A 143075-nucleotide genomic window follows, 5' to 3' on the forward strand; every position below is an offset into this window, starting at 1 on the left:
CATGTGTCGGCCCAGCCCACCTCCCCTATCCTCCCCTCCCCCCACCAGGGGGCTCATCCATCTTGAGGGCTGCACTGGTGATCAGAACACTTTAGAATCAAGTCCAGTCCTGTTTCCCTGCCTCTTTTACACCTGCTTCTGCCTTTTGGTGCTGCCTAGACAACCTCTCCTTTTGTTCACCTGATGGCCCTCAAAGGGTTTGCTCATGGCTCTCATGTAATCCATCAGCTACCCCAACCACAGTCCCCTCACATCAGTGTATCCCTGGCCCTGAACCACCACTTCCTCTGCCAAAAATTCCAGACCCCTCCCGTGCCAGCTGCCTGACCAACCCTGGCCACCTGCAGTTTGTCACACAGGGACCCCTCTCCTGCTCTAACCTTCAATGGCTCCCCATGACCAACCCTCACTCTACGATCCGTCTAAACCTGACCCCCCCTCCCCCAAAGAGAACTGACAGCCGTTATCCCATAAGCCTGTTCTGGTGATTTATAATTTAAAAAGTAAATATCTCCAAATTCTCTGACGCTCCTAGAGAGCGGACCCACTTGTGGGCACTCTTTTCTGGGGTCATCTCCCAACAGAGCAAGGGGCAGCGCTTGGGAGGTTGCCCAGCCGGGCGACCCAGAGCACACACCTGTTCTAGCCTGCAGGGGGACAGGGATCACTGGAGCAGAGGTGAGCCATCCCAGTTTGGGCCATCATAAACCATCAGCCCCAGCCAACCTGGCAGCTGACCTCAGATGACCAGGGACACCAGGGACCCAGAACCGCCCAGCAGGGCCCAGCCATTTAAAGTCAACAGTGCTATTTTAAGCCCTGGGGTCATTTGTTCCGTAGCAATAGCTAACTGATATGCACACTAGAAATGTCCCTACTTCCCAACCTTTGCCCTTTCTCTTTCCTCTGCCCCCAAATACTCACGTGTCAGTATACGTCACTGCCCCCAGGTCTCTGCTCAGTGAGGTCATCCTGGCAGGCCTGTAAAATAACAGCTCCACTTCCATTCATCCTCCCTGACAGACACCTCACCTCTTGGTGTGTTGGCTTATTTGTTTACTGTCTAGAGCGTAAGCTCTGTGAGAGGAAGGATACAGTCTATATTCCTCCGTTGCTATCCCTGGTGCCCAACATGGAGGAGGGGCTCACCTGCCTCTGGAATGAATGAATGAGTTCATCTCACAGACTAGTGATTCCTATCTAGCTGGGCCGGGACCACTACCCGGTAGATTCATTCTGGGCATTCCCGCATCTGCCCGCCTTGCTCTGGCCCCTTGCTCCCCTGAAGCACGGTGGACCTTGCATTTGAACAATCCCTTTAGAGTGTAAAAGGGACCTCGGCACTTTCCTGTTTGGTCCCTTTTCCCCTCAAACTGCCAGTGGGGTTACTCCCACCCCATTTCTCAGGTGGGAAACCAGAGGCTGAGCGGCTTGCACAAGGAATTAGGGGTGTTCTGAGGCACATCTTTGCCTGGAGCTCCCTTAGACCATTAGACCTCTCTCCTCCTCCCAGCCTACACTGGGGCCTGGCCAGGCCCTCCTGTGCAGACGGAAGCCTGCCCCTCAGTAAGAAGCCACCTACAACCCCAGCACCTGATTAAATGGACCTCAACGTTGTTTAATGCAAAGTGAGCGAAGGAAAAGGCAACAACAGGCTAACAGGCCTTGGTGGGGCCTCTCCACCCAGAGCTTGAGAGACTAAGAAACAGGGGAAAGAAGGGGGCTCCCCTATAGCCTCCAGGCTGTTCCCACCTGTGCCCTAACCTCCCTCACTGCCCCGCGGGCACCTCAGGGAAAATGCTGGTCATAATTGCAAGTCTGTGGAGTTTGCTAGTAATGTTCACTTTAGTCCCGACTCCTTTAAGAGTGGGGAGGGGGGGTTGGGGACTTTGCCTGGGAGGTAGCCCCAGGAAGTCCTGGGAGGGGGTGTGAAGGTGAAACCAAGTCTTTTGAGTAGGGACTGTGTAGAATCCACGGAGGGATGAGCTCCTCCATCGCACCAGGTGAGGTTGGCTCCTGGCCCCTGCAGGCAGGCGTACCCTGGGACAGAGAGCCAGGGCCTGAGGTAGAGCCAGGATGCCTGTGCAAGAACAGGTGCAGGTGGCTTTGATGGCCAAGGCCATGGGGGAAACTGATAACCCAGGGTATGTATCAAAGAATGGCTCCCTAGTAGCTCTTCCAGCAGAGAAGGTCAAGGCTTGGCATGGGGGACTCCTGAGCACGACTCTCCACCTTCGGACCGGGTAGTGCATTGGGCAACCCCCCTGGCCAAGAGTCTTGGCCCCCAAAGGCACCTGTGCAATAGCCGTGTGGGGTCCTGGCTGCCTCAGGAGCTGCCTACCCAGCCACAGGTCACGACCTGTTGCCTCTGGCTATACTCTGGGAACTCTTCTTTGGTAGAGATGGAATTCCTTTTTTTTTTTTTCTTGTTGTTATTGTTTTTTGGTTTTGTTTTTGTTTGCTTTTTTTTATAAATAGTTTATGGTCAAGTTGGTTTCCAACAACACCCAGAGCTCATCCCCACAAGTGTCCTCCTCCATGCCCATCACCCCCCTTCCCCCCACACCCATCAGTCCTCAGTTTGTTCTCAGCATTCAAGAGTCTCTCATGGTTTGCCGCTCTCCCTCTCCCCCACTATTTCCCCCCTTCTTCTCCCCCTTGGTCCTCTGTTAAGTTCCTCCTAATCCTCCTATACGTGCAAACATATGGTAGCTGTCCTTGGTAGAGATGGAATTCCTAGAATTAGCCTCCAAGTAACCGGCTCCAAACCAATGGTATCAACAGCACTGACTCTACATGCACTGCCCCCAGTCAGGAGATGCGCAGGACCAATCGTGACACAGTCACATTTATTAAGCACTGACTGTGTGCCAAGCGCTGTGCTTATAAGGCTTTGCGTGGACTCCCTCCTTAGGTCTCACAGCCCCTCAGACTGGCCCGAATTACTATCCTCATCATAGATGGAGCTGATACTCCTTTTTTTTTTAATATTTCTTATTTATTTTGAGAGTGAGAGCCCGAGCAGGGAGGGGCAGAGAGAGAGGGAAAGGCAGAACCCCAAGCAGGCTCCGCACTGTCAGCGCAGAGCCCTACCCACAGGCTCTATCTCGTGAACCATGAGATCATGACCAGGGCCAAAATCAAGAGTCAGTTGCTTAACCAACTGACCCACCCAGGTGCCCTGGGACTGTTATTCCAAACGCCCCTAAGGTACAGGCAAGGGAGCCCGAAACTTCACCAAATAGCCCCTCTTCTTATGCTCAGAGTCAAGATCCTCTACTTCACCAATGTGGAAAGGAGTGAGCTTCAGGAGTTTGCCCGCCATCACCACTGCCAGGAAATGAGGCAGAAACCAACCCATGCAAGGCCTGGATGGTTCCAAAATGTCACAGAATCCTTTTCCTCAGGAGCCAGGGGCTGGTGGGGAAACAAGACCCAGAGGAAAGTGAGCAAGGGGAGTGAGTTAAACCCCAACACAGAGCAGTCACACTGGAAAGGCTACAAGGCAGAGCCAGACACTGGGCACCCAGACGTCGCAGCCCCTCCTCCCCTGACGGCAGGCCCTCCGCTCTCTTTACATAGTTTGTGAAGTTTCCAGAAAATGTCTGGAAAAGTACTCCCAGTGGCACTTGGTGGACAGAAGGGGTTGTTGCCTTCTACTCTGAAACGTTTGCCACCGGATTTTCCCACCCCCAGTAGGGCTCTAGAGGGGCTGCCCCGCCCCTTCCCCTCCCCCACCTCACTCTTTCCCTGCCCCCTCCACCCAAAGGACAGGCAGCTGCAGGAACGCAGCCCCTTTCATTAAATGCCAGGGAGGGGCCTCCCACTGGAAACGGAGCCCCCAGGTCCTGGGAAACTGCTGAGGAGGCAATACAATTAGAGAGAAGGGCAGTGAGCAAATTACAAAGGGGGAGTGGGCGGGGCCAGAGAGCCTCTCATTAGCCTGATTAGCTACAGTGAGAGGCCCGGAAGGAGGGAGGACAGGCCCTGGGGAAGGTGGTTATCTGCCTCCCGTGGGACAGAGGCCCTTCCAAAGCCTAGGAGGCCCTGGCCCCAGGCCTCTGCCCTCTGGTCAGACCCTGTCCCTTCACTGTAGTGGGAGGACCCCCAGAGTTACCATTTCTCACCCTTTACCTCTGGGTACCTGCCAGAGCCTCTGAGCCTCATTTTCCTCATCTGTAAAATGGGACTGGCTCACAGGCAATAACCAGGATTCACATATACAAGTGGCTCTAATCCCGCCTGAACATCAGAACAACCAGGTAAATTGTGTAAACTGCCAACATTTGGGCTGTACCCCATACCACTGAAAGCAGAACTTCTGGAGGTGGGCCCAGGCGCCCGCATCGCAAAAAATCTTCCACGGTGAGAGGTCGAGACAAGCCCACGCCTGTGACAGCAGCTACAACTCCTGTCTTTGTGTCACCAAGTTAAACGGCAATTTGAGGGTCGTCTTTCCAGACCCTCACCCTCTTAATGGAAAAACTACATGAGAACAGGACCCTCACCTATCACGGGCACCTCTATCCCCAGGTCCTGGGGTGCGTGGCATGAGTGTTTGTTGAATCAATACTCTTTTTAAAAACACATTATTTGTACGTGCATGCACGTACGGGGCAAGGGCAGAGGGAGAGAGAATCTTAAGCAGCCTCCATGCATAGCGCAGAGCCTGGAGCGGGCCTCGATCCCACCACCACCACCATGAGATGACTTCCTGAGCTAACATCAAGAGTGGGCCGCTTAACTGACTGAGCCCCCTAGGTGTCCAGAATGAATACTCTTAACAAACAGGGAATCTAGGGACAGTGAACAGCACATCCATACTTGAGGTACATTTGGAAAGATCCCTGTCATCCATTTAACATTCATTCACTCATTCCACAAATATCTACTGAGTACCCACTGTGTGAAAGGGCACTCTTCTCGGCATCTGGGGCACACCAGGAACGTGAAGGGTGAAGAGCCCAGCCTACCCTCCTTGATCTTACGGTTGAACAGAAATAGATGGAAAATAAGCTATATGTAGAAGACATCAAGATAGAGAGGCTTGTGAAAATTTTTTAGATACAGTAAGGTAAAGTAAATCAGGGATTAAGTAAGGTGGTCCGGGAAGGCCTTATTGAAAAGTAAGCTTTGAGCCAAGATTGGAAGCAGGTGAGGGAATGAGCCAAGGGCATAGAGGGGGAGAACATTCCAGCACAGGGAGGAGGTGAAGCAAAGGGCCTGAGGCAGAAGGATGCCTGGGGTTCCCTAGAGTGGAAAGAGGGAGGGGTCTAAGGAGGAGAGGTCAGAGAGGTCAGGGGAGTTCCAGCTGCTAGTGCTGAGAGCCAAACCCACCGCAAATGTCATGCTTGAAACAACCACCATCTCATGTTTCAGGACAAAAGTTAGTGGAAATGGCTTGTCTCTGTTACACAATGTCTGGGGCTTTTGCAGGGGAGACCTGACTGTCTTGGGGTGACAAGAATGACTGGGTCCGGAATTCTCTAGCGTGCTCTGTCCAAGGCAATAGCCACCAGGCACGTGTGGCTAATCAATAAAAATTTTTTTTTTTTTATGGGGCGCCTGGGTGGCTCTGTCGGTTGAGTGTCCGACTTTGGCTCAGGTCCTGATCTTACAGTTCATGGGTTCGAGCCCCACGTCGGGGTCTGTGCTGGCATCTAGCTCAGAGCCTGGAGCCTGCTTCAGATTCTGTGTCTCCCTCTCTCTCTCACCCTCCCCTGCTCACACTGTCTCTCTCTCTCTCTCCTAGAAATAAATAAAACATTAAAAAAATAAAAAGATAAAATTTATTTATTTTTCTTAGTTTATTGTAAAGTTGGTTTCCATATAACACCCAGTGCTCATCCCCACAAGTGCCCTCCTCCATGCCCATCGCCCCCCTTCCCCTCTCCCCCACCCCCATTAGCCCTCAGTTGGTTCTCAGCATTCAAGAGTCTCTCATGGTTTGCCTCAAATTAAAATTTAAATTAAACAAAATTTAAAAGTCGCTTCCTCAGTTGCCTTAGCCACATTCCGGGTGCCACACTTAGCCAATAACAATGCAGTGTGTCCAGTAAATTTGGATTTCAGATAAACAATGAATAATTGTTCTTAATGTAAGTATAACCCAACTAGTGCAAGAGACATACTAAAGAAGTATTACTAACTCAGATTTAACAGGGTGTTCGTGTTCTCTCTAAACAGTAGCCAACATGTGGCTAATGGTCCCTGTACTGGACAGCACATACATAGAACATTTCCATCACATATGAAGACTCAGCCATTTAGAGACTTCTTCCAGAGACTTGCCTGATTCTTGGGCTGGGATGATTGAAAGGCTGGGCTTAGCTGGCATACGTGGCCTCTCCCAAATGACGCTGGGTTTCTCCCAGAATGTCAGCTGGATTGAGAGAGAGAGAGGTCAGAGAGGCAGAGACAGAGAGAGAGAGGCCCCAGGGGAGAAAGGATCATCCAGAAAGCAAGGCTTCCTCTGGTCTACACTGGAAAGTTACCTCCCCGTATCATTTCTGACCCTTTCTATAGCTTACAACTGTGTCACCAAAGCCAGCTCAGATTCAAGGGAGTGGTGGGGGGAGATTCTATCCCCATGACAGTGAGCAGCAAGGTGACATTCCAGAGGAACGCATGGGATTGGAAATATTGCCTGGGACAGCTTTGGAAGACACCTCCTCAGGGCGGGGGCAGCAAATCATGCAGGGCCTTGTGGTCGTTGGGAGGACTTGGGCTTCTCTGTTGCATCGAATGGGGAGTCATGGAAGGTAGAGAAGGATCATAATCAGACTTGGGTTTGAAAATAGAGCGTTAGGGGTGAAGGCAGGAGTGGGAACTCCTCTAAGACCTGGCTCGGCTGGCAGGCGCTGCAGGACCGTCCCAGACTCTCCCCCCAACACCCCTCCCAGCCTTCAGGGCAAGGATCCTTGGAGTACACCACACCATCTCCATCTCCTGCCCCCAACTCGGGGGCAGGTCTCATGCAGCCAACCCCCTGTCCCCCACCCCTCCTAGTGGGACAAGTGCTTCAACAGACAGAGCAAAATAGGGTCAAGAGCGCTGCAGACACAAACCAGACCATAGAAAAACACTGTGCAAGCCCTGTAGGGACACAGCGGGCGTTTCCAGTATTTCCCTCGTGACTGCGACTGCCCAGACGGGATTTCCTGTCTTCTGGGGCATGTGCTGAGCGGGCCAAGATCAGCTTCACGGAAGGAAGGAAGGAATAGGGCTTTATCCATCGCCTATTAGCTCGCACTCCCTGGCTCCGTCTCCTCCTCCGCCTCCCCCCCCACCCCCCGCCAGCCCCAGGATCTTTTCCTGTATTCTTCCTCCCCCTGCTGCCCCTTTTTCTGCCCCCAAACACATGCTCGGCCATCTGCCTCCCAGCACGACCGAATTATGGGCTCGTGTGATACAATCAGCAGCTCCAAGGAGCAGAGGCCCTGGAAGCCACAGCTGGAGCCAGCTGGAATCTCAAAGGCTGCCTCTGGCTTCAAGGCTCCACACTGAGCAAACTGCTTGGCAGAAACCTCCCTTACTGGCAGGACAGGGCAATGGGGAGTTGAGCCCTCCACCAACCACGCCAAGAATTACCATGCGTATCAGGCCAGAATCAGGAATAATTGGTACTAGCCTAATGCTCCCAGCAGCAGTTTCTATTTGCTACTCTGGAATCTTGCCTCATCTCAGGTTCATCTTCAAGGGTGTGCAAATTTCCTCCTGTAGCTTTGAGGTGTAGAGGGGCCATGGAAAAGAAGGGACAGCTTCCATTCCATGTGCAAACAACTCTGTAAAGTGACAGGGGAGATTTGCAATGTGGCAGCTAAAAAAAAATAAGGCCAGTAACAAACAGTTCCTGAAACATAAGCAGCCTTCCGCCACGTAATCCCTGCGGCAAAGTTCAATGGGAATCCCACACCCTGGGCTGCCCAGACCTCGCCCATCTGACTGAGGCTAAAAATCCCCCTGTGGCTGAGGGTGCACCCGATGAATTAATGCAGGGGTTGGAAGGCAACCATCAGAAAAAACTGGCTGTGGGTGGGACTGTGGGTCTCCTTTTCCTGAGTGTTTTGAGTAGTACAGGTCCCACCAGTTTAACAAGCTTTAAAGGAATTTTGTAAAGCATAAAAGTTAAGACCCAATTAAAATTAAAGTCCTCCTGAAATGGCCACATATGTCACTCACAGTCTAAGTAACGGCTTTGAAGGAAGGCAGGCCGGAAGTGGGGGTGGGTGGGTGGGGGAGCTGGTGGTGGTGCAGTCTGCTGATGGCCGGAGTGGGGTGGGGGATGGGCAGTGGAAAGACAAGTTAAGATGCCAGAGATTTGGGGGGCAGGGGAGGACCATGGTGACCATTTCAAAGGGAGAGGTACTTGGGGCACCTGGGTGGCTCAGTTGGTTAAGCGACTTCGGCTCAGGTCATGATCTTGCGACTCATGAGTTCGAGCCCCGCGTCGGGTTCTTGTGCTGACAGCTCAGAGCCCGGAGCCTGCTTTGGATTCTGTGTCTCCCTCTCTCTCTGCCCCTCCTCTGCTCATGCTCTCTCTCTCTCTCTCAAAAATAAAGATTTTTTAAAAAAATTTAAAAAATCAGGGGCGCCTGGGTGGCTCAGTCAGTTGAGCATCCGACTTCGGCTCAGGTCATGATCTCACAGTCCGTGGGTTCGAGCCCCGTGTAGGGCTCTGTGCTGACCGCCAGCTCGGAGCCTGGAGCCTGTTTCAGAATTTGTGTTTCCCTCTCTCTCTGACCCTCCCCTACTCACGCTGTCTCTCTCTCTCTCAGAAATAAATAAAACATTAAAAAATTTTTAAAAAAATTAAAAAATCAAAAAAACAAAGGGAGAGATACTCAACAGCAGAACACCCCCCGCCCCACTCTGGCATCCCTAAATTGCTTTCTGTAAACTACACTATACATATAGAAAAAAATATCAGAAACATATTTAATAATTTTAAGTTTTTATTAGTGTTTAGTTATCTCTATACCCAACATGGGGCTCAAACTCCCTGAGATCAAGAGATGCTTGCTCTTCTGAGCCAGCCAGGTGCTCCTCATGACTGACTTTCATGGGATGCAGTGAAATAGAGGACCTTTACTTTCTAGTTAATACAGGTTTGTATTGTTTGTATTCTAAGTATGAATTGCTCTTATAGTGAGAAATAAGGATTTCAAACAAAAAGTAAATGCGTTCAAACGGCAAAGCAAACCTGCAGTAAGCAGTCTGCTCTGCCTGCCCAGGCAAGGGGAGCCACGTGTTGAGGGGATGGGGTGGGAAAGGGGCCTCCCTGGCGTCCTTCCACACATGTCACTTGGCCAGCTCTGAGCCCATTACCTCAGGGCTGTTTGACACAAGTCCCAGAAGGCAAGTTCCCAGAACAGGAGGAGCAGCCGCAGCCACAGAGGTTATGTCTTGGGTCACCAGGGATCAGAGGCCCACATGAATCCTGGAGAGGATGGCTGGCCTGGGAACACCTCATCCGGAGGAACTTGAAATCTTCAACCCCAGGACTTTACTCTTCCTGCTACAAGATGGTCCTTTGAGCCACTCTGCAGCAGCACCACCAGACTTTCCCCCTCTTGCACCTGAAGAGGCCCCACAAGAGGGCGTGTGGCTGCCCTAGGAGCCTCTGCCGCCTACAGGCAGAAGACTGATGGTGCAAGGGGCTCACTTCAGATGGGTGGGAAAGAGCTTCTCAGGGATAATCCACCCCTCTCAGGGCCAGGTCTTGGCATGATCTCAAATGGGCCTCGCAAGCCCAGAAGATGGGGAAGGCAAATGGGGACAGCCAGAAAAGCAGGGTTGGGACAGGTGACCATGTGGGGAGGGAAGTGACCAAAGCTTTACATAGCTGGGGTGGGCTACCTCCATCTGTATCTTCCTGAACTTCCCCTGATTTCTGCACATCTTCCTGTAGGACACACCACTGAACTGTGGCTGTGTATGCTACAATGCAACATCCCTAGGATCGCTGGCTGTCACCCCCTAAGGCTTTACAACATCCCCACAGATCATTCTGAAGTGACCCAAGTTCACCCACTGACTTTAAAACATTTCGAAATGTTCTAAGCCCACCTTTACTCTTGGAAGGTCCCTCTGCAGCTAGTTCCCCACTTGACTTTCCTCCCACATGGAAGCTGCCTTCCCTTTGATCTGCACCCCAATCAGCACAGGTCTGTAACAGGTGGGACACACCCGTATCTGCTGCTGCCTTGCCTCCATCTTCCAGGATGGGCTACCTCTCCTGGCAGTCCACCTGGTTCTTCAGGAACACTGAGCACGAGACCGCACACGAGAGCAGTGATTGCTCTAACAGATTGTAGAGGGAAAGGACTAGAAACACCTCATCTACTCACAACCACATTTTTTCATGAACATGCATCAGTCCCAATGGGGACTTCCCTTGAAACCAAGATGGCACAGATGTGCACCTGGAATTGAGCCCAGAACCTGCAATCACCAGTAAACATACGAGGGGCACCTAAAGAATTGCTGCACTCAGGGGCGCCTGGGTGGCTTAGTCGGTTAAGCGTCCGACTTTCGCTTAGGTCATGGTCTCACGGTTCGTGGGTTCGAGCCCCGCGTCGGGCTCTGTGCTGACTGCCAGCTCAGAGCCTGGAGCCTGTTTCAGAGTCTGTGACTCCCTCTCTCTCTGACCCTCCCCTGCTCACGCTGTCTCTCTCTCTCTCCTAGAAATAAATAAAACATTAAAAAAAAAAAAAAAAAAAGAATTGCTGCACTCAGCATGAGGGGCCAGGACTCAAATCCCAGCATCCTGGCTGCTTATTTATCACCCACTGACCTAGCCCAAAGTGCAACACACTCCTCCTCCCCCCACCCATCAAGCCTTGAAGCATGGTAGGCTGTTTAGACCCACTGTGACCCAGGGCCAGGGAGCTACCCACCCAAACCACACAGTGTGCTACTCTGAACAGTATGGGAGTGACAGGTAAGTGGGAGACAAATATGGTCAAGAACCTCTATTGGACTCCCGATTTTAAATTTACTCATTTTGTGCACCATGCTTCCCAAATAAATGACCTGGAGAAGTTACTGTCTGGCCCGTTTAGTAAAAACTTAGGTACCTGGCTAATTCTAGTAAGTGGCAGGTGCGGGGGTGACACTTCAGATGCCAATTGAAGAAAAATGCTCCCAGGGGTGTTCAAATATCAGTGTTCTACAACCATTAACTAAAGAATAGAGAATAAACACAGTGCGTAAACATCTTTTACAGTCTCAGAGTCTCTTCCCAATAATTAACTACAAAGGTGAAGATGTGAAAACTTCACAGGGGAACCTGGCAGGCACTACCTTAAGTGCTCAGTCATCACCAACAACAGGACAGATGCGTCTTTTCTGAGCCTGTCAAAAAATGCAAACCCAAATCAAACCATGAGAAGACAAACCCAGATCTGAGGACCTTTCAAAAAACTGGCCATTAATAGTTTCAAAAGACATAAAGGTTGGAATGGAGGCCAGGAAGACTGTGGGCAGAGACTCGGAAGCCCTCACCATCATCAGGAGGGAGCACCAACTGCAGTCTTGGGGCAACTTGGGCCCGGTTTTCCACAAAAACACTCCATGTAATAACATGATTTATTATTTTATTATACATTTTATAAAAAGTCCAAACACACACACACACACACACACACACACCCTATGGTCAGGGAAGGGGTTCACATCTTTCTTCATGTAGACTGGCCATCTTCTAAAATAGGCCAGATTATTTGTTATTTATACCCTTAAGATACTTCTCTCCCCTCAAATATTCATATCCCAACTACCAAAAATTGGAGCTGCAAAGGGTATATAAAGACAAAAAAAAAAAAAATCACCTTAATGAATGGAATGTCTGTTACCTGTTAACAAGCAGCTGACCTACTTGCTGTAAGTGGCACCTACTCTAAATTGCTTGTAGGGACATGGGCACATGAAACAGATTAACATGTGTCAGGCAACTGCTTACACTTGTTTCCAGAAGGCACATACATATTTCCTGCACTCTTTAAGAAGTAAAGACAAATTATAGGAGAACCCAGCATTGAGATTCTGCCCACTTTGAGGTATTAAATGCATAAGGAAAAGATTAGTTATGTACAAGTAGCATGCAATAGAAATATTTTAAACCAACATGGTTAAGTGTTAAGATTTTTAGAAATCAAAATATTTATTCACATAATTTTAAACTAAAGTCAAAGGTAATAAATCTTCTGTGGTAATGATTTAAGTGCAAGTGACGCTGGCTTTCTTTCACATTCGTGTCCTTCATTCAGAGAAAAAGCAGATCAGTTGTTCTTAAACAAGTCAATGCAGCTCTGCAGGAGGGAGACGTTGTTCTGGAAGAAAGAAGTCAAGGTAGACCAATGAATCACTTTATATTCCAGACCTCTTACGGATCTCTAAGAATTAAACTCAAACCCACCAATTTAAACTTTTCACAAGAGATCTGAAGCCAGCCAAACTGGGTTGGTCCTTTTCTTTATTAAATTACAACCTGCACCCCAATTTCATACTGTCCAGTTCCTCCCTCTGAGAGTCTGGGAGCAGCCTGGAGAGGCTCACCACTGAAGAGGTAGTTGCCACCCAGCCCCCCCCCACAAAGTTGCTATAAGTTTTTTATGAGTGAGATTATAAAATGATAATTATTCATATAGAACTCAGCACAAATTGCTTTAGAAAGTTCTCATTTTAGAGGAACTGAGGGGTGCCACTGTGGCTCAGTGGTTGAGCATCCAGCTCTCAACTGTGGCTCAGATAATGATCTCACAGTTCAGGAGATAGGTGATAGGCCCTGCATCAGATTCTGCACTGATAGCATGGAGCCTGCTTGGGATTCTCCCCCACTCCCTTGCATTCTCTCTTTCAAATAAACAAACTTTAAAAAAATAAAGGAACTAAGAAAACTCAGAGCATCCAGACTCAGAAGGTTAGTTATGATTTATGTATACGTGACACTCTAAAACCCCAATTTAAAAGTTCATATAGGACAGGACTTCGACTTAAGTAAATGTTATAGTCTAAGAAATTCAAAATACATATGTTCAAGGTCTTCCTGCTTAACCAATGCGGACTGTCCAGTGACTGCTCCCCCTCCTCCAGTGCTGACCCTGTGGCTTTGGGTCTTCTAGTATTTCTGGTGCTCAAACGCAACTGTACCCACAAACCACCAGAAAAGCCATGCCCAGAAACTGAGAGAATTGGTCTGTGCACTGAAATGTCTTTAACAGCTCCTTAAGTAGATACTAATGTGTATCTAACATTGAGGATCACCGTTCTCCATTTTTTCTGTACTAAAATTAAGCTAAAGACATTCTAGCCCCACTCCCCTCCCCTGCTCATGCGCAGTCTCTTAAAATAAGATTTTAAAACACACACACACAGAGCAAACCCCATCTGCCTGATGACATTGAGATAGTGAACTGGGAAAGAACTTGAATACTAAAAAGCTTCTGGCTTAATCTAAAGGAAAACACTTACCCTGGCATGCTTTATTTCCAGTTCAGACATTTCGATAAGATTCTTTCTAAATGCTGCCACTCTCTTTCGTTTGAAATTGATTAGTTCTGCAAAAGAAAGTTTATCAATAAAAGGTGAACAATTTCCACAATTAACTTCCAAATTATCATTCTTATAATCTTCAAAGCTTTGATACACACATTTTTATCACCTCAGTGACTGGGACACATACTTGACATTTTACGGACAATGTAGTAACATGTCTGCCACTGCTTTTAATAAACACCAAACGCAACCACTGAGCATCAAAATACAGATTAATGCCATGGACTATTTGGGAAAATCTATGAAATGGGCAGTCTTGCCCCCCAAACCTCTAATTCCCAGTGTTTGTGGAAGAGGGCCAGGGGAGGTCATGAGCCATACATACCTGCACTAATGACTTTCTTGAATGATTATTTTTAAACTTTCAAATGACCACTCATGTTCAGACAGCTCTGTGGATGTGATCTGTACAACAGGCCACCTTTATAGCTATCCTTTCCTTCTGCCAAATACTGTTCAGGATTATTGGCCCATTAGAAATCAGGGTAAGCCGGGGCGCCTGGGTGGCTCAGCTGGTTGAGCGGTTTGTGGGTTCAAGCCCCGCATTAGGTTCTGTGCTGGCAGCTCAGAGCCTGGAGCCTGTTTCAGATTCTGTGTCTTCCTCTCTCTCTGCCCCTCCCCCGCTCATGTTCTGTCTCTCCCTGTCTCAAAAATAAAAAAACTATACAAAAATTAAATCAGGGCAAGCCAAAAATAAGTACATCCTCCATCAGATTCTTTCCATGAGCCTGTGGTTCTCACCATCACTCCTTTGCTCAAATCTCTCAGATCAAGCTAGTGCTCTAGTCCTCAGGAGCAAACTGACTCTCCTGTATCAGGTCTGTGCAGCACTAACCAAAAGAAATATGCAAGCAGCCACATGAAAAGTAAAAAGTTGCAAGAACACTTACAATGATGAGTTAATAACAATACACTGGATACACTAAACAGGTCTTCCTGGATGTCAAGATAAACTCACCTCTCTCCTGTAGGCCTGCACCCAGGGATGAGGACTGAATACTAACCTGTCGGATCACCCATGATGCCTGCTCTCACTATCACTTGTACTGTGCTCGTTCAACTAACTCATCAGTTCAGCTACGAATTTAGAAAGAACTCGGATCAGAAGCATAGCAGTATTCTACAGAACACTGTACTTTTAAATACAGTACACCAAGGCGTACACTTTGAATAAACAGGATAAAAATCTAATACCAAACGGACAAACCTTAGGCAATCAGGACAGGCCTAAACCGGCACCACTTCAAAGCTTTGTAGTTTTCCGTAATCCCCTCTAAAGTTGTCAGAGCCACCAAACTTTGACCTATGTAGTAATCTAAGATTTCAACTCCATACTTTGCTCTCATTAACTTAAAATTAGCTACTTAAAGGACAAGAATTTATTTTACTATGGCAGCAAGAAAAAGGTTCCTTCAAAAGAATCCAAAAGACCACCACAATGAGCATTATCCGTGTGGCCTTTGCAAGATTTCTGTACAGAGAAGTTCTGGCCTTTACAAGATTTCTATACAGTATTATAGTGCTGTAAACATAAGCCAACAGAAAACAAAGAACAGAAACTCTTGCTTATTGCTAATATCAGAATGTTTTCAGATATGCCTAGATTTTGGAACCAAAGGTGGGTGGGAGGAGTTCTGGGAGTCAATCAAGTGCAGTTACCACTATCATTACATTCACACTCAGGAAGACATATTCTTTACTTTTGCTCTGGCATGTTCCATGGCCCGAGAACTGCAGGTGAGTGAGACACACCTCCCCTCCCATGAGGAAAAGACTACACTCCTGTTTTGTGGAAATGGAGCATTCTCACCCAATAAAGTTAAGCCATAATCCCCCCTACTCTGGAATGGGGCAAGGCAAAAAAGAACCCTGCAACTGTGGACTCGAACTGTGTCACCACCATGACTCCCGGAGAGAGTTACACACCCCTCCATTTCCTGATTCTGTCTCTTGAAGGGCCCAGAGAGGCACCCCAGGAGAAATGAGCACACTCAACACCCTAATCTTGCCCCAATTCTGTAAGTCAACAGAACCTAGGCTTCTAGAAGAAATGGTGGTTTTCAGGGCTGAAGAAGATGTAAGATTAACACATAACATCTAAACTCAAAAGACTGAGGGATAGGTCATTAGGACATGCCAACTTAAAGATGCTTCTCCCTAAGTCTGGACAAACTGAGAACCAAAATAATGAATTTAAAAACGATTTCCAAAAACAGAAACCCATGACTCTAATAAAACAAGGAAGAAAATGTGGGAAAGAAGGGAAGGCTTACTCTTAAAGGATGATGATGATGCCAAAGGCTTGGGAAGAGGACACTAGAACTGAGGGGCAGGAAATCACCTTTCTGCAGCCAGCACAGTAAGAGCAGGCTCAGGCAAGACTCAACACAGACTTAATGTAGGGAGAAACTATTGGCAGGGCTTTAAATGGTCTCCTCACACACTACTGATTAGTAGCATGGGAAAACAAACTATTAACTATATGGCAGAGAAATTAACACCACAAATGAGAGGAAATGAACATAACATGCCCTCAGAAGCGACACCCGAAAGACACATTACTCAGAGAATATTCCGTTGGAAATGCATAACCAGAATCTATTCATTGCAGAAATAGACCATCTGAAAAAAAGGATCACTGTAGAGTCTATGGTCTTCAAAAAGGCAAATGCCAACAACAAAATGAGAATACAGACAGCAGGTTGGGGTGTGTTGTGTTAAAGTTTACCAAAGTCAGTAAGTGTACTATAGGGATGTTAAGACAAATACACAACAAAATTTCTTAAGGATAAAAGGACCATAATACATAGAACTTAATCTCAAATGGCTAAGACCCACCCCATGTGCATTTATAAACACACATGTGGCAGCATGGCTACATGTGCAAGTGACCAAGCTGAAGGGGCAAACTAGAGAACTAGCTGACTCCAAGTAAAGAATATATGGGTGTCCTTTTTACTTTCTGTACAACTTTTCTCTGTGAGCTTGAAATTGTTTCCAAATGAAAAGCAAAAAGTAAAGAACAGCCCATCTCAACCTTCTTTTGCAGACTCAGAAAGCTGTTCAAATTTCTGGCAGCATTCTTGCTGGTGTGCCTCAGCCAACTTGACATCTTTGCTTTTCAACCGGGCCTTATCCAATGCTTTGTTGGAGTTCTCATAGTCGGTGAGAGCTTTGGTGCGTCTGTATAAGAGATCCTGAGAAGAAAATTAACAGAAAAGACATGGTAGTAGTTAAACTTATCCTGAAAAATCGCCAGAGAACACAACAGGGAGACTAAGTATCTGAACCAGTCTAACAACCAGCCCAAGTACTGTGGTGCCAGTGCACCACCTGAAATGTCACATGGCAACAATCCAATCCACTTCTATCTTACTTTCCCGTTTTTTTGTTTTCTTTAATCTCAAGATTAGGCTGGGAACAGCAATTCTTATGGCACTGTTGAGGCTTTGGAATTCTTTATATGGATCAAGAAAAAAAAAAACCAACCATGAAAATTATTTTGTTTAGTCGATTCAGTCATCGAAAGCAAGTTTATAAGATTAACCACCTTCTACTGAAACACAGGTAGGCACTACTGAGCACACCCAGTGATGCTGCTACAACACAACTAGGCAGTGAGGTGGCAAGAACGCTCTTCTAACCTGCCCCACAACTCCTGCTCTCAGGGGTCCAACCCCAGGCTCTCATGTGAAAGACTATTTGCAACTTACAGCAAAGTGCAAGTTACCTCTGTATTTAAAATCTGATATGTGAGGTCAACATTATCTATGTGACACATAACCATTATGTGTTTTTGTGTTCACTCAAAAAGTGTTGACCACCAGCTCTTAAATCCATTATAGTCAAAAGTATGTAAGAAAAAAAAAAAAAATCCAAATAGAAGACTTGGGAAACCTGCCAAAAGACAAATGAACTAATAAAATAAAATGAATCTATAAGGTAAATAGTGAATTTCTACTTCCTAATGATATTTTCCCTAATTTTATGTTGCCTGATTTAGCATAAAAGTAATATTTTTTTGTTTAGGGTTATGCCCAGTCAATGCCATGTTTCATTTCCAAAGGTTATTCGGCTTACCGCTTAGTCTTGCCTTCTGGTAAGTAATAGTTTATGACTCCATAACTGCAATTCAATAAAAACTCACAAACCTCAAAACCTTTTCTCCTTCAGTAATATCCGTTTTGACATGTGTTCAGTTATACCCATATCCAATATCCTACCTACAACCCCTCAAATTACTATCTGTCAACTCAGTGTCACCCTTGCTGCTCTTAAGTGATACAAGCCAAAGGATTTACTGCTTGGACTCTGGTTGGACATCCCTTCTTAACACTCCTGAATACAAGCCCAGCCCAAACACGGAACAGACTTGCCTATACCTTGCTATATATAGCATGTGTTTCCCCAAACTGCAATTCCCCTACTATTCCCGAATAAACTCAATTAATGGTAATTCAGATGTCTCTCAGTTAACTATTTAGGCTAATCTCACTTACCTTAGCAGCCTCTATGTTGAGCATGTAGTATCGGAGAAGCTCTGTCAGCTTTAAATCTTCATCTGAGGAGACTCGACTCTCTACTTTCTATTAAAAAAGTAAAAGTCACCATCATCTAAGCAGAAATCTGCAGATTATAAAGTATTAGGAAGACCAATATAAAAATCCTTACCCTAAGTTTTTCAAATAGTTCAGCAACCTTCAGTAGGTACCTGAAAATATACACATGATTTTGGCTGAAGGTCTTAAAATCATGTATGAAACAGCACCTTATCAATACTCTTAAAACATTTTCGAATGAGTAAATGCAAAAAAGTCCTAGCCTTTAGTGCTTTAGAATCAGTGTATCAAAGTAGCACTTTCATTACCAATTGGCCTAACCTAGTAGAAAGGATGGTTACAGAACTGAACACACACTGACAGTGCCACACTCATGGACATCGGCCTCTCTTGCTGCCCCTTCAAGTATCTTGCCATGCAGCAACCATGTCTCAAGATAGTCTTTAACTAATACCAAAGCTGTTTTAACCAAGAGCAGATTCTAATGAACCACCACTATGGGTGTCCCAAAGCCATAAATATGCTACTGTTTAAAACTAAACAAAAGCTACTATTTCATCTAGGTTCTGCTATTAGTCTGACTTTCACCTTCAAATCAGAAATGTTATACCTGTTATATAAAGCCCTAGATGTTAAGTAGAATATGATTTCACACCAGAAATACTCAGGATGGAGAAACTGAAAAGTACTTATTTGCCAGAGAACATACAAAGCAAACTTCATTCAGAGACAACTCCAAAATGAAAGCAAATCAATTAAAAAATGGAGGCAGTATGATAAAAATAAAGGTTTTGACAACAGCTACCATGTTTGGTATAGAAGTGCCCTGAGTCCCCAGCAAACACCTTAAATCTGTGTACGTTCAGAGAGTGGGTAAGAATTGAGTGCTGGAGGCCATCATCTAGTCTTGAAGAGCTGGGCACTCAAAAGCAGAAGTGAAACTATGTAGTTATTATTCATTATACCACGCAGGAGTTTTTGAACTGAAAGGGAAAATACTTTTCCAAGAAAAACTTACTTTTTGATGACTGTGGGCTCTTCTAAAGCCAGGCTATGTAGGCAGGCTGCAGTGTGGATATAGTCATCTGCAACATCTGCAGAAATAAGGACAGTTCTTTTTATATAAACAAAGCTGGCATATTAAGCAAAGCTAAGAGGCCAGTGGATGAATGGTATTTACTTTTATGAGATCGGGTCATTTTGTCAGCTTTTGCACATGAATCCTTGATCCTATTGTAATAGTTAATGAGGAAATTCTTCTCCTGCTCAAAGAAGTCATCTACCTCCTAAAAGAGGAAGAAAATAAAGAAGCAAAACTCTTAACTCTTTATATTAATGTATTTTGTATCAAAAGAAACATTAAAGACATAAGCTTATGCATAAGAACTTTAACCTCTAAGGACAAGGGAAGCCCAAACTTACAAAATAGCATTTCATATCCAAGATTAGCAAAACTCACGTGATGGCAAGAAATGTCAATACAGAAAAAACATTTTGAAGAGTCATTCAACAATGCCCAGGAAAACTGGTACTAAGATCCAGCAATCCTGGTAGAGAAGTGATTCTGCCTGGCAGCCAGTGACCTAGCCATGGATACCCACATCTGTGTGTATGGGGGGTAAATCTGGTGCATCCCAGCCAGGGATGCCAAACATCCAGCAATGTGTGGGTACAGGACAGTCTGACACACCTTAAAACACAGCAAGGAGAAAGTCCCAGAGTTCCAAATTTTTGACAATGCCCTCCACCCAACACCTGTGCTCTGGGCTCCCCACTCAAGCTCTCAACAAAAGTTGCAAAGTCAGACACAAAGTGGTAACTCAGTTAAAAAGTGGAATGGGGTTGAGGAATGAGAGATAAATATCACCAGGGTAATGGGAGACTTGTATGTCAATTGGTCTTTTAGAACAGCTCTGTCCAACAGAAGTACGGGAACCACATGTGCTATTTAAAGTTTCTAGTAGCCACATTATTAAAAAAAAAAAAAAAAAAAAGAGTAGATAAAAAATAACCAAAATTTGAAAAAATCATTTACATTTCTATAAAGTTAATACCATTTGTTTCACAAATAGCTCTTCTGAAGAAATAAAAGGTCACCTATTCACAAGTCAGGAATTTCACAGCTAAAAGCCACTTACTTTAACTCCAGAAAAAAGGACTTCATCAGCACTTTTCACTACACTTTTGAAAAAGCCACCAAACATCTCTTTGGTATTTTTCCGCCTAACGCTTAGCTGGGGGGAAAAAAAAATCCTTAAGAAGTTTATGGTACACATATTTTTCTAAATAATCTTTAAAAAGCCCTAAATACATTCTAAATGATACTGTTTACCAACACAGGCACATACATAAGATACTTCCATCTTACCACTAGATCTAAAATATCAAATACAATAGCCAAACCTAAATACAAGTCTTAATTTTAAAAACATGACCTAAAGTTTTTTGGGGGAAACTACTTAGCACTAAGTCTTGGCCTTTATTTTTTAAAAATAGGCTCTGCACCCAATGTGGGGCTTGAACTCATGCCCCAAAATTCAAGAGTTGTATGCTCTCCCAACTGAGCTAGCCAGACACATCTTAGTGGCCTTTAAATCCTTGAATTATTGAAACTCACTGATTAGAAGATGCTAGGAGGGATGCCTAGGAGGTTCAGTCAGGCATCTGATTCTTGGTTATCTGCTCAGGTCATGATCTCATGGTTCATGAGACGGAGCCCTGTGTTGTCAAGTCTGCGGTGAAAGCAAAGAGCCTACTGGGGATTCTCTCTCCTTCCTGCCCCTCCCCAACTGGTGCGCGCGCGCTCTCTCTCTCTCAAAATAAACTTAAAGATGCTGAGGAAATTTTTAAAGTCAGGGCTTGTCTCACACATATTAATAAAAAATATAACACTGAAAAAAAGGGCAAAGCATCCAACTCCTTCCAACAAATAGGTAGCCAAGGAGAAAAAAAAATGTGAATCAAAATTGCTCTTAATAATCCCAAAATTAACTGGGGGGAAAAAAGTAAAAATCTTTAAGTATCATTTTATAAAAGTGCCTTACACAATGGATCTATGGGGCAGAGGGAAACAGCATCTAAAAAAGGATTCCATTATGCCATTAAAAAATTCAGTACTTTAAAAGTCAATTTTTCAGAAAATATATCAAGCATTTTTTTAAATTTTTATTCTTTTTATTAAAAAAATTTTTTTAATGTTTATTTCTGAGAGAGAGAGAGGGAGAGAGAGAAGGAGGGAGGGAGAGGGAGAGGCAGGGAGGGAGAGAGGGAGAGAGAGAGAGAGAGGGCGTGCGCAGCATGAGCAGGGGAGGGTCAGAGAGAGAGGGAGACACAGAATCCGAAGCAGCTCCAGGCTAAGCTGGCTGTCAGCACAGAGCCCGATGCAGGGCTCGAACCCACGAACTGTGAGATCATGACCTAAGCCGAAGTCGGAAGCTTAACCGACTGAGCCACCCAGGCGCCCCTATTTTTATTCTTTTTAAAAGCAATCTCTACACCCAACATAGGGCTCAAACTCATGACCTGAGATCAAGAGTTGCATATTCTACCAGCTGGGCCAGCTAGGCTCCTCTCAAGCCTATTTTTAAAAATATGGTCATGTGCATTTTCACTGGATCATGGAAATGGAACAAAAATGCCTTACATCCTGATCATATTCCAGGAACACGTGGAAGTTGCGATCTTTACTGAGAACAGGGTGAGAGGAGAGCCGCTGTAGAAAGACTTCATGAGAGGACACAGTCTTCTTAAAGACTGCAAGATACTCACTGGAAGAGAAGCACACAAGGAATTCAACTGGCACCACTCAACTAAATGATCAATACTGGTTCCAGTTATCACCGTTCTGTTCATACCACTAAACAAAACACCTGAACTGGACCAAAACATTTTGGTATAATCTTGTACCTAATTAGGTAATAAGGCATTTGCCAACTGGGAATCTGTGGAATGAACCAAAGAGGGCAAAAGTACAACCGGAGTTGAGCAAGTCTACAAAAAGTCCAAACCTACATGCAATTACTGCTGGTATTCAGCAGCCACACAACATTGGTTTCTGTAAAATAATGAAAACCCTTTCAATCTTGTAGCCATGTACATAGCACTGAAGTCTATCTAATAAGCCTCAGATTTATTAGACATTATAAAGTGACTTTATCTAGGTATTAAAGATCACTCTAAACTTAAGAGTAGGACTTCAGTAGGCTGTGTTCACTGCTTTATGCTCAGAAGAGTCCATAATAGACACTCAAGTCATGTGCGGCAATGACGTAGTACTTGGAGGTGTGTGAGCACTGGCCATAGAGAATAGGGACGTGCATGGGGCAGGGCACAGAAGAGAGCTGTGGAAATGGGCACCACATCAATGGCAGAAGAGGGAGGGGAGCCAAGAGAGAAGTTCAATAATTTCATAAGAAACTTTAATGCAAACCCAAATGTGACAGAGGATAAAGAATCCATTTTTGTTTGAAACTATTAAGTTATAACCAAATTAAAATATGTGAATTTTAATTCCTGTGAACCTGGACTTCTTTAAACCATCATGATTATTATTCAGAGTACTGTCTTGAAAGAGCATCTCTGCAATCTAGTTTCAGTTATACCTCCAGTAACCAAACTTCAGGGAATAAGGCTTTGTACATTATAGGCAGCCTAAGAGTTCTTTATAAAAGACAAAGGTTTACTTCTTCACTGTGCTAGACCAGCATTTCTGTATCAAGTATGGTCTACATGGAGGGAAACAATTTGGTCTATTCAGTGTCAGAGGTCCCCAGAGAATTGTATGTATGTCTACATACAAACTGGAAATGTAGTTCTACAAGACAGCACTGGGCCACTAATTAACTGCCATCTTTTGGAAGAACTGCCAGGTTGTCCGGATTTCTGTACACATCACCACTTTTGTTCTCAAAAGATATAGCCCTGTCAAGAAAATCCACTTACGCTTCCAGCTCTTGCTTCATCTTAGCAAATTCTTCTTTGGTCATAGACCCTTCACCCTCTCCGAGTTTCTGCATCTTTTCTCGAGGGCCATCGAAGTCAGGCTTTGTCGGAGCAGGTGGAATCTGTAGGGGAAGCAGGTTAACTCGAGAGTATTCTTGTCCCAGTGGTGATGTTCTACTCAATGCCTGTGCACAAGGAGGCAGCCAGCCCAGTGGGACTAACAGGTCAACTTCTATTTTTCTCTTAACTTGATTCCTTTTGGCCACATAAAAAAGAAGTCTCCTCCCCAAACCTGGGCACTCAGACTGCAAGCATTTGTCAGGTTACCTATTATGGATGGCCGGTAGGGGATAGTATTAGCCTGCTTCAATGTCGTTTAAATGCTATAATCAACACTAAAATGAAGTTGATGAAGCACCATCAAAATTAGTCTCTAGATATTAGGGAAACACAGGCTTCAATACTACTTTTGTTAACACAAAGGCAACTGTCTCCCTTACTCCTTGAGCAGACTACAACACTTTGAGAAATCTATTGAATGTACACCATCACCACTACCGAGGTTTTCCTAGAAATCAATTCTACTACTTGATGCCTGAAATAAAGTACAAGAAAAACACCAAACCCAAGACAAGGAAGATTCAAATCATGAAACTGTTTAGCCTCTTCACTTATACAGGTCATATGACTGTATCCTTCACCTCACAGCTATAACACCAGTCTCATGTTTTTAGCCTTTACCAATAGCACCTGCTCTAGTTGGTAGATGAAATCAGTTTTCACAACCCATTAGTAAAATGGGTAAAAGTCTCTTTAAACAAAATGAACAATAAGGTAGAAGAAACTGGCTTAACTGTCTGATTTTCCAAAATGCACTTACGATAAGCCCAGCATAGTCTGCAGTTTCAATAAGAGTGTCATGTAGACACACAAAGTCTTCATGTTGCCTTGTAACAGAAAACTCTGGGCTCTGAAACGTGGGCAGCGTTGTCTGTAAAGAGCAGAGTAAGAAGTTAACGGGTAACTACCACTTTTTGATAAACTGGTTTGGATTTCCTGGGCTGCACTATGGGAAAACTCTGCATATCAAAACATCTCAGTTAAGACCCAGTAAAGAACAAAAGCAGCAGAACATGATCTTCCCACTAAAATCATAGCTAAGATTAAACATGTTCTATAAGGAATTCTTTCCACAAAACTCCACCTCAGGTCAACTCAGGTGGATATAATCACATAGTTGTCACACTGCCTCCTAAGTGAGGTAAGCTAATCAAGCCATCAAGGCATTAAGAGAAAACCGCATGGGAGAGGATCCTACAGACAGACAGCAGGCCTGTATGCTGGATGGAGGTGGTATGTAACCCAAAAGCTCTAGCATCAAACTGCCTAATTCAAATTGTGCCTCAACTATTTACTTTCTTTAAAATGTGGCTGTTTCTTCATCTGTAAAACAGGGATAATGATACCATCATAAGGTTGTTGTAAAAAGAAAATTAAATCCATGTAAATAAACCCTTTTCAGCAATGCCTGGCACAAGACAAGCATTCAATGTATTTTAACTAGTATGGAAGAAGAAACAAGGCTAAAGATGTTCCCGAAAGGATGGAGTCTACAAAATTACACTTTTCATGTTTTTCAGATTAGCATATTACTGTCATTAAATTAAAAATCTGGAAAGCGTTCTGAATCACAAAAAACAGGAGGGGCAAAGGCCAATAATTTAGCAAATATGGGAAAAAGCAAGCACTTCTCATGCATTCAAATTAAAAAACAAAGGTGGAAGATTTGATCTGTTTAGTAGGAAGCTCCACCTGTATCACTTCGCCTGGTTTGCTTCCTCATGGAGCAGAGTATATACAACATCAGCAATACCCACAGCCCGAGGGCTCCAACACAGTGGAAAATGCTGAACCGAGAGCATTTATCTGATGCTCACTACAAGCAAGATGAGGGAAGTACTCACTCAGCAGTAGTGCTACACTGAAGAAAAAAAAAAAANAAAAAAAAAAAAAAAAAAAAAAAAAAAATTCAGTACTTTAAAAGTCAATTTTTCAGAAAATATATCAAGCATTTTTTTAAATTTTTATTCTTTTTATTAAAAAATTTTTTTTAATGTTTATTTCTGAGAGAGAGAGAGGGAGAGAGAGAAGGAGGGAGGGAGAGGGAGAGGCAGGGAGGGAGAGAGGGAGAGAGAGAGAGAGAGGGCGTGCGCAGCATGAGCAGGGGAGGGTCAGAGAGAGAGGGAGACACAGAATCCGAAGCAGCTCCAGGCTAAGCTGGCTGTCAGCACAGAGCCCGATGCAGGGCTCGAACCCACGAACTGTGAGATCATGACCTAAGCCGAAGTCGGAAGCTTAACCGACTGAGCCACCCAGGCGCCCCTATTTTTATTCTTTTTAAAAGCAATCTCTACACCCAACATAGGGCTCAAACTCATGACCTGAGATCAAGAGTTGCATATTCTACCAGCTGGGCCAGCTAGGCTCCTCTCAAGCCTATTTTTAAAAATATGGTCATGTGCATTTTCACTGGATCATGGAAATGGAACAAAAATGCCTTACATCCTGATCATATTCCAGGAACACGTGGAAGTTGCGATCTTTACTGAGAACAGGGTGAGAGGAGAGCCGCTGTAGAAAGACTTCATGAGAGGACACAGTCTTCTTAAAGACTGCAAGATACTCACTGGAAGAGAAGCACACAAGGAATTCAACTGGCACCACTCAACTAAATGATCAATACTGGTTCCAGTTATCACCGTTCTGTTCATACCACTAAACAAAACACCTGAACTGGACCAAAACATTTTGGTATAATCTTGTACCTAATTAGGTAATAAGGCATTTGCCAACTGGGAATCTGTGGAATGAACCAAAGAGGGCAAAAGTACAACCGGAGTTGAGCAAGTCTACAAAAAGTCCAAACCTACATGCAATTACTGCTGGTATTCAGCAGCCACACAACATTGGTTTCTGTAAAATAATGAAAACCCTTTCAATCTTGTAGCCATGTACATAGCACTGAAGTCTATCTAATAAGCCTCAGATTTATTAGACATTATAAAGTGACTTTATCTAGGTATTAAAGATCACTCTAAACTTAAGAGTAGGACTTCAGTCGGCTGTGTTCACTGCTTTATGCTCAGAAGAGTCCATAATAGACACTCAAGTCATGTGCGGCAATGACGTAGTACTTGGAGGTGTGTGAGCACTGGCCATAGAGAATAGGGACGTGCATGGGGCAGGGCACAGAAGAGAGCTGTGGAAATGGGCACCACATCAATGGCAGAAGAGGGAGGGGAGCCAAGAGAGAAGTTCAATAATTTCATAAGAAACTTTAATGCAAACCCAAATGTGACAGAGGATAAAGAATCCATTTTTGTTTGAAACTATTAAGTTATAACCAAATTAAAATATGTGAATTTTAATTCCTGTGAACCTGGACTTCTTTAAACCATCATGATTATTATTCAGAGTACTGTCTTGAAAGAGCATCTCTGCAATCTAGTTTCAGTTATACCTCCAGTAACCAAACTTCAGGGAATAAGGCTTTGTACATTATAGGCAGCCTAAGAGTTCTTTATAAAAGACAAAGGTTTACTTCTTCACTGTGCTAGACCAGCATTTCTGTATCAAGTATGGTCTACATGGAGGGAAACAATTTGGTCTATTCAGTGTCAGAGGTCCCCAGAGAATTGTATGTATGTCTACATACAAACTGGAAATGTAGTTCTACAAGACAGCACTGGGCCACTAATTAACTGCCATCTTTTGGAAGAACTGCCAGGTTGTCCGGATTTCTGTACACATCACCACTTTTGTTCTCAAAAGATATAGCCCTGTCAAGAAAATCCACTTACGCTTCCAGCTCTTGCTTCATCTTAGCAAATTCTTCTTTGGTCATAGACCCTTCACCCTCTCCGAGTTTCTGCATCTTTTCTCGAGGGCCATCGAAGTCAGGCTTTGTCGGAGCAGGTGGAATCTGTAGGGGAAGCAGGTTAACTCGAGAGTATTCTTGTCCCAGTGGTGATGTTCTACTCAATGCCTGTGCACAAGGAGGCAGCCAGCCCAGTGGGACTAACAGGTCAACTTCTATTTTTCTCTTAACTTGATTCCTTTTGGCCACATAAAAAAGAAGTCTCCTCCCCAAACCTGGGCACTCAGACTGCAAGCATTTGTCAGGTTACCTATTATGGATGGCCGGTAGGGGATAGTATTAGCCTGCTTCAATGTCGTTTAAATGCTATAATCAACACTAAAATGAAGTTGATGAAGCACCATCAAAATTAGTCTCTAGATATTAGGGAAACACAGGCTTCAATACTACTTTTGTTAACACAAAGGCAACTGTCTCCCTTACTCCTTGAGCAGACTACAACACTTTGAGAAATCTATTGAATGTACACCATCACCACTACCGAGGTTTTCCTAGAAATCAATTCTACTACTTGATGCCTGAAATAAAGTACAAGAAAAACACCAAACCCAAGACAAGGAAGATTCAAATCATGAAACTGTTTAGCCTCTTCACTTATACAGGTCATATGACTGTATCCTTCACCTCACAGCTATAACACCAGTCTCATGTTTTTAGCCTTTACCAATAGCACCTGCTCTAGTTGGTAGATGAAATCAGTTTTCACAACCCATTAGTAAAATGGGTAAAAGTCTCTTTAAACAAAATGAACAATAAGGTAGAAGAAACTGGCTTAACTGTCTGATTTTCCAAAATGCACTTACGATAAGCCCAGCATAGTCTGCAGTTTCAATAAGAGTGTCATGTAGACACACAAAGTCTTCATGTTGCCTTGTAACAGAAAACTCTGGGCTCTGAAACGTGGGCAGCGTTGTCTGTAAAGAGCAGAGTAAGAAGTTAACGGGTAACTACCACTTTTTGATAAACTGGTTTGGATTTCCTGGGCTGCACTATGGGAAAACTCTGCATATCAAAACATCTCAGTTAAGACCCAGTAAAGAACAAAAGCAGCAGAACATGATCTTCCCACTAAAATCATAGCTAAGATTAAACATGTTCTATAAGGAATTCTTTCCACAAAACTCCACCTCAGGTCAACTCAGGTGGATATAATCACATAGTTGTCACACTGCCTCCTAAGTGAGGTAAGCTAATCAAGCCATCAAGGCATTAAGAGAAAACCGCATGGGAGAGGATCCTACAGACAGACAGCAGGCCTGTATGCTGGATGGAGGTGGTATGTAACCCAAAAGCTCTAGCATCAAACTGCCTAATTCAAATTGTGCCTCAACTATTTACTTTCTTTAAAATGTGGCTGTTTCTTCATCTGTAAAACAGGGATAATGATACCATCATAAGGTTGTTGTAAAAAGAAAATTAAATCCATGTAAATAAACCCTTTTCAGCAATGCCTGGCACAAGACAAGCATTCAATGTATTTTAACTAGTATGGAAGAAGAAACAAGGCTAAAGATGTTCCCGAAAGGATGGAGTCTACAAAATTACACTTTTCATGTTTTTCAGATTAGCATATTACTGTCATTAAATTAAAAATCTGGAAAGCGTTCTGAATCACAAAAAACAGGAGGGGCAAAGGCCAATAATTTAGCAAATATGGGAAAAAGCAAGCACTTCTCATGCATTCAAATTAAAAAACAAAGGTGGAAGATTTGATCTGTTTAGTAGGAAGCTCCACCTGTATCACTTCGCCTGGTTTGCTTCCTCATGGAGCAGAGTATATACAACATCAGCAATACCCACAGCCCGAGGGCTCCAACACAGTGGAAAATGCTGAACCGAGAGCATTTATCTGATGCTCACTACAAGCAAGATGAGGGAAGTACTCACTCAGCAGTAGTGCTACACTGAAGAAAAAAAAAAAACATTTTTTCTCTTCACCACTGTGAATCACAGAGCCTAGCACTGATTACTGAAGCATTCTGTCACTTACCTTGGTGTGCACTGTAAATTTGACCTTATCTCTCTCACTGAGGGCATCAGGTATGTCAATCTGAAGCGAGGGATCAACATTCAGGTCCACAGATACAGATCTCAGCTGAAATACATTTTTTGGCTATTAGTCTAAGTTTCACTGTAGTATTAATAACAGTCAAAAGGCATTAGCCTGACAGTACATAGAACTGCAAAAAGTTAGAAAATAAGAAGACAAAGAGAAGACAAAGAGAAGAACAGTAAGGTGGTATGGAATTCCTGAGTAGAAAGAAAAATCCAGCTCAAGAGTGAATCAATTCATATTCAGGGACTGTTTCAAAGCGATGAGAAATCTAAACACAAGAGGTGAATTATAAAATTCCACTGTGATTACACATGAGGGACAAGTGTTGAAAACATGGCCCTGGAAGCAAAAGTAACTTGATTCTGTGAGTCACTAATTCAGAGGAAAACAATACCCAATTTCATTTTTGCCAGTTTAAGAATGGGGGGGAGAGGGAGGATTTGGAAGAACTACACTGTTGGGAAAAAGTGGTTAAAATGGTTTCCTACTAAATTTAAAATAGAATAAACTTCCTAATTGTTAAAGCAGACAAGCTGATGGTCAATCTGAAGACCTGACACAAACACAGCCTGACAATCTACCACAATAAGCCACTCATCCCCCTGCCACCCAGCTAGTAAACTAGTGCTGATATAATGTGTCACAACACTCTAGATTACTGAACCTGGAAAATGCCAAGTGAAGACTGGCATTAAGAGGATGAGAGAACAGGGAATACAAACAAAGGTATGTCCCTTTGGATTCTTTGCCTCAAAATAAAAAGTTCAAGACCAAGGTTTAACTGCTGAAACTAGAAAATCTGGTTCAGCCAGGCCTATAAAGATGAAATGTATTCACACACACACACAAAATGCATGGATTATTTTTCTCTTTTTAATCCAGAAGGTTTATTTTATTTAAAAAAAATTTTTTTTAATGTTCATTTATTATTGAGACAGAAAAAAACACAGCATGAGTGGCGGAGGGGCAGAAAGAGGGAGACACAGAATCCAAAGCAGGCTCCAGGCTCTGAGCTGTCAGCACAGAGCCTGACACAGGGCTCAAACCCATGAACCGTGAGATCAGGACCTGAGCCAAAGTTGGATGCTCAACTGATTGAGCCACCCAGGCGCTCCTCTCTTTTCTATCTTAAAAGCTGCCAGTGCTCCCCGTTTCCCATTAAGCACGGGAACTAAGAAAAATTTTAAATTATAAAAACCCATCAGCCCTGGAACAATGGCTCTCCTCTAAGAAATAAATTAAAAACATCAGATATTAACAAAATCACAGTATACTTTAATAGTCTATGACATCTCAACCTCAATACTTCTTCCAAATGAATTCTTGATGACTCCTATGAAATATCTGCTTGTTTAGCTTGATTTTCACATGTCCATTTATGAGATCTCTGCAAACAAAGATAAAGCTCCAAGTTCAGGGACACTTCACTTTATCACAATTCTGACATATTTCCTTCCATAAAAGCTTCCATAAAAGCTTCCTTCCTTCTGTTAACTTACCACTGGGCAAACACAATGTTAAGATTAGGCCTCACAATACACAAAAAATTTGATTGCAGAGAATACTGGCCATCCTGTCTATCTTATGTTTGTATCTGGCAGTTTAAGAGATAAAGTAGGCCAGGTATAAAAGAGGCCAGAAATACTGCTGGAAAGATAGGATCACCCACAGGTCTATGGTACCTTTAAACAAATGCCATGTTGACTAAGATTCCAGTTCCTGAAGAAGTCATAGATGGTGGTTTCTAGCCAGCTCTCAACTTTTGAACATGCTGACAATTCCATTTTAGCTCACGACAAGCAAACTCTACAAACTGCACATAGACTATGTTTTGAATTAGGATTGAAGGACCCCAAGGGAATGTAATCTAGTAAATGGGGTTCATTTAAGGGCTATAGTCAAAGCTACAATGGACTTTCCCAACTGTTTTTTATTCACAGAACAATTACTTTGGTTTCAGGGTTCCTAGTCTATAGGGCTTCCAACTTTGACTTAGGCCATGATCTCATGGCTTGTGAGTTCCAGCCCCACGACGGGCTCTGTTCTGCCAGCTCAGAGCCTGGAGCTTGCTTCAGATTCTGTGTCTGTCTCTCTCAAAAATAAACATTAAAAAAAAAAAAAAAAAGTTACTCTGGTTTCACCTTTCTTCCATACTCTCAACCACATATAGGTCACACAAACTACTTATATTATTGCCTTCCTTTCTTATAGGCATACAAATTTCACTTTTTGCAATGAGGACACAGAGAAATAGCAAAAACCCCTAGAGGTTTCAAGACTTTCCACCACAGCAGGATATCAAGGACTCATGCTTCTCCAGCAAGCAATCATTCTCCAGCAATCAATGTGCCTGAACACATTGCCCCAGGAAGGAATTCAAACAAAAATCCAACCACTTGACATGATAGTCTTAACCACCAAAAAACAAAGATCCCAGATAACACAGCAAGTCTGCATTTGTGCATTAAAGAGTTGTCTGAAAAGGGCTACTGGCAAAATTCTAAGCATTCAGGTCACCCATCACCAGCTCAAGAGTTCTCATTCACAAATTCAATCATACTTTCTTGTATTAAAGCATATAACCCTCCAGATAACAAAGAAGTTAAATCATCAAGGACTAACAAGTTGTGAAATGTTCAGAGCTTTTAAGTCAGCACCGTATCCTGACTCCAGAAGCACAAATGTGATTAAAAGGTCAGCATTCTTACTTCTGCTTCGTCAACAAAACCAACACTCCACAACTCCATGCCACAGAACATGCTAAATAAATCACCAGCATGAAGGGCATAAGGAGTAGATGGCATCCCTCCATATACTGTCCCCCATCCCAAGTAAGAAAGAATTCAGAGTACTGTTTAGCACTGCAGGCCAACAGGTCTGTCTTTGACTTGGGGCACAGATATAAAAATGCCTAGAATGGCTGTTTAAATCAGCAAGGAGGTAGACTGCAGTACTATGTGACCATAGGTATGTTAATTTTTCTGTTTCCCAGTTCCCTTAGGTATCTCCTGAGAACTGAATTTAAAAGGTATCTTTTCTAGGATACCAGGAAGGCTCAGTCGGAAAGTCCAATCCTAGCTCAGGTCATGATCTTATGGTCAGGGGGATCAAGCCCCATGTCTGGCTCTGTGCTGACAGCTCAGAGCCTGGAGCCTGCTTCAGATTTCTATGTCTCCCTCTCTACCCTCTCCCACTAACCTTCTCTCTCTCTCAAAAATAAACATTAAAAAAATTATTCTAATTAAAAGGTATCTACTCTCAGGGCACCCACTGGCTCAGTCAGCTAAGCTTCTAACTTGATTTCAGCTCAAGTCGTGATTGTCGTATTACAGTTTGTGAGATTAAGCCCTGCACTGGGCTGTGCACTGTGCTTGGGATCCTCTCACCCTTTCTCTCCTTCCCCTGCTTGCGTGCTCTCTCAAAAGAAGCTTAAACAAACAAACAAAAACCCCTTACCTAGTCTCACACAATGGAATTTAAGCTTTAGAATGTAAATTTTTTGGTAAGAGAACCTGAAAAGGAGAAAAACTGAGAGAATACCTGTGCATTTCCTAATCTGTTCATCACTTCACAGTTCGGGTGCCTGACACTGGCTACAGGACAATTCTGTAGAGCTCTGAGCTGCTAAAAGCCACTTTTGGTCCAAATCTCATTTATGACTCACTCACGTACAAGACAGCGCCATCTGCAACGACCCTTCTTCAAATGATTTAATGGCTTACAGATGGCAAAGGGTACCTAGGTGACTGGACAACAAAGGGTAGATTCTGAAATTCAGAACCCACAGGGGAGAACAGAAAATGCTTACAGAAAATATAACAAATGTTATAGGGACTATGGATTTCAGTCTAAACTAGTGCCATACAGCCAAAGTGACAAGATCCAAGGAACAGAAATTATCTCCACAGTAACTGTTCTGCTAGAACGGGAGCTAGCTGAATAGCCATTTAACTAACTAGTTTTGGGGCAGAGGATGGGCTACGTTGGTGATGGGCATTAAGGAAGGCACTTGTTTGTGAGTGAGCAGTGGATGTTATATGTAAGTGATAAATCACTAAATTCTTCTACTCCTGAAACCAGTATTACAAAATTTAAATAAGAACTTGGAAATAAAAATAAATCTAACTTATTGTGTACATAGTAAGGAGTTGAATATGCTAGTACATGCAACATCAGTGTGTCTTCCCTTCAAACTTCCCTTCTCCTATGGATTTTGCTTTATCCTTCCCACTGCACAGAGAACTAAGACTCCTGTCAGGTAGAGGGCCAATAAGGACAACTCAGCCATGAATGGCCTGGGAGCAGCATGGAGCCAAAACAGAGGCAAGGAGCCTGCCTCGTAAATCAGATTTTCATTTTGATCACAAGAACCAACAAACAGGCTATTTAAGCTAGAAAGGTACACATACCTTACTTAGCCCAATACTTATTAGTGAGGAAATAAACAAAAAATGCTCAGCTGCAGACACTCTAGATCTGCATTAGTTCTGAAAGCAAGACTCACATGATCATACTTATGAAACATACTTTATTACTGTTCCAATTCATTAGGAAGTGCTCTATTAGAAATTCCAATGCCATATCCTCCTCCCAAACTCCTCTTTATGGTTCAAGTATTGCTATTCTGTCTTCATCTGCCTCTTTCCTCCCTACTATAGAATTCAGTCCTGCCAATAGCATCTTAATCCTCAAAGACAATAGAACCAAAGACTTCTGGAAAATCTCTAGCTACAAATACAGTTAATAGCTATGGAAGTTAGTCATATGCTTTAAAAACTAGATAAAGGGCTACAGCAAGTGATCAGATTTCCACCACTCATCTTGGTGAGATGGGACCCAGAGGGCCCCACCCCTGCTGACACCAACCATTCCTACCAGTAGTCTACCAACACACAAGCTGTCCACAGTAGAACACTGCAGACTGCAGGGCATTTGGAGGCTACATAGCTCCAGTTCCTAGAACAGGAACTGAGGCTTGGAAGAAGGTCAGTGCAGCGCACTCAGCGAATGGATAAACTGAATCATCATTTCACAAAGCTGCAAGCCTATGAACTAGTCAAATTCCAACAAGGAATCAGAAATAGATTAAGTTGAATTATTGGCTTAAATATCTTCATTTCAAGAAATCCATTTACTGGAGCACCGGATGGCTCAGTCAGTTAAGCATGACTCTTGCTTTTGGCTCAGGTCATGATCTCAGGGTTTGTGAGTTCAAGGCATAGGTCAGGCTCTGGGCTGAAAACTGCAGAGCCTACTTGGGATTCTGTCTCCTCCCCCCGCCCCTCCCCCACCCATTCTCGCTCGCACACGCACGTGCACGAACATTTAAAAAAAAAAAAAAAAAAAAAAAAGAACTTCTGTACCAATCTTTGCTGGCAAGCAAAACACCAATGCTACAGACAATGTAGCTCGAACAAATTCAAAGCTCAAGTCCTCTGCATCCCCAGGCTGCTCCCAGCAGTTCCCTAGTCTATTAGTCCACAGCCCTCTGAAACCCTGACATTTTACACATTACTCATGTTGATGAGAGTATTCAGAAGCATTTACCACCTGATTCTTAGGATCTTATTTTATGATCAACCCAAGATGAAACAGAAATAGGTTTGAGAATGAAAAAATTTACCTTCACCACCAATGAAGATGGTTCAGCAACATGGACAGAACTGTCTGAGGTTAAGCTTCTGTCATCTTAATTTGAGACACAAATAGCATACAAAGAGAAGGTTGCCTGCTTCATGGGGGGATTTCTGCTTTGTGTCAGAAGTAGGGCATGTTTCCCAGAACATTTTGATATAAAGATTACAATTCTTCATTTTATCACTCACCAGTTCCCTGGAACCAATGGTCAAGTTTTGTACTGCTCTCCATGAAAGGTCAAGTGAAAGCATTGGAAGTAGTAACATCTGCATTTGTACTCTTCATGTTTCACACCAACCAGAATGAAAACTTATGGGTCTGGCCCACCAAAACATGTAAATCATAAACTCTTCAGGCAGAAAATGCATGTCAGGTTAACATAAGCAACTGTCTTGAGAAAATTACCCTTTCTCTCAAGACCACATAGTAGTACCTTAAAAAATTACACCAAATTTGTGAAAGGAGAAGTGGGAGGGGGAAAAAAAAAAAGGACCCAATTTAGAAAGCAAAGTTCAGTCAATCCTTTGTGCCTCCAACTACAACTTATACACTCTCCTCTGTGCACTTATGGCTTCCATTTGGAATATGAAACAGCTGATGATTTCCACATTTCCACATCCTTCTTTTAGGAGGAGAGTCTTAAGAGTAACTCAATGGCTGGAACACCTGTGTGGCTTGGTTGGTTATGTCCACCTCTTGATTTCAGCTCAGGTCACAATCTCACATCTCACAGTTCTTGAGTTTCAGCCCTGTGTTGACGACAAGCCTGTCTGGAATTATCTCTCTGTACCTACCCCACTCATTCTGTCTGTCTGTCTCACCCTCCCCCCCCCCAAAAAACGGGGGGGCACCTGGTTGGCTCAGTCAGTTAAGCATCTGACTTTGGCTCAGGTCATGATCTCACAGTTCATGGGTTCAAGCCCCACGTCAGGCTCTGTGCTGACAGCCAGCTCAAAACCTAGAGTCTGCTTCAGATTCTGTGTCTCCCTCTCTCTGACCCTCCTCTGCTCACACTGTCTGTTAGAAAAAAACAAAACATTAAAAAAAGTAACTCAATTGATCCCAGCCCACAATGCTCTGCAAGTACTGTCATCAGAGCCTCAGGTTTCCACTGTCCAAAGTGGCACTGAACTCCATCTTGGTAAACACTGATCTGCTCCTTTGTAACCTTCAATTGCCCAGAACTTGCTGAAGAAAACCACCTTTTACCATCTTTTGGTATGGTTCTTCACTACTGTGGGGGAAATTAACTCCAAAGACGGTCAACAATGCTTATGTTTTATATAGCATATTATTTCCTCAGGATTTGTCAATCCTAGACTTGACAAAGTTTTAAATTGGCTTACTAAGTATTTACCTCCGTAACATGACCTGCCCCACTCATAACACACCATTTTAGGGAGTAGAGTTAACAAATGATTCTCAGTCAGAGGGCATTTGACAATGTGTAATTTTCTTCTCACCACTGGAGAGAAGTGAGTGGTCACCTAGTAGAGGCCAGGGACACTGCTAAACACCCTACAATGTACGTACCACAACAAAAAATTATCAAGACCAAAATGTCCATAGTACTTAGGTTGAGAAACCTCTTTAAACTAAAGCTCTATATTAGACATAATCTAGGTCTCACCAAATGAGAATTTAATTGCAGAATCTAGAAAATTCTCCCTTGGCCATTTCTTCCTACAGTCCCCCTCCCCCCCCCACCAAAAGTGAGATTATGACCTATTAGTGTTCACAAATGAGGATCCTAAGACACTGTGTGCAAGCTACTGATCCAGAACTAAGGTTTGGGCAGCTCTGAGAAGTCATACTTCCTGAGCTTAGAAAATTAAAGGAAAAGGTCCATATAACCAACTAGTGAAAGGCCAAGTTATAATAGAAGTAGGTGGGGAGGGGGATCACCTAGCCCCTGAAAAGCTTTTATGTGTTTAACTTCAATCCAGTAACAATTTAAGATTATTTTAATGACTTTTTGACAAAGGAAAGGCCCAGAGAACCTAGAAAGTACAAAATGACTTAAGGCCAGGATAACTATCATTGTTGCAGGGACAAAGTTCTGCATAATCTCCAATTATTTTCCTCTATCCATGAAAAACTCCAGATACTAGAGAACTTTGGGGGACAGGGAAGCTCAATACTAATTTATCATGAAGAAAAGGCCTAATGGTGTTAATATTTTAGTTAACTTTTTCAGGAGCTGAATTTGGGAAAACCCTACTTTTCTAAATTTAAACACCAAGATACAATCTTTCCTATGAGTTGAGGACTAGTTAAAAAAATATCATACAGCTCTTCTCCTAACTGCTTTCTGGGAAAGGAGACAAATACCAATACTCTCAACTAACAGATGTAACTAGGGGTGCCTGAGTGGCTCAGTCGGTTAAGTGTCCGACTTCAGCTCAGGTCATGATCTCACTGTTCATGGGTTTGAGCCCTGCGTCAGGCTCTGTGCTGACAGCTAGCTCAGAGCCAGGAGTCTGTTTCAGATTCTGTCTCTCCCTCTGTCTCTGACCCTCCCCTGCTCACGCTGTCTCTCTCTCATAAATAAATAAAGCATTAAAAAAAAAAAAAAGCTAACAGATGTAACTAAACGGGATTATCAGGCTACCAAAAAAATACAAACCAATATTCTTTTCAGTTTTGCTGAACAAGCCAGAAAGAGCACTGACTGTACAAACACTCAAAACCCTCAAGAATCATTTATGTTCCCTATTTTACTAGGGTACTTAAACCCCACGAATCCTTATCCTCATGTTAATCCCAAAATAACCAGAATATTTAAATTTAAAACATTTTCAGTAAAAATGTAAACTATTTCAGTTGACTAACAAGGCTGTATCATGGCAAGAGGACAGTTTGCCTAAGATTTGACTTCCTGTTTTTTCACACTAGTCCCAAACTCCCTTTTGCACAACAGTGAAAACCACCTAGATTTGATACACAGGGCTAAGCATCACAGATAAAAGCAAAATAGGGCTGGGAGTTTTAGAGTAGCATTTTACTAAGCTTTATTACTTCCCAATATCTGTAATTAAAAAAAAAAAATCAGAAAAATTCCGTACAATCTTCTCCAGTATCCACTAAAACCAACAGGCAGGAAAAAGCCTTTATAAACTTCCATTTCTGCTGGAGCATCAGCATGGTGTTAAGATTATTTTAAAAGCCAGCTACAAGATAGTGTAGTAACAGGAAGGTAGTTGAAGGAGTTAACCCCTTTTAAAAGAGCTGTAGAAAACAGAATCTGGAGCAAGAGGGGAACTTGCTATAAACTTCTATAGAGAAAACTACCACTATTATAACTTTATAAAGAATCATGGTCTCAAGTTCCCACTTAGTTAAAAAAAAAAAAAACATGCACAGAAAACTTTACTTCTTTCAACTTTCAAAAAAAAAAAAAACAAAACCAAAAACCCTACGAATCAAAACCCTATGGTCACACACAAAGTTGCGTTTCAGTAACAGAGCATGAGGCACACCTGGGTGGCCGGGGTCATGATCTCACCTACCAGGGGCTCTCTGCTGTCAGGCTGAAGCCCACTTCAGATCCTCTGCTCCCTACTCTCAAAAATAAACATTAAAAAACTAAGCTATCACAGCAACAGTAACTTTGTTGGAAGAATCTAGCTGTGTGTTAACTTCAGTACTGACAAGATGAAAGTCTCTCCAAATGTGCAATCAAACAATGTTTCTGACTTCTCTAAGTACATGTAACTCTAAGATGCTTTACAGGTTATTTACATTTGAAAGCGCCTTGTATTCTTTTTTCATTTTCGGTCAGAAAAACTTTCCTGGTGATGATTCTGCACATAATGTGGCCCGCACCCATCTCTACAAATTGCGAAACTATCTTAAGTGTAAATGACCAATAAAAGCCTAGAGACTGGCCTCTAAATCTTTACTGGAGTATCTATAATAACCTGAAATTACTGCATTAGTTACCTTTTAGATCTCAAGATTTAGGGGACACTGGAACAATTTACATAAACACCCAAGATTTTATACGTAAAAACTATGTTCAGCAAGTACTGGAGAACGTCTAAAAATTACAGAACTCCCGCAGTGACGCACATGGCGTTTACAAAGTTGGAAGGAACAAACTTCAGATTTGGTTTGACGGAATTTCCCCCGTATAAGGGCCAAAGAGAGCTTTCCACGACGTGGGGGGTGGGGGGAAGTGCAAGAGGGGAACAGTTTGAAGACAACAGAACCAAATTATGCCATCTGCGGCACGTCAAGTGGATTTCGCCCTCCCTGTTCGGTCTTTACTAAGAGCTCCCACAACTTTCCGCGTGACCGCACCTTCCCGAGTCTCCAGAGGAGCTCCGGGGACTCGCCGCGCGCCCTCGGTACCCGCCACCTGGGCGCGTGCCACCGAGACCCATCTCGAGACGCCGGGTCTCGCCTCGGGTCCGCAGCGAGCGCCGGGAGAGCCCTTAAAGAGGACGGAGCAGAGGGCGCGCGGGGTACGGCTGGCACCTCTGCGGGGGAGACACGGCTGCACGAGCAACCCCCGGGGGGCAGGAGAAGGAATCTGGCGGTCCGGGAGGTCGGCGGGGCCTCCGGTCCTGGAGCATGAGGGCGAGGGCCTCACCTTGCTGCGGTCCTCCTCCTGCTGCAGCAACTCGGGAACCGCGGCCATGGCCTCGAGCGGGGGCCGCCTGGCTGTGCGAGGAAAGAAGAGACTGGGCCGCAGCCGCCGCCTCCGGGGCGCCTCTCAGGGGCGGCCGCGGCCCCGCCTCCGCCAGCCTCCCTGACCGACGGCGGCAGGAGGCCTCCGGACTCCGCCACCATCCCAGCAGCCCCGGGAAAGGCCAGCGGCGCGACACGTGCTCCCCCAGAACGGCCTCCCCCCGTCCCCGCTGCCGTCCATCTTGGAGCCGGGCAAAAAACCTACGCGGGGCCTACCCTCGCTCCGGGCCACGCGGAAACCACCGGCCTCCGGGCCGCGACAAGGACGCGGAGAAGGAACGACCACTCTCCCGGCAAAGCACGTGTCAAGAAAGCCCGCGCTCGCGTGCGGGAGAATTTATTACTCAGCCAGAGCCCAAGATGGCGACGAGCTGTGACGTAAACAAGATATCGTGAGAGCGTAAGGGCGCGATTTGGGGGAGCCCGCGCTAACGCCCGAGGGGTGGGACTCTTCACGATTCGCGGGAGTGTCCATGGCAGTGAAGGAGGGGCTAGCTGCGGGGGGTTGCGAGCATCGCAGTGCATGCCGGGACCGCCGCCCCTTGGGCGGAGCCAAACTCGAGATCCGAGCGCGGGACCGAGGAAAGTACGGGTACCGAGTCGTTGTCGTCACTTTGGAAGTTAATCGAAGTGTGGTGGCTTTAGAGGTATATACCCGTGTCGTGAGCTGGGCTTCTATTTAAGCCTTCTCTTTCTTATCTCGTTTTCCACACGAGGAGCCCCAGCCGTCCCAGTCCCCACCCCGTGGTTCCACACGTAGGATGGAGGCGGAGGCCGTCTTCTAGGGATCCCGTTGGTGGGCCGTTCTGACCACCACTTACCCGTTCCGACCTGGTGGGACCCTTCAGAAGCTCAGTTTCCACGTCTGTGAAACGGTGTCACTGTAGTACCCGCCTTAAAGCGTGTAAGGGTTTAAATGAGAGGTCTCCGCGCGGAGTACTTAGCAGAGAGCCTGGTATGTAGGGGTCAGTGGTTAAGCAGGACCGTCGTGACCGCTGTAGGTCGGGTTGGACGTTGGCTTTGTGTGTCTCACACACGCTTCCCTTCCTAGGCGCCCCATTACTTCTGATTGAATATCGGGGACGCCTTGCCCCAACCTGTAGTATTTTACATTTAACAAGTACTGGTCCTTCTGCCTGTTAAGAGAGTCTTTCTTTGGAAATAACTTTAGTCCAAACACGTCGAAAAAGCTTAATGGGATACAGTTTGATGTGCCTTAAGCTAATGCGGCTTTCATTTTGGCGGTTCAAATATTTAATCCATTTGGTATCTAATACCACTTTTCTTTTTAGTAGGAATGCAAAAATAAAAGGCCTTAACATTGCAAGTAGACTAGAGGGAAGTGAAAAAGCATCTAAAGATGAAGATGTTTCAGACCATCTGCCGGCAGCTCAGAAGTTCAAAGGGGTTTTCTCTAGAACCAACTGCCCGTGTGGATTTCTCCACTTCCTCTTATTTCTGTGGCCGGAAGAAAAAAGTGAACCCTTATGAAGAAGTGGACCAAGGAAAGTATTCTGATTTAGTACAGTCTGTCTTGTCATCCAAAGGCCTTGCTCAGACTCCAGAATCATTGTTTGAGGAAGATAATTTACTTTATGGACCTGTGAGTAAGTGTAAGCCCCCAAAGCAAGATAAGGCAGCAAAAGTTCCAGGAAACTGGTGTCCTCTCTACAATCCAGAGAGAAGCATGAAACCAAATGCAACAAGTTCTACAATTCCTTTGAGAATCCCTTTGCAAAGAAATACAATTCCAAGTGTGACCAAGGTCCTTCAACAGACCATGACATCGGAACAGATTTTCTATTTGGAGAGGTGGAAACAGCGGATGATTCAGGAACTGGGAGAAGATGGCTTTGCAGAATATTCTTCAAGTAATTTTCTCAATCCTGATTCTGTATGGTTACTATGTTTTCTAGAAAATAGAGCACTGGTATCAAAAGAATGAGGCTATTTTTTGACCTGAACTAGTGAGGGGCTACTTTTAAATGATAATTAGCATTAAATTGCACACTATGTTAACTCAGTCATCATGACAGCCCTGTGAAGTATAGATACTATTATTACCATTTCATAGATGAAACTGAAGCACAGAGATCAAGTATTTGACCAAATCAAATCATGTAGAAAATTGTTTTATAAGGTACAAACTTGAGTATTAGAGTTGCCTGTTTTCTTTGATTAAGTAAAGGCATCACTCACCTGATAACGAAATTCTACATAGCTGGGCATGCTACTTTGAATCTAGGAAATACCCCCTTGCTCTACTTATCTTCCTTGCCACGAAATTTAAAGACTGGCAATAAGCTGGAACACATAATTTATGTTTGAGAGCTTGGTAAATTGAGATAATCAGATGCTCTTGATTAGTAACTGAGACTAAACAAACTTTAGCTGTCACTCCTAACTTATTACTTCTTAGACAAGTAAGGAGAATAGTTTCCTTTTTAAATTTTTGTTAATGTTTTATTTATTTCTGAGAGAGAAAGAGGTCAGCATGAACAGGGGAGGGTCAGAGAGAGAGGGAGATACAGAATCTGAAACAGGCTCCAGGCTATGAGCTAGCTGTCAGCACAGAGCCTGACGCAGGGCTCGAACCCACGAACCATGAGATCATGACCTGAGCCGAAGTTGGACGCCCAAGTGACTGAGCCACCCAGGGGCCCCAAGAATAGTTTCCTTAAAAACAGTTTCCATTCAAAAGCAAGGTGAGACAAAAGACCATTGGCACAGGTAGACTCTGGTCCCTATCAAGATTATTTAGTTGTCTTTTGTTAAAGCTATGTTTTACATTGATCATTCCTTAGCCCATGCTTCCCTGAGCAATATGTGTACCCCTAGTAGGTGGTACAGAGCACTTTTCTTTTTATTTTAAAAGTAATGCACTTATTTTGAGACACCTTAGAAAAAACTGTGGCTAACACATTAAACATGTGGTCACATCTGTTAAGTATGTATGTAGATAGCACCTGCTTATGGCAAAAATGGTCAAGGTTCTAATCCCTTAGAACATTCCTCAGCTGTGTGGGGCCAAGAATCTATGCAGGGGCCAACTGCCTTTAGGTAATAAGTAACAAAGACTGAACTATTCTCTGCTTTCTAAACAAGCAACATAAAAATTATCTTTTAATGGCATCTTAAGTTTTTTATTTATACCACTAGAATTTAGAGTTGACATTGTTTCCACACAGGAAGTTGTTTTTGATTTTCCTTAAACTTGGAATGTCATAGCTATGGGAATCCTGAAATTACTGAATCAGAAAAGTAAAGGCAGAAGCCTGCTAGGACTTGTGGGAACCTAGAACTTCTAGCCCTCAACACAGAGTAAAAAAGTGCTCTGGGACCTCCTTGATAAAGGAAAGGAATTTCTTTTGGGAATATGAACGAGCTCCAGTATCCCAAGCAGAGAGAAAGCTATGGTGATGTTACATATAATCAACTTTGTTAATTTAGATTAATACTCTGATGTGTTTCTCAGTTAACTCAGGATCAATTTTAAGAAACAGGGAGAATCAGAGCGCTTGGGTGGCTCAGTTGGTTAAGTGTCCGACTTAAGGTCATGATCTTGCAGTTTGTGAGTTCAAGCCCTGCCTTGTGCTCTGTGCTGACAGCTCAGCCTGGAGCCTGCTTCTGATTCTGTCTCCCTCTCTTTCTGCCCCTCCCTCCCTCACATTCTGTCTCTCAGAAAAATAAACATAAAACTTAAAAAAGAAACAGAGAATAACTTTTCCCCCCATAAGGGGGAAGATTTGACACATGAAGATTAGTGTCCTGCTCCTCCCCACCAGTAAAAAAGAAAGGAAAAAAATAAAGAAAAAGAGCATGTCCTAATCCACTGCATTCATTAATGGGTCAAGAGAGGCAGCTTTTAAATAGTATATTGACAAATTCCTTTCCGCCTGCTCTTCCCAAAGGCTAGAGCATAGAGATGTGCCCAGAGCTGGCATTTTTTCAAACATTTGGTCAATTTCTCAAGTATCAATTTACCTTTTGAAGATTGTCAGGGATAACAAAGTTTTATTTTGATTTATATGTAAAGTGTTGGTCATAGTGGAAAGAGCTGGGGTTTCTTCAGTTTTTTGCTACAGTGAGTTTTTAATCTTGCCAGTTCTAGCAGTCAGAATCTTGGAGACTCTTGGATTTTTTTTACGCACTTTATATATACTAGAACTTGAAAACATTTCATTCCTTTAATTCACTGAATGAATACTCTGACTTGATGCTTTCTGCAATAAATGTGTGCCTTTTAAAATTTACTTTTACAAATTCAATCATATTTATTTTTTTTTGTTTTTTTTTGTTTGTTTGTTTTATTTTTTATTTATTTTTTTTTTTACAAATTCAATCATATTTAATGTTCTGAGCCTTACAATCTTTTTTCTTTTTAAAAATTTCTTAATTTTATGTAAATCCAAGTTAGTTAATATCAAGAGTATAATAATGATTTCAGGAGTAGAATTTAGTGATTCATCGTTTAGGTAAAACACCCAGTGCACATCTCAATAAGTACCCTCCTTAATGCCCATCACTCATTTAGCCCATCCCCTCTCCCAAAACCTCTTCAGCAACCCTCAGTTTGATCTCTGTATTTAAGAGTCTCAAGGCACCTGAGTGGCTCAGTTAAGTATCCAACTCCTGATTTCAGCTCAAGTCATGATCTCATAGTTGGTGAGATTGAGCCCCAAGTTGGGCTCTGAGCTGCTGGTGCAAAACCTGCTTGGGATTCTCTCAGCCCCTGCCCTGCTCCTTCTCTCTGTCTCTCTCTGTCTCTCTCTCAAAATATTTTTTTAAAAGTCTCTTATGGATTGTCTTGCTCTTTTATTTTTCTTTCCTTTCCCCTACGTTCATCTGTTTTGTTTCTTAAGTTCTGTGTATGAGTGAAATTATATATTTCTTCTCTGACTAATTTCTGAGTCTAACAATCTAAGGGATCCTGTAATCTAGCTTCCCGTGTTTGTTGCCTCTTCGATGTGAAGAGCCCAGCCAGGGGTTAAGTCCACAATGGAGAATGAGTTTATTTGCTTGGCAATTGATGATGTGGGATTTTTTTCTTCTTGTTTTTAACATGTTTGTGTTCTTCATTAAGCTAATCTATAGATGAATACTGTACTTTTACCTAGGTTTTAATTCCATCTGTCTTAAATTTCTTGTAGGCCTTTTATATGCTAATAAGTCCAATTGAGCCAAGTAAATTTGGAGTGTAATAACTCAGTTCCTCAGCTGAATTTCATTTAACTCTCCAAGTAATTCCCCAGAAACAATTCCATTTTTTTTGCTAGTGGTAAAACTGACCTTTCAAAATCCTGGTAAAACAATACTTGACAAACATAATATGGTGTTGATATTACCTTATGGATAAGATTGTTTTCCTCATTTTCTATGGGCATCTCCATGCATGTATATTTCCTACTCTGTTTCTGTGTATATCTAAATGATGGTCCCTGATTTTGCATTCCTCACTGTGCTGTATCATAGACTAGAATTGATCATGGACTCTGGTGCCAAGCTGCTAGTCTACCTTTTTGCTTTGGGGCAGATTAACAGCATTGTGTAGGCTTCATTCATTAACTGGGAGTAATGATTCTTATCTTGCTGGATTGTTGTGTTTGAAAGTTAAATAATATTTTGAAAACTCCAAGGCCACTGCTTAGCACAGTGCCTCTTCTTTGTCTCCTCCCCTTATCAAGGGCCAAGTGAATAATATGTAGAACTTCTTGGATTTATTAAATATGTTTGGGTTTTTTTTTCTTAAAACTGTATGAGGATATGCAGATATCAAATCATTATGTTGTGTATCTGAAATGGATATAACATGTCAACTGTATGTCAAATGTTTTTAAGCATATGAGGAAAAAAATTCAGGACAGAGCAACTGTCTTAGGCTCTTCTAGCCCAAAAAAAATGCAGAAGAGTGTTACATATTTCTTCTCCTCATCCCTAAGTCCCAAAACATCCAATTTGTTGTTTTTAATTTGTATATGCCTTGATTTTCATACCTTGCCATTCATTAAGCTTGTTAGTAAGAGGATTCCCCCACCTGTGTTTATTAAGTGTTGGTTGTAAAAAGAATTGTGAACAGAAACAAAGTTCCTTAAATTTCTTTTTTTTTTTTTTAACGTTTATTTTTGAGACAGAGAGAGACAGAGCATGAGCTGGGGAAGGGCAGAGAGAGAGGGAGACACAGAATCTGCAACAGGCTCCAGGCTCTGAGCTGTCAGCACAGAGTCCGATGCAGGGCTCGAACCCATGGACCACAAGGTCATGACCTGAGCCCAAGTCGGACGCTTAACTGACTGAACCACCTAGGTGCCCCAAAGTTCCTTAAGTTTCTAATAATTATTTATCACAACCAGTTAAGTTACTAAAATGGATACTTAAATTCACAGTCCCCTAAACTAGATGTGATCCTGTTGCCCCCAGATCTTCAATTATAGCTTTGGCCTACTCCTAGAAATTCTTTATTTTAATTAATTTTATTGTTCAACCTATTTTAGTCCCTTTGGTTTTCAGAGTGCATTCTTAGGTTTCACAAGAGGCTGAAATGTGTATTTTAGAGGTCGTCACTTTAAAGGTAACTTCTAATTTAAATGTAATTTCTAATTTTACTATTCAGAGGTTTTAAGGTATTTGTTTTTTAGTACTAGCTTTGTTCTTGTTTGTTTTTCTTTTTCCCCTCATTTTCTTTTCAGACATATTTTTACAAGGGAAACGGTTCCATAAAGCCTTGGAAAGCATACTTTCACCCCAAGGGGAATTGAAAGAGAGAGATGAGAACCTCGAATCTGGATATATCGAAAGTGTCCAGCATATTCTGAAAGATGTCAGTGGAGTACGAGCTCTTGAAAGTGCTGTTCAACATGAGACCTTAAAGTATGTAGGTCTGCTGGACTGCGTGGCCGAGTATCAGTAAGTATTAGGGTTTTTTTTCCATCAAAGCGTGGAGATAAATTAACACGGGGTGAAACTGTTGATGCCTGTTGAATACTGTTTCTTCCTCTGAATTCCTGCCAAGGTGTAGCCTTGTGAAGTCAAAACCTATATGATAAGTAAAAGAATGGGGGGGAGGGTGTGCCTGGGTGGCTCAGTCAATTGAACATCCAACTCTTGATTTCATCTCAGGTCATGGATTCCAGGGCCACGGGATCAAGCCCTGTGTTGGGCTCCGTGCCTTGCACAGAGCCTGCTTGAGACTCTCTTTCTCCCTCTCTCTCTCTCTCTCCCCACCTGTCTTTCTCCCCCCTGCTTGTTCTCTCTCTCTAAAATAAAATTAAAAATTAAGAAAAAAAAAGAATTGGGTATGGAGCAGGACAGATAAAGGAGGAAGAGCCTCCTAGTTCTTATAAATCTGTGTTGCAAAATCAAAGTATTTGCTGGAGAAAAGGTGTAAGTTTTCAATATCCAGCATGTTCCTCCTCCCTTATGCTCAAGCAAACTACCAGCCACAAGATCCAATTTGATTCTTGCATTCTCTTTCCTATTTTCCTAAAAATTGCACCTTTTTCTATTGGCCCCGAAAATCAGCTCTTTTCCTAGCTTTCAGGCAGTGTTTGACATAGATAGGAACTCTGAGCTTGCTAAAGCTTCCTGTGGTTTTTAAATTGCTGCTGTTACTGTTTTTCCCACTTACTCCATATTCCGAGGGAGATAATAACCTGCAGATACCCCTATTCCAAAAGGATGCAGTATGGAGCACAGGATAGGGAAAACCTGTGAATGTAACTCTTGGAATTCTAGTTAAAATTTAAATTTAAAAAATTTGACAGAATATTCGTTAGTCTGGAAAGTTAGACAACCCCACAGTTTTGTGCCATAGCTGCCTTATATCTGTGAAGAGGCCTATGTGCCTAGAAATTTAAGAGGCTATTTTTAGCTGCCCTTTAGATTAACCAAGGCTGCTGTTAGATCAGTTCTACCCAAGGCCTGCAAGAAGTTCCTGACACCAAACACTTAACAGTGCTGTCCACAGTACTGACATTTGTTTTCTGCTTTTTAAGTGAAAAGCATCAACATTGAGAATATGAAAATTAAGGTTTCAGAAATTTTAAAAACTTTTTAAATAGGTAATATATGCATTTGGTTAATCCAAGCTATTAAACTAAATTGCCCATCCCCACTTTTTCTTTTAAAAAAGGTCTTTAATCTGGTAAAGTATATATAACATAACATTTACCGTAAAATTCACCATTTTTAAGTACACGGTTGAGCATTATTACATACATCATAATGTACAACCATCAACACCATCCATCTCCAGGACATTGCATCTTAATAAAACTGAAATCCTGGTGCATAGGAGCACATGTACCCCAGTGTTCATAGCAGCACTCTCAACAATAGCTAAAACATGGAAAGAGCCTAAGTGTCCATCAACAGACGAATGGATCAAGAAGATGTGGTTTATCTATACCATGGAATTTACATGGCAATGAGAAACAAATCTGGCCATGTGTAGCAACATGGATGGACCTTGAGGGTGTTATGCTGAGCAAAATAAGTCAGGCAGAGAAGGACAAATACCATATGTTTGCACGTATAGGAGGATTAGGAGGAACTTGATGGAGGAACAAGAGGGAGAACAAGGGGGGAAATGGTGGGGGAAAGGGAGAGAGGCAAACCATGAGAGACTCTTGAATGCTGACAAAAACTGAGGACTGATGGATGTAGGGGGAGAGGAGGATGGGCATGGAGGAGGGCACTCGTGGGGATGAGCACTGAGTGTTATGTGGAAACTAATTTGACAATAAACTATTTGTAAAAAAAAGAAAAAAAAAAAAACAAAACCAAAACTGAAATTCTGGGCCCATTAAAGTAATCATTGTGTTCTCCGTTTCCAGCCTCTGGAACCACCAGATAAAATGGCAACCACCATTTTACTTTCAATCTCTATGAATTTGATTACTTGTAAATTGATCCATTTTGAGTTAATTTTTGTATATGGTGTTAGGTAGGAACCACCAGTAAGATGGCAACCACCATTTTACTTTCAGTCTCTATGAATTTGACTACTTGTAAATAGATCCATTTTGAGTTCATTTTTGTATATGGTGTTAGGTAGGAGTCCAGCTTCATTCTTTTGAATGTGGATAGCCACTTTCCCCAGGACCATTTGTTGCAAAGATTGCCCTTTCCTCATTGAATACCACTGTCAAAAGTGATGTGACTGTGTATGGTGAGGGTTTGTTTCTGGACTGTCTATTCATTTATATTGGTCTATGTGTCTGTCTTTATACCAGCACCACACTACACTATTTTAATTATCATAGCTTTGTAGTAAGTTTTGAAATCAGCAAGTGTGAGTCCTCCAGTTTTGTTATTTTTCAAGATTGTTTTGGCTGTTCAGAGTCCCTTGAGATTCCATATGGATTTTAGGATGAGTTTTTCTATTTGTGCAAAAATTGTCATTGAGGGGTGCCTGGGTGGCTTAGTCGGTTAAGCGTCCGACTTTCGCTTAGGTCATGATCTCGCGGTTCGTGGGTTCGAGCCCTGCGTCGGGCTCTGTGCTGACTGCCAGCTCAGAGCCTGGAGCCTGTTTCAGTCTGTGACTCCCTCTCTCTCTGACCCTCCCCTGCTCACGCTGTCTCTCTCTCTCTCTCCTAGAAATAAATAAAACATTAAAAAAAAAATTGTCATTGAGATTTTTATAGAGATTGTACTAAATTTATATATCACGCTGGTAGTATGAATATCTTAATATTAAATCTTCTAATCCATGAACATGAGGTATGTTACAATTTATGTCTTCTTTTAGCAATGATTTGTACTTTTCAATGTAGAAGTCATTAGTCTCCTTAGTTAATTCCCAGGTATTTTATTCATTTTGATGTGATTATAAATGGAATTGTTTTTGTAATTTTCTTTCTAGATTGTTCATTGTTTATGTATAGAAATGCAATGGACTTGGGGCGCCTGGGTGGCTCAGTTGGTTGAGCATCCAACTTTGGCTCAGGTCATGATCTCACGGTTCATGGGTTTGAGCCCTGCGTCAGTTTCAAAACATTAAAATTATTTTTCAAGAAATGCAATGGACTTTTCTGTGTTGAGTCTGTGTCCTGCTACTTTGCTTCTTTAGAGTTGTGGGGTTTTTTAAAGCTAATTTTTACTTATTGTGAGACGGAGAGAAAGATCACATGCATGAACAGGGGAGGGACAGAGAGAGAGGAAGAGAGAGAATCCCAAGCAGGCCTCACACTCAGTGTGGAGCCTGCCATGGGGCTCAACCCCACAACTGCAAGGTTATGTCCTGAGCTGAAATCAAGAGGCGGTTGCTTAGTTAACTTAGCCACCCAGGCGCTCCTAGAATTTTTCATATAAAAGAATGTGTCATCAGTGAACAGAGATAGTTTTACTTCTTTTCCAGTTTGGATGCTCTTTATTTCTTTCTCTTGCTTAATTGCTTTGACTTGAGCATCCAGATGCTGTCAAGTAGAAATGGTGAAAGCAGACAGCCTTGTCTTGTTCCTGATCTTAGAGGAAAACCTTCTAGTCTTTTACCACTGAGTATGATGTTTGCTGTAGGGTTTTCCTATATGGCCTTTACTATGTTGAGGTAGTTTTTTCTATCCCTAGCTAGTTGAGTATTTTTTTCATTACAGGGTATTTAATTTTGTCAAATGCTTTTTCTTCATCAGTTAAGGTAATTATGTAGTTTTCCTCATTCTGTTAATAAGGTACATTACACTGGTTAATTTTTGTGTGTTGAATCATTCTTGTGTTCCAGGAATAAAGTCCACTTTGTCATTGTGTATAATCCTTTTAATATGTTGCTGAATTTGGTCTACTAGTATTTTGTTGAGGATTTTGACATCAGTGTTCATAAGGATTACTTTTTTGTAATATTTATTTTTGAGAGAGAGAGTGGGGGAGGGGCAGAGAGTGGAACAAAGATCCAAAGCAACAACAGAGAGCCTGACATGAGGCTCAAACTCACAGCCTGAACTATGAGATCATGACCTGAGCCAAAGTCGGATGCTTAACCAACTGAGCCACCCAGGCACCCCCTCATAAAGATTATTATTCTGCAATCATAGTGTCTTTGTCTGACTTTGGGATCACAATAATGCTGGATTCATAAAGTGAGTCGAGAAGAGTTCCGCACTCTTCAATTTTTGGGGAAAAGTTTTAGAATTGGTATTAGTTATATAAATGTTTGGTGGAATTCACCCATAAAGTCATCAGGTCTAGAGCTTTTATTTGCCAGTTGATTTTTGAATACTGATAAAATCTCCTTGGTAATTATAAAGCTATTCAGATACTCTGTTTCTTCATGATTTAGTCCTAGTAGCTTTTGTGTTATCTAGGTTATCCAACTTGTTTGCTTATGATTTTCATAGTACTCTTCTTTTTATTTCTGAAGAATTAGTAGTAATGTCCCCAATTTCATTTTTTTTTATTTAAAATTTTTTTTAATGTTTATTTATTTTTTTGAGAGACAGAGACACAGCATGAGCGGGGGTGGGGCAGAGAGAGAGGTGTCACAGAATCTGAAGCAGGCTCCAGGCTCTGAGCTGTTAGCACAAAGCCTGACATGAGACTCAAACTCATGAACGATGAGATCATGACCTGAGCCAAAGTTGGATGCTTAACCAACTGAGCCACCCAGTCGCCCCCCCCCCAATTTTATTTCTGATTTATAGAATTTGAGTCTTTCTTTTTTTTTAAATCCATCTAGCTAAAAGTTTTTCAATTTTGTTGATCTTTTCAAAAAAACCAATGTTTAGTTTCATTGATTTTTTCCTATTGTTTTCCCATTCTGTATTTCATTTATCTTTAATCTCTTATTTCCTTCTATAAGCTTTGAAGCTTTGGGTTTATATTTTTGTTTTTTGGTTCTTTAAGTTGTAAGGTTAAGATGTTGATTTAATTCTCTTATTTTTTAATGGTATATATTTCTTCTCTAATATTGTTTTAGTGGTGTTCTTTAAGCTCTGGTATGCTGTATTTTCATTTTTATACATCTCAGTATCTTCTAATTTCCCCTGTGATTTGTTTTTTTGGCTGATTGTGTTAATTTTCACAAATTTGTGATTTTTTTTTCCAGTTTTACTTCTGTTATTGATTTCTAACTTCATCTTGTGATTAGAGAAGATACTTTGTATGGCATCTATCTTTTTAAATATATTGAGACTTAGTTTTTATGGTCTAACATGGTTTGTCCTAGAAGATTCCTGTGTGTGCTTGAAAAGATGTGTATTCAGTTGGGTAGCAGGTGCTATATGTCCATTAATCTGTTTCACTTAATGTGTAGTTTTAAGTCCTTTATTTCCTTACCTACCCTCTGTCTAGTGCCACCCATTATTGAAAATAGATATTTAAGTCTCCAACTATTATAGAACTGTATTTTTGGGGCACCTGGCTGGCTCAGTTGGAAGAGCATGTGACTCTTGATATCAGAGTTGGAGTTTGAGTCCTATGTTGGGTGTAGAGATTATTTAAATAAACATAAAACTTAAAAAAAAACAAAACTGTATTTCTCCCTTCATTTTTTTTCCCAGTTTTTGCTTCATATATTTTGATAGTCTGTTACTAGGTGCATAAATGTTTATAATTGTTATATCTTGATGTCATGAACCTTTTATTAAAGACAATTTTGTCTGCTTTTAGAGCCACTTTTGCTCTCGTTCAGTTGTTATTTGCATGGAATATCTTTTTCTATCTTTTCATAATCAGCCTATTTGTATCTTTGGTTATACTGTAAATCTCTTGTAGACAACCTATAGTGGAATCATGTTTTATCCATTCTGCCAAATGTAAGTGGGGAGTTTAATCTGTTTACATTTAAAGTAGTTACTGATGGGGCACCTGGGTGGCTCAGTGAGTTAAGCATCTGACTCTTGATTTCAGCTCAGGACATGATCTCACAGTTCATGAGATCAAGCCCTGCATCTAGCTCTGTGCTGATAGCATGGAGCCTACTTGGGATTCTCTCTCTCCTCTCTCCCTCTCCCAAAATAAATAGATAAAACAACAACAGAGTAGTTACTGACAAGAAGGAAGTTCTTTCATTTTGTCATTTTTTTTCTATATGCATTATAGCTTTTTGATCTCATTTCCTGTATGTTACAGTCTTCTTTTGTTTTATTTCCTTTTTTGTAATGAAGAGTTTCAATTCCTTTCTCATTTCCTTTTGTGTATATTCTATAGCTATTTTCCTTTTGATTACCTTGGGGATTACATTTAACATCCCAGTTACAGGGCTCTATTTGAATTTATACCAATTTAACGTCAATGGCATCCACAAAGTGCTACTTTAACAGCTCTGTCCTTAATCTTTTCAGTTGTTGATATCACAAAATTGTCTTTATATATTATGTGCCCCAAAACATAAATTAATAATTTTATTAATCTTTTAAATTATGTAGAAAACAACCCACTCACCCTCTGCCCACCCACCCACTAACCCCTTCCCCTTTGCTGGGCATAGTCTCTGGCTCCTGAGATGCATGGCTCACTGCCAGCAATGGGATGCTATTGGCAGGGTAAGGGTAAGAGTTAGAAAGGGAGCCAACATATCTTCATAAGTACCTTGGAACATGTCTAACTTGGGGTCTTGCAGAAGTGGCAAGAATTTGCCCAGTGGATCCAATAGAATATGTAGTATCGTAGATTTACGGGTATCAGGAAAATGTGACCGTGGAGCTACTGAGACAAAACAAAATGGCTGACTCCAATGGAACCTGAAGTGAGGGAGAGACTTAAGTAAGAGAAGCCCATGTTTCAGCAGCAATAGCTGATAGTCGAGCAGGAGTTGGAAATGCAAGAAAAAGAACAGGAGAACTGTGGAGAGATTAAGAACAATCCGAGAAGGAGATGAGAATGAGTATAGAAAATAAGAGTGAAGATGTTTCACATTCAGAGGCTACAGCCGCTGACTCCAGCAAACCCAAGTTGAAATTAATGATCTGTATGGGGCAGCTCACTTGAGCAGAGTGGAAGAACACGATGAGCCAGTGCTATCTGATGTTTCAGTAAACACTGATCAAAGATTTGTATGATCAACCAACCTAAGAGCAATACATTGCTTGCTTCAAGTTTTAAACTCTAGAAAACAAAAGTGGAATTACAAATCATTGTTACAATAATACTCGCTTTTATAATTGCCCACGTATTTACCTTTATTGAAGCTTTTGAGCATCTTTAAGACCAAAAAGGTCTTTGTCTAGTAGATCTGCCATTACATCTTTTTCAGGGACAATTTGTGTGGATATCTTTTTTTCCTCCTTGGGCCATACTTTCTGGATTCTTTGTATGCTTTGTGACTTTTTTTTTGAAAACTGGGGATTTGAAGCTAATATGTAATTCTGGAAATCAGGTTCTCCCTCTGCTCCTGGGTTTGCCAGATTTTGTTTGTTGTTTTTGTTTGGGGTGTTGCTGTTGTAGTTGTTGCAGGCTCTTTGCTAAGGATCAGCCTGAGGTATAAACTTAAGGTCTTGTTAGGTCTTTTCTGAGCCTGTGCCTCTCCCTGGACGGGCACTGTCACTTTTTAATTTTCTCCATATATGCAGTTGCTTTTGGATGTTGTAGTCGTTAGTGTCTAATTCCCAAAAGGGGAAAAAGAGAAAAATGAAGGGGTGGAAAAAATGGGTGTTGGCCCTTTAAATCCCCTGGAAGTCAGGCAGGTGGAGGGAGGGGGGCTTGCAGCAGTGGGTGGAGGTGCAGTAACAACTGCTACCCCCGGCTTGTCTACACCTCTGAACAGAAAGGGCAATCCTCCATGTGAGCACAGAGGACGGGGTCCCTTTTGTCCCCTCCCATTCCCACAAGCTGTGTGGACCCGGCTCCAGTAGCATGTGCACAGCCGCCTGCCCATGAGCAGGAGGGAGGGGTAACTGCTAAGAGCTGAAATTGACCAAAATTCACCACAGTGTACCATGTAAGCCTTCAGTAGGCTCTAGATTTCCAGTACCTGGATCAGACAGATTCTGCCATTGCAGTTATTGTCAAGGTGGGCATGCAGATTTCTGGCACGTCGTCTTCTTCCATCTTCCTAGAATTCTCTACCCCTTCCTGGTTTTCACCTCTGTTTAAAAGTTCTTGTGACCCTGAGGTACTTTATGATTGCATGTACAATAATTTGTCCCTAGCCCCACTTACTAACACAAAATACCAAACCCTGCCTTTTTACACTCTGAAAACATTCTAGAGATCCTTATTAGTTTATATAGATTTGCCACATCCTTTTCTCTTTTAATAATTTTCCACCACTCAGAATTAACACTTTGTCACATCTGCTCCCGATTTTTTTTAATATAACATAAATTAACCTCACATCACCTATAACCACCTCTTTCCTACTCTCACAGCCCCCTAGCCGAGGACAATCAATGTGATAAGTTTGCTACTGTATCCTTCTAGGCGACTTGCTATATTATTTAACACACCCACAACACTGTATAATGCATGCACAGGTACACTGCCAGTTTGTGCATATACACACCACTGTGTATTGTTAACACGCGTCTGTAAGAGTCACAGTATAGAGAAGTTTCTAGATATGTATCATCACAAAGCTGGTAAGATACGAGGGTCTGGAGTCAGGCTGCCTAGGTTTTGTTTCTGGCTTTTCATCTTAACCTTAAGCTACTTAGCCTCTCTGTACTTCAATTTGTTCAACTGTAAAATAAGACAGGGGCACTAGGTGGCTCAGTTGGTTAAGCGTCTGACTCTTGATCTCAGCTCAGGTCGTGATCTCAGGGTTATGAATTCAAGACCAGTGTTGGGCTCCATGCACAGTGTGGAGCCCACTTAAGAAAAAAATAAAATAAGACAAAAGATAGGACCTACCTCATAGAGTTATTAGACACTAAATGAAACATTCTCTGTTTAGTACTTAAAATGAATACATCTACTCAATAACTGTTAGCGTGATTATTTTGATCTTCTCTCTTTTTAACTGTTGTTTGGTATTCCTTTATATTAATGAACCGTATCCATTTCCCTGCTGGGGAAATTCAGACAATTTCTAGTTTTTCACAATCACCAGCTGCAACAGTGAGCGTGTCTCCTTGTATACTGTTGTGACAGTTTCTCTAGTCAGGTGCACAGGTTCATTGGCTGGTTTGTGCTAGTGGATGATATAGATGGTTTGCGTAAATTTAGTTAGTCTGAAGTAGGCCTGGATATGAATACTTAAATTTTTCAGGCATTTGTCACTTTTATGGCATTTTTCCAGGCATTTACCCCTAGGGTATCAAACCATTCTCTCTAGCACATACATAAGAGGGAAATTGCTACATTAAAGGGTATGGGCATTGGAAGTTTTCCCAGATAGGAGTGTGCTTATTTCTGCACAGTTTTAATGACACAGTGTTAGACACCATGTATTAACATTGCATCTCAAAATTTCAGTCTGCATTTCACTTAGGTTAGACTGAACATCTTTTCATTTGAACTCTTTGTTCAGTTTTAATTTGGATTCATATTACTAAACTCTTTTCCACATTAAGCTCTGCAAGTTACACTATGAAGTATGTTTTGCAAGAAATGGTGGTCCATGTCAGAAATCTTTGTTTTAGGGTATTTTGATTTGCTCCAGGTTGAGAACTGAGGTTCTGCAGTTACTGGGGCCCTCTCTTCAGTTGCATAGATTATAATTGTTTTGTAATATTACAAAGTGACAGAGACAGTGAAACTATCTCTAGATCTGCACTAAGAGAGTCCCCACTAGCCACATACGGCCTCTGAATACGTGAATGTGGCCAGTCAAAGCTGAGGTATGCTGTAAATATACAAAGTAGATTTCAGTGACTTATAAAAAAAGAGTATATGGTATCCCATTAATAACTTTTTTATATATAACCTATTACATAATGAGATGATCAAATTAGAGGTATGTTGGGTTAAATAAAATATTGGAATTTCACCTGTGTCTTTTTTTCTTTTTTGATGTAGCTACTAGAAAATTTCAAATAACATGTAGCCTATATATTATTTCATTTAGGCAGTGCTACTCTAGGCTGACTTTATAAATACCTGGCAAGGATTATAACTCTAGAGCTAAGGTCACAGGTACGTAATGTGCATATTTGGTACAAAATCTCCCTTTAAACTGCTGGTTTTGAAATTGAAGTTATGTAGGGCACCTGGGTGGCTCAGATGGTTAAGCATCTGACTCTTGGTTTTGGCTCAGGTTATGATCTCATGGTTTGTGAGTTCAAGCCCCATGTTGGGCTCTGTGCTGACAGTGTAGAGCCTGCTTGGAATTCCCTCTACCCCTCCCTCACTCGTGTACACTCTCTCTTGGAATAAATAAATAAAATTTTTTAAAAATTGCAATCATGAAAGATTGAACAGATAGTCACCAGTTGTCCTTCTGCTGGCCCTATGATCTTCTGATATCTGCACTTGGCAAGTATAAAATCCCACCAGGAGAGGGAGAATGGAGAGAATGCACTGGTTATTTGACTTTCTTTAGAAGCTGGCAGGAATTTTTTCCCCCAATACCCCTGCTAGGAAGACACCCTCCCCTGTGTGTAAACTTTTAGGTCAGGGACCAGGTCTCCTTATCTGTATCTCTGCATATAGTTGGTGCCTATTAAATGCTGATAGATTTTAGCCTCAGCTTTGGTTTCTGAGCAAGATGATTTCTGAAGCACTATGATGATTCATCCTTTATGATGGGGACTCTGCTACTGATCTGTTGTGGTTCATCAACTGAGATAGTGATAGAGACATAGTTTCAATTACCCTGTCAACTGTTAAAGGAAAGGAGGCCATGATAGTCCAAAGGAATTTTGAGAAAGTTTAGAAACTAGAACTGTGGAAAAGTTCCCTAGCACTACCACATGGGCCCGCCCCTGTTGCTGTCAGCAGGGTACTTCCGGAAGCACTTCCCATCACACCCTAGACAGGCCTGTCATTGACCTGAATACAGGGCTCAACAGAAAGAGAACATCACACTTCTCTAATCCTCAGAAGTAAAGCTAAGGGCAGCTGTCATTTTGAAAAGTGGAGAAAGGGGTACCTGGGTGGCTAAGTGTCTGACTCTTGATCTTGGCTCAGGTCATGATCTCATGGTTCGTGAGCTCGAGCCCCGTGTCAGGCTCTACAGCACAGAGCCTACTTGGGATCCTCTCCCTCTACCTCTCCCTCCCTCCCTCCCTCTCTTCCTCCCTCTCTCCCTCCCTCTCTCTTTCTTTCAAAATAAATAGAACATTAAAAAATATTTTTTTAAAAGAAAAGTGGAGAAAGGTCGTTGGGTGATAATAAACTATACCTAAGAAGAGACTTAACCTATTAGTTTCTCAGCTCGAACAGTTCCCTACTAAGGCTTCCTTTGGTTTCTCTTTAGGGGCAAGCTCTGTGTGATTGATTGGAAGACATCGGAGAAACCAAAACCTCATATCCGAAATACTTTTGACAACCCGCTGCAGGTTGTCGCCTACGTTGGTGCCATAAATAATGATGCCAACTACAGCTTTCAGGTCAGGAAACTGAACCTCAGCTTACGTAACACCTTGGTCGACACTTATATATGGCCATTTAACTCCCTGGGATTTTTGTTCTGTTTGTTTTTCACCATTTACTCCATTCCTTGTCCTTTTACCACCTTAAGAAGCACTTCCCTCTGTTCCTGAGCTTTCTGTCATTGCTAATAGTGCTTTGATGTTTACAGTCCATTCTTGGGATATCTTATTTGTCATCTTTGTGTTCTTATGTATCCTGATACAATCTTTTATCAACCCGTCTTAGAAACCTTTAGGAGATATTATTGTAGATTATTTTGTTCTGAGTTTGCCCTGAAGCAAGAAGGAAAAGAACCTCAATTCTGGCCCTGCCTTATAAGTACTGGAACCACCCTGTGCTTCTTCCTAGGTCCAGTGTGGCTTAATTGTGGTTGCCTACAAAGATGGATCCCCGGCTCACCCGCATTTCATGGGCACTGAGCTCTGCTCCCAGTACTGGGCCAAGTGGCTTCTTCGACTAGAAGAATATACAAAGAAGGAAAAGAACCAGGATATTCAGAAGACAGATTAGGGGACAGGACACTGTTTGGGAATATTCAGTAGTTTCTCATGGTTTGGGAAGATATGTTGATGTTTACTGTAGAAATGCCACAGGATCCGAGAGCTACATAACACAAGTGGAAGTATTAGTTGAAATGTATCACAGCCAAAAAGACTGAAAAGTCAGAGAAGTTTAGATTTTAAGGGTTGGACTTGAGCATAAAGGTAAGGACTTTCCTTACCTGGAAAAGGGTAAGCAGAATACACACAGCGTTGGTGTCCCTTGGACACTCCCCAGTCTAACTTTCTGTTATCCCAATAAGGATGCCCAGTCTCTGAATTGAAATTGGAGAGGGTGAGGCTGGGTGTGCAGAAGTTCCCCTGGTGGCCCCGGGAAGGAAGGGGCCACACAATCAGGCTGCGTGGGGAATGGGAGGAGCTTGCATCAGTCAGCTTCTGCCAGAGCAGCTTCCTAGAACTGGTTTTATGTATTGAAGTTTTCTGTATATTTCATTCGGGGGAAAAGCTTCCATTTAACCTTTTTGAAAAATAAATATGTGATTCCTTAGCCTCAGATAAACATTGCTCTCTGGGAAGATGGAGCCTCGATGGCAGCCCCCTTAGCATACACTGAATAACTCCCACAGGTGTGCAGACCCTGGTCTGAGATTCCTAACTATGGATATCTTAGCAGCTACATTCTGGTTTGAGTCAGTGAGCCATGTACATGGAGGAAAAAGTATCATTTGTGAGATTTTTCAGCCAGGCAGAACAGTAATTTTTGTGTGTTTGATAATAAAAATTATTAATTGTCACTGGGATCAGGCAACCTAAGTGGTCACTGTAGCTTTGGGGAAAGGTTCTCTCTTTTACGGGATGCATTAGCATTTAAGTTACAGCTGTGGTCTTACAATAGTAGGGTGCTACAATCATTTTTTTCTTTCATTAACTGTTAATTGTAAGAAATAAAAGATATGAGTAAAATACTGAAGCTTTGGTTTCTGTTTCTTTTTATTTAGATTTGTGTGTTTCTAGAGTAATTTCATAAACCTTGGAATCGTTTAGATTTTGTTTTTAGAAGTTCAGAATTCACTTTTTTTTTTTACAGTTTATTTATTTTGAGAGAGAAAGCATGAGAGGGGTAGAGAGAGAATCCCACTGTCAGCGCAGAGCCTGATGCAGGGCCCGAAGTCAAGAGCTTGACGCTTAACTGACCGAGCCACCCAGGCACGCCCAGAGTTCAGTTTTGCTACTGGCCCAGTAGCTCTGGTTTGTGTCCTCTGTAAGTACACAGAAGAAGGAGGTGTCATCCGCCACCATCACCTGCTGAGGAAAGTAAAGTTCAGGGTAGGAGAGAGGAGGGTTGAGGGACACCTTTCACTGACTATACACCTCTGCATTCTTTCCAAGCAGCAGATATTCATGTAGCCTGTAACTGCCAAAATCAAAAATCAAGTGAGATCGTTAAATGCAGTAACAGATTTTGCCACACTGTGAGACCAGCGCCCAGCAAGACTTCATTTTAATGCAGTTCTCTTGGGATAATATAAATGCACCTTGGACCTGTCACATTGCACCAAGAGTCTCCCAAGCTGATGGCATGAAGAGTTCTGTGAAAGACCCTCGGAGTCTGACCAGGCAGATGGTTCTGGGAGAACAATGAAGGCTGATCCCTGGTCAGGCTTCCCTGTAAGACTGAAGGACACAGGGGCGCCTGGGTGGCTCAGTCAATTAAACATCCAAATTCGGTTCAGGTCATGGTCTTGTGGTTTGTGGGTTCAAGCCCTGTGTTGGGCTCTGTGCTGACAGCTCAGAGCCTGGAGCCTCCTTCAGATTCTGTGTCTCCCTCTCTCTCTGACCCTCCCCTGCTCACGCTGTCTCTCTCTCTCTTTCAGAAAAAAAAGACTGAAGGACACAGGAGCTTCTCACTACAATCCTAATATTCCTCAGCTCTCACTAATTAAAGAAGTCACAATCCTCTTGAGAGGAAAATGTCAATGAAAAGTTCTTTTCCCAGGGCGCCTGGGTGGCTCAGTCGGTTAAGCGTCTGACTTCGGCTCAGGTCATGATCTTATGGTTCCTGGGTTCGAGCCCCTCATCAGGCTCTGTGCTGACAGCCAGCTCAGAGCCTGGAGCCTGTCTTCGGATTCTGTGTCTCCCTCTCTCTCTGACCCTCCCCTGTTCACACTGTCTCTTTCAGAAATAAAATTAAAAATACATTAAAAGAAAAAAGGCATAGGAGGAGAAAGCCAAATCTGTGTTTCTTAACTAGATCATTTTTCAAGAGTTTCCACCTGTGGGGTTGCCTGGGTGGTGCAGTCTGACTCTTGATTTTGGCTCAGGTTTGTGACTGAGTCCACCATTAGGCTCCGCACTCACAGAGTGGAGCCTGCTTGGGATTCTCTCTCCCCGCCTCTCTGCCCCTCTGCTACTTGCACTCTCTCTCTCAAAATAAATAAACTTAAAAAAAAAAAAATTACCATGTATGTTACTAAACTGTGAAAACCACTTGTTTCCCTAAGTGATACAGCATATTTAACTCCAGTGAAATGAAAGATTTGTGATGAGGAATTCTCTAGAGGATACTTAAAATATTTTTAGAAGGAGGTATAAATTGCTTTTGTGAGGAGGCTTCCTCACAGTACAGGACATATAGTATTATAGTCTTCAGCTTTGAGACAGTCCATTAGGTTCAAAGCTATCCCTGTCCCCTTCTCTGCAATTTACATTCTTAGTGCATTCGGCCGCTGACAAAAGGTCAGTTCTTTTTAAAATTATGCCTCTGCCCTCCCCATCCCCACCTCCAGCCCTGGCCTCTTGCTCAGAGCCATTATCCCTGTTTAATCTGAGAGCATTAACCTCTATAAACCTATTATGGTTCTAAGAAAACTTGTCAACATATGACCTGTGGTTTCATCTGTGTTTGTTGGCTCTGGTAAATACAGGAAGAGAGTTAGTTGTAAGTCATTGTGTTTCTAGGTAACCAGTTTGCCTACTGGCTTTAAATGGAATTGGAGGGAGGTAATTTGTTTGAATCACTGTATCTTTCCACCTGAGCAATTAAACATTTGATTATAACCTGCCCTCCCTTCTCCCCGCATACAAGAAAAAGTGAAGTAAGCAAATAGTGTGAACTTTAAAAGAAACACTATAAGGGCGCCTGGGTGGCTCAGTTGGGTTGAGTGTCCAACTCTTGGTTTTGGTTCGGGTCGTGATCTCACAGTGTGTGAGATGCAACCCATGTGGGGCTCTGCACTGACAGCATGAAGCTTGCTTGGGATTCCCTCTCTCTCTCTCTCTCTCTCTCTCTCTCTCTGCCCCTCCCCCGCTTGCATGCACACGCACTCTCTCAAACTTTAAAAAAATGTTTTTAAATAAAGAAACACTTCAATTGTTAGGAGCTTGTGCCCCTAAAGAGAATGGCTCTCTTAATCGCAAAGTTCAAGGTAGAACTGACCCTTCCTACCTCCCCCCTCCCTTCTTTCCAGCGTCGGAGGCCTACACCTTAAGCAAAAAAACATGTGCTAGTGCTGGACGTCTAACCTTCAAAACCTCTTAAGTGATTTCTACTAGAGAAGGGAGCTTGAGAAAAGCTCTCTGGGGAGATGTCCCCAATGGAGCAAAAGGTTTGTATGGTTGCTTGACCCTAGCAGTTGTCAGGTTTGAGGACTGCATTTGTGAAGATCCAATCATAAAACACGATATTCTCAATCAGGGCAGGCTTTGAGCTTTTGCCTCGTTGCTCAAGAGATGGGTAGGTAGAAAGAAAGAAAATAACAGAACATTACAGATAAATTTAAAAGCCCTTGTCTTTTTGTTTCCCGAATCCCATTTCCCTTGCCCCTGAGACATCATCATAAATTTGGTTTATACCTTTCCAGTGTATCCTTGTATAGGTTTACTCCCTTGTTGGTCTCCAGGAATAATAAACAGTTTTGCTTCTTTTTGATTTTTGCTTGCTCTATCTCAGCATTTGTTTTTGAGATGCATACGGGTTGACCGCATCCAGATCTAGCGCATGGCTTGAGCTCCTCTGCGGTCTTCCCTCACACATTCTCACTCACGCACTGCTAGGCTAACAGACGCTGCTGCAGCGAACACCCTCCGGCGTGCGGGTGGCGGTGTGTTTCCGGCTGCACAGGAGGCACATGCAATGTAGTGGAAGCAGGGGGAAGGCTGGGGCTCTGCCACTTGAGAGCTCTGTAACCTTGATCAAGGTGCTTGACCTTTGTGTGCCTGGATTTCTCCTCTGTGAATTCAGGGGCGGGGTGGTGGTGGTGGAAATAAACATGCCTACTTAGATTGTAGGGAGTAAATGAGGTAAGCATTTAGGGCAGGGCCTGGCACATAGTGGGGACAAAATAAACATTAGTCGTCATCGTCTTAATCAGATGATCGAATCTCTACGTGCCATGGCTAGCTCCCATGATGTGCACAGCATGAATATTACTGCCAAATTCCTTCAAAATAGTGCTATCAACTTACTCTTCCACCAGTGCTTTTTGAAAGACCCTGCTTTCCCGCATATCCACTAACCCAAAAGTTGTAGGACTTTTTTGTGCCAACATGATGGGGGTGAAAACTTAAGTTTTATTTATATGAACAGCGTTATTTGAAGATTTGCTTTAAAGCGGGATTGCCACCTAGTGGTGGGAAAAGGAGACTGCAGTTATGTGGCACAAATCAAATAAGGGTGAAGCTACCTGTATCTTGGGGTGAATTTAGGCATTTGAATCACTACCACAGGTCTGGTTGGAATTAAGGCATCTGTGTGAGGCTTATTCTGTTATCTTTTGCCCACTTTTAAGCAGCTTGTGATTTTTCTTCTCGTTTTCTCCAGCACAGTAACGTGGAAACCTGTCCGTGCAACCCCTTGCGAGTGGCCTCACAGCCCAATGAATCTGGGTCACTGGCTCAGAAAAGAGGAGTGAGATAAATTAGGAATGAGGCTATTTACAAACTGGCAGGAGACTGTGGCTCCCAGCAAGGCAGGCTTTCCTTGAGTGATCCTAATTCCCCTGTGGGGAAGTGGTCAAGTAAGTCTCTGCATCAGCCTCATGCCCTCAAACCTCCACAGAGGGTCTACCAGGGTCCCAATTAATGCCCTTCCAAATCGGGTACTTGGACCGTCTGCTGCGAAGACTTTTAAAATCATAGTCTACAAAGATTAAAGAGTATGGGACAATGTTAGTTGTTAATCATCAAAGGCATAGGTAGAGTTTTAAAAGTTTTTTAAATGTTTTATTTATTTCTGAGAGAGAGAGACAGGGTGAGCAGGGGAGGGTCAGAGAGAGAGGGAGACACAGAATCCAGAACAGGCTCCAGGCTCTGAGCTGGCAGTCAGCACAGAGCCCGACGCGGGGCTCGAACCCACGAACCGCGAGATCACGACCTAAGCGAAAGTCGGACGCTTAACCGACTAAGCCACCCAGGCGCCCCATAGGTACATTTTTAAAGATCTATACAAAAATATTCCATGAAAGATAAAGGTATAAATAAAGCAACATTACTGAAAGGTTATATAACACGCTTTTAATCAAGTACTGTTACTAAGTTAATGGGATATTAGAAGTTAGAAGAAGAAAGCCTCAACAACAAGAAGCATAGGTCATCTGTGATTAGAAACATCCACTCAGGCTGATCTAGACTGTCCCTTAGCAGCAGGCTCATGCCTATTTCTTTAAAAAAAAAATGTTTTTTAACATTTATTCATTTTTGAGAGACAGAGTGTGAGCAGAGAGAAAGGGAGACACAGACTCCAAAGCAGGTTCTAGGCTCTAAGCCATCAGCACAGAGCCCGATGCAGGGCTTGAACCCACGAACTGTGAGATTGTGACCGGAGCCAAAGTCAGATGCTTAACTAACTGAGCCACCCAGGTGCGCCTGGCTTGTGCCCATTTCCAAGCTATTGATTTGTGGATGCCTTTGCCTAAAATAACTTCCCTTCCTCCCTTTGTCCAGCCAGACCTTAATTTTCTAAGTGTTTGGGTCTGAACTCAATCCTCCCTCAAGTCTTCCCAACTCTGCAAGAAAGAGATGGTGTAGTGTCAAAAGCAAGAGCCTCAGAATCAGGCAGCCACTGAATCCAGCCTGCTGCCTGTTTCTGTACAGTCTCTGAGCTAAGGACTGTTTTCACATTTTGAAATGTTTGAAAAAAAAATCACAAGTAGACTATTTAGTGACACAAGAAGATTATACAAATTCTAATTTCATTGTCTAAAAATAAAGTGTTATTGGAACACAGTGACACCCACTTGTTTATATATTGTCTATGGCTGCAAAGTTAAGTATTTGCAACAAAGATTGTAGGGCCTGTAAAGTGGGAAGTACTCGCTCTCTGGGCTTTTATAGAAGATGTTGGGTATCCCCTGGTTTGGATGAGAGCTGATGGTGGCTTGGGCAAAAGCCAGATCTGAGATATCTGGGAGCCTTGCCTGGCCGTTTGGACGAATAGGGTGAGGAGGAAGTATAAATGAAGGGTAGCTCCTCGGTTTGGGGCTTGAGCAGGTGGGTGTTATTTGCTAGAATAGGAAAGACGAGAGAGAAAAAAAACAGGTGAAATCCTAGCTATTCCCCTTGCTAACACCATCACTGGCTCACTTTGCTGTGTTATAAATCACTCTAAAATTAGTGGCTTAAAACTTATTTCTCATGAGTCCAAGGACAGGCTTGGCACTTCTGGTCTGGGGACCTAGTTGAGGCAGGACCATGTAGGATAGCTTAGCGTCAGCCGGGCCATGGAGATGGCTGGCCCTACATCTGCCATTCTCCAGTAGGCTAGCCTGGGCTCGCTCAGAGGGCAGTGGTGGAAGGGATCCCAGGAGCTGCAAAAGAATAAGCCCCAGTGCACTGCGGGAGGCCCGTCTGGGTCATAGTCACTGAAGCCCCGATGCCTGGGAAGTGGCAACTGTTAATTCCACTTATCACTTCTTGATGAGAGAAGCCAACAAGTCACATTGCAAAGGGGTATGGATCTAGGGAAGGGAAGAATTGGAGGCATGTTTACAATCTACCGTGCTGATGGTGTGACTCAGGCAAGTTACCCAAAGTCTTTGAGCCTTGGTTTTCTCATCTGTAAATGGGCAAGACAACAACTTCATAAAGTTCGTATAAGGATTAGAAATAACAAATGCGGTGGACTGTCTGACTCTTGATTTCAGCTCAGGGCATGGTGTCATGGTGGTGAGATCCAGCCCTGCATCCGTCTCTGCGGTGGAGCCTGCCTGGGATTCTCTGTGTCTGCCCCTCCCCGACTTACCCAGAGGTACATGCGCACTGCTTTCTCAAGCGCTCTCTCAAAAATAATTTTTTTAAAAAAATATAAAGTTCGTGGCATATAATAGATGCTCAATAGTAACAATTTTATTATGATAATGAATAATGAGCAGGTTTAAGAATCTCTACTGGGGACTGAAATCCTAAATTTCAGTCACTGTTGTACCACCACCAGGATTTTGGCCATGTTTGAGGACCAGTGAGATTCTTATTTACACAATATTTTTCATTAAACAGGTTCACTCTTCGGTCATCTTGGTGGCTCAGTCTGTTAAGCATCTGACTTGAGCTCGGGTCATGATCTCGCGCTTCGTGGGTTTGGGCCCCATATAGGGCTCTCTGCTGTCAGCACAGAGCCTATTTCGGACCCTCTGTCTCCCTCTCTCTCTGAGCCTTCCCCGCCTCTCAAAATAAATAAATGCACTTTAATAATTTTTTTAATGTTTTATTTATTTCTAGGAGAGAGAGAGACAGCGTGAGCAGGGGAGGGTCAGAGAGAAAGGGAGTCACAGACTCTGAAACAGGCTCCAGGCTCTGAGCTGGCAGTCAGCACAGAGCCCGACGCGGGGCTCGAACCCACGAACCGTGAGATCATGACCTAAGCGAAAGTCGGACGCTTAACCGACTAAGCCACCCAGGCGCCCCGGCATAGGTACATTTTTAAACATTTTTTTAAATATTTTTATTTATTTCTAGGAGAGAGAGAGACAGCGTGAGCAGGGGAGGGTCAGAGAGAGAGGGAGAAATAAATGCACTTTAAAAAAAGTTTATTTCAAAAGCAAACTTTATCTTGGGGTGCCTCGCAGGCTCGGTTGCTTGAGCATGCCCTTGATCTCAGTGTTGTGGGTTTGAGCCCTACGTTGGGTGTAGAGATTACTAAAAAAAAAAAAGAAGAAAATAAAAGAAAACTTAAAAAACAAAAGCAAATTTTATCTCACTACCCCAATAAAAATGGGCCATGGCCTGCCATAAATAGAAGGTAACCATAAAAGAAATACAGTAAAACAAAGCTACGCTGTTAACCCTAACTCCATTCTCTTGCTTTTCAAAGGCCAGATCTGAGGCCTACTATCTTTGTTAGAAGAGGGTATTTAAGAAAAAGTTGTCAAAGATAACTTTGACAACTTCAGGATAGAAGACTCACTGTGTGCTCCAGTGTTATCTCCGCGGCAGCACATAAAAAGTGCAGCACAGAAATGGTCTGAAGTAGGAAACAATGAGGGCAGACCAGAGACCAGAGGAGAGAATTGCAACCCACCCTCATGAAGGCCCAGTGGACGTCTGAAGGGTAGGAAGAGGAGGGAGACCTAAGGGACCTGGGGCAAGGACCCAGGTGTGCCTCAGGGAGCTACTGATCCTAGCCATAAAACCTTGGCCCAATCAATTGACATTTGGGGGGACCTTGGTTTCCTCAACTGAAGAATGTAGTTAGGATCATCACACCTGCCTCACAGAGTTGCTGTAAGAACCAGTCATGAGTGTAAATCACAGCACTTCTCAGTCTATAAAGTACTATATAAATGAAGCAGATTATAAGAATATTCCTTGAGGCTGGGCATAAAGAAGTGCACAAGAGGTGGGGGAGAGGTCGCTCATTAGCCCCTAGGACAGCTTACAAAATGTTACAAAAGACCACACTCCCCTCCCATGTGGTCTTAAAATCCCAGCCAGTGGTGGCAGATGAATGTGGAGACAGGGCCTTTCCAGCCACCTTCCAACTCCAGGACCCTCTGATTTGTCACCAGGGCCATCAGCCAGCTCTGCCTCCTAGCCTGGCACCTCAGGCGTTGCTGAAGATGTGGGATTGACTGAGAGGCCTCCACCCCCTTCTGTGCTGTGTAGCTTTCTGTGCTGAATGCCTGGGGACAGTTCAATAGTGACGAATTCCATGTGTCCAGCATCACAGAAGGCAGCCACCATGTGAGTGCAGTTCTACACGTATGTAACCTTGAATTCATATTTGCCTCTCGAGCCCCCACTCATCTTCCCTGCTCTGCAAAGATTCCCGGTACCCTCAGTGTTGATCTGCTTCTCACAGCATTTGACACAGGCCTCTATACCACTGTCCACCTCATCTACTTTATGTCCATCTCCCATACTAGACTATGAGCAAGGATCTGGTTTAATGTGTCTTCTGCCTCACGCCTGGGTGGCTCCGTTTGTTAAGCATCCAACTCGACTTCGGCTCCGGTCATGAGCACACGGTTTGTGAGTTTCAGTCTCGCATTGGGTCTGTGCGGACAGTGCAGAGCCTGCTTGGGATTCTCTCTCTCTCAAAATAAATAAATAAAAACCTAAAAAAAATGTCAGTCAGGTGCTGTGCTAGCACTGGGGCAGACGACACACAGTGCTGGTTGGCAGAGCGAACGCTGTCTTGCCCTCCCTATGTACCCTCAGCACTAAATGTCCCAAATGATGGTGTGATGGACTGAATGTTTGTGTCACTCCAAATTCACATGTAGAAACCTTAATCCCAATGTGATGGTATTTGGAGGCTGGGTCCCTGGGAGGTGATTAGGTCACGAGGGTGGAGGCCTGTGAGTGGAATTATGAGTGCCCTCTCGGAAGAAGCCGGAGAGCTAGCTTGCCCTCTTTCCACCATGTGAGAAGATGAGAAGTTGACGACAGTCTGCAACTGGGAAGCAGAGCGTTTGCTAGAACCTGGTCATGCCGGCACCCTGATCTTGGACTTCCAGCCTCCAGAACTGTAAGAAACACATTTCCATTGTTTATAAGCCACCCAGTCTATGGTGCACTGTTAGAGCAGCCTGAACTACGACAGATGTCTTCTAAGAACCCAAGAGCGGGGCGCCTTGGTGGCTCAGTCGGTTAAGCATCCAATTTTGGCTCAGGTGACGATTTCGTGGTTTGTGAGTTCGAGCCCCCACATCAGGCTCTGTGCTGACAGCTCAGAGCCTGGAGCCTGCTTCAGATTCTGTCTCTATCTCTCAAATATAGACTAAAACATTAAAAAAAAAAAAAAAAAGAGAGAGAGAGAACCTGAGAGCTGCCTTAAGGTTCTGTCTAGCTGCAGGGCAGGCTGAAGTCCCACGGAGGAAGTCTCCTGCGTCCGCCCTCAGCCAACAGGAGAAACACAGGAGCTGGTGGATGAACAGCCCTGCTTCCTCACGCCGCAGGTGGGACAGCTCTGTCGCGGTCACTTGCTCACTGACACATACCTGTGCTGCCTTTCTTTTCTCCCCTATTTCACCTCCTCTCCACCCTGGGGCCAAATAAACTACCACCTTGGGGTCTGCTTCTGGGACAGTTGGTGATGCTCCTGGAACAGTTGGTGAGTTGGTTGATGGGATGTAGCTGAGGATGCTGAGCAGCAAAGGGAGAAATGGAAGCCAGCTTGCCCGCTGTCCCTTAGCACATGCTGCCGCTTCCGCAGTGTCTAGACTACGTTGGAACACGTGCACAGCTAACAGCTCTGGCACAGGAAAAAGCACTTCTCAGCTGTCCCCACCATCCTGCTATTTGTCATCCCATCCATCTGCTGTCCCCACGAAATGCTCACCCACGTCAGCTAAAATGGTGCACTGGGCTTGGAATCAGTTGGGAAAATGTCAGGCCGATGGAAGAGAGGGGGAACTGAAATAGCAACTGTGCGGACCATGGGGACCACACAGATCTGCCCCTTTGCCTGGAAGGCACCCCTGGGGAGTTGTCACATTGAGGGGCCTGCAGCTGGGCCCCGGGAATCAGGAGGAGCAGGGGCAGCGCCCTCCACTCGTCCTCATGGCACCTGGGTGCTCGTCGCCCCTTCCTAAGCCTGGCTTAGTGCCAGCTACTGCTTCCTGCCCCTTCTTGGGGGACACAGGGGGCTCCCCAAACACAGAACTGGATCTGTTTAAAGTTGCTATTTATTTGTAAGTGTTCAACTTACTTTTCCAATCAGCATTCCATGTAGAAAGAGTTCAACAAAGACGTGGAGGTTTCAGGCCCAAGGTCAGTAGCAGGATGTACTGCATGGAACAGCATGTGCCTTTATGAGCTGGGGATTGGATGTTTTCTTCTCAAAGGAAAAGGGTCCTTTAAAACCAAGGCTATTTTGACCGTAGAAGAGTGGATATTTATTATGTTCATTCAACACGTTCATTCATTGTTATTCATTCATTCACGACTTACTCATACACTTGAGTGCCTTTTACGAGCTGGGCACTGTCCTGAGCTCCAGGAAGAAAGCAGTGAGCAGAACAAACACGATTCCCCACCTTGTGGAAAATAAAGTCCCGTGGGAGAGACAGCAATAAACAAACGCGTGTATCAATGTCTGGAAATCTGAAGCACAGCGAAGAGAAGCAGAGGAAAGGAAATGGACGGATGCCACCACCTGAGTGGTCAGGGAGTGGTCCAGCAACCCACAGCTGCGTGACAAAGCACCTAAAGATGACTGTTGTTTTAACAACCATCATTTTAGCATCTCCCAAGATTCTGTGGACTGACTGGGCCCAGCTGGGGGTTCCGCTGTTCCCCACAGATTTTCACCGGGGCCGCAGTGGGCTGAGGCCTCACTGAGCGGGCACGTCCAAGACGCCTCATTCACGAGTCTGGTGTCTGGGCCTGGACAGCAAGGAGGCCAGGCTCTGCTGGAATGGCCGGACAGGTGGTCTCAGGCCCTTCTCCTGGCCAGGTGACCTGTCCAGATGGCCCTTGCACATGGCCTTTCCAGCAGGGTGGCCAGACCTCTTCCGTGACAGCCCAGGGCTCCCCAAAATCCCAAAGAAGCTGCCAGACCAACTTACAGTTCAGGCCCAGAGTTGGCATAGCCTCACTCCTGACACACGCTGTTGGTTCAAGTGTGTCATGGAGCCAGCACATACTCCGCGTGTGCGCGCAGGGGACCGCATGGGGCAGCGGGCCCTGAGAGGCAGGGCTCACTGGGGGCCAGCCACCCAGAAGGCCTCACTGGTTGTATGACATCTCAGCACAGACCAGAATAAAGTGGAGGACTGACATGGAGCGATCCGAGGGCATTCAAAGGCCCTGAGACAGGAGTGTGCTTGGGGTGTGTGAGGAGAGCAGAGTCCGCTGGAGCAGGAGCCAAGCAGTGAGACATGAAGTCCGGAGGCAGCTGGATGCCAGACCACCTCAGTGACACAGGCCGCAGAAGGGGATTTGGGAGTTCTCTGTAGAGTGATGGGAGGCACGGACGTGCCAGGGTACACAGCGGTCACCTGGTAACACTGCCGGGTCCTGACCCTCTTCTCACTCCAGCCTCCCAGGGTCACCCTTATTTAAACTGCAGTCTCCTCACCTTGCTCTCTCCCTGCGCCTTCTCTGCCTGATGATCCCTCCGTGCACTCAGCAGCAAGGACACACATGATATGTACTAAGTTATCTTTTCTATTGTCTACCTTTTCCGTCTAGACTGTAAACTCGAAACAGGCTGGGATTTGGTCTGTTCTATCTGCAGGCCCACCCTAATATTTCTTGTACGAATGGTAATCAGATGTGTCGAGTGCACAGGTCCTGTGTGGAGGGTGTGCCTGGTAAATACTGAACCATTGAATTAATTTGGCAAAAAAACAACTTTCATAATTCCACTACGCTTATCTAGAAGTTACCTTCCAGGAAGCAATTAGCTAGGGAAAATGAAGAAGAAAGGAAGAAAGCCTTCGTGACAGCCTCCATAGTGACTAAAGGTCATAGGACAGCCCCTCATTTTATGATTCTAGTGTGGGCGATAAGCTGGTTATCGAGCAGTTGTGGCCTGGAAAGACCTGGATGAAAGGAGGAGGGGGGGTTGTGATAGCACAAGAAGGAAAGTGATACCTGCCAGCAAGGGGAGGTAGGAAATGCCAAGTGCACAGGGCGGCGCAGGGTAGAGCAGTTCGGAAATAGACCTGTGGGCCACGGATGCCATGCACACGAGTGGTCTGACAACACGCCCAGGTGTAAGGACGACGACGTCACTTTGAAAAGATCAGATTGTGGGGCGCCTGGGTGGTTTCGTCGGTTAAGCGCCCCACTCTTAATCTTGGCTCAAGTCATGATCTCAGGGTTTGTGGGATGGAGCCCCGGTTCGGGCTGTGCCCACTCTCTCTGCCACCTCCCTGCTTGCACTCTCTGTCTCAAAATAAATAAGCTTAAAAAAAAAAAAAAAGATCAGATTGCGATCACGGTCCTTTGAGAGGGGGAGGTACACCTATCTGAGAAACCTTCATTCAAAGCACCCCCACTGCCTCTCACCACCTCCCCTCTTCTCCTCCTTATTCTCCATGGGGCTTCTTCACACCCCACCTGCTGCACTGGCGAGCCCAGGGCTCTCCTCATGGCTGGAGTGCGACCACGGCCAGCCTCCCGGATTGATCTTTATTCATCTCTCTGGTCCAGCAACATTCACATTCCACCTCCACCTCAGACCCACCCAGAACACCCTTCCACCTACTCACCTGGTCCTTGCCCTCACAAGACACTTGGACGGCTCTGATTCCTCCTGACTCCACCCCTCCCTGACCAGCAACGTGCAGTCACTCCGTCTCAGGAAATGGCAGCACAATGCCTCCAGTGGCTCAGGCCAAAAACTTTAAAAGCCCATTGTGCCTCCTGTCTTGCTTCTCATCACTAGGGTGCCAATTCATTCACTGTATCAAGAACTGTCCCGGACAAGCCTAAATGTGTGGTCTGTCCATGAACCCACACCCAATTCATCACCAAACCCAGGTAGCTCTATTTTCAAGTACATATCCAGCATCCGGCCAACCTCCCCACCTCCTGCATGATCACCCTGGTCTGAGCATTCATCCTGCCCTGCCTTGATTTTTGCCGTGGCCTCCTGACTGGTCTCCCCACTTCCACCTGTGCATCCCACCTCCAAATCTGTTCTCAGCGGCCACAGCAAGTCCATTAAAATGTAAGTGAGATCATGTTACTCCTCTGCTCAAAATTCTCAATGGTGTCCTAATTCATTGAGAGGAAAAGCCTAAGCCTTTACGATAAGCTTGCAACTGGGGCTGCTCCCCAGCTTCTGACCTGGTTTATCTCCCCATCTCTTCTCACTCCGCTTACGCTACGCTAGTCCGCCACCTCTTCGAACTAGTCAGGTACACTCCTGCTTCCTGGCTTTGCTCTTGCCGGTCCCTCTACCTGGAAGGCTTCCACCAGGTCACCACAGGGCGTGCCCACTCACTTCTGCCAGCCACGCGTCCCTGTCCCGCATTTAAAATGCCAACAATCTCCACCAACGTCACCTATGCATCCCCATCCCAGCCCTCCTTGCCGCATGGGTCAGACTGCATTTTTTTTTAATGGCCATAGCAATGCGTATGGTCCCACAGACTATTCTAAAACCACTCCTCCCATCAGAAGGGAATTTTATTCCCCTCCCCCCCGATATGGGCCAGCCTTAGGAACTCACTTCTAACAGATCAAACGTGGCAAAAGCAACACTGCAGTACCCCTGAGGTGGACTCTTCCTAGGCGACACAGCCTCCTCCTGTCTCTCTCTTACGGCTTTCTCCCTGGTAGCCCATCACATCAAAGGAAGCCTAAACTAGCCCACATGGAGAGACCATAAGGGGAGCCCGTGTGAGGAGGAATCAAGGCCCAGCCACCATTCATCACCAGCTGCATGCGTGAACAAGCCTTCGGGTGATTCACAGGCCCCAGGCTTCGAGTCTTCCAGCTCAAGCCCTAGACATCATAGAACAGAGAAAAGCCAGCCCCTTGGCCTGCGCTGTGTCCTGTCCAAACCCCTGGCCCACAGGACCGGTAAGGTGTGGCACAGCTTGTTACACAGTCATAGTAACTGAAACATCAAACTTGATTTTTCTGCTTATTAGCTAACACTGTGTATGTGTACTTGGTTATTTCTTGAGTCTCCCCATAAGCAAATGGGAGCTTCTACAGGGCAGGGATTTGTGTCTCTTCTTCCCCAACCTCAGTATCTAGAAAAGTACCTGGCACACAGTGGGCACTCAGTAAATACTTGTTGAACAAATGAATCTTTGCTAATTAAAGAAAACTGCTCCGTACTATAATTGCAACACCTTCTGCTGAGGCACGCGACCTTTTCCTGAAGAAAGCGTCTCTGGTGTGTTTTGGACCAGCTCCCTGTTAAAAAATATCTCTTGTCAGCCATCTGGAAAATGATAAAGTTGGATCTATACCTCCCACTATGCGCCAGGAAACAGTCCAAACGGATCAAAGATTTATACGTGATAAAATGAAACCATTAAAGTCTTAGAAAAAGGCACGACAGAATTCCGATAGAGCCTTGGAGGAGGAAGGCCTTTCTAACGACTCAATCTCCAGGAGCCGTAAAAGAAAAGGAGCGATGCAAACTGCATAAAAATCACAAAACTTTTGTTTGGCCAGGAAAAAGCAGCAAGAGCAGAATCAAAAGATAAATGACAACCTGGGAGGAAAGCCATTAACTTCCATCACAAAGAGCTAAACTTCCTGATATATTTAAACTAACAAGCAAATGCCTAGAAATTGGACAGAACAAGGGGCCAGCAGCTCAGTACAAACATGGCCATTTAAGGCAGTTCACAGTAAAAGGAACTACAAATGGCCCTTAACCGTATGCAAAAACATTCAACCTCTTTCTCTTCTGCATAATGAGAGAAACATAAAGTAAGACCTGTCACATTGACCCAAACCCCAACCGTGGTGAGCCAGGATTGGCAGGCTGGTGAGGAGAGGGCTGCTGTCACGTGTGTCACCAGTGGGACCGCAGATTCGCCGTGTTGAGCAGTTTCAATGGTGGTTTTACCCTTAGCCCTGGCAAGTACCTTTCTGGAAATTTATCCCATGGATAGTTTGCACATATGTGAAATAACATACATATGAAATCACTCTCTGTAGCACCCTTCAAGGTGGCAAACCACTGGAAACAACAAAAATGTCCACCAGTAGGAGACGGATGACCCACATTATGATATGTGCATACAACACAAGACTAGATAGCCATAATGAAGAATGAGAACTTCGTTGTACTATTATGGGAAGAGCTACCAGATGCATTATTAAATGGAAAATGCAAGGTTCTGAACAGTATGCATGATGCTATCTACTAATTCTAAAATACTTGGAGAATAATACTTCTATTCTTGTTTGCTTATATATGAATAAAGAAACTCAAGAAATTTACAGAAGGGGAGCCTAGCTGGCTTAGTCAGAAGAGTGTGCGATTCTTGATCTCAGGGTTGTGAGTTTGAGCCCCATGTTGGGTGCAGAGAGTACTTAAATAAATACAAACATTTTTAAAAAGCTACAAAAGAAACTAACAATGGTTGACGATGGTGGTAGAGAGGTGGGGTGCCTATGTGGCTCAGTTGGTTAAGCATCTGACTTTGGCTCAGATCATGATCTCATAGTTCTTGAGTTTGAGCCCTGAGCCCAGCTCTGTGCTGACAGCTCAGAGCCTGGAGCCTGCTTTGGATTCTGTGTCTCCCTCTCTCTCTCAAAAATAAACATTAAAAAAATATGTTTAAATAATGATGGTAGAGAGGCTTGGCAAGTGAGGAACAGATCTGGAGGGAAGACTATTCTCTGTATGCATTTTTTTCAAGTTTATTTATTTTTGAGAGAGACAGAGACAGTGCGAGCAGGGGATGGGCAGAAAGAGAGGGAGAGAGAGAGAATCCCAAGCAGGCTTTACACTGCCTGATGCCTGCAGAGCCTGATGTGGGGCTCGAGCTCACAAAACCATGAGATCATGACCTGAGCTGAAACCAAGACAGGGACCCTTAACTGACTGAGCCACCAGCCACCCCCCGTATGCATTTTAATATATTTTTTATTTCTCCCCAAAACATGACATAATTTGCAACAAGTGATTCGCTCCTTTAGCTCCAAAAGAGGTCTCTTATCAAAAAGTTAATAGGGGCGCCTGGATGGCTCAGTCGGTTAAGCATCCAACTTTGGCTTGGGTCATGATCTCACGGTTCATGAGTCTGGGTCCTATTCTGTGCTGACAGCTCAGAGCCTGGAGCCTGCTTTGGATTGTGCATCCCCTTCTCTGTCTAACCTTCCCCTACTCGCACTCTGTCTCTCTCAAAACTAAATAATAAACATTAAAAAAATTTTTTTTGAAGTAAATAATTCATGGGGAAATAGCCAGAGCCTATAGACCTCAAGATTTTTCATTGCTAATAGTCTACTCCTGTGATTAAGTCCCTAGCTGCTTAGAGCACTGGCAGCTCAACAGCCCAGTGGTCATGTCCTTTACCCCTCCCCATCAGAGATAACCCAAAGCCAATGACTGGCACCCAGCCTCAAGGTAGGATGGAGTCTATAGTGGGCATTCAGCCTCCAGAGTTCCCCTGGGTTCAGGTTGAGGCTAGACTCTAGCCGAGCCCACATCTCTGCCTGGTGTCTTCCTGTTGTAACTTGCTTCCATCTCCTCCTTATCGGTTTCTCCTGAGAGCCTCCCCCAGAGAAATTACTTAGCCCAGAATCCCTATCTCAGGCTCTGCTTCTAGAAACTCAACCAAACAAACCCCATTCATTAATTGATAACAGATCCCTTTCTCCAAAATGAACCACCAGTAGGCACTTCTGACCAGCAACACATGCATATGTTTCCACACTGTGCTGACCCAATACCAACTGAAAGCAAAAATACTGTTGGGTAGACTTTGTACAAGTTCATATGTGGTTTCCAATGAGGGCTATAAAATATTGTCAGTAACTCATGTATTGCTATCCCACTATCCATGGACCTAAAGTCCCGAGGGCCCCAGCCTGGGAACTAGTGCCCCCTAAATCATGATCCCGGACACATTAGCTGGATTCCCCCAACAACTGGATGAGAGCAGAACACACTGACTAGACTGGAGGAGGGGGCCAAAGGCTAAGGCGGATGTCAGCTGGCTTTGCCTGCCACAGCAGAGACTGCGAGATGTCCACCTATATCAGTTCCCGGTCCTGGCATACAAGAGCGTATGGCGGAGAAGGTTGCACCTGGGGTAATATGGCAAAATCCTCACCCTGGAATAGGAGTGCAAGGGCCATGTGCCATGTCCAGGCCAGCAGCTTCAGTTAGTGGGTGTGACCCTTCCACACCTGTACCAGACCCAGTCCCACCCACCTCAGGTGCCCTCAGCATTAAACTCTATGTGCTGAAGACTGCTTATGGCCACCCTCTGTAACCTGAGGGCTTTTTCTGGCACGAGAAACATGCTTGGCCAGTGCACGGGGCAAATTGGAAGGGCCCAGAAATGAATGCTCCCGATACCAGCACCCTCAACTAAATCCAGAGGGATGGGGAGTTAGTGGACAAATGGTTTCCTATGCTCTCAAGTGAGGTAACGCCGAGACACATCTCTGTCCTGTTTCCTAAAGACCCCCTCTAGGACTGAGCTCCAGGCGCCACTGCAGTAACTCCCTTGATTCTACTCGCTTTACTGGCTGTCTGCTCCTTCCTGTCACACCTGCCCACTCCCACTACCAAGACCTCCTAAGCAACTGACTTGCATCTGAACTCCTGCCTTGGAATCTGTGGAATCCAACCTAAGACAACTCTCCTACCAGCCCAAACCCACAGAGACCCCGTTCCAACCTGGCATATGTTAAAAATGTTCTATGCACAGCCAAGCAGCAAAGGAAAGAAGTTGAGTCTCTGAGTGATGAGAGGAGGAGAACCATCCACCAACCCAGAACTGCTAGGTGAGAAATAACCTGCTCTTTTCTGTAAGCCCCAGAATTTGTAGGGAATCTTTGTTACAGCAGCTGTGCCTTGTCTTAGCTAGACAGCAACCTGGCCAACATCCAATTCCGTTTCTGGTCATAGCGCCTGTTCTGCCACTGGGGAACCACTTTCCTATTCCTAGACCAAAGGTATAGCTGACCTGCTCAGGGTGGACCCAAAAGCCAAATCGGACCAATCAGAGACAAGAAGCCCCAGCCCAAGATCTTTGGTCAAAAGACAAACCCTTCTGCTGGGCTGCTGCACGATGGGACAGAAATGCAGAGCAGAGGGTGGCCAGAGGACCCCGACCTGAACCTGCCTGAGAAAAATATCACCTGTGGGAAAACCAGATAAAGGAGAAAAAGATGAGCGAAGATAACATGATTTAAGCGCCTGGATCTAGCCACCCCTGAAGCTGGAACCACCCTAGACTTATCAGCCAATATATTCTCTTTTCTGTTCAAGTCATTTTAAACTGAGTTTCTGTCACTTGCAACCCAAAGAGTTCTGCTTAGTAAAAATCTGCCCCAGGTGCCTGCCTGGCTTAATCAGTAGAGCATGCAGATCTTGATCTTGGGGTCAAGAGTTTAAGCCCCACATTGGGTGTAGAGCTTATTTTAAAATAAAAAAATTTTTTACAAGTTTAAAAATAAATAAATAAAAATCTATCCCTAAAAGAGAACGTCATGTCAGCTAGTTCACAATTCTCTGGGCCAGCTGTCCCAGCTAATCGTTTAGATATTCCCATATAGGAATACTCATTTTTGTTGTCAAAACTACCCAGGTAACTGAGGAAAGCAAATCAAAAGCTTTCTAGACTCTTTTCTCTGGGTCAAGCATTAGGAGACACAATGTGATGTCTGCAATCAGCCCCAGAGCCAAGGCTGGGCCCTCGGTGCTGGCTGTCCCCGGAGGCTGCACAATGCAGCCACCACAACATTCCACTGTGCTGCTATGCATCCCAAGTGGAACCCCAGCCATGCTGATGCCTGGTGACAAAGCTGACGCTTGAACATGGCCACTTAGACACATGGTGCTGTGGCCTTAGCCCAAGCACCTTGACCTTCAGATGAGACAGAGCAGAACCACGTCAGCCCTTCAGAGAAGCCAGAGGGTGAAGATCCCCCAAAGTCTGCCTAGTCTCATAGCTGCCTCTTGCGTAGTTCAAGTTGAACCTGGGGCCTCTTTTTTTCCTTTTTTAAGGGTGGGGAAAAGGAAAAGGGGATTTTGACCAGATTTGGGATTCCTGTCTCTTTCCTCTGGCCACCAGCCAATGGCCCCTGCAGCCACCCCTCCTCTGCTCTTGGGCACCAGGATGCTGACCCCCCAGCAGTGCTCTGAGGAGTGTTCCAGAGAATGCTGTGTAGTCACGGGCGCTCAGCTGGGTGCCCCACATCATAGGTGCTCAACCAAAGGGTTTATTTCCTCCCTTCAGAAAGAAAAGAGCTGACTTGCAAGAGAAGTGTTAACTCAAGTTGTAGGACATGGCCTTAAATTGTCCAGATTTTGGCATGATGCCTGGCCCACAGTGTGGGAAAGAAGAATGAGGGAAGGAAGAGGAGGGAGAAAAGGTGGAAGGAGGCCGAGGAAAGGGAACGAAGAGGGGAGGATGAGCAAACGGTGGAAGGAAGGAGGAAATAGGAAAATGGCCCCATCACCCTAATGTTTCCCCAGACCAAGTAGCAGCCTGCTCCTAACACAAGATTTTCCAAAGGTGGACATGCAGCTGGGGCACTCAGGCCCAGGGCACCACGGGAAGGCAGCCAAAAGACAACAAGGTAGAGTTAGATCAGCACTTCACTCGCTTCAGGCAGCTCCCGCGACTGGGGAGAATCTCTCTCTCGGCCACCATGGTTCCCTGAGGGTTCGGGCCCTTCCTGCTACCCTCTAGTCACAGAAGGACCCTGGAAACCACCTCACCCCCACCCCCATGGACTATTGGCTCTCTTCTGCCCTATCTAGGTCTCAGGTCTGCTGTATTGTTAACCTCCTGGGCCTCTGGAGCCAGGCCTCCCAGGTGAGGAGGTGCAGGTGACCAAAGGTCGCAGCACTGAATAGTCACATGCCTTGGAAGAGACTGCTTTGCCTCCTACAAGAGCAGGATGTGCACCAAGACAGCGAGCATTCCTCACGGTCCAGCATTTTCCAATTCTCCACCCCCCCCACCCCCGTGCCAGACTCAAGGGAGGGACAAGTGACTGCAGCCAGCAAGTCCCAGTCCCAGAAAGCCAGAGGCACCTCCGCAGCAACACCATGGCCACAAAGAGTGACCAAAGCATCCGTGAGCACCCTGCCCTGTCCACCCCAGGAGTCTCTGCCCATCAGCCTAGGGGCCCCTGTTCATCCGCTCTCCTACCCAGCGCTCAAGATACACTTCTTCAAACCCACCAACAAGTACAAAATAACCTGGAGTCAAATGTCCCCCAATAAGCCCCAAACAGGGAGCTAGAACTCCATGCTCTCCTGCTTTGTTCTTATAAGGAAAGTTTCACAAGAACATTTCATTTATTAAAATAATTCTTGTAAACTCTTCCAGAATAAAAAAATTCATTGTCCTTGCTTGAATGGCATTTCAGGTGGAAGGACTTTTATTTCAAGGCACCATAAAATGAGTCTCTTTAAGAATACCTCTGTTTCCACATGTGAAAATTGTTTAGAAAAAAAGAAAGAAAAAAGAAAAATACCGCATGGCGATCATGGCCATCCACAAGCTTTTGTTAATGTGACTGCTCAACAGGACGTGGGTTATAGAGGGCCAGACACCACTATTATCATTGACAACCCTCGGAAGATCCCCTACCGTGGCCCTGGGAGGGCAGAGAGATGAACTGATGAACCCAGTGGGGTGGGGGACCTCCAAAACCAAACATCCCTGTAAACGTGGCAGCTTGGGAGCGTCTCTCCCCACTCTTCCTCCTCCACCTCCTCATTTCTCCTCTTCCTCACTCAGGTTGACATTCCCCTGGAGTGTGGACGTCAGCTTGGCTTGCAAAAGAGCCGCTAGTTTTTTGGATGTCTTTTTGAGAAAGGCGCTGCCTGGGTGGGCACTGTTCACGTGCAGGTACAGGTCCTCCTGGGTGGGGCCTGTGTAGCCACACTCCTCACAGACGTACAGCTTGTCCCGGCGTTGCTTGTAAGCATACTGCTGCTGCACCCCGTGGATTTTCTTCAGGTGGGACTCCAAGGAGCAGCGCTGAGTGAAGGCTTTGTTGCAGATGTCACATTTGTAGGGGCGAATGCCTGCAAAGTCAATGGGCAGACACATCACCAGTTGGTCATGGCCAAGCCACATAGCCTCCCAACCACGAAGCCATTTAAAATCGTGATGCACGACCCACTAGCAAAAAACCAAAAGACCTGAATCAAACACGGACCTTTATCCAAAAAAGGCATGCGAAGTGCCAACAGATAACATGGCAAGGTGCTCAACACCATTGATCGGCAGGAAAATGTGAACCACGGCCCCTGAAATGGTCACCTCACACCTGTTAGAATGATTATCGTCAAAGACAAAAGATAACAAGTTTCCTTGAGGATGTGGAAAAGAGTGAACATCTATGCACTGTTGGTGGGAATGTACACTGGTACAGCCCCTATGGAAGCCAGTATGGAAGTTTCTCAAAAATTGAAAATAGCACTACCAAATGATCCAGCAATCCCACTTCTAGGATATATTATCCAGAGGAAATGAAAACAGGGTCTCAAAGAGACATCTGCACACCCGTGGTCACTGCAGCATTATTCACAATGGCCAAGATATGCAAACAACCTAGATGTCCACTAACAAACGAATGGATAAAAAAAGATGCGGTATATTTATACAATGGAATATTACACAGCCACGAGAAAGAAGGAAACCCTGCTATTTGCAATAGGGTGGATGAACCATGAGGGCATTATGTGAAATAAACCAGATAGCGTAAGACACAAATACTGCATGGTATCACTTTTATATGGAAAAGTCAAACCCGTAGGAACAGAGTAGAGAAATGGTTGCCAGGAGCTGAGGGGTAGGAGAAATTGGGAGAAGGGAATCAGCATGACCAGGGAGGGATTCAACATGAGGAAAGTGATTACGGCAGGACACAAAGCATGTCCACCAAGGTTCACAGCATCCACGTGAGCAAACATAAAAAGGGATGCAAAGTTGGCAAAGAAGCACCGCCTGGCTTTGGGAGGAAGAGCTTCAGTCTTCCCACTTGCATGCTTTAATGTTTTGATTTTATAGTGGGCAAAGTAAACCTTATTTTTATTTTCGTTGCGGTTTTCCTGGAAGCAGACCCTGTGACAAAGATTCCAGTAGCACCTGTCGGTGAGCGAAGAAACGACGTAAAGACAGGAAGGTGCCCTACAAGGTGGGAATAGCAAGGCAGTCACTGCTGTAGGCAGCCAGAGGCCATTTCCACTGGGCAAGCTCAAGGGACAATGTAGAACCCTCACCTCTGAGTCACCCCCCTCAACCCCCTAACCCCCCTCCCGCCCTCCTCCAGCAGCATGGTCAAGGGCTGCCTCTGGGTGGCACTGATTGTCCCTCCCTGTCATGTGCCAGCAGGAACACCCTCAGGCAGAGTTGCAGGTATGGGCAGTTGCTATGTGGATGGGTGTGCCCAGAAGAGGCAGGAGCCAGGGCCGTGGGCTGGACATGGGTGGCATCTGCTACAGGTATGAAAGCATTTCCAAGCTGGATCTCATGCTGCCCTTAGAATCAGGCAAATATTAGTGGGGCTTGCCTTCTAGATGGAGAGCTCACAGGTGCCATTTGCACCAGGGAGCTCAGCCTCATCAAAGCATGGGCCTTCCTATTTCCACCAAGAGCACGCATCCTGAATGTGAGGTTGGAATGTCACATAAACAGCGGGAAGTGAGGGCCTCACTTAAGCTCTAAAGGAGGAGGGCCTGGCTGTAAAGGAAGCACAGCGTAACATAAGCATGGAGGCCTGGGAGAGGGTGAACATCGTGCTAAGAGTACATGGAACAAATTAGGGGGCGGCCACTACAGTCAGACCATCTTAGAGCCCAGAGCTTAGCAGAACCATGTCCTACAGCAATCCCCAAAACCTCAGATGCAAAATTTAACGAGATGCCAAAAACTGATCAGTCAAGATAAACTAATATTTCGGGGCACCTGGGTGGCTCAGTCTGTTGAGCATCCGATTCTTGATTTCAGCTCAGGTCATGATCTCACTGTTTGTGTGACTAAGCCTTGTGTGGGGCTCAAGCTGAGCATGAAGCCTAGTTGGGATTCCCCCCCACACACACACACACCTTGATATGAACAAGTTATCAAAATCTTAAACAAGAACAAGACCCAACAACGCTGTACGGGAGCTTGAGGTGAAAGGAAGATGCCAACCCTAAGTAGTGTTTTCGTGTATTTTTTAAATGGTTATTCTTTTCCCCATGATGATCTAGCTGCTAGAAAAAAAGACTAAAAACTTGAAAAGTAGCTGCATTAAAACTCACGTTTTAAAGTGTTTAAATATATTTTATACAAAAATGAAAGTTATGCTGATTTTACTATTCTGGCTTCAATGGAAGCAAACTTATCCAGAGATATTTTCAAAACCAACTTTTTTTAGCTTCCCGATAATCGTGAGGATTTTCCCATGCTGCTGCTTACCGTTCAGCTTCACTCCTTTTCAAGAGCACCGTGGTGTGCTGTTGGACAGCTATACCCAAATGCCATCTTTCCCAAGCCAGAGACAGACTGCCTCGTACAACCAACCGGGTTCTAACGTGTGCTCTTCAGACCGACAGTCAAATCGCATCACCTGAGAGCTTCTTGGAAATGCAGACTCCCAGGACCTACTCCAGACTGAATCAAATGTGGAACAACAGTCCTCAAACCTAGGGGGCTTGTCACAACACGGATTCCTGGCCCCACCCCTGGTGTTTCTGGTTCTGGGATAGGGCTGGGACTGCACTTCTAACACATTCCCAGGTGACGCTGAGGCTACCTGTATTAGGATGTCTCTGGGGGTCACAGTTCCAAGAAGCAAGAAAAAACAAAATTGCAAGGAGATTGAATACATAATCCAAAAACTCCCAACAAACAAAAGTCCAAGACCAGACAGCTTCCCAGGTGAATTCTACCAAATTCTACCAAATTAGGCATCAGGACAGCACTTAGGGTGTCTGAAAGCTGCTTTGCCCCAGGTATTTTCTCTTCAAGGTTAAATGTTCTCACTTCTTTAACGGTAGCTCGTGGCGGGGGCCAAGAGAGTCCCTTCCTGATCATGAAGTGCACAGATGATGAAGGAAGTTGAAATGGAAGCTGAAGGAAGTTAAAGGAAGTTGAAATGGACTTGAATGAACCAAATCCCTTTCATGAAGCATACCCTAGAATAGTCCTGTGAAAAAAGCGTGTGAGGTCAATGCAATGGTGAGTTGTTAGTCCAGCCTCCACAAGCAGAATGCAGGCCCTATGTTATATTCCACACATTCTAGAAAAACTGCCAGAAGTTAAGAAATTCCTTTATAATCCTCAGCATCTGGCACATAATAGGTGCTCAGCAAATAATTTTTCAATGAACGAATGAACGAACTCCTACTGTCACAGTGAAGGAGGAGTCAGAGGTCAGTTCCTTGGAGCTAGTTTTCTACAAATTTAAGGAACAGGGCTGTTTGGAGTTTCATGCTTGCACCAGAGAGGGCTTTGTGTCTCATCAGGCCTTCCGGGCTGAGAGAGCAGCTGGCTCCCCCAACCACTGGCCCATCAAGCAACCAACCTGATTTCAAACCTACAGCTCATCACAACAGAAATTCACCCAGAGACCAGTTACTCCTTTCAATAATTATTGGAAATAACCCACTACTGTGATAAAACATCCAGACTAAATGCAGGCTTCTGGGCCCCGAGGGGAAAAGATGGATTCTTCCAGTCCTGCTGTAGGAGGCCCCGCCCCAGCAGTGACCCAGAAAGGTGATCCCAAGTGGCTGCCGACCAGGGCTTTGCCTGCCCCCTGGCCCCTGGCAGAGGCGAGCGTGCCCTGCTTCCAACAGGTCAGCCGAGCACCTTCTGAGGGCAGAACACCCAGCAAGGTCTGAACGGCAAAGGCTAGAGACTACAGAGTCCTGCTTCATCCAGATTACAGAGAAAGTGGGGGTGGCCATTTACGGGGGCATTTTCCCAGGGAGGGTGAGATGGGAGCCTCGCTCGGAGGACAGGTGACTCACAGACACGGAGATGGATGGAAGACAGCAGGTGCCGAAAGCCCTAGTTGGGGCAATTCTGACTTTTGCACACCTGCTCTGTCTCCCCTCTCCGGAAACACCACACTCATCCCTCACTCACTGACGCTGTCACGCAGCAGCCCCTGGGTGACCCTTTCAAGGCTTGGGAAAAAACCCCTGTCTTCTGGACCCCAATCCCCCATGAACTCGGAGGTGCAGTGGGGGTGGGTGAGAGATGAAGGTGGCCAGAGAGGACCCTCGGGGAAGGAGGACCGATGCTAAGACCCCCCTGACTTTGGGGCTTCACCCGCCTTAGTGCTCTGGAGCAAAGGCCAACCTTGTTCACGTCTGGAGTGGGCTATCAGAACCGGAAAACACCATGCCTGCTACAGACATCATCAACTTCCTACTACCCACACAGCGAGAGTCCAAGGCCACACATCTACTACTCATTATGTGAGCCCACGATAGATGGCTGAATCCCACCAAGCCTCAGTTTCTCTACCTATAAAATGGGGATAACATTCACACCCCCTTGCTAGGCTGCTCTGAGGATTAATCAAGACATCACACGCAAAGAGTCAGCACGCATTAAATACTCAGTAGGATACAGCTTCACGAGTTTACAATCCAGCTCAAGAGAACAGTTATGCTCTACTCATAAACTGGCTAGTGAGCACATGTGTAGTATTTGTCTTTACATTGTACCTATATATATGCAGGTGTATGTATTTTTTTCTATTTGCAAGTACTTTGGAATGTATTGTTTACAGTGGCTAAAAAAACAAGGGATAATCTTTTTAAATGTGGGCATTAGGTGCCTGATGCAGAGAAAGGTGCAAAGAGACCTCCTTCATTGTCTACCTTTTTGAATGTTGTGCAGTAAGGCTTCTATTACCTCATCCAAAAAATACTTCATTGGTGGGGTGTCTGGGTGGCTCAGTCAGCTAAGCGTCCGACTTTGGCTCAGGTCATGATCTCACGGTTCATTGGTTCAAGCCTGCGTCAGGCGCTGTGCGGACAGCTAGCTCAGAGCCTGGAGCCGGTTTCAGATTCTGTATCTTCCTCTCTCTGACCTTCCCCTGCTCACGCTGCCTCTCTCTCTCTCTCTCTCTCTCTCTCTCAGAAATAAAGAAAACTTTAAAAAAATTAAAAAAAAAAAACTTCATTGGGTTATCCAAAAGGGTTTCTTCTCTTCAAATTTTCTTTTTTTTTTTGAAAAAAAAAAAAAAAAAAAGTTTATTTGTTTTTGAGAGAGAGAGAGAGAGAGCCCGAGCAAGGGGCAGAAAGAGAAAGAGATAGAGAGAGAGAGAGAAGCAGAAACCATATTGTCAGGGCAGAGACTGATGCAGGGCTCAAACCCAGAAATCATGAGATCGTAACCTGAGCTGAAATCAAGAGTCAGATACTTAACCAACTGAGCCACCCAGGTGCCCCAAATTTTCTATTCCTATTACTAAAATAAAGGTTCACATCACACATCTCCAAAATAAGTTCTTTGCTACTGGTGCTTTCTGTCCTTGTTGTAGCTCTAAGTGCTCTGTTCTTAAACTTCATATAAACATGAACTTGTGGGAGTAGATATCTAGGGCAACCTCCTATGGAGGCAATGTGCCAATGACCACAAAATACTGTAATGTGTCTAACCTTTGGCCCACTTTAGAGAAATTATCCACAGAAAGACTCACACAGGCAGATAAAGGCTATACAAGAATATTGGTGTTTGTCTGACATTTAATAAAGGAAGGAAGGAAGAAAAAGAAGGAAAGAGAAAGAAAGAAAGAAAGAAAGAAAGAAAGAAAGAAAGAAAGAAAGAAAGAAAGAAAGAAAGAAAGAAAGAAAAGAGAAATGAAGAAAAGGAAGGGAAGGAAAGGAAAGAGAAGAGAAAGGGAAGGAAGGAAGGGAGGAAGGAAACCTTGAGATGGTGTTTGTTAAAGGTGCCTCCATATTTGAAATAATGTCATAATCTCATAATTTATTTTTTTAACTTTATTTATTTTGAAAGAGACAGAGACAGCGTGAGTTGGGGAGGCAGAGGAGAGGGACAGAGAGAATCCCAAGCAGGCTCTGCACTGTCAGCACAGGGCTCGATTTGGGGCTTGAAGGCACAAACCATGAGATCAAGCATGACCCGAGGGGAAATCAAGAGTAGGACACTTAACTGAGCCACCTGGGAGCCCCTTAATCTCATATTCAAAAATGCTCTGACAACTGTGCAGATATACGAAACAGTGTCCAAGATATATAGGACATGAAAAAAAACAATGTGTACTAAAAACTTATGGGGCGGGAATTAAATGGTGGTTTGCTTTCAGGTGTGGAACTGGGGCTTGGAAGGGGGAGGAAGACGGACTTTTTTTCTTTCATTTTTTGTCTCCTTACAGATCATTTTTTTTAGCTAAAATGTAAGTCAACATAAAATAAAGCAGACAGTCTGATGAGCAAAGGAGGTGATCCCCATAGGGCAGCATTCAGCTCCCTAGGGTGGAGTTCAGTTTATTCTTTTGCAACCATTTGCCCCACTCCAAACTTCTCCCAATCTGCATTTTTCCCAACCAGTCAATCCTTCCCTGTAGGCTGCAAACAAAGACACCATTGTTTCCTCTTCTTCAATCAAGATGGGATTTGTTTGCCTTCCAGTCTCTCTCAATGTAGCCTGATTGGAAGATAAGGCCAGAGGGCGTCCCAAGGGGTGGGGCAGATACTGCAACTTTGGCCAATGCCCCCTCCCCACTTCCCTGACCTCAGAGAATCTAAATTCCTATGATTCTGGAATCAAAGTTCCTCTCCCTGGAACTCAGAACCTTCTACAGGAACGGCAGGTGCCTTGAATGGACTCCTTTATTCAAGTCATAGTTATAGTCAACATGGGTTGTATGCCGGGGCACCCCCTCCAATCCAATAAAGGCTGAGCTGGGGACCCCACAGATGGCTGTGGCCTTTTCAGCCATTTATAGTGGCTCGTACTTTCTGGTCTACATTGGCTGGAGACTTTTACAGAAGAAGTAGCCATCTTACAAACAAGAAAAATAGAATACTTCCCACAAAGTCTGTACTTGTCTGAAGAGCCTGGCACACCTGTTCACAGCAGTAAACAATGCCCAGGCCACACCTGACATGTTGCAGCCCTTAGTGAATGTGGCTCCAGGTTTCCACCATGCTCCCAGGTGGTGCCGGTGCTATTGGCTCAGGAGTCGTGAGGGGGGACACTTAGTGCCGAGCCCGGCACATGCAAATGCCCGTTATTATGTTTTAGTCTAGAATACAGGTCTCCCCCACCATTTCCTTCCATGGGAGGCCATTCTTAGGATGCAGCCAAGCTGGTTCAGCCTAAACACTTAAACAGATCTGAAAGAATCTTCTCTAAAACAGGCCCATGATGTTTTTCACGGGCTGTGAACTAGATGTGCGTTTGTTTCTTTAAAGCTCATGGCTCCCTCTCTCCATTTTGACCTAATATCCCACCCTGGCCTCAGGGGTCCTGTCCACACCACTTAAATAGAGCAGTTTCCTTTACTATGTGTGTGGTGGGTATTGCTGGTCCCCTATGCAGACCCCCTTTTCTGAGCTAGTGCTTTGTTCTGCATCTATCATGTGTGTGGGCAGTTAACAGCTCCTGGCTGTTCCCTTCTCCAAGGAATGGGCACTGGACAGCTGCCTCTGAGCCCAGGGGAAAGGCAGCCCTCAGCCAATGTCTGACTGACATTGAAGTGTACCCCACTGGCCTATAGTGCCATTCACGCTCCAGAATCCCCCTGGGACCGGGCTGAGGCCAGAGTCCACCTGAGACCACCTCTCTGCTCCCCCCTCCCTTACAGGTTTCTTCTTACAGCCCTCCCCCAAGAAATCATTTTATAAGAATCACCATCTCAGAATCTGCTTCTGGGGAACCCAACCCAAGACAATTTGGATTGAAAAGCAGCCCCTTGATTGCTGATCTATTTCCACAATATGTTACACAGGTTTTTTGCACCAGTTTCCGTCTCCCAACCTTGAACCAGATGTCATTTGACTAACATCCCCCTCCCCATCACACATACACACCCTCTGAGTTAGTTTTTTCTTGGTGAAGTCATCCAAAAAAGACATCTTAATCTTTTCTTTCATCCACTTGGATATTGAGGTAAGACATTTACAGGCTCCGGTTTCCCTGGGCCCCTTCCGAGACGTCTCCTTGTGTTCTGAGTCTTTCTTTGGATGCCCCGTCCCTCTTAGCCCGGGACAAGAGATGTGGGGGAGGACGGATTAATCCTGGTTCTCTATGCCACTCTCTTTGCCCACCTTATCGATATTGTAGCTACAATTCTCAAAAGAAGGGTCTCGAGATCCCAGATAAGTCTTTAAATTAGTCATGACTGGGGTGCCTGGGTAGCTCAGTCGGCTGAGCATCTGACTTTGGCTCAGGTCATGATCTCGCGGTTTGTGAGTTCAAACCTCACAATGGGCTGCTGTGAGCGGGGAGCCTGCTTCGGATCCTATGTCCCTCTCTCTCTGCTCCTCTCCCAGCTGGCACTCTCTCAAAAATAAATGTTTAAAAAGAAAGTTTAAAAAAATTAGCCATGATTGGTCTAATCAGACTGTAAGCAAACATACCCTACACTCAAATGCTGTCTGCTATACCTGTGTTAACATGGTCCACATCCTTGCTTCTGGTCTAAATACATGTACTTGTAACAGTCAACAGCAAAAATCCAACCTTCACCTCTCAAACAAGACCTAAATCTGCAGAATTCTGTTAAGATCTTTTGGAACCAGAGAGTTTGTTCACACGAACTTTAAAAATGTTTGAGGGGCTCCTACGTGGTCCAGTCAGTTAAGCGCCAGACTTCAGCTCAGGTCATGATCTTGCAGTTTATGGGTTAGAGCCCCGCGTCGGGCTCTGTGCTGACAGCTCAGAGCCTGGAGCCTGCTTCAGATTCTGTGTCTCCCTCTCTCTCTGCCTCTCCCCCACTCAGGCTCTGTCTCTCTCCCTGTCTCTCAAAAATAAACAAACAGTAAAAAAATTTTTTTAATGTTTAAGAATCCCACATTTTTGCTCTTTTCACTGATTCACTGATTGACCCTTTTGTGAAGAGCTCGAGAGATGGCAAGGTGGCCCCTCATACCAGGACACTAGGTGTGCTCCTCGGGGTCCTGGCATGGGGGTCCCCACAGCCAGGGCTTCTTTTTCAGCTTGCTACCACCTAATTTGTCAGTAAGCCCTTTCCTCCACATTCTGGTCCATTGTTACCTGGAGGCACATCTTCAGCAGCAAATAAACCAGGGCAGAAAAACAGGTTCCAGACATTTCCATAATTCTATCTGTTGATCACTTTAAGAGTCAAAGTTAGGATTTAAAATCTTTTAATTCATTACCTGTAGATTCGATCTTATAGTCAGGACTGTCCAATAGAAATTAAAATGCAAGCCATTTTGTAGTCTTAAAATGTCCAGTAACCTCATTAAAAGAGGTAAAAAGAAAACAGGTGAAATTAATTTTAACAATCTGTTTTGATGAACCCAACAAAATGTTCCCATTCCAACGGGGAATTGACATTAAAAACCGAGATGTTTTTTACATTCTTTTGCATCAAGTCTTCAAAATCTCATGTCGATCTTCCACTTACCAACACATCTCAATCGGACCAGCCACATTTGGGGGGGTCTCAGCTGCTACATGTGGCCTGGGGCTGCTGTGCTTTTCGCCTTCTAGGTGCCTCCCCTCCAAAGGATAAACTGTGAAGCTCTCTGGGAATGCACTGGGGGGAAGGCATTATTATCTACCAACTTCAGCAATTTTCAGCCCCTCCCTGAGTCACTAGGAGTTTCACTTTTGAGAAGCAAAAGATGGAGCTCAGGAGTCTGAGATGCAAGCCATCTTCTTTCTTGCTCACTGTGCACATCTTGGCACCCCTGAACACAAGCACCCCTGAACACTCCTCTGTGACCTGCTAAACCCCAGGCTGCGGGGTGCAGTTTCTGTCAGACCCGGGTGTCCCTTTATCTCACCTTCTTGCAGAGCAAGCAGGCTTCCAGAAACTGAAATGGGGCAAGGCTGGTGAGGGTCCCGGCCTTGGGGAGAAAACTGGGGACGGCAGTGGGAGGCAAAGGCGACAGGAAGGGGGCCTTACAGGAAATAGAGGACCATGAACTTGGGCACCAGCCGGTCTGGTTCCCAATTCCAGCACCCATGGTTATTTGACTTCCCTGAGCCCGGTCTCCCTATCTGTGAAGTGGGGCTAACTGACTCCTTGGGGTTGTTTGAAATAGCAGATAAATGCTGAGGGCCTGGCTTGAAGGAAAGGGACTACTTGTAGCTTGCTGTCACCTGAGGAAGCTGTGCCACCCTCTGCGGGGACTCCCAATCTCTGCCGAGCCACCCTCCTTACTTGAGAGCCCTTTTTCTCCCTTAGAAGACACCATCAACACCCCAAGCCCCCAGCCTACCCCCGGGTCACCTCAGTTCCAGTAAGGTCAGTGGCTTCCTGCATCTCTCTGCTGGAAGAGATTCCCCAGGAAACACCAGAGACCCTAAGGGGCTGGGGGGAGGAGCTGCCTGGGACATGAGGGGCCCAGGATGGACCCCCACATCAAGGGGAGATGGGAGGGACAGGATAAATACCCCAGCTTTCTCACCCCTGGAACGATTCTGTGGTATATTCTATGTGGTTCTTCAGAGGGTTCCAAGTGGGGTTGAGCCCCAGTTGCCCACAGTAACAACCTGCTGAATATCTCACTCTTATTGGCGGTCTTCCCCTCCCCTCCTCCCCTCTGTAACCCCTCACTGTGCTCCCTGAGATCACCTCCCAAATAAACTGCTTACACCCAAATCCCTGGGTCAGGCTCTGCAACCCAAACTAAGACACTCAGCATCTGCAAGCCCCTTCCTCCCTGTCCAGCTGTGGAAATCTGGCTCATCCTTCAAGGTAAGCCAAAAGAACACCTCCTCTGAGAAGCCTCCCTGATGCCCTGTCAGAAACAATGCACGTGCAAGGCCCCCCCACTGGCCTACATATGCTACTTTTTCTTCTGTTTGACACCTCTGTTTTTCTCATGGGACAGTGAGATGTCTGATTTCTCCCCTGGCTGGCTGAGCTCTCCATGAGCACAGAGGGGAGTCCTAGGGCCTCTCCCACAGCAGGGTCTCAGGAAACCTCTGACCACTATTCAAACTTTTTTACTACTAATAATAGTTAATACATTTTAATTTTTTTAAATGTTTATTCTTGAGAGAGAGAGAGAGACAGAGTATGAGTGGGGGAGGGGCAGAGAGGAGTAAGACAGAATCTGAATCAGGCTCCGAGGTGTCAGCACAGAGCCTGACGCGGGGCTCGATCTCATGAACTATGAGATCATGACCTGAGCCGAAGTCGGGTGCTAAACCGACTGAGCTACCCAAGCACCCCGACATTTACCAAGTGCTTACAATTATTGTCCTGAGACCTCACAACCATTATTTTAGGTAATAGGTACTAAAACTATGCCCATTAAAATGGACATGGAGATGGACAAACTAAGGCAAAAAAAAAAAAGATAAGTAATTTAGATACGGTTGCATAGTCAGCTAATTCAGATCTGTAGTTTTTAACCAGTACATGACTGGATGAACTCACAAACTCTTCTTGGAGAAGTAGTCAGTTAGTCCCTGATACTTCCATCAATGGAAAGTCAACTTGGTCACAGATGAGGCAACCCCACCAGCTCCCTGCTTACTCCAGCTACAGATACCCTGAGACCCTTCATTTCGTCTTAAAGGCCAGGGTCAGGGAGTGACCACGGCACTCACCAAGCAAGGAGTTTCAGAAGAACAAGACCGTGTCCTCAAGGACATCCTCAGACAGAGATGGAAAGCCGAGAAACTCTCCAGAGCAACCAGAGACAGATAACTGAGTGAGTGGTCCCCAGTTTCCCCCAGCCCCTCAGCTCGTCTGTCTATGAGGCCAGATTGGTAGCCACTTGCTGAGTCCACCAATAGCCTGGGATCCTCCTCCACCTGCAGGGCTCCCCACATCCTACAGAATGTTCCGCCACCCTAGAGGACCCTCTGCCCACCCCAACCTAAGGAGCCAGCCTGGCCACACAGAGATCAAACTTGAACTAATTCACTGGTGCTAAAAAAAGAAACCTTATACCAGACCCAGAAGAGAACACACCATAGGATTCCATTTCTATCATGCCCAAAACCAAGCAGAGTAATCAATGCTGCTATAAGTCACACCAGTGGTGTCTCGTGGAGGGAAGGTGATAGTGACAGAGGGAGGGGGAGGGACTTCTGGGCACAGGAATTACAGTAGCCGTCCTTATCCGGGGGTTCGCTTTCAGTGATTCCAGTTACCCGTGGCCCACTGTGGTCCAGAAGCAAATGATCCTCCTTCTGACATAACATCAGAAGGTCAGTAGTAACCTAACACTACATCACAATGCCTAGGTCATCCGCCTCACTTCATCTCATCGTGTAGGCATCTTACCATCTCACATCATCACAAGAAGGGGCAGTACAGTGCAATAAGAAACTTTGAGAAAGCGAGACAACAGTCACTTAACTTTTATTATTGTATATTGCTCTAATTGTTCTATTACTAATTATTGTTGTTAATCTCAAATTGTGCCTAGTATATAAATTAAATGTTATCATAGGTATAAATATATAGGAAAAAGCACAGAATATATAGGGTTTGGTACCACCTCCACTGAGGTCTTGAAATGTATCCCCATAGAGAAGGGGGTAGTGCTGTATTTGGTGTTTCTTGGTCTGGGGGATAGTTACACAGGTGTGTTCACTTTGTAGAACTTCCTAAACTCATCCAACTATACACTTATGATTTATTTGTGTGCTCTCCTGAATGAAAAATCCACTTTAGTAAAGGTTTTTTAAAAGGAAAAAGGAAACTTTTGAGTATCCCAGCCTACTCTCTAAGGTGGGGGACACTCTTCCCAGGACAGGGAAACAGCTCACAGCCAGCAGTCTAAGAACAAAACAGTATGATAAGAGCTATAAAAGAAATCTGAATACAGAGGATCGGAGAAGGGCCCAGTGTGAGGATTGAAGAGCTGGGAACTCTGTCTACAGAGAGGAGTAGACATTTTCCCACGGCACACGATGCCAGAGGAAATCCCAAACTCTGAAAGGGCTTGAGGATCAGGAGACTATATACAGTAAATTCTATGGGGCTGTAGGGAGAATGGATCATGACCAGGTTGGGGTTGAATGGTTAGGATGGGATGGGTTGAAATGAGGTGAATTGAAATAGGATGGGATGGGGAGGGAACGGGATGGGAGGGGAGGGGGATGGGATCGAATGGGGAGGGAGTGAGGATGGGGATGAGATTGGGATGGGGAGGGGAAAGGGTATAGGGATGGGATGGGGAGGGAGTGGGGATGGGGAAGGGAGGGGAGGGGATGGGGGATGAGGGGGGATGGGATGGGGAGGGGGTGGAGATGAGGAGGGGTGGGATGGGATGGGGAGGGAGTGAGGGAGTGGGGATGGGGAGGGGAGGAGAGAGGATGGGGAGGGGATGAGGAAGGGATGGAATGGGGATGGGATGGGGTGGGGACAGGGAGGGGTGGGATGGGAAGTGGATGGGATGGGATGGGGAGAGAGGGGGGAGTGGGGATGGGGAGGGGAGGGGAGAAGATGGGGAGGGGATAAGGAGGGGATGAGATGGTGATGGCATGGGGTGGGGTGGGATGAGGTGGGACAGGACAGGATGGGATGGGACAGGGATGTGAAGATGGGACCTAGATTGTAAAGAGCTTTACATGAAGCTCATCAAGATGAGGAGCTGGGATTTCATCCTGACCAGAGTAGAATTTTTAGCAGAAAAGTGGCATCCTTAGCATTCTCCTCAAGGGATCCTTCTGGTCAGTGTGGAACTATGGGCCTCAAGGGGAAGCCTAGAGGCCAGATGTTTCTAAATTAAAACTAACAAGACTTTACCCAGTCAGAAGGGCCGGGAGAAAGGTCAGTGGGCACCCCCAGGACTCCCTATGAATTGAGCTGCTGAGGACCCAGATCCACACTTCGTAAATCAAGAAACTACGGAAGGTCCAAGGGGAGGAAAACGCTTGCCAGGCTCAGAGGGCAGAGCTTTTCCTTTTTATTCTGAGCTCAGGACCTCATTCCGAGACAGGCTCACACCCCAACAGAGGAGCAAAACACACCACCAGCGGGACCACAAGAACCCATTCCAGCAGTCAGCCAGACGAGGGCTGAACCACACTCCCCGCATTGTGTCAGACGTCACTGCCCAGAACACTTCCAGCCAGGGAAGTCTAGACAGTCCTAGAACTGGGACCATCAGCACATCTTACAGAGGTGAAAACAGCCTCAGAAAAGAGTCTTGCCCGGCCCAACGCAACTCAGCTGGCTGGCGGCACAACCAGGAGGTGAACCCAGATGTGCTGGCCCCAAATGCCCCACCCTGCAGTCTTTCCAGAAATAGGACACCGCTCCATGCTCCCGATTTAGTTCTTTGGCAAAGGAACAGGAACTTCATCTACCAGAACAACAGAAGCAGCCGCGAAGCACACGCCCCTTCCTCACCTGTATGGGTGCGGACGTGCCTCTTCAGGTCAAAGGTGTCGTTGAAGCCCTTGCCACAGAAGGTGCACAGGTGCCTCTTCACCTGGTTGTGGCACTTGAGGTGCCGGTTGAGCATGCGCTGTAGGCGGAAGCCCTTGCCACACAGCTCACAGCTGTGAGCCGCCGGGTCGCTGCACGTGCCTGTGGTGAACTGGGACAGAGAGAGAGAGGGGCTGAGGGCCCCGGCACAGGTGGGCAACCCCAGTGGGCTCAGCCCAGAGTCCACCTCCCTGTGTCTCCAGGTGGGGCTAGGCTGCGGCTCCTGACCCCCTAAGAACTTCCAACGGGGTTTCGGAAGGTGAAAGACATCACGGGCAGCCCCTCCCAGCATTCATTCTCCCCTTCTCCCTTAGAACAGACTTCTTCTTTTTTTTTTTTTTTTTAATTTATTTTGAGAGACAAAGCATGAGCGGGAGAGGGGTAGAGAGAGAATCTCCAGCAGGCTCCCCACTGCCAGCACAGAGCCCGATGTAGGGTTCAATCTCACAGAGAGATCATGACCTGAGCCGAAATCAAGAACCAGATGCGTAACCAACTGAATCACCCAGGTGCTCCCCGTCTTTGAACAGCCTTGCGATTTATGCGCACCCTGCCCCCAGCTACGTGTCTACACTTGCCATCCTGACAGCAAGTCATGGCCGCAGGACTAGCAGGCCAATGAAATACGCTCTTCTATGGGGGCAAGTGGTGCCCTCTTCCTCCTCGTCTCTTTCCTGCTGCCTAGAGTTCCAACTGCCCCTTTGGACCATGACAGGGAAGCCAGTCCTGAGGATGGAAGAGCAGAAAGAAGGGAGTCCAGGTCCTGATGACGTCACAGAGCCTGTTGTAGAGAGTCCCCAAAGACAGCCACAATCAACTCCTTCCTCCCCGCGCCTGCAGGCTGCTCCATTCAAGGGACTGGCATCGTTTCCTCTCCCTTTGGATCGAGGCAGGGCCTGTGTAAGTTCTAGGTCTTAAGAGACTTTGCAGCTTCCATACATTCCCTCTTGGAAGCCAGCTGCCATGTAAGATGTCCAAGGTCACCACGCTGTGAGGGAGCCCAAGCAACCACATGGACAGCAAGGCCACTCAGAGAGGCAGTGAGGTGCCAGTTACGAATTGAGTCTCCCTGGATCTCCCAGCCCAGCCCACGGCAGCCACCAGCTAAGTGACTATGGCCAGTGCTACCCACGGTAGGCCTGCCTAGCCGTGATGTGCCCCAGCTCCTGATCCATGAAGGTATGAACACATAAAATGATCATTTGGGGAAGGGACTTGGTCAGGATCCCACAGCTTAATTATCAGCAAAACAATAACCAAACCCCAGGCCCTGGGCTCCCAGTCTCGTGTTCTCTCAACCATGTTGGCTGCCTCTGAGGAAGAAAATCGAGTCTATAATTAAGTGGTAAAAAAACACCAGGTCTAATATATTCACCAAAGGTTTCCTAGTTACCAAATCAGACCATTTAGAAGCTTGATCCAACTGCTCTACTATTTATAAAAGCGCCTAATAACCTTATTTTTATACAAACATTATTAGCAGGAAGAGATGGTCCTTGCCTGGCTCCACACACCTCCTTAGCCTCCAACACCAGCCCCCTTCCCTCCACCCAGGGTATTACCCTTCATCGAGGCCCAGCTCAACTGTTCCTCCCTGATGTAACTTCTCTGACTACTGCAGCTTCTGCCCACCTGGTTTCCTGTACCTTTAACACCAGGGCCCTTAAACTCCAGTGTGCACATGGATACCCTGGGGGGTCTTATTAAAACACAGGTTCTGATTCAGGAGGTGGTCTAGACGCTGCATTTCTAACCAGCTCCCAGGAGACGCCACTGTGGCATGGACCATCCTTGAGGCATGAGGCTAGAGTACTGACCCTCACACAGTTCAGTACTTGATTCTGCGAATTCTAGAAGGTTCCATCATGCACAGATGTTTCCTCACAGTTCATCTGGTTTCCTCGACTAAATGCCTTTGCAGTAACCAGCAAGTGTTTATGCATGTTCCTGCCCCCCACACCCCCAGCTCAGGCTCAGGTCAGTGCACAGAGTGCTAAATAAGCAATGAGTCATAAATGGCAACATTAGACTTGGGGAAGGCACAAGACTCCAGAACAGGGTTTTTTCATCAGCCTCCTTGTCTGCTTGTGGCTTAATTTGTCTCAGCTGACACTGAAGTGCCTTCTCTGCAACAGACCTTGGGCTCAGAGCTGGAAGCAATACAGTCACCAGGAGGGGGACCCAAGAAGCTGCCAGTCTAGTGGGGAAGCAGATCAGTCAAAAGGCCACTGATATCTGGGGAGCCCCGGGCGCAATGGACACCCTAGAGAGGCACCTACCCCAGACATAAACTGTGAGGGAAAGCACTTACAGAGGAAGCGAGCTCCTCAGCCAGGCAAAGATGAGGAGGAAGAGCAGGGCAATGGCAAAGAATATTCCAGAAGAGGGCAATTAGAAGGACGGAGACTGTGTGTGGCTCCACATGGTTAGCCTGAACCCAAGAGCTGTGGTAGCAGAGAAGGGCAGTGTCCTCCTTGGGGCTCTACTTTGGGGCCCTAAAGAAACTCAGCCCTATGCAAAAGGCAGAGGGGCCGCTGGAAGCTATAGTGGAGGAGAGCCTCAGGGGGTGGGCTGTTGGCCCAGTGGATGACCATCCTGGGCCTCCAACTCCTCATATCCCACCTCTGCCCTGTGTACCTCAAGGAGGGTAGGGCCTGGCATTTGTTCTGAGGGAGACCCAGCTGAGCCCAAGGCTTTCCTATTTCTGTCACCAGGACAGGTCAGGTCTTCTCCTTGCCCAGAAGTCCCCATTTGGGTCATTGCAACCCTTGCAGGGACATGAAAAGACTAAATGTGACCCAAGTCTTGGCAAACTGAATACCTACAGCTCCTCAAGGCCATGTCTACACAGGATAATGGTCATTGAGAGCTGGTGAGTGCCTAATAAAACAGAACACAGACAACCAACCCAGGTAATTTTATTAAGAACGTACAGAAAGCTAGAACTGTCTTCCTGTAGAATGTTCTTAAGGACTTGCAAACGTATAGTCCAAACCCAAACTCCTGTTTACCTTCTATTACAGTTCAGGATGAAAACCTCACATAACTGGCATCAATTTGCTTGAAAATCTTGAAGGTAGAGAGAACGGAGATTAGTGACAATTAGAGGGAGTGCTGGGCCAATGGATCATCTGACAAGCTATAGAGTGCCTTTTAACACAAGGGAAAACATGTGAATGGGGGAGGAGAATGGCGACCAAGGGCCCTCCCCCAGTCCAAGGGGGAGTTTTCTTCTGGTTTTCTTGGAACAATTAGAAATTCTCGGGGCGCCTGGGTGGCTCATTCGGTTAAGTGTCGACTTCGGCTCAGGTCGTGATCTCACGGTTCATGGGTTTGAGCCCCGTGTCGGGCTCTGTGGTGACAGCTAGCTCAGAGCCTGGAGCCTGCTTCTGATTCTGTGTCTCCCTCTCTCTCTGACCCTCCCCTGCTCATGCTGCCTCTCTCTCTCTCTCTCTCTCTCTCAGAAATAAACTAAAAAATATATAAAAATAAATAAATATAAATAAAAATTAAAAAACAGAAATTCTCCAAATGTGCCTCAACAAAGGCAATTTTATCATTTCTCCACCATCATATACATCCCCATTCCACAGGATGGAAAACTAAGCCAGCACCAAAGGGCTCATTTAGGGAATTTCCCTAAGATGCACCTCCAATCCCTGAAGCACTGTCTGCCACCTCTCTATATCTATGACCAATCCAGCACCCAGATAGTAACAAATTATTTTTGAAGCCTTAAGAGAGCCTTGTTGAAAGATGTAAGATTAATTAAATGGCAAAAGATCATGGCTGAGGGGGCCAGCTTCTGCCAGACTGTTTCACTTTTCAGAAAGGAAGGAATATCTGTAGGATAAATTCCTAAATGTGAAATTTATCCTACAGAGTGTATTTCTCACATCAGGTGCCCTGAAATTCCATCTGTAATGGCAAACGGCCAAGAACTACCTATATGTCTGTCAAGAGGGACTTTTAAAAGACGATAGAGCCATATAATCAAAGCAGCCAGAAAAAGGAAAGAGTATCAGCTGTCAGACACGTGAGTGAGCCCTCTGATGGCCAGCCCAGTCAAGCCCCTAGAAGATTCCAGTTGGCTGCCATCTGACAGCAACCACAAGAGAAACCCCAGGCCAGAATGGCCCAGCTAAAGCCCAGTCATTCCACAGAACTCAAATACAGAATAATAAATTAAACTACTAAATTTGGGGTAATTTGTGAAAGAGCAATGAGTAACTGGAACAGTAAGAGATGTATCACATTCTCTCCAGAACATCAGATCTGCCACATTTCCTAATGTTCTTTCTCAGGAGGGGCTGTAGGGTACAGAAAACACATCTGATTCCTGGAATGACATCCCATGGGTCAAAGTACCATCAATCCCTCCCCAGGTTACAAGTTAGCTCACTGGACCATCTTTACAATGTTTATGCACTTTTTTTTAATGTTTATTCATTTTTTAAAAATTTTTTTTAATGTTTTTTATTTATTTCTAGGAGAGAGAGAGAGAGACAGCGTGAGCAGGAGAGGGTCAGAGAGAGAAGGAGTCACAAACTCCGAAACAGGCTCCAGGCTCTGAGCTGGCAGTCAGCACAGAGCCCGACGCGGTGCTCGAACCCACGAACCGCGAGATCATGACCTAAGCGAAAGTTGGACGCTTAACCGACTAAGCCACCCAGGCGCCCCTAATGTTTATTCATTTTTGAGAAAGAGAGAGTAGGGAAGAGGCAGAGAGGTATACACAGTATCCAAAACAGGCTCCAGGCTCTGAGATGTCAGCACAGAGCCCAGCACAGGTCTTGAACTCATGAACCTCAAGATCATGACCTGAGCTGAAGTCGGACACTTAACCAACTGAGCCACTCAGGCACTCTGTACACAGGTTTATACCTAACACTGGAACTCCTAAAGGTTCAAAACAAGGTCTTACCTTGTTACTCTATTCTGCAATTAGTAGACCCCAACTAGTTACTTCTTGGCTATCTTAGTTACAAAATGAGAGTGCAATGAACAGACAAGGAATGCGGAGTATCAAATAAAAACCTAGACCTGCTGTCACCTATTTGTGGATGTCATTTAATATCCACAAGTCCCCATGTGTAAAATGATAAAATGGCAGGGCACCTGGCTGGCTCAGTTGGTGGAGCATGCAAGTCTTGATCTCAGGGCCATGAGTTTAGGCCCCACATTGGGTGTAGAGATTTAAAAAAATGATAAAATGCTATTAGATGAGCCACCTTCAGTAGTATAAAGATCTAAGAGCACAATTCTTTTCCTTTTTCTTAAGTTCAAGCCCTGCTCCACCACTTACAGTCAATGGGATGTAGGCAGGTTACTCCTCTCTAAGCCTTAATTTCCTGTAAGGCTGTCCACCTGTAAAATGTGGACAATAACTGTATTTGCCTCTCAGGACTGTTATGGAATTAAATAAGAAAACCTGCTTAAAAAGGACCCGGTGGTCGATAACTTGTCATTCTTAAAGTTAGACCAATTGCAAAGTTCTGTGATCCTAAGTAAAAGGTAAGCGGTCAAAATCCCTTGTTTCTCCATTGGCCTTGTGAATTTTCTCTGATTGGAAAAAAGAAGAGAACTGACCTTCGGTGTGAGCAGCGAACTCCCAGTCCTTCCTCTACGACTCTGAAATCCAAAAAGCTCTGAAAACCAACATTCTCATGTATCTCTCTTTAGCAGTAAAACTGGACTGAGCAGACATGAAGCTATGCAGACTTCATCCATTGGGTGTCAATACTCATGTGTTTTGATACGGAAATTACTAATGTGTTTAATTATAGGGTACTGTTCCAGACCTGCCGAGGGTGCCATATACACCAGGCTACCTTCTGGAAAAGCTTGACAGTCTCACCCTTAATCCAAAAGCAACGTTTTGCAAAACGCTTATTAATGAAACAGGGAAGCTACCGAGGACAGTGGGAGATGACGTCAATCTGGAGATTAATTCAGGGTAAGAAAGATCCAACCCCATGGCTGGGTGCTTTGCTGCTTTTCTGCAGGACCTCGGCTTTCATTTTAAAAAAACACACAAGATTCCCCTCTAGTTCTTTTTTTTTTTTTTTTTTAAGGTCTTTGTTTTTTTAAAAACAAACTGATCATTCTATCAGGGCTTCGGAGAACTTCAGGAGTGTCGGGGGGAGGTAGGGATTTAGGCTGGCCCCCAACCACCTTCAAAGCTGGCTACGGTCACTCACCTGTCAAATTTCTAAACCAAAAAAAGTAAATGAAAATCCTTTATTTTCTGTTGATGCTTCCACCAGACAAGTCTATTAAATTATTAATGGTCCTATTTCCTGTGGGAGAGTACTGAGTCCAGGCCACCTTGTGGGGGCCATTTGGACAAGATTTCCAACTGACCCATTTGCTATGCATCAACATTAACACATGCTAAGCACAAAGCGTCTGGCTGCCTCAGTTGGCTGAGCACGGCACTCTTCGTTTTGGGGTCATGAGTTCAAGCCCCATGTTGGGTGTAGAGATCACTCAAGAAACAAAACAAAACAGTGGCGCCTGGGTGGTGCAGTCGGTTAAGTGTCCGACTCCAGCTCAGGTCATGATCTCGTGGTTTGTGGGTTCGAGCCCTGCATTGGGCTCTGTGCTGACAGCTTGGAGCCTGGAGCCTGCATCAGATTCTGTGTCTCCCCTTCTCTCTGCCCCTCCCCTGCTCATGTTTTGTCTCTATTTCTCAATAATAAATAAATGTTTACCAAAAAAGTTTAAAAAACAAAACAAAACACGCTAAGCATATTGCCCAATTCTTTGGGACAGAAAAAGGTCCCTCCGGGTCCCTGTACCATATCTTTAGGCTTCACCGCCCTACTATATGGTAGAATGGAGAACCTTCTCAAATGCAGAGCTAATGAACAGTATGTATCCTCAGAATCCAGAAAAAACCGAGGCTCCAAGAGATCTAACCTGCTCTTGGTCACATGACTTACCAGTGCCCACACTAAGATTCTGGATGTGGCCGGTTGTCTGCAAAACTTGTGCCTACACTTCCCCCAGACAGGCCCACGGGTCTGGGCATGATGTGGGAGAAAGGGAGGGGATGAATCCTATTGTTTGTGTCATATCATAGTTTCCTGTCAGACCATCAACATTAATGGCTTTAGTGTCAGAGATACTTCCTACAATGCAACAACCCTAAAAGAATAAGGATCCTTGGGTTGTGTTTTGCTACTAAAAACTGTGATGAATTCAATGAAAACCACCCCCCCTCCCCAGGCTTTACTTTTCTTTCCTTGCAAATGTGAGGACTGGACCACGCAAGCTTTAAAGTTCCCTGTAGTGGATCCTATAAATGGACACTCTTCTCAGCAACTATTTTTACTTTTTGTGGTAGGCCTTCCTGTACTGCAGAGTAGGCTAAAAAGCTACAAACCGCATTTCCCAGGCTCCTTTACAGCTACAGGTTCTAGATGTGACTGGAGTTCTACCAATGACACACACTATCAGGAGGTTTGAATTTGGGCCTGAGTTAACTGGACAGAGGCAGGCACATGGCAATCACTTTATACTCTGCATTAGCAGGCAGCCATGGAGGCAGGTGTCCCTCCCTTGGTGGCCCGGTTCTGCAGTGTGGCTCTGGGAGTTCTATCCTGGTATTTTAGCCCATTTGCTACCCTATCATTAATGATTCTCAGCTGAAGCTAACTATAGTGGACTTCTGTTGTCTGCAACTAAAGCCACTTCACCTGGCGTTCAAATTAAAATCTGGTGCAATTAACACTTACATGGTTCCCCGATTCCTTTCCCCTCTTTTAATTACTGTAGGCTTTTTCGAGCCTCTATTCCAGACACTTTCCCAGATTTACGTTTTCTTCTTGCTTCCTAGTTTCCTCCAAATGCTGCCGTTTACATCTAGGGACTGTTGATTCCTTCTTCCCTGTCTGTGCTTCTGTCCTAGGTTGACCTATGTCCTCCTGTGAGTCAGGCATTACTGTCCCAGCTGCTGGGGATACAAACCCAGTAGGACTGTCCCCTTTGGTGGGTCTAGAGTCAAGAAGAGGAGTCTGGTCAGCCAAATGTAAGGGACATGGTCAGTGAGTTACAACGGGGATGGGGTGAGGGACATCCAATTCTTATGAGCTAAAAGGCAATAGGCAAGGAGTTAGGGACAGCGCTTATATTCTCTTCCAGATACCAAATGGATGGGTTTTTTAAAACTATAAATCCAGGATTCACAACAATATTTAAAAATAAACAAATTGGCCATCGCTGTGGAATCCTGGCAAACCAACTAATTATCTTGAAAACTGGCAAATAAAGGGAATCTTAGCTGGCCTTTCATGAACGAACGTCTCACTAGGAACCAAACAGCAGACATGGGGAAGTGCATCTCGATACAAGAATATCAACTAGTAAACGAAGGACAGAATACTGCAACCCCTAATAACCTAAAATGTTCAGACTCTGAATATCAACAACTGCTAACATCACAAAGAGACAACCAAATACTATGTGCTTTCTTGATGTTAACAGACGCCCCCACTGTGACATACTCTGTAGCTAAAGTAAATACACCTGATCAAGCACCCAAAGCAGTGCTGTCCAAAAGAACTTTCTAAAATGAAAGAAATGTTCTAATCTGTACTGTCCAATACAGTAGCCACTGGTCACACGTGGTTACTAAGCACCTGAAATGTGGCTTGTGCAACAGAGGAACTTAATATATAATTTTACTTAGTTTAAATCTAAATTGTCACATGTGACTTTGGCTACCATACTGGACAGTGCAGCTGAGAACCAATTACCCATTTAGAGAAAACCTAGGAGACCAAGGAGCGTTAGCCTCCGTGGTGATGCATTCCTCAAAATTCATATTGTTAGAAACTCTCCAAGCAAATTACTCATCTCTTCAATAATTAACTTGTAAGGAAATGGAAAAGAGATGGAGGGGGGAAAATGTATAAATTAAAAGAGACCTGAAAGACATGTCAGTCAACTACAATATGTAGACATTGTGTGGGCCAGACTCAGCAAACCGAAAAAAAAAAAAAAAAGTATGAATTTATGAGACAATTAGCAATATGCACACCACTGTTAATATGAGTGTGATCGTGTGCCTTGGTCTTTATCTATTACAGGCACATTCTGAGATATTTATGGTTGAAATAATATGATATCTGAGATTTGCTTCAAAATCACGTGTCAGGCGTTAGACGGGGGCTGGATGGGCAGGAAGGGCCATGGAGTAAAAGGTTGTTGGGGTGAGGTAACAGACACTATGCCTCTGAAAGTCTCCATAAATGAAAAATGATGGGAAAAAAAAAAAGGAAAAAGACTACTGCACCTTCACATATCTGGCACTACTTGAAGACTCAGACTACAGAGCCAGGTAAAAGACCAAAAATACTTCAGAAGGAATTCTACACTCAGTTCCTTTTGAAGTATCCTTGGAAGAGGCCAAAGTAAGGGAACAGAAGGGGAAAGGGGGAGAAGAGAGATTCACTTGCTATTCTATACTTGCACCTGGGTCCCACCACCCACTGAGACAGGAAGGAAAAACACCAGTCAATTGACTGATTTAACTTCAGAGTTACTTAGTTTCTGATAAACCTTCAAAGGAAGGGCAATGGTGATCAGAGGGTCTGGGGTCTTCTGCTTCACAGCTAGGTTCCTGCAAATGGGCCCAGCACAAAAGAGACTTAAAGCCGCCTAGACCTGTCACTACCGCCTTCACAGATGCACACAATCTCCCCACCTGGATCTGTGTGGAAAATTATTGAATCCTCAGTAGTAAAGAGACAATTTTGCAAATGGCACTGAGGTACACAGTCAAAAGGCAGAAAAGCCAGTTTCCTAACCAGCACCTATGACTCCTTTCCAGATCCACCCGCAAGCATAACCAGACTGGCAAATCCCTAGTCCCCACTGGAGACAGGAAAATACTGGACGTTAGCGAAACTTGCCATCCATCACTGTTAAGCTAACTTCCTACTGGCCATTTACACATGCACAGAAGTGCTAGACATTCTGCACCCCTTAACCAACACGTGTGAGGCCAATTCCACTGCTTTACCACTTTACAGATGAGGGAACTAAGACTCAGGGCAGAGGGGCCTCTGGGTAGCTCGGTTAAGCATCTCTTCAGCTCAGGTTATGATCTCATAGTTCATGAGTTCGAGCCCTGCTTTGGGGGAGCCCAGCTTCTTTCTCTTTCTCTCTCTCTCTGCCCCTTGCTCACTTGCACCCTCTCTATCTAATACACACACACACACACACACACACACACACACACACAGACTTGGGAGAGATAATATATCCCCAAAACAGCTGGTAAGATGGACCCAACTGAGGTCATCCTTCTCAAAAGCTTTCCAGAACCCTTCCTCTGCCTGCACAGGAGCCCCCCACCTCCTGGCTTGGCCCTTTCACCATCTCACCCTGTCCCACTTTCTCACTTCCCAGTGGATCTCTGACCCAGTAGGTCCACTTTCCATCTTCAGGCTTTGAGTCCTTTACTGACTCAAGTTTTGGGCTGTCATGCCACTGCCCTAAAGCCTGCCTCTCCCTCTCCTTCACCACCCTTAAATCCACACCAGTAAACCTTCCCCTGCTCAGAATTACATCTTTACATGTGCTTTAGCATTCCCTTTGCTGTAATGGAGTTAGTAATTAATAGTTGGGTCTCCCCACCAACCCTGATAATTCCAGCCAGAGTTAACGGGCACCTACCACATTCCCCTCTTTACTCATTTATTTTCACCACTCTATGAGGTTGGTATCATTATTCCCATTTCACAGATAAGGAAACTGAGGCCGAGGGATCAGCAACTTGGCTAAAGTCACACAGCTAAGAAGTGACAAAGTCAGAGCTTGGGGGCTTAACTGTTACCGTCAAATGATTCTAGAACACCAGGCTGGGAACATGTTTATCTCCTAGCTGCCTAGCACACAGCAGGCACTCCAAAAAATGAGACAGGATGTTGCATCTCTGCAGGGCACTGGCTCAAACTCGTCCCTCTGAGCCAGCTGCTTAGTGTCTTGAAGTCATTCAAAGTTAGTCATTATGCTTCATGTATGGGCCTCATTCTTGAGTGGTATTCCTTTTCTTCTAGTTAAGAAATTATATTTTTTTAATTTATTTTAGGGAGAGAGCGAGTCTACCAGTAGGGGAGAGCAGCAGAGGGGGAGGGGAGGGGAGAGAGAGAGGGAGGGAGGGGGAGAGAGAGAGGAGAGAGAGAGAGAGAGAGAGAGAGAGAGAGAATGTTAAGCAGGCTCCATGCTCAGCACTGAGCCCTAGGAGGGGCTCAATCTCCTGACCCTGGGTTCAAGACCTGAGCCAAAACCAAGAGGATGCCCAAGAGGAAGCTCAACCAACTGAGCCACCCAGGAGCTCCAAAAAACACATTCTTAAGACAGCCCAGCATATTTTGCACGGAACTACAGATTACACAATATGCTAAGTCACAGGCAATTTGGACAGTCATTTGAAAATGGCCAATACCACAGATGATAATTCTGGAGGCTTGGAGCATCTTAATACCAAGATATCTCCTATTTTCTGGGAGGAAGCTGAGAGGGAAAAGGAATCTAAGCATCCTCAGTAAACAAATTAAACTTCTCTGGAACCTGTGCTAAAGTCGAGGAGCAAACTCACTACCCCTCAGCCCCTGGGGCAGTTTATAGACAAGATCACAGAAATAAGATTGTGGCTTATTTATTCCTTTAATCCGGAGACTCTGGTGGCACTGTTTACCTGGGACAAGAGAGAGCTCCTAACATGTTGGTTAAGGGACTAGATTTTTCTCCCCTGCACTTTCTTCCAGGGTAATCTGGGAAATTGGGGGACTGAGGAGCAAATGGACTACAGTCAATCCTAAAACAACGTTGCAATTGTCCTTCCAGCCTGGTGATAAATATGCAAGTGGGACACTTTGTAGAATTTCCAGAAGGGCAGAGCTACCGGCCTCGGGCAAACTGTCCCCTCCCACTTAACCCCATCTGGCCCAGAAAAGCCTCAGGCCAGCTGACTTTGAACCTCAGCAGCACACTTACCACCCAGCAGCACGCGGCAACCTTTCAAGAGGTCTTTTCCTGAGGATTCCAGCTCCAGCCTCTAGCCTCAATTCATAACCAAATGCTCCCTGGCCCGCCCCCAAGCTAAACCCCAGGAACCAGGAATATGCATAGGGAGGGATGGCCTCGCCTAGGAAAAGTAACGTAGTCTCACCCAATCCACAGCCAACACTGGAGTTCCTCCTCCCCACCTCCCCATCCCCCCAGCCTGGGCAGCTGGGCTGAGGGACCGCCCTGGAGCGCTCAAGAATGATCGCCCACTAAGAGGGCCTGGAGCCGGCAGTATCCCACCAGGCTAGGAAACGGGGTCATGTGATTCCTAAAACACCACTCCCTGGCTCCAGCTGACTGAGTCAGTGGAATGGGATTCCTTAATCTTGGGGGTAGCGGATACATTTGAGCAGGCAATCAGGGACGATCTACCCAGAAAGGCCAGATGGGTGTCCTGATAAGATGTCGCCTACAATTCTAGAAGACTGGGGTAGGGGGTGCTGAATGATGGGAAGGGAGGGTAACAAACACTCCAACCCACTGGGGGCGGGGCACCGAGGCAATTTTCAGTTGAACCCCTCTATCCATCAGTTTAATTAAAGAAGATTTGAGAGGTATGACAAATTTAAAGTGTCCAGCACAGACCTCGAGTCTAACGGGCACTCTATAATTTCCCCTGGGAATAGCTGTTACTGTGAGAGGTGCACCGTGTGCCAAACTGCCGCCACTCCAGAACGCAAGCAAGTGTGTGGAACTCAGAACTGACCAAGCGCTAGGAAATGCTGAGAGCCTGGGTCCCTCCTTTCCGAACCCGGGAACCCCGACGGCCTGGTGATTCTCCAGGCCCTGAGCCCACAGTGGGCTGCTGGAGGGAGGAAGCTGGGCCTGGGTCTTTTAAGCAGTTCCAGAAGCCACCCCGGCCGACTGTGCGGCTCCAGGGCTCCGCGGCGCCGGCCGCTGGCTACCCAGCGGGCGGGGGGACGCGCTGAGCCTCCCTGGCCGAGACCCAGAGGCAGGTGCAGAAGAGGTGCGGCGAGCGCGCTGGGCGCCGGGGTGCACCGGTGCCCGGGTGCGCGGGCGGGAGCTGCAGGGAGGGGCGCGGGTTCCCGGAGCCCGACGCCAGGGCGTGGTGCAGGTGGCGGCGGGGGCAGAGTCGACACCATACCTTGATTTTCGACCTGGCGACTGGGCGCTGCATCGCCGCCAGGTGTCCACCCGGGCCCTCTGCGTCGCCAGGCTCGGGGATTTCGCGCTCGGGGGCGCGCGGGGACGAGCTGCTCTCGGCGCCTCCAGGCTCCCCCGCGCTGCTGCCGCCGCCGCTGCTGCTGCTGCTGCTGCCGCCGTCGCTGCGGCAGTCCTCGGGGGGGTCGTGGAGCAGACGGCCCAGGCCCACTGCGGAGGGAGGGGCGGCGCCCCGACACAGACACGCGGCGTCAGGCCCGGGAGTCCGAGGCAGTTTGACCTGCGGGCGGAGCCACCACCCCGCCCTGGACCTGGGCACCAGGCCAAGTGGGCAACACGCGGGGGTGAGCGAGAGTCCCCGGCTCGGCCTCCGGGGCGAGCACGGGGTTGGGGGCGGCTCCTCGGTCCCACTCCGGCGCCCACAAGGAGCCGAGGGCCTTTGGTGGCTAGGAACACCACGCGCCAAGTTTCCTCTCCCTGGGATGGGAGCATAGGGCCTGACTTCAACCCACCTAGCCCGAGGGGCTGACGGATCCTGGCGCAACCCTATGAGGGGATGGGACCGAGAGTAGCCCCTACTGGCCTTCAGTCTCCCCTCCTGGGCCACCTCGTCCCGCGCTGCAGCCAACGGTCCCGCCGCCGGGCAATTACAGGCGCCCATTAGGAGGAAGGGGGCGCAGGGCGTCCCAGGTTCCCCAGCCTCTCCCTCTCGGTCTGCACGCGCCTCAAGGACCTCCCCCCGCCCCGAAAGACGGGGCATGGGGTGGGGAGTCCAACCCCCGCGGATGAGCTAAGGGGACCCAGACACCCCCGCCCCCACCCCGGGAGTCCCGCGCCCAGGCCCGGCCCCCGCGCGGCGCTCACCTGGGATGTAGGTGTCTGCCCTTTCCTCATCCGGGAGCTCATCCCAGCTGCGGACAGAGACCCCCGGGCTCCTCCTCTTCACCAGAAAGACTTTGGGCATGGTGTGGCCCCCTCCCCGGCCGGCGGCCCCCTTCCTCCCGGCTGCTCCCCACTAGGAGCTGCGGCAGTGACTGGGTCCCCGGCTGCAGGCGGCCAGAGCCCACCTTCCCGCCTAGCCTGCCCTCTCCCTCCGCCCCCCGCCGCGGCGCGGCCCAGGCCTCTCCCCCGCACGCCCGGCGACTCCCAGCCTCCGGGCTCGGCGACACCTATGCCTTAAGTCGCGGGTGAGACCACGCCGAGGAAAAAGTTTCATAAGGTGGAATAGAAGAGGCACCAGGAAACTTGGGAGTGAGCATGCGCCCTGCAACATAACGGTGTCAACAAGCTCGCTACCTGTCCGACCGGTTCCGGCGGCCGGGGCTGCCTGTTCCAGCCCTTCCTTAGGCATGAATGTTTGCAAAAGAATTTAACGTCTGATTCTTTCCCCCCTCCCCTTTTTAAAAAGCGAAGAACGTTTTTTGATCAACCTCTCGCCCCATTCCCCATCACAAGCACCTCAGGGCAAACTGTTAGAGGTTAGCGCCCAGGTCCGCATCCCAGGGCGTCCATCCCGAGAGCTGGAGCTTCCTGCGAGTTGCGTACACCACCACCATCCCCCGCCCCCGGGTGGATTTGTCTCCGACAAGCAAGCAAGAAAATGGCTCAGTTCCTCCGGACTTTGTGGATGGTTTCCGCGGCTAGTTGAAATCTAGGCGGGCGGAAGGGGGAGGCGGCAGGGAGACTCTCCAGGACTCTGATCTGGTAAAGGGGGGGGGGGGGGGAACCTGGGAGCTTAAGATCCCCATCATTTACAACAGCCCCCCAAATAAACACAGTAATAATACAACTTAAAGCTCGGCAGCTTTCGAACACGTCGTTATTACTGATCTGTGCCTTACAATCTGGGAAAACAAGTCAGCTCGCTTTGCTAAAGCAGCTCCCACCCCAAGACCTACCACCCCAAGAGCCTCATCAACCCAAATAAACACACAATGGAAACAAAAGCCAAGCGCACGTTATGCAAACGCAGCTCCGTAACAAATTTCTTATCTTTGCCCACTTCCATTATAGTCTTCGCCTAACCGCCCGCTCCCCCAAATCCGAGGCTGGGAAATACCTTTCCCAGTAAATGAAGACGGGCTGCTACCGGGGAGGCGGCTGGAGAGCTTTGTATTTATTTTTGGTTTTGGTTTTTCCTCTCAGGCTTTATTCGGGGTGTGGGGGGGGGGAGGGAGAGCTGGAAGAGAAGGAAGAGGAGTTGGTAAGAGAAAGATGCTAAGTTTCTAAGCCCAGCAGTGCCCGTGTTTGGGGCGCGCGCTGTCCCTCTCGCGGCCCCCTGCTCGGGTGCGCCCGGGGACGCGCAGCACTGCCTCCACCGCTGCGGTGGGCGCACCCCTCCCGTGGGTGAGCGGACTTGTGCGGGATTCCGGGGGCTGCCGGGGCGCGTCTGGCCAGGAGCTCCCTGGCGCCCGCAGCTCGCCCATCCGCCAGACTTACCTGTCTGTAACCCGACCCGCTGAGCGCCCGGCCCACAGGGCCAAGGAATCAACACAGCGGTTTTCCCCGTCCTCTTCCTCCCTGGAATGGCCCGTGGGGACACAGCAGCCTGGTAACGGATTCCGCGGCTCGGCTGGAGTACTCTTTCCGCGCACGGAGAGGGGGCGCAGCTCTCCTGGGTCGGCGAAGGGAAGAGAAGCGCCATGCCTCGGGGTCTGCCCTCAAGAGGTCACCCTCTCTGGCTCAAGCCTGTCTGGACTCCAGATTTTCTGAGAACAATCAACTAAGAATGAAAAAGACTTTGATCCGGTTAAGCCAGGGGTGGAGAAGGAAGACATTTCTATAGCGGCACAAGGAAACGAGGCTTTTTTTTTTTTTCGTCTTTAAGGCTGATGGCGCAGCTTCTGGGAGAATCTGAGAATGTATTTTTACCTGCCAACAAACTGATGATTTTCGGGGAAGAAGGAGCTTGGTGGAATGAAAGTAAAATAAAGTAAAACTGTGAAATCACAGAATTACCTCCTATCTCAATAAAAAATCTTTAGAACTTGCCTTCGTTCAAAATTACTGATTTTATGAAAAAGTTAGCCAACCCCATTAACAGATTTTTTTCTCTTATTGGAATTCAAATCAATGAGTGCCTGAACCACTTCGTCCTTTTTCTGAAAAAGATTATAGGATGAGAAACTAATAAGGCTAGAAACCTCAAGAAGCAGTGCAACGTTTGGGGGGTTCGCGATGAAAAATAACAATAGCTACACTTGTATTCAACGATTGTTGGATGCGCGCTTACTATGGTACTTGCTGGCTGTTGGGGGGTCGGGGGAGGGAGAGGAATTCTAATGTGTTATCTTTCTCTTTTTCTTGATTGGATTTGAAAGGGATTTATCAGTATTATTAACATTTTTGAAAAACCAGTTTTACTTTTGTTGACTCTTATTTTTCTAAGAAGCTGACAAAGCATCTCCAACATAGAATAAGAAGTAAACCTAATTCTTTAAAAAAAATCCCAAAGCGTGGAGTTGAAAGAGGCAGAGCGGTGATCAGGGACACACCCCGCCCCCACCGCTCCACTGGCGGGGGAGGGGGGTGGTTCTGCGTAGCGTCCTTAGTGGGTGTGTATCCAGCCCTGCTTGAATACTCACAGTATTGGGAGCTCACTTTTTCAAAAAGCAGTCTATTCTCTGGTTAGACGACGATGCTGTTAGAATGCTTTTCCTTCTGCTTTATGGAAAGTCTGTTTCCTCATACTTCCATCTCCCCTCTGTATTCTGCCCTCTAGAGCTGCTGAGAGTAGGTCTGTGCCCCCTCCCCTGGTAGTTATCTGAGAAAACAGGTATGAGTGTTCACTTAAGACTTCCTTTCTACAGTAATATGTAGTCAGGTTGAAAATAGACAGGTACAGACCTGCTCAGTGGCATCCTTAGAGCATGAGGAGAGGTTAGGATGTTGGGGAAATATTCCTAAAAATATTTTTTAAAGCTTTTTACTGAACTATTATTACTCTGTGTTAGAAACAATGCACAAATCATAAGTACACAAGCTTGATACATATTTACAAACTGAATTCACCTGTGGAGCCAGCACTCAGGACAAGACCAGGCTGCCTGTTCTGATGGCTCCATTTCACACTAGACCAGCTTTTTTGTGGGTACAGAAAGAATTAGACAGAAAAAAGAAATACAGGTATAAGAATTATAAAGGAAAAAGTATCAATCATCATTTGTAGTCAGTATGATTATCTATATGGAGAACAGAAGAGTCTACAGATAAATTATTAGAATTAATAAGAGTTTAGGAAGGTTGTTTATAGGAAATCTCTGTGTGTCAATTGCATTTCTAAATGTCAATAACATTTAGAAAAATTAAAAATCTAATGAAAAAAATGACTTACAACCAAAATACAAAGTGCCTTGAAATAAAACTTTTTTAATATTGTGGAAGATCTTTGTGGATAATATTAGAAAAAACTTTTCATGGAAGACACTAATCAACGGAAAGATTTTTCATAGTAATAGACTAGGATACTCCAAATGAAAAAAGAGGTTAAATATCCCTAAATTCATCTGTAGATTGAATACACTTCTTAAATATATTTGAAAAAAATATACTTTTGTGAGATCTGACAAATTTATTCTAAAGTCTATTTGAAACAATAACCAAAACACAACTGTGAAGAATGATGTGTATAGATTCACTCTATCAGATACCAATAGTAATTGTGTGGCATTGGTACACAGATGGACCTCTAATACAGAGTGGAGCACCCCAAAGCAGACCCACACGCATGCGGACTTTTGCTTTATGACAGACTGCATCGCAGAGCAGTGAGGAAAGATGTGTTATTCAGATATAGAATGGGAATGACTGGTAATCCATTTGGGGAAAAATAAAGGAAATTGAATAATGCACACACATATCATCAATTTCCAGTGGGTTAAACATTTAAACGTGTATGTATATACATATACATAAATAGATAGATAATGGAGAATATCTTTATGACCATAAGATAGGGCAGAATTTTATTTATTTATTTAATTATTTATGTTTATTTGCGTGTTTGCTATTTATTTATCTTACTGAAGTATAGCTGACACACAAGGGAACAGAATTTCTTACGAGGCAAAAACACAACCATAAAAGAAAAACATTTGAATGCAGAAAAATTAAGAATGACTTCATCAAAAGATTTGGTAAGGGGAATGATAAACCAAATCACACACTGAGAGAACTTTTGGAACATACTTATCTTATAAATGATTAGAATCTAGGCTATATAAGGAACTAAAATGTCAGAAGAAGTAACAGAAGTTTTAAAAATGACAAAAGACATGAACAGGCATTTCCCAGAAGAGAAAACGTGAATGGGCCATCAACATATAAAAAGATACTCAATCTCATTAGTAAACAGGAAAATGCAAATTAAAATGACAATGAAATACTACCTCATGTTTATCAGACTGGCAAAATTAAAAGGTTTAACAATACTACTAAGTGTTGTTTTGGATATAGAACAATAAGACTATTCAAGCATTGCTGATAGGTATATATGTTGATCCAAACATTTTGGGAAAAGAATTTGACTTTATCTGGTAAAATTAAACATACACATATTCAATGAACCAGAAAATCCATTCCAATGTTTATTTTTTCATTTTAAACTTATTTCTAATTAAAAAATGTTTAAGTAATCTCTACACCCATCATGGGGCTCAAAATTCCCAAACCCAAGATCGAGAGTCACATGTTCTACAGACTGAGCCAGCCTGGTGTCCCCCACCCCCCACCACCAAGTTTTTAAATTTAGAAAAAGACTTGCACTTCTGCATCCAGAAGCACAGGCAAGAATATTCATATTAACGTCATTCATCATGTTCAAAAATATAAAAACCTGAACACAACTAGAATGCACATCAATAACTGATTAGATTAATATTTTGGTTTTTTTTTAATGTTTTATTTAGTTCTGAGGGAGAGAGAGAGAGAGAGAGAGAGGCAGCATGAGCAGGGGAGGGTAGAGAGAGAGGGAGACACAGAATCAGAAGCAGTCTCCAGGCTCTGAACTAGTTGTCAACACAGAGCCTGATGCGGGGCTCGAACCCACGAACCGTGTGATCATGACCTGAGCCGAAGTCGGATGCTTAGCCGACTGAATATTTTGTGATAAGTGCATCTAGTGGAAATGAACGACCGACAACCACACATACTAACAAAGGTAAATCTCAAAAACATATTGTTGGATGAAAAAAAGCAAGTTACAGAAGAATTGTAACATAACATTCAAATGATTCTTAAAAATCAATCTAAGTAAACAATACCTTGCTTAGGAATACGAACTCACATGTTAAAACCATTAGGCACCAACCAACCCACCTGGAAGAATTTCTAGAGAGCTCTGCTAAATTTAAAAAAAGCAATCCCAACGTAATATATTATCTGATTACATTTATATAACATTCTTGAAAGGAGAAGTTCATAAAAATGGGAAAAAGATTAGTGGTTGTCAGGAGTTGATTTATAAAAAAGGCACATGAGAGACCCTTGTAGTGATGGAAGTATTCAGGATCTGTGGTAGTTGATACCCAAGCTTACACGTGTGATAAAGTTGTATAGAACTAAACACTCACACACATAAATGAGTACAAGTAAATGAGAAAGTACAAGTAAAATGAGAAAGACCTGTGGATTGTCTCAGTTTCAATATCCTGCTCATGATACTGTGCCCTAGTTCTATAAAATTTATGCCTGGGGGAGACTGAATGAAAGGTACACAACTGCATGTAGATCTACATGATCTCAAAGTCAAAAGTTCAATTTCAAAAAACCCCAAAAGTTGCGAAGAGAGTAGATCTTAAAAGTTCTCATTACAGGGGAAAAAAGTATCATTATGTGTGGTGATGAATGTTAACTGAACCTACCGTGGTGATCATTTTGCAATATGTACATGTATCAAGTCATTACATTATACATCTAACAAACTGTCACATGTCAATTATATCTCAACTTCAAAAAACACTAGGCAAAGCAAGAAAATGATGCAAAAGTCAGGATAGTGGTAATCACTTGGGGAGAGGACAAACGGGGGTGAGGGGTTTCAAGGTACTAATAATGCTTTATCTCTTAACCTGGAGGAGAATAATTATTATTATTATTTAACCAGGTACCCATATTATAATCACTCTTGTCTGTGTGCTATATTTCACAATAGTTTTTAAAAGAGAAAACCAGGGGTGCCTGGCAAGCTCAATTGGTAGAGCATGCAACTCTCATTCTCAGGGTGGTGAGTTTGAGACCCCCATTGGGCATGGAGTCTACTTTAAAAATAAATAAATAAAAATAAAAGAGAAAAACAATTAACTCGTGGAGTGGACATGCACCATGCTTGAGGAAACCCAGTACTACTTGTTCACCTTCACTTTTGGGTAGTTTTATGTTACGAGGCTCACTTCCTCATGAGGGAGCCTGAAAATAGCTTTCCCAGACTCCCCTGCTATATAGGGTGCAAGAATGTGACCCAGGTTCTACAACTAGGATATACGCACAGACTCCATATACGAAGGAGGCCCTGGTCAGGTCCTGGTAGCCATGTCCTGTGCTTGGGAGGGTGGTAAGTGGAGGTGCCCTGGACAAGAGATGACAACGACAGAGCCCCTACTGGAGAAGCCAGGAACTACAGTTTGAGCACTGTTTCAGCTTCTCCCTTCTGAGACCAATTCTATGGTTCCCTGGAGGTTCCGCGAACCGCCTAACATCCTTTAATGAATTGCTTTTGTGATTCAACTAGCTGCTTTGGGTTCTGTTGCCGCATCTTGGCTCATCTCTTCTGCAATAGGCGTTGTCCCACAGACAGCATTAAGATCTTCTTCTTCTTTTTTTAAAATGTTTATTCGTTTTCGAGAAAGAGACAGAACGCGAGTTGGGGAGAGGCAGGGGCCGAGAGGGAGACACAGAATCTGAAACAGGCTCTAGGCTCTGAGCCGTCAGCACAGAGCCTGACATGGGACTGGAACTCAGGGAACAGTGAGATCATGACCTGAGCTACAGTCAGACGCTTAACCGACTGAACCACCCAGGCGCCTTCTTTATAAAGGACAAGATTATGGTGCTTCATCATCCCCACTTTACTGTAATTCAGAATAAAAACAACACTAACCCACGTGTACTTATTTTATTATATTTTATGCGTGTGTTTATTTTAAATCTCTTCTTTCTAATTTGCAAGGCTCTGCATAAACTCTTTGAAACAAAATCCTTCTCTCTCTTTCTCTAGTCCCCTGTCTTTCATACCCCCCTGCTTTTCTGGAGCCCTAAATGTGTGCCTCATCTACCTCTAGTCCTGCCTTGTCCAAAGCAAGTATCACTAGTTGGTCACATGCGGCCACTGAGCATTTGAAAGGTGGCTGATGTGAGCTGAACTGTGCTATACGTGTAAAACACACAGCAGGTTCTGTAAGCTTACTACGAAGAATAAGGCTAAAATATTTCATTAATAGTGTTGTATACTGATTTACATGTTGAAATGATAATATTTTGGATGTATTGGCTTAAATAAAATATGGTAGTAAAATCACCTTCTGTTTGTTTTCTTGTTTATTTGGGTTTTTTCTTTGTTTTGTTTTTACTTTTTTATGTGGCTCCTAGAAAACTTAACATTCCATCTGTGGTTCGCATTGTATTTCTGTGGACGGGGCTGGTCTAGACTATGATGACTGGCATGAATAGTGTGTATTGTTCTGGAAGGTTGTCCTTAGCCATCCCCACATTTTTTTGGTCAGCATTTATGATTTGGAAGGTAACAAGGAGGTAGCATTGAGAAGTCAACAACTAGTCTACAGCCATACCACCCTGAATGCCCCCGATCTCATCTGATCTCAGAAGCTAAGCTGGGTTGGGCCTGGTTAGTACTTAAATGGGAGAAGTCAACAACTTGGCTTTGAAATTTGGCTCTGCCACTGACAAGCTCTAAGGTTATGGCAAAATCATTTAAATTCTTTTTTTTTTTAATGTTTTATTTATTTCTAGGAGAGAGAGACAGCGTGAGCAGGGGAGGGTCAGAAAGAGATGGAGATACAGACTCTGAAACAGGCTCCAGGCTCTGAGCTGGCAGTCAGCACAGAGCCCGACGCGGGGCTTGAACCCACGAACCGCGAGATCATGACCTAAGCGAAAGTCGGACGCTTAACCGACTAAGCCACCCAGGCGCCCCCAAAATCATTTAAATTCTTTGAGCCTCAGTGTCTTAATCCCTAAAATGGGATAATAATGTGTCTCTCACCCACCTCACAGGGTTACTAGATAATCAAAAGGGATCATATTTGTGAATGTGCTTGTAGGAAGTATTTTTCTATTGTTCAAATAACAATGGCCAATGTTAGTCAAACGCCTTCTCTGATCTAGACACTGGGTAATATGCCTTCGACATACTGTTTCACTAAGCAATCCTTTGTGAGAGAGAAATACTCATTTTATACCCATCTCACAAGAGAGAAGAATAAAAGGTTTAGAAAAGTCAAGAACCCCTGCTCTTAAGCCTCTTATTAGAGATGCACCGGGGTGCCAAGAATGTGCATCCTGAGCTAAACAGAAAAGAGCAGTGAATCCAAGAGGGGCCTTCAGTCAGTGCCATGTGCCATGTGGGGGTCCCCTCACCTGTGGGGTAGTCAGTTTGTATACACACTGAGAATTTTCCAAAAAAAAAGATCTGTGTGTCTTCCACACTAACGAGCTCTGTCTGCTCCTGGGTACATCTAGTGTCTACCTGTGGAGGACACCTGGTGTTTTCACCTGGCCCCTGGCATCCATTTTCCCTTCCTCCAGTAACCAAAAGTGTAGTTCAGGGCAGGCTGACTCCACCCCTTCTAGGAGAGGTGGGCATTTAACATGGCGTATTAGAGCCTTTGCCTTGGCCACAGTGATTGCCTCAAGGGCAGGCATATGAGACCCAAACTGAGACTCTGTTTCCCTGAGGTTGAGAGAGAATGGGAACAAGCCTGGGGCAGCCAGTCACTTTCGCCCCCAGCAGCAGCCTGAAGTTGAAGCCAAAGGAGAAAGCAAAGCAAGGAGAATGTGAGAGCAATACTGAGTCCTGACAGTCCTAGATCTATCCCTGCCTGAAGTAAGTCTACATGGTCTATACATACATAAACTCTTCTATCTCTTGCATGCGCTCTCTCTTTTAAAGTTTCTTTATTTTTGGGGGGGGGGGAGAGAGAGAGAGAGCACAAGCAGGGAAAGGACAGAGAGAGAGAGAGAAAGAGAGAGAGAGAGAGAGAGAGAGAGGCAGACGCAGAATCTAAACCCGACACACAGCTCGAACTCACAAACTATAAGATCATGACCTGAGCCGAAGTTGGTTGCTTAACCCACTGAGCCACCCATGCATCCCTCACTCTCTCTCTCTCTCTCTCTCGTGCTTAAGCCAGTTGGAATTGTGCTTTTGTACTTGCTGCGAAGAGTTTCAACTGAACACCTATTAATGACACTTGCTCACTCCTCTGCTCTCCCATGACTCATGGAAAAGGCAATGTGTCCTTTCCTGATGAACTGCAAGCTGGCTTTCCAAAAGCCACCAGACCACAGTTACTTTTCAGCTTACTCCTGTGAGACAGAGGGCATGGTTATGAAAATTAAGAGCATCCTTATGAAACAACAAATCTCTACCATTTGGGGTACCCCAAAAATATAAATATAAATAGATGGTTTGGGAGTGAGTTGGCTAGCTTTATAAAAGTTACCGATCTAATATTCTTAAGATGCTTATAGGAATACATGAATCCAGATTCACAAAGCAGGATGAGAGACAACGTCCCATGATTTTATTGTTTTTATTTTGACTCAATGTGGCGGGTTTGCCGAAAGCCCTCTATAAAACCATGCTCTAAATTCAGAGGCACCCCACCCCTCTAGATCCTGTCCCTAGGGGAAGAGTCTTTCCAGCTCTCTGGATCCTATGCCTCAATCGTCTTTGGACTAAGCAGCCCCTTTCTCCCTCCATGCTCCACCCTTCTCTGTTCCTCACTTGTGACTTTAGGCTTTCTTTCAAGACTCCAAGAGGGGTACCTTCAAAAGACTTTGCTTTTGTAACCCAGACCTCCCCAAAAACAAGAAAGCATGAAGGAATATTTACCTGACTGGTATTAATGGAGAACAAGTTATTGCTAGAAAAAAACCCACAAATTAATAGCTATTTTCCTATTACCAATAATGAATTCATCATTGTTGCCTGTCAATCATGTGCAAGGCTCTGTGACTGAGGTGCACTCCCTGGTCTATGGTAGGTGTTACCTTGGAAGTCCCAAGTGAGAAAGTTATTCTCACTTTTGGTCTTTCTGACTAGGGACAGGAGAAGGTTTTAGCTTGGTGCTAACAGGTTTTCAACACATCTGTAACACTGGCCAGATTCCTCTGAATGCAAGCCGACTTCAGACTTGGGTCCTCTAGCAGGCAAGCAATGAATACCAGGCTAAAATGTAATAACATTGTTTTGTTGATCTATACCTCTATTTTCCACTTTCCTTCTGTTTATGGCAAGTGGTGTTGGCTTTCTATTTCTAGCAGTGAATGGAAACTTTCCTTTTAAAATACATGTATTGATAGCAGCACTCTCCACAATAGCTAAAACATGGAAAGAGCCTAAGTGTCCATCAACAGATGAATGGATCAAGAAGATGTGGTTTATCTATAAAATGGAATACTACATGGCAATGAGAAACAATGAAATCTGGCCATGTGTAGCAACATGGATGGACCTTGAGGGTGTTATGCTGAGCGAAATAAGTCAGGCAGAGAAGGACAAATATCATATGTTTGCACGTATAGGAAGATTAGGAGGAATTTGACGGAGGAACAAGGGGGAGAAGAAGGGCGGAAATGGTGAGGGAAAGGGAGAGAGCCAAACCATGAGAGACTCTTGAATGCTGACAAAAACTGAGGACTGATGGATGTGGGGGGGAGGAGGGATGGGCATGGAGGAGGACACTTGTGGGGATGAGCACTGAGTGTTATGTGGAAACTAATTTGACAATAAACTATTTGTAAAAAAAAATACATGTATTGAATGACTTAGCTAAAGATTAAAGATGAGTATTAAGCAGGTAATATGTGTTAATCTAGATTGTCTAAGAATCAGATAGGAAGCAGGGGTTAAATGCACAAGATGCTTACTAGGGGGTATGCCTGTGAGAGATGATGGAGAGGGACCTGGGAGGAGTTTGCAGGGGGCAAGGATGATGGGGGGTAGTCAGACTGGGTGAAGTTCTGGCCCCAGGAAAGGAGAGCTGGAGAGAAGGGAGGGAGGCTGGGTGGAAGCCTGGTACAGAGACAGCAGGGCAGATCTAAGGAAGGTCCAGGAAAGCCTTCAGGGACTCCTTAGTCAAAGTCATCTGTGAGAGGAGTTCCATGTCTCCAGGGAGCGGGCCTGCCTCAGTATCCCTGCTGTGAGCAAGCCCTGGGAAGCACAGCCTTGCCCCCAGTGAGCTGATGGATTTCAGAGCACAGCCCTGGGGACCCAGGGCTGACCACTTTCCCAGAGTGGGAGACATGAGTGGCACATTCTCGTGGCCACTGTATGATGCCGTGGGTGTGGCATACATAGAGCTAAATTCCTGCAGGTGATGTCAGAAAGAATGACTTGGGGCAATGGTGTTCTGAAGGAGGCTGATACGGTGATGTTCTCTCCTCTTCCTCCTTCGTCTCTCCCACTGTAGCAGGCTAGAAAATGCCCTTTAACCCTAAAGATATTCAGGCCCTACTCCCTGGAATCCAGAATGTGATATTATTGGGAAAAAGAGACTTTGTAGATATAATTAAGTAAAGGATATTGAGATAAGATGATTATCCTGGTTATCTGGGGTGGGGACCTAAATGCCATCACAAGTGTCCCTATAAGAGAGAAACAAGGATGTCACACACAGAGAGTCAGAGGCCATATGACCAAAGAGGCAGGGATCTTTCTCCTTTCCCCTCACCCCTTCTTTTCTCCCTTCCTTCTGTGCTTCCTCTTCATTTTGATTCTCTTTAACCACTTTCTGTGGGGTTTTTCCCCTACTCTTTTTACTGAATCAGCAAAAGTAATTTTACTTGCTAAGAAGGGTCCCTTACATTCTGGTTTTTCAGAAAACTCTGACTGGTCCTGAATGTTTCTTCTGCTTTGTTTTCTCTTCTTCTGATTTCTCTCACTTTTCCTAAGTAGGTCTTCTTGCCATTAAAACTTTCCCCAAACGTGTAACTCAAGGTCACATTCATTTCCCTAACCTGTGTTAGGTGTTGAGGACCCAAAAGTGAACAAATCTTGGTACCTGACCTCAAAGGGTCACAATTTAAAAAAAGAAGACAGAAATAGAAAACTTTTTAAAAATTATTTATTTGTTTGTTTTGAGAGAGAGAGAGAGAAAGCACATGAGCAGGGGAAGGGCAGAGAGAAGGAAAGAGAGAGACTCCCAAGCAGGCTCTGTACTGTCAGCACAGAGCTGCACACGGGGCTTGAACTTACAAACTATGAGATCATGACCTGAGCCAAAGTCAAGACTTGAAGCTTAACCAACTGAGCTACTCAAGAACCCCCAGAAATGTAAATTTAAGCGTCCTAACATCTTTCAAGTGCTTTGATAAAGTTTGTACTTTTACAGTATTGTTGGGTAGAGGTTGTGGTTGTTAATTCTATCGCAGGGCCATAGAGGAGGTGACCTGGAGTCCTGACTTCCCAATCCATGATGGCCACCATCCATCAAACATTGTTTCATATCTACTACCCACCACATGCTGAACAATGACCTACACACATAAATGTGAGTGACATAATATGTCACAGTTTTTGCCTACTAAATATCCATTCTGCACTTTTTCCTTGATAATGGGCATCTAACATTATGCAGCACAGTAATGTACTGAGCTCCATTCTCTCTTTCTTAGCCCCTATTCAGCTAGTTTTAGGCACGTGACATAGGTTCACCCAATGAGACCTAAACAGAGCTCTACTCCAATTCGATGTCTGGAGGTGTGGCAGCCATCTTATGACAATGAGGATACCAGCATGATGATGAAAGCCCAGATGCCAATGTTGGCAGAGCAGGAAGAAAGGGGATGGCCTTTGAACCAGACTTGAACAGCTAAAGCAGTATCTACAACTGTTCCTTTTCATGTTTTTTATAACAAAAGAAAAATATTCTCTATTGCTTAAGCCAGTATCATTTCTTGCAGCCAAAGGAGTACTTAGCACATTAATATTTTGAGAAACTCATTTAGAAAATGTTAGAGGGGATCACCTGGGTGGCTCAGTCGGTTGAGTGTCTGACTCTTGGTGTCAGCTCAGATTTTAATATCATGGTTTGTGAGATTGGGCACCATGTTAGGCTCTGCGCCGACAGCACAGAGCTTGCTTGGGATTCTCTACCCCTCTCTCTGCCCCTCCCCTGCTCACTCTCTCTCTGTCTCTCAAAAAAAGGTAAATAAACTTTGGGGAAAAAAGAAAAAGAAAATGATAGGGGATAGGAAGAAAGAGTAGGGAAGTCAGAGAGTGCTTTTACAACAGAGAATAGGGTTTATTTCACATCTGAATGACTAGGAGATTTTTCTCCCTGGCACTTCACTAAGGCCCTCCTTCAGAATTCTGGCAGGCACTGTGAGAGCTTTGACCAATAGAATATGGTGGAAGTGATAGGCCAGGGGTGCCTGTGTGGCTCAGTCGGTTGGGCGTCCAGCTTCAGCTCAGGTCATGATCTCGTGGTTTGTGGGTTCGAGCCCTGCATTGGGCTCTGCTGACAGCTAGCTCAGAGCCTGCAGCCTGCTTCAGGTTCTGTGTCTCCCTCTCTCTCTGACCCTCTCCTGCTTATGCTGTCTCTCTCTCTCTCTCAGAAATAAATAAAAAACATTAAAAAAAAAAAAAAAAAAGAAGTGATAGGCCAGGTTCAAGGCTATAAGGGAGCACAAGTTTCCACTTCCTGTCTTGTTGAATGCTCACTCTGGGGGAAGCCAGGTGTCATGTAAGAAGTCCAAGTTTCCTGAGAAAAAACCCATGCTAGCTATGGGGGATGCCACATGGAGAGAGGGAGAAAATACCTGACCAGCCCCAACTGTTCCAGCAACCCCAGGGCCAGGTATATAAGGGAAGACAACCCAAGCCTTCAGCACAACTAATTGTGACCACTTGAGGGATCCCCAAGAAACAGCCACCCAGCTGAGACGATCAATCCTTAGAACCATAGGAGATAATAAACAGTGTTTCAAATTCATCATTTTGGGGTGGATTGTTACAAAGCATTAAGAACCCAGGATGGGTATAATTATTATTATCATGATTTTAGAGGTGGGGAGATGGAGAATAAAAGGGGTTCTCCAGAAAAAAATCAATCCAAGATGTATCTAGCCCGGATGTGAACGCTTGTTATCTGACTCCAGTCATCCTGGTTTAGAGAGAGCTTGAAAAGGAGGATGTGGCCAACAATGTCAAGGGAATGCATGTCCTGGGAATCTTGGCCTGAGCAGGTCTGGGGAAGGAACATGGACAGATGGAGGACTGCCTAGTTAAAGGTATGAGCAGAAAGTAACGATGTGAAGCCAACAGCAGAGATAATTCCTTCAAGATGCTTGGTTATGAAAGGAAGGAGAGATGCAGGTGTATATCTAGAAAGAGTATCAGTATACGATTATTATTATTTTTTGTAAGTCTTCTTTACACCCAACAAGGGACTCGAACTCATAACCCTGAGATCAAGAGTTGCGTACTCTACCAATTGAGCCAGCCAGGCAAACTTAGGGAGGATTCTTTTTATTTAACCTTTTTATTATGGAAAAATTTAAATATACAAAAAGCAGAAAGAATAGTATAATGAAGCCCCAGGTACCCATCACCAGCGACACTAATCAAATGGCCCCCTCTTCTTTCATTTATGCCCCCACCACTGGGATTATTTTGAAACACATCCCAAATATATAATTACACCTGTTAATATTTCAGTATGTATTCCTAAAATATAAGGACACCTAACATACAAAACCAAAGTTTCATTGTAGATGTGTCTTATAAATCCCTTTTATATTTCCTTCCCATCTCTTTTTTTTTCCGTGCAATTAATTTGTTGAAGAAAGTAAGTTGTTTACTTGGTAGAATTTTCCTCAATCTAGATTTTACTGATTCTATCTTCTTAGTGCTGACATGTTTTGTAGATTGGTTGTTGGATCTAGAAGCCTGATCAGACTCAGGGTTGATTTTTTGGCAAGGTAATATCAGATGGGATTGAGTTCTTCTAGTAAGAGACACAAAATATCTTGTCCTTTTTTGTGTGTGTGTATGGTTTTCGCAGCCATTGATGAGCATTGCTTATATGAGCATTATTTCATCGGTGACATTGAGGTCGTTGATGCTCTAACTCTATCATTCTTTTCATTATTAGCTGACATGTTATATAAAGAGAAACTTGGGGTGCCTGGGTGGCTCAGTTGGCTAAGCATCCGACTTCAGCTCAGGTCATGATCTTACGGTCTGTGAGTTTGAGCTCCACATCAGGCTCTGTGCTGACAGCTCAGAGCCTGGAGCCTGCCTCCGATTCTGTGTCTACCTCTCTCTCTGCCCTTTCCCCCCGCTCATGCTTGGTCTCTCTCTGTCTCAAAAATAAATAAAAACACTAAAAAAAAAAAAGAGAGAGAGAGAGAGAGAGGAGAAATTTGACCTTGTTAACAATTTATCTCTGAGATGGAATTTATAGAAAAGCTAAGGTATATGTTTTATTCAATTAGGGTCATTTTTACAGGTAAGGACACATCTGAGAGTCCTTTGAGCTTTACGACTGTTCTTGTCCTGCACCAGACATTGCACAGTCCTGCATTATAATCACTTCAGCCTCAATCTCCTTGATGTTTTGGGCTTCTCTCTTTTGGTCCTACCTATCTGGAAAAAGCCCACCCTGAAAGGCCTGTATCACCCACCTTCTCTGGGCCTGTTGCTGAACTGTTGAGTGTTGCTGGCAAAAAAAAAAAAAAAAAAAAAATCACAAACCAGGGCTGCTGGAAAATCACAAACCAGGGCCACTGGCTTCACAAACCTCAAGAACCCCCCCCTCCCCACACACACACACACTTCTACAACCCAACCATGTCTCTTCTAAGAACACAGCATTGATCCTTAAGATGTGACCAGTGAGTCTGAGGAACTACATTTCTATTATTATTTAATTTTAACTAACTTAAATATAAATTGTCTCATGTAGCTAGCGGCTACTATGTTGTACAGTAAAGATTACAGAACATCCCCTGATTGCAGAAAGTTCTATTAGGCTAGTCTAAGAAAGTTGATTTCCTGGCCCCCAAGGTGTCTGGTTCATACCTTCTCCCTTTGTCTCTCAAATCTCTTCTAATATTGACTGTCCTCTCCCTTCATTTTTCCTTGAGAATACAGAATAGCAAGTTTCCAGATAAAGTCTTTATTCTTCTTGACTACAAACAAGCTAGCTCGATCTCTCACTAGTAATCTTCAAAGTCTATGCACTCTTGCTGCCTTGGGGTAAATGTTCATTCTCCTAAGAGAGGCCAAAGCCCCCAGGATGCTCCAAATCCAGCCCCCTTTTGAGTTGCCAAGGACTCTCTCTTCATTTGTCCCTTCCCATTCCACACCATCCATCTTCCCGACTCTGCTGGGTCACTCCCACCAGCAAGCAAATATGCCATTACCTTTCATCTTTAGAAGTCCTCCTTTGGGGCACCTGGGTGGCTTAGTCGGTTAAGCGTCCGACTTTCGCTTAGGTCATGATCTCGCGGTTCGTGGGTGGGTTCGAGCCCCGCGTCGGGCTCTGTGCTGACTGCCAGCTCAGAGTCTGGAGCCTATTTCAGAGTCTGTGTCTCCCTCTCTCTCTGACCCTCCCCTGCTCACGCTGTCTCTCTCTCTCTCCTGGAAATAAATAAAAATATTAAAAAAAAAAAAAAAAAAGGAAGTCCTCCTTTATTCACACTCCCTGCCAGTTCTCTGATGTCCATTCATAGCCAAGAACAGTTCATTCTGACAGGGGTCCTCAGGCTAGTGGCATCAACATCACCTGGTAATTTGTTAGAATGCAGATTCCCAGGCACGGTCCTAGACCTACTGAGTTGGAAACTCTGGGCCCAGAAATGTTGGCCTTACAAGCCTCACAGGCGTTTGCTTGATTTCAAGAACCCAACATGTGTTCTACAAGTACCTACACTTTTTCACTTTGTGTTCATTCTTCCTCCCATGGAACCCCCTCCAGCCTGGCTTCTGTTCTCAACTCTTCCTCAGAGTTTGGTCCTGGCCTCTTTCACTTTCCCTATTCTTTCCCAAGGAAATCTCACCCGTTCCTTAACGTTATGAGTGCAACTGAGAGCTCCACATTTCCTGGGATCCAGTTATTTGGTAACTCCATGTGAATGTCTCCAAATTATCCTAGATAGTCCGAAAAATGTCTTGATGTTCCCCCTCCATCTCTCCTTCCCCGTGTCCCTGCTCCAGTCTTCTTCATCTCAATAAATGGCTTTCGTTCAGAATCCCCAGCCAGAAACCTCCAAGTTATCCTTGATCCTTCTTTTCTCTCACCGCCTCTCCACATCTTTAAGTGCTCTGTGCTGTGTAACACACTGACAAGTTCTGGGGAGGAAGATGTGTACCTCTTTGGGGAGGGGATTATTCTCCCTCCTGCACCATTTTCTAGGAGCTGAGGCATCACTCTCCACTCCTTAAGTGTGACTTCCTTCCAAAGGGGACAGGATAGAAAAGAGGACTTTATAGTGGAGAAACCTGACAAACACTGTCTCAACCAGGTGGTCAAGATCAATGTCAACAGTGATAAGTTATGTGGGTATTGTTGATGAGATGCGGTGAGAATGGTGCTTACCGCTGTTGCCTTTCTCTGCAAATCCCATAACTCCAGTCTAATCGTAAGAAAAATCTCAGGTAAGTTCCAATGAGGAACATTCTACAAAATACCTGTTTGTACCCCTCAAAACTGATAATGTCATCAAAAACAAAGAAAGTTATGGGGCACCTGTGTGGCTCTGTCAGTCAAACATCTGACTTGTGATCTCAGCTCAGGTCTTGATCTCAGAGTCGTGAGTTCAAGCCCCGCGTTGGGCTCCACGCTGGGCATGGAGGCTACTTTGACACACATGTGCTCACGAGCGCGCGCGCGCGCACACACACACACACACACACCCCAAAGGAGCGTAAGGAGACAGGAAGACAAAATGTAATGTGGTGTCCTGTATAGATCCAGAAACAGAAAACGAGGGCATTAGGTAAAAACCAAGGAGATCCAAATAAATCATGGACTTTAGTTAATAATAATGTGTCAATATTGATTAACTATAACAAATGTGCCACACATTTTAAGATGGAAATAATAAGAAAAATGGGTAACGGATGTATCAGAAGTCTCTGTACCACCTCTGTAACTTTTATGTAAACCAAACATTGCTTACAAAGAAATATTTTTTTACCTTTAAAAAAATTTTTTAAAATATAGTTTATTGTCCAGTTTGTTTCCATATAACAACCAGTGCTCATCCCAACATGTGCCTTCCTCATGTCCATAGAAAGATTATTTTTTTAAAAATAATTAAGGAGCTCCTGGGTGGCTCAGTCAGTTAAGTATCCGACTTCAGCTCAGGTCATGATCTCACGGTTTATGGGTTTGACCCTGCATCAGGCTCTGTGCTGACAGCTCAGAGCCTGGAGCCTGCTTTGGACTCTGTGTCTCCATCTCTCTCTGCTCCTCCCCTGCTCCCACTCTGTCTCTGTCTCTCAAAAATAAATAAATATTAAAAAAATAAAAATAGTTAAAATTTAAGCTCCCACTTTATTATTATTATTTTTTATTTTTTTGAGACAGATAGAGCACCTGTGGGTGCCATCCTGGGAGGGACAGAGAGAGAGGGGGACAGAGGATCCAAAGCTGACAGCAGAGAGCCCTATGTGGGGTTCTAATTTCATGAACCATGAGATCATGACCTGAGTTGAAGTCAGAAGCCTAATCAACTGAGCCATCCAGGTGCCCCTAATCCCCAATTTTATTTATTTATTAAAAATTTTTAAAAATACTTTATTTATTTCTCAGAGAGAGAGAGAGAGAGAGTGTGTGTGTGAGCAGGGGAGGGTCAGAGAGAGAGGGAGATACAGAATCTGAAACAGGCTCCAGGCTCTGAGCTAGCTGTCAGCACAGAGCCCGACATGGGGCTGGAACCCACAAACCGTGAGATGACCTGAGCTGAAGTCGGATGTTTAACTGATTGAGCCACCCATGTACCCCGCTAATCCCCATTTTAAAGATAAATACTGTTCCATTCCAAGTCAATTATAAACTCCTTATGAAAGGACACACCTAAAATAAAATTTTTCTAAGTTTAAAATACCTCTTAGAAATGACTTAGAGCCAAACAATTTACTAGTGAGATCCTCCAAGTGTCCAAGTTATGAAAATCAACTAATTCCCATGATGTACAAATTACTGTATAAAAAAAAAGAAGAGCAAAGAAAGAAAAAGAAAAAGAAAAGACATTTTTCTAATGCCCCTCCTCCCACTCCCCAAAAGATCAGAAGAGACAGACACCATGGACAAAGTAAAAAGATCATAGTAAAATATTTTTTGAAAAATAAGAAATCCCCCCACCATAGTTAAGAAATCATGATAAAGAAGTATAAGTCCTTTTTACAGTGACAAAAGTAACTGCTGAAAGAATTTAAAAATAAGATAATGAAAGAAGAGGGGGCAAGCAGGAAACGTAAAGATGTTGAATTGTCTGATTCGTGTTGGGGAACTGGTAGCTGTTGCTTATTTCGAAACATCAACCAACTGAAGGGCTAGGATTGCAGTCACCACCTGTGGTCCAGCACTCATTCACTCCAGTTCCAGGAGCAGTTTTGAGTTCTGTTCGGACGTCCTCACTTCTCAATCCTGGTCCATGTGCTTTAGGTGGAGATGTCTCAAAGTCGGCTCATCTGTTCCCATCAGCTGAGTCAATCATGCCATTTTGAGAGCTTTAGCTTGTGGCCCAGAATGCAGTGCCTGCCTGCAAACCTTTTCTTTCTTTTACAGGGAAGTTCCTGTGGCATAGGGTCTCTTTAATGTACACTCTTATTTATATGGTATGGGCTTGATGTTCCCTTTCATTCATCAGAAGGAAGAATGTGTGTTACCCAGGGGGTCCAGAGAAGGGCCCAACACCTGCTGTGGGAAAGGATCACTGGCATGGGAGAGGGGAAGGTTGGAGGACATTCATTACCCTGGCAGCTCTATAAACATGATAGAAGAGGAGTTGGTGGGTAACTTCCAGTCTGCTTGCCCCTCTGTTGGGATAACTTTGAGGCAGGCCCTATACTGTATTCCAGAGCCCCCCAGTGGGATTGGGCTTCAGCTGCTCACAGAAGAAACTTGCTTGATAGCACATCCCTTGTTTATTGGCTCTCTTCTCTTTCTTCTCATGCATCCCTGCTCCCCTGGGATCATCTCCCAAATAAACTACTTGCTTTTGAAAACTCAGCTCAGGGTCAGATTCTGGGGGAACACCAGCTAAGATGCATCTAATCTCACTCTCTCAGGGATACCACCTGGAGTTTGATTTCCTTGAAACCCCTGCCCCACACCCCCACCTCCATATTCCCTCTCTCTCTCTGTGTCTCTCTCTGCCTCTGTTTCCCTCGTGGCCCCACTCCAGCTCCAGCGCCGAACAGATGGGTCACACCTAGCCAATCCGCACTGATCTCTCACTAGTCACTAGCCACAGCATGTGACCCATTCCAAGCCAATGAGATGGAATAAGACTTTCTTTTCACTGACTTTGAGCCTGGGAGGATTGTGAAGTTCAATGTAATGTGTTAATTTGACTGGGCCAGGGGTGCCCTGAGGGCTAGTAAAACAGTATTTCAGGATGTGTCTGGAAGAGATTAGCAGTTGATTCAGTAGACAGAGACATCTGCCCTCACCACTGAAGGCACCATCATGGGGGAGGGGGAGCCTGAATAGAACAGAGAGACTGTACTAGGGCATTAGTATCTGCATACTGAGAGACATGAGTGGGGATTGTTCTCTGCATACACAGGAGGGAAAACTCCAATAGGCTGCTCTGGTCCCTGAGGGGCCAGGCACCCCCAGCCCGGAGGGCAGCCTCGAGGAAGGAGGATGGCCAATATGTTCAGCTGGAGCTCCTCTTTCCAGATCTCCCAACTCAGAAGAAAACAAGCTGCCAGTAGCTCCTGATGAATTCTGGAACCTAAGCCCAGGTAGGATTAAAGGCAGCAGATTTCTGCTTCCTTCCAGGGATATCTGAGCTCAAACAGACAGGTCAGGATTTACATGAAAGCAGTCTGTACCCTGAAGGTGACTTCAGGGAAACTGGAAGCCTTTTCTTTCTCCAAAAACATCCATCCACTGATTGGCCCATGTCAGTAGGAGGACACAATACTTCCCCCCACCTCCTGACCCCCCAACCACTAGCACCAAATATTGTGCCAAGTCAAAATCCAGATGCCTTTGGGACAGGCAGCTCTATTAGCTATTATTAGATTTTAATACCTCAGGGAGATTTATTATAGCATTTCACAGATTCTGTAAGAGAGTAGGTAGGAGGTAAGATGAGGAACCTGGAGGCAAGGGCTCAGTCACAGAGGATAAAGGATTCATAACTAAGAGCCAGAGAGTGCTTAGTGTAGACTTAAGACAGACCACAGGAAGACAGAGACTCAGGGAACATTCTCTTCCTCCAAAATAAAATTAAATAAAATAATAATAATAAGGTTGTCCTGCATTTACCTAATACTCTAAGCATTTACCTGATTCTCTAAGACCCACCCTAAGTCCAAACAAGTCATACCCACTCCTTTACAGGTGACCTGTAACTGCTTGGGCACTACAATGGCACAGCTGAGTCATTGTCTCAGAGACCGGAGGCTGTGTGACCTGCAGGACCAAAAATATTTACTATCTGGCCTTTTACAGATGAAGTTTGCTGACTCCTCTAAGCCAGTGGTTCTCAAACTTGAGTGTGAGTTAGAATCCCCCACGGGGTTTGCTAGCAATCACACAGCGAGGAGCCACAGGCCAGAGTCTCTGACTCATTCCATCTGGGGGAGTGCCCAAGAATTTGCATTTCTTTTTTTTTTTTTTAAGTGTATTTATTTATTTTGAGAGAGAGACAGAGACAGACAGAAGAGCATGAGCAGGGGAGGGGCAGAGAGACGGAGAGAGTCCCAAGCAGGCTCTGCACTGCCAGCCTTCCCTCTGATCCGGGAAGACAGGGTGATTCTGAGTCACATGGTCATTCAGACACCTGCTTCCTTTCCAGTTTGTGGCCCTGCCACCCCCTAGGGTGCTACCCTTCTCTGCTTAGTCAAGGATGGGTCCTTGCCACCTCCGGGAGATGAGCCGAAGGTTGCTCATCCTGTTCACTTCTGCCTACCTGCCACTGGCCCAGTGTGGGAGGCGAGGCAATGCTCCCCTTGTTGGGCAGCGCTATCCGGGGAGATGGAGGAGATCCGAGAGGAGGACTGGCAGGCTTCCCCAGAGCACCGTCCCCTTGTCTAGTGACCTGAGAAAACAAAGGCGTAGTGCTCGCTCATGCTACATGTATGTGCTGGCCACTGGAGGTGTGTTCCAGGTCGATGGTGTCCTCGCTTTAGGATCAGGTTGAAGGAGAAATGCTACACTTTGCAAGTTTTGCTTTTTTAAACATTCTTTTTTAAGATAAAAAAAATCTTTTTTAACATTTATTCATTTTTGAGAGAAAGAGACAGAGCGTGACTGGGGGCAGAGAGAGAGAGGAAGACACAGGATCCAAAGCAGGCTCCACCCTCCGAGCTCTCAGCACAGGGCCTGCCACAGGGCACGAACCCACAGACTGTGACATCGCGACCTGAGCTGAAGTCAGATGGTTAACCAACTGAGCCACCCAGGCACCGCTAAGATTTTTATTTTTAAGCAATCTCTCCACCTAACATGGGACTCAAACTCACAAACCTGAGATCAAGAGTCACATGCTCTACCGACTGGGCCAGCCAAGTGAGTCCCAAAATAATATTTTTTGAAACACAGCATGCATAAAGAAAAGTGCACAAGTCAAAAAAAGTGCACTGGGAGCCCCCTGTAACTTGCTCCATCAAGTTACTGCCCCCTGTCAAGAGTAACCACCATCATGCCCAAGCCTTTGATGAGCTTTGCCTGTGTTCGAACTTTATATACCCAGTGTTGCTGGAGATGTGGAGCAGCCAGGACCCTCATACACTATATATTATATTGAATGGACCCTTCAGTGTCCAATTCTGTCACTCAACATTTCGTTTGTGGGATTTATCTAGTTACTGCCTACAGTTAACAAGCAACACACGTTTATTGCATGGGTGTTGGTTCATTTATTTACTTGTTTATTTATTTGCACTGCTGGGTAACATTCCACTGATGAATGCTTTATCCATTCTACCATTGACGGACACTATACTCCAGTATTTGACTATTACTAATAGTGCTTCTATGCACATTCTAATGCATATCTCTTGATAAAAATATATTGCATTTCTCTTGAATGTTTACCTTGGCCTTGCTGGGTCCTAGGGACAGGGTAGGTATATTCTCAGCTTTGGTACTTATTCCCAGAGACTTCTTCAAATGGTTGTACCAGTTCCCACATCCATTAGCAGTGGGTAGGAATTCCGGTTGCTCCACATCCACACCAACACTTACAACTTTAAGCACTGAATCTGATCCAGTTGGACTTTGCTGGAACGTACTCAGACAGTCCAGCTTTCACTTTCAAAAGCTACAGGATGCTAGGAGAGACATACACATGCAGTATATGATAAGTATGACACCTCATCCAGTGTTCTCATTCCCGGGACCAGGAAGCTCAAATTGTCAGCCCAACAAATGTTATAGCCCAGGTATGGAGATTTCATGTAAAAATATGTCTCTGTTGCTTCCAGGAAAAAAATGGATGATCCAGCAATACAAGGTCCATGCTCTCTCATGACTGTAACTGACTGCAGTTGAATGCTGGTGGCTCCCAACCCCAAATTCCCACCATTCCCTATGCCTGCCATGACCAACCCATTTCATTCATTGACCTCAGCTTCCTGACCACAGTAAATAACTGAGTCTCAACACATGTGGTGAACTCCCCAGCTTCCCTCCGAGCTCTGATCAAGGCAACCAACATGTCCAACCAAGGCATGTTGTACCCTTTGTAGGATATGAGGAATGTATCAGAAATATCTTCTCTGCACTCCACATATCTCCGCCATTACAGCTTTTACTTTGTATTAAGAATGTTCTTTTCCTGCAGGCATATCTTAAATAGAATAAAAATTACTGGGAATAATGAAACCGTAAATTTCCCTTTTGATGGTGAATACTTCCTGTTTCAAGTATTTTTTGCTGTGTAACAAACCATACCCAGAACTTAGTGGCTCAAAACAACACTTCATTTATGAGAACGTGATTTCATGGGTCAGTACTTGATCAGAGCACAGTGGGAATAGCTCATCTCTGTTCTGTGATATCTGGGGCCTCAGCTGGATTAGCTCAAATAGCTGAGGTCTGGTTGGCACAATCCAACTGGGGTTATATGTCTAGGCGCTTCAGTCCTTGCTATTGACTGGTTTCCTCTGTTCTCTGTGTGTCTTCTCCATGAGGTTATCTTGGGTTTTCCTACAGCATGGTAGTGTCAAGATAGTTGGACTTCTTATAGGGGTCTGGCTTCCCGTAAGGAGCAAAAGTAGAAGCTGCCAGACTTTTTTCAAGCTGAGGCCTGGAATTACATCATGTCTGCCATGTTCTATTGGTCAAAGTAAGTCCCAAGATCAATCCAGGTTCAAGGGGAGCCGAAATAGACTCTGTCCCTCAGTTGGGAAAATCGCAAAGAATTGGTGGCCATCTTTAATGTACCCCACTTCCCTTACCTGCCTCTCCTTCTCTGCCCTCCCTCATCCCTGTCTGTCAGTCTGCTCTCTACACACACATATGGAATCTTTCAGTCACCATGCTAGTTATAGGAGCACAGAGATAACACATAATCCCTGACCTCAAGAAGCTTACAATCTAACGAACAAGATAAACCACAAATCGCTAATTACAATACAGTGAAAAATGAAATGATGTGTGTGTATGGTCTTTTTAAAAAATTTTTAATGTTTATTTTATTTTAGAGAGAGAGAGAGAGGCAGAATATAAGTAAGTGGGGGAGGGGCAGGGAGAAAGGGAGAGATGGGATCAGAAGCAGGCTCCAGGCTCTGAGCTGTCAGCACTGAGGCCGACATGGGGCTTGAACCCACGAACCATGAGATCATGACCTGAGCCGAAGTCAGACACTTAACCAACTGAGCCACCCAGGTGCCCCTGTGTATGCTTTTTAAAAGAGAGGCTGGGGGCACCTGGGTGGCTCAGTTGGTTAAGCGTCCTACTCTTGATTTCAGCCCAGGTCATGAACTCACAGTGTGTCAGTTCAAGTTCCGCATTGGACTCTGCACTCACAGTGTGGAACTTGCTTGGGATTCTCTCTCTTTCCTTCTCTCTCTGCCCCTCCCCAGACTGTGTGCACTATCTCTCTCAAAAATAAATAAATAAGCTTAAAAAAAAAAAAGGGAGCAAAGATTAAATAAATAAATAAATAAATAAATAAATGAATAAAAGAGAAGCCAATATATTATTCATATTTGGAACACATTTAATTAAGGAGCCTGGATCAGAACCTCCATCAACACTAATTGAACCAAAGAATTAATAAATGTTATTAACACATGAGCAACAAATGGGTTTATTTGACCACTTCCTATGAAGAGAAATAACTAGAGGGGTGTCTTGAAAAGTTTAATGAAATTAACTGCCCAGTTATTAATTTGCCAAGTGATAAAAAATCTCAGGATTTAAAATTTCCCGTTGTTTCGCATAAAATACTAATCCGTGTGTGCAGAATTGTTGAAGAACCCCAGGAACCTAAAACTTCTCAGGAGGTGCTGTTTGGAAATGACTGGAGTGTGCATTCCAAGATCACTGGGACACACTGGGGGAAGCAAGTAGACAGAGGGACCTGCACAGGCAGAAGTGTCCTGAAGAGCAAGTGAGACGGTCAAAGGGTAATTTCATTTAGCTCCTGCAGACCTGTAACTTAACTGGCATTTGTCACATTAAGACTAACATTACTTGAGAAAACAAACACTTGTTTGCTTAAGCTACTGCTTATTGGGTGTTTTTGTTTTTGTCCGTCTTGGCTAAATGTCAAGTGCTTTTGTTTTGTTTTGTTTTGTTTTGTTTTGTTTTGTTTTGTTTTGTTTTTAACTCAACACATACACAGAAAGTGGAGCCTTTGGGGGCAGAGGATAGAGAAATAGATGCTGCAAAACTGTCTTGGGGCAGGTTTCCTAGAAGTGGAGCTGGAAAAGTAGAGCTGTGCAGGTGCTTTACCTGGGGGACTGGGGTGGGGGGTTGCTCACAGGCAAACCATGTAAGGAAAGAAGGAGTGCAGGACCTGGCAGGAGGAAAAGCCGAACACGGATGTAGTTTCAGGTGAAGCCAGCCTCAGTTTAATCCCACGGGCAGCTCTGAAGTGTAAATCACAACCTGTGAATCTGTCTGCCTTGAGGCAAGGGAACTGGGTTCTTGCACCCCATAATAGCCAGCCATTGGCTGGGACCACCCCAGTGTGTGTGTGTCTGTGTGTTTGGGGCTGGGGTATAAAAATCATGAGGCAGCTCTAATGGCCCAAGGGCATGTGCTGGGTAAAGTTGCAGGTGTGAGCTGTTAGCAATAGCACCTGCAGCAGCTATGGGACAGTAAAGGGGATCCCAGGGGATCCAAGTGAGGCACCAATGGCATCTGCTCCAGAAGATGACTAATTCTTCCCATGATTTACGACGAGCTTTAAAATATAATACATACACACCTATGAGAATGGCTAAAAGGTAACATACGCACTGACCAGAATGTTTCCCAAATGCTGGTAAAGACAAGGAACACTTGGAACTCTCTTACGTGGCTGGCTCAATCACTTTTGGGACAATATTTGGGTGTCCTTAAACATAGGAGGAAACTGTGATCAAGCAAACAAACCCAATAGAAGTGAGTGCTTATGCCCATCAAAAAGCATGTAATCATGTCAACGATAAAAAGGAATGCTGATGGCTATCAAAGGAATTATCCTAGTGAAAGAAGCCAGCCTCCAATGGTTACATACTACATAATTCCATCTGTATGACATTCTCAAAAAGATAAAACTATAGTGGTGGAGAATAGATGAGTGGTTGTCAGGGATAGGGGTTGGGGGGAAGGGAGTGCTTTGGGGGTGATGGGACTGAATCCTGATTGTTTGGTGATTTTATGTATCTACACACAGGTTAAAACACATAAAATGACACCCCCCAAAGTCAATAAATAGATTGCATTTTCGATAAAAACATATGTATGAGAGTGTTCATAGCACTTGATTTATGACAGATAAACTAAGAGCCTCCCAATGGATATGTAAATTGTGATATGTTCCGATGACAAAATACTACTCGGGGCTGAACAAGAACAAACTAGTGGTACGTGCAATCACATGCATGAATCTCATGTAGTATTAAGTGAAAGTGGACAGACACAAAATAGAACACAATGTATGATCCCATTTATAGAGTGCTCACCAACAGGCAAAATCAACCTGAGTTGATGCCAATCAGGATGGTAACTGAAAAGGGATATAGGGGAGGGGTCTGGGGTACTAGACCCCAGTGTGTTCCATCTTGACCTGGGGGCGACTTCATGAAATTATTTGTTTGTAAAAGGTCATTAAGCAGTACATTTAAGATTTGTACTTTTACTTGTATGTGTGTGTATTTATTTATTTATTGAGAGTTCATGTGTTTGCAAGTGCACGTGAGTAGGGGAGGGGCAGAGGGAGGAGAGAGAGAATCTTAAACAGGCTCTAGGCCCAGTGCAGAGCCCGATCCCACGACCATGACCTGAGCCAAAACCAAGAGTTGGAGGCTCAACCGACTATGCCACCCAGGTGCCCAGTATATGTATTTTTAAATGCTTGAAAGGTTTCTGTTATTTTAATCTGATCTGTCCATGTGTAGGTGGTGGGGTACAAAGCGCTAAACTTCACTGTTGGTTATTGGTGCAGTCTTTTCTTTTTTATTTCTTTCTTTTTTTACAAATAGTTTATTGTCAAGTTGGTTGCCATATAACACCCAGTGCTCATCCCCACAAGTGCCCCTCTCCGTGCCCATCCCCTCCTTCCCCCCCACATCCATCAGTCCAGTCTTTTCTTTTTTCTAAGTAAGCTCTAACATCCAACATGGGGCTCAAACTCACAACCCCGAGATTTCAACAGTTATACGCTTTACCGACTGAGCCAGCCCCAGGCACCTCTGAGAGTAGGTTTCTAATCTCCACTTAACAAATATGGACAGGCACTTTGCTAGGCTCCAGGGACACAGCAGACTGAAACTACCATCCCTGCTCTCATAAATATTTGCTGTTGATAACAAAGGGGAGAATCCCCCAAATTCAGGATTACATTTTGTCCCTGCTTGGTGAAAACACAGTTGCATGAGAACAAATGACCATTTTCTTCAAGAGGAAAAAGGTTTTTTACCTACCTATAATAGCACCCTGGGGGTGGGAGTGGATTAGACCGTGCTTGCTACAGACCACTTCTAAATTTTTTTTTAAACATTTATTTATTTTTTGAGAGACAGTGTGAGACAGAGCATGAGCAGGGGAAGGGCCAAGAGAGAGTGGGAGCACAGAAATCGACACAGGCTCCAGGCTCTAAGCTATCAGCACAGAGCCTGATGCAGGGCTCGAACCCACAGACCACAAGATCATGATCTGAGCCAAAGTCAGACACTTAAGGCAGACACTTAAGCCACCCAGGTGCCTCACTGCAGACAACTTTTAAAGGAAAAACTTGCCATGGACTGTGTAAGCACAGACAGAATTCATACCAGAATGATCTCAGGAGCTGGGGTTTTGTGTGTCATTTAGCTTCTAATAGAGCTTCCTGGAAACATACTGTTTCTTTCTCTTTGTCCTCATGTTAGTTTGACTTCTGCTTGCTTTGTCTTATGCCTTCACGTTCCTCACAAAAATTTCCCAAATAAAAATGTAAAAAAAAAAAAATCCTAAACCTCAACTCCTTTATTTGAGGAGGTTATTTACATACCTTAGGTTTGAATGATGTTTTGATATAATTTTTACACTTATTTTTTCCCAAGCTCCCAAATACTTCCAAACCCAGCCTATCCTTAAAAATGCAAAAAGTCACTGCAAACATTATGAACCTGAGACAACTGTATTTTTTGACAACGATATTTTTAAATGATTTGAATAGTACAATATTTATGAAATTGGCTACTATTAGAAAAGGATAGATGTTGAGTGCATTTTCTAAATGTTAACTCACTTATTCCACAAAGATCTGTTCATCATATTTTTCAATTTATTTTGCTTTTGCACTGTAAGAAATGATACACTGTCAAAGATAAATGAGACCCTGATTTTGCCTCCAGGAATTTTTTTTTTTCTAGAGAGAGAGCATATAAGACAAAGAGAGGGGCAGAGGCAGAGAGGAAAGGGACAGAGGGAGAGAGAGAGAGTCTTAAGCAGCCTGACACGGGGCTCCATCCCACGACCCTGAGATCATGACCTGAGCTGAAACCAAGAGTCAGACACTCATGGAGGAGGGCACTTGTGGGGATGAGCACTGGGTGTTATATGGAAACCAACTTGACAATAAACCATTAAAAAAAGAGAGAGAGAGAGAGAGAGACACTCAACCAACTGAGCCACCCAGATGCCCCTGTCTCTGAGAATTTAAAATGTGATATTAGTGAAGAGATCACAGGTGTGGCAAATTAAATAGTAATAATAGTACAAGAATTCTACAAACTACACAGAACTACATAAGAATTTTTTAAGACTCCTACAAGAACATCAAAAATAGAAGTGACACCCTTAGACACAAGATGATTAAAGCGATTGTAGTGGGTGCATTATGCTGCCTTTTTGGTAGAAAGGAGGGAAAATGTTGGTATTTGCTTACATATATTTACTCTGGAAAGATTAGTGAAAAAATGGAGACAGAGGTTATCCTGGGACTAGAAGAGAACTGAGCAAATGGGAAGAAAAGCTTTCACTGAGGGTCATCTTATACTTGGAAATCTTGTGAAATGAACAAATGTGTTTTAAAATGTACTCAGAATTTATTTTAATCAGTTATGGTACAATACCGGACGTGGCAATGACTTTCATGAAGGAAGAAATTTGTACTTGTAGTCCCCTAGAAACAGGAAGTACAGTGCACAGGGGAAGCGCTGGGGAAATCACTGGAGTGGCAAGAGGCAGAAGGAGACGAGGGGAAAATGTGGGCAAGCATCTTTACTATGGTTTCTAAGGAATGGGTGAGGTGAGGTAAGCAGGCTAGAGATTGGCTACTTGGATAATTTCAGTGGGCTCTGGGCACTAAGGACTGTCCCCACTTTCCTGTTATCTGGCTGGAGTGTGAAAGCTGGATAGAGACGTGGTTGGACTCTGGATTGGTGGTTTGCATGTAGAAGACACATTTGCTGCTAGGTCCCTCACTATCTTTAGGAATGGCTAGCTCTGGAAGGGGAAGTATGTCTAGGTTCAGCAAGATGTCAAAACATTAGGAAATAGTGAAAATAAAAAACATGTTTCCTACAATAGGTGAAATGATTAAGTATTAATGTGAGAGTATTTGCTCCTTCTTAGGATAGCTGTCTGACTTATGGCTCCACCTTCTCTGATACCCAAGATGCCCCCCAGTGGTCAGGTCTTCAAGATTACATGATGGTGTCTGGCCATGGCTGATTGGCCTAGAGTGTGCTCAAGATGGACCAATGAGATTCTCTCTTCTGAAATCTGATACGTGAAACAGAGAGAGGCAGACAAAAAAATTTCTGGAGCTGAATTTCTTCAGGGGCAATAACAATTATTTTCCATACCTGACTGTCCAGCATGGTAGCCACTAGCCATGTGTGGCTATTAAGTACTTAAAATCTGGTTAATCTGAATTGAAATGCACCATAAGTGTAAATTACATACCAGAGTTTAAAGACTTAGTACAAAGCAAAATGCAAAATATCTCATTAATAAATTTTTATATTATTGCATGTTGAAAGGATAATATTTTGGATATATTGGGTCAAATAAAATATATAAAAGTTAATTTCATCGTTTTTTTTGGTAACTAGTACTAGAAAATGTAAAATGACACCTGTGACTTATGTTCTATCTCCTAGACAGCACTCTAGACAAAAAGAGATCTGTGTACATTCAGTGAAATTTTTCTTTTTTTCATTTTTCTTTTTATTTATTTAGTGAAAAATTTCTTTCATGTTCCCTTCTCATGTGTTGATCATTCAACTCTTCAATTATTTGAAAACCTCATATGTTTCATATATGTATACGTATAAACTAGCTGGAGTTCATTTCTATTTCTTGCCACAAAAGTAAATCATATGATGTTGCAAGCATTCACAAAAGGATTAACCTGATCAGAGAGGGGAGACCATAAATTAAATATGTGAATTGAACACATGTATTTATCCCCACTCATCCATGAATCCACTAAAATAACCACATAAGGATTAATGTGAAATGAAAACAAAACCAAGCAAAATAAAAATAAGCAAACCCTATCAGGACACAGAGAACAGGAGAAGCAATAACATGCAGACAACATGAGATGTCAACATAGTTTTGAAAGATGGAAAGTAGATGGACAAGCAAGTAACGTCAGAACACTGGAAAAGCCCAAAAATTGGAGGTACAAGAGATTACTGAAGACAGGGATGTATTATTATCCAGTGCTGAGTAACAAATTACCCCCAAAGCTTAGTGGCTTAAATCAAATAGAACAATTTATCATTTGTCATGGTTCCCATGGGTCAGGAATTCACACAGCACACTGCAAGGACAGCCCCATAGTGTCTGAGGCTCAGACAAAAGACTCAAAGGTGGGGGCTGGAGTCACCTGAGGGTTCATTCATAGGCAGTTAATGCTGGCTGTTGGCTGGGACCTTAGATGGGGTAGCTGGGCAGAACACCCACAAGTGACTTGTCCATGTGGCCTGGGCTTCTTCAATCTGGGTTTCGTGGCAAGCATCCCAAGAGAGAATACAAGTCCAGGGTAAAGTCACATTATTTTCTATGACCTAGCTTGGAAGCCACAAAACATTACTTTTGCTGCATTCTCTTGTTGGTCAAGGCAGTTGCAAAGATCCACCAAGACTCAAGAGGAGAGAACATAGACCCCCATCTCTCAAAGGAAGTGTACCAACATCAGTTTGTAAAAAGTATTTGTGGAGCGGGGTGTGCCCATTTGGGAAAATATAATTTGCCAGAGGGATAAGAGGTGGGACATATTACGTGGATATCTATATAAGGAAGGAGTAGTTAGAACCATAAGTCCTCTCACCTGCCCCATTCTGTCAACCATCTTGTTTTGCCCTGCCCCTGAATAAAGAACTTGAACCGAAAACCTTTCCACTTAGGGACACCAGGCACAGATGAGACTTTAGTGAAAACAGTGGAATTGAACAAAAGTCTACCTCCTAATGGGGGATTTCTGGCATCCTTTGCCTTCCCAGGACGTTGACTACCAGACCTATTTTCCCACAGTCGGGATATTAGAAGATTATTTTCTGTAGAAATTCTCAATCTAAGAGAAAAGACCTGTAGATATCAACATTCAGGGTTCCCCAATGAAGTAAAGAATGAAATACTATAAAAAATGATTGCTTATAAATGAAAAAGGGAGCTTCCAGTTCAAAATGAAGAAGTAGAGTCAACATGTCTTCTTTCTGATGTGAAATACTAAAAATTAACAAGGAAACTAAGTAACAGAAATGCAAAGTCAGGAAACTGTCAGGAAAGCTTAGACTGCACTGAAGCCTTAAACCAAAATATGGGACTAGAACAGCCAAAGTGCAGAAAAAATATGGAGAAAAAATATTTGCAACTGCAGAGATTAGATAATAATCAGCCTAGAACACTTTTCCAAAATAAGTGTTGCATCCTGAGACCCTAAAATAAATAACATCCTGTTGCAACAGCAGGAAAGGGCTGTTAGGCGCTTGGTGGCATATCCCCTGGGCCCCTCAGGTAGAAGTCTTGAGACAGAATGCTCCTCAGGCCTTTTATCCCCATCATTGGGACCAAGAGGGGACCCAGCATCCTCAGCTCTCCTTTTCTCCAGGGATGAGGATCAGGAGAGATCCCCAGACCCCTATTCTTATCTATGCCCAACACTCATCCCTGCTTTTACAACCTATCTTGATCTAGGACATACATCATTACACCCTTAGCTCATGCGTAAGGAGCCCTGGAGGTGGTGAAAACCTCTCACCACCCATATGCATCTGTCCCAGAAAAACTCTGCACATTCTTTGTTCTGCCCTTTTCTCCATCACTGCCACTCATCAAACCTCTCTTTTACTGTGCCACAGCAAAATCCCCTGTATCCTTCACCTCTCTCAACAGCACCCAACTTCCTGCTCTACTGGAAGTCTGACTTTCCTCCGAGGACCTGTGTACCCCCTCTGTCCCTCTCAAGGGTGGCTGTTTTTTCTCCCACCCTGGGCAGGAGCTAAGATAGTTGTCCTTCTTGTTCCTCATTCCTGCTTCCAGATCATTCTCCTTCTTTCCTCCCCAAATCTCAGCTTTAAGTATGATCTATCAGCTTGTATCACCCACTACCCCACTGTGGCTATCATCTACTCCCTGGGGCCATTCATCACCCCTTATTTCCTGACAATCTTAGCTCTTGGCTCAAAATCACTCTCTCTAAAACTTTTAACTCTGGATGTCTTCATTATACATGTGGGTGATCTTTCCAACCTCTGGCCTTTCACTTTCCTGAACTTCTCCAGTGTGTTTGATCTTTATGTTACCTCAGCCACTCATTTCTAAGGTCACACCCTAGACCAGAGCTGCTTAGCA

The 143075-nt window shown here is 44.7% G+C and overlaps 3 protein-coding genes, 1 non-coding gene and 1 pseudogene across 18 annotated transcripts; 2 read left to right on the plus strand and 3 right to left on the minus strand.

Annotated features, from left to right (window-relative positions):
* Positions 1-11813: 11813 nt before the first annotated feature.
* On the minus strand, positions 11814-39675 carry SNX5 (sorting nexin 5). 3 transcript variants are annotated; one of them, XM_039256523.1, is made up of 14 exons: positions 39596-39675; positions 39282-39352; positions 28985-29089; positions 27798-27908; positions 26918-27039; positions 25620-25743; positions 20255-20350; positions 19297-19402; positions 19135-19210; positions 18229-18268; positions 18057-18143; positions 16595-16754; positions 13474-13559; positions 11814-12332 (listed from the first exon to the last, which is right to left on the minus strand). In XM_039256523.1, the coding sequence occupies exons 2-14, from the start codon at positions 39327-39329 to the stop codon at positions 12282-12284; spliced, it is 1212 nt and encodes a 403-aa protein (XP_039112454.1). In that variant the 5' UTR covers positions 39330-39352; positions 39596-39675; the 3' UTR covers positions 11814-12281. The 3 variants fall into 3 exon arrangements, with proteins under 3 accessions (XP_039112454.1, XP_039112455.1, XP_039112456.1); XM_039256524.1 differs by having other exon boundaries at positions 39282-39348; positions 39596-39672; XM_039256525.1 differs by lacking the exons at positions 25620-25743; positions 26918-27039; positions 27798-27908; ... (1 more) ...; positions 39282-39352; positions 39596-39675 and adding exons at positions 21760-21883; positions 23058-23179; positions 23938-24466.
* LOC120248253 lies at positions 33848-34083 on the minus strand. Its single transcript, XR_005532534.1, has one exon. It is a non-coding gene; the product is annotated as a small nucleolar RNA SNORD17 (small nucleolar RNA).
* Positions 39676-39706: 31 nt separating the features above from the next.
* Positions 39707-59308, plus strand: MGME1 (mitochondrial genome maintenance exonuclease 1). 7 transcript variants are annotated; one of them, XM_039256533.1, is made up of 5 exons: positions 39707-39779; positions 40672-41250; positions 46066-46282; positions 57663-57795; positions 58187-59308. In XM_039256533.1, exons 2-5 carry the CDS (start codon positions 40740-40742, stop codon positions 58346-58348), a joined length of 1023 nt encoding a protein of 340 aa, XP_039112464.1. In that variant the 5' UTR covers positions 39707-39779; positions 40672-40739; the 3' UTR covers positions 58349-59308. The 7 variants fall into 7 exon arrangements, with proteins under 7 accessions (XP_039112464.1, XP_039112460.1, XP_039112462.1 ...); XM_039256529.1 differs by lacking the exon at positions 39707-39779 and adding an exon at positions 39797-40026; XM_039256531.1 differs by lacking the exon at positions 39707-39779 and adding an exon at positions 39797-40026 and having other exon boundaries at positions 40675-41250.
* LOC120248239 lies at positions 49092-53367 on the plus strand (annotated as a pseudogene).
* A 20485-nt stretch (positions 59309-79793) lies between the features above and the next one.
* OVOL2 (ovo like zinc finger 2) lies at positions 79794-111948 on the minus strand. Of its 7 annotated transcripts, XM_039256501.1 has the most exons (5): positions 111792-111948; positions 110647-110929; positions 108191-108417; positions 94930-95119; positions 79794-80473 (listed from the first exon to the last, which is right to left on the minus strand). In XM_039256501.1, exons 2-5 carry the CDS (start codon positions 110849-110851, stop codon positions 80160-80162), a joined length of 936 nt encoding a protein of 311 aa, XP_039112432.1. In that variant the 5' UTR covers positions 110852-110929; positions 111792-111948; the 3' UTR covers positions 79794-80159. The 7 variants fall into 7 exon arrangements, with proteins under 7 accessions (XP_039112432.1, XP_039112436.1, XP_039112434.1 ...); XM_039256505.1 differs by lacking the exons at positions 110647-110929; positions 111792-111948 and adding an exon at positions 109504-110386; XM_039256503.1 differs by lacking the exons at positions 110647-110929; positions 111792-111948 and adding an exon at positions 109072-110386.
* Between the last annotated feature and the right edge of the window lie 31127 nt (positions 111949-143075).

Source organism: Hyaena hyaena, unplaced genomic scaffold (assembly GCF_003009895.1).
Source record: "Hyaena hyaena isolate Hyena2069 unplaced genomic scaffold, ASM300989v1 scaffold_579, whole genome shotgun sequence".
Lineage (NCBI taxonomy): Eukaryota > Metazoa > Chordata > Mammalia > Carnivora > Hyaenidae > Hyaena > Hyaena hyaena.

Excerpts from the sequence above, each read along its gene's own strand:
- SNX5 (XM_039256523.1), bottom strand. The coding sequence starts at position 39,329 with ATGGCCGCGGTTCCCGAGTTGCTGCAGCAGGAGGAGGACCGCAGCAAG. Across the intron at positions 27,040-27,797 it reads CAGACTATGCTGGGCTTATC|ATTCCACCTGCTCCGACAAA; the intron begins GTAAGTGCATTT and ends CTTCCCCTACAG. Across the intron at positions 19,403-20,254 it reads TCCTTTTTTCTGGAGTTAAA|GAGGTAGATGACTTCTTTGA; the intron begins GTAAGTGGCTTT and ends TTCCTCTTTTAG.
- MGME1 (XM_039256533.1), top strand. The coding sequence starts at position 40,740 with ATGAAGATGTTTCAGACCATCTGCCGGCAGCTCAGAAGTTCAAAGGGG. Across the intron at positions 41,251-46,065 it reads CTTTGCAGAATATTCTTCAA|ACATATTTTTACAAGGGAAA; the intron begins GTAATTTTCTCA and ends TTTTCTTTTCAG. Across the intron at positions 46,283-57,662 it reads GACTGCGTGGCCGAGTATCA|GGGCAAGCTCTGTGTGATTG; the intron begins GTAAGTATTAGG and ends GTTTCTCTTTAG.
- OVOL2 (XM_039256500.1), bottom strand. The coding sequence starts at position 108,967 with ATGCCCCGTCTTTCGGGGCGGGGGGAGGTCCTTGAGGCGCGTGCAGAC. Across the intron at positions 95,120-108,190 it reads TCGCCAGGTCGAAAATCAAG|TTCACCACAGGCACGTGCAG; the intron begins GTATGGTGTCGA and ends TCTCTGTCCCAG. Across the intron at positions 80,474-94,929 it reads GCACGTCCGCACCCATACAG|GCATTCGCCCCTACAAATGT; the intron begins GTGAGGAAGGGG and ends TTGACTTTGCAG.